The 121896-nt window shown below is 43.0% G+C and overlaps 1 protein-coding gene across 5 annotated transcripts; it reads right to left on the bottom strand.

Annotated features, from left to right (window-relative positions):
- Positions 1 to 881: 881 nt before the first annotated feature.
- Positions 882 to 75385, bottom strand: LOC121276337 (N-acetyllactosaminide beta-1,6-N-acetylglucosaminyl-transferase-like). 5 transcript variants are annotated; one of them, XM_041184621.1, is made up of 6 exons: positions 73995 to 75385; positions 65130 to 65260; positions 17931 to 18093; positions 9380 to 9537; positions 2877 to 3017; positions 882 to 1381 (listed from the first exon to the last, which is right to left on the bottom strand). In XM_041184621.1, exons 1-6 carry the CDS (start codon positions 74962 to 74964, stop codon positions 1049 to 1051), a joined length of 1896 nt encoding a protein of 631 aa, XP_041040555.1. In that variant the 5' UTR covers positions 74965 to 75385; the 3' UTR covers positions 882 to 1048. The 5 variants fall into 5 exon arrangements, with proteins under 5 accessions (XP_041040555.1, XP_041040556.1, XP_041040558.1 ...); XM_041184622.1 differs by lacking the exon at positions 17931 to 18093 and having other exon boundaries at positions 65171 to 65260; XM_041184624.1 differs by lacking the exons at positions 882 to 1381; positions 2877 to 3017; positions 9380 to 9537 and adding an exon at positions 40875 to 41076 and having other exon boundaries at positions 18002 to 18093; positions 65171 to 65260.
- Positions 75386 to 121896: the final 46511 nt, after the last annotated feature.

Below are 121896 nucleotides of genomic sequence, written 5' to 3'. Positions count from 1 at the left end.
TTGGTACCCCGTGCCCAACAGAGGCCACCCCAAAAGGGCCGCCCCTGCTTGAATCCCCTGACCTCCTTATCGCAGACCCCCCCTATCTGACCTCAGTGAGGCTGCCCCAATACATTCCAGTCCAGACTCTTCCAGGGATTCTCAGCAGGAACTGTCTATGGTCCCAGCACTGACCACTGCAAAATCAGTCGTGGTTTCCCCAGCCGACGGAGATGGCCTCACCCCTGACCCTTTAGCCGGTGGGTGAGGCCAATGCTTCCATGTAAAATCTAAGAAGTTATCTGTCCATAAAAATAAAACTCTTAAGAGTGCCTGTTTAATTTTAGTAGGCTGGGTACCAAGGAGATATGGAGCTAAGGTGGATAAATGGAATTAAGGTATAGATCAGCCATGATCTAAATTATTGGTGGAGTAGACTCAAGGGGCTAAATGGCCTAGTCCTCTACCTGTGTTTCTTTGTCAGGCAATTAAGTCAGCTGAAAGGTAATTTTTTTTCTTCCATTTAATTTGCTTGGGTCCTCTCACACTACACACCATCCCTGGATTAGAGGAATGGAAATCAAGCTGCTTTCAGGCCTTAACCTGCTACTCAGACCACAGAGGTACATGAAAACAGTGCAGATTGACTACCACTTCGGAATTTCCTTAACCATCCTTTTTCAGTTTTGGTTAACTTCTCTATCCTCTATACGGCATTTCTGAGATCATAGAAATTAGGATGTCACAAATCATGGCTGCAAACTCACACTCCAAAACACTATGCAGCAATGTGTTGGAACATTTCCAGCTCTCATCTGACTATTCCAGGCCTTTGCCAACCTTTATTATATCTTTACAAGTGAAGCTTTTTTTTGGAAAAAGTTTCTGAAAGAAGCAAAATCATTATGGACAACCTTTATTGACACACAATAATTCTCTTCACAATGGCATGGTAGACTTTGGCAATTCTTAGTTTAAGACAATGCAACACAGGTGTTGGGAGGAAAATTTTCACTAAGACATTTCAAGCAAGTCGTTAGGCAATTGGTGTATGATGTGCAGTACTGATTCAAATTTTGTTCAGAATTACTTCATCAGCTATTTTTGTTGTCAAATAATGTCCATCATCTAATTCTACAACTTCACAACATTCCTCTGCATTCAACTTTCTCTCCTGTTGGTTTAATCCAGTCTTGTCAACCAGGTCGTTGCCTTCATCTTTCTCCTTTGCTATCTCCTGCTGGTCTTGCTGGATTTGTGTGTGTTTGGTATTTATTTTCTCAACAATTTCCTCCAATTTTGCATGGTCAGGTGCTGGAGGCATCCCAGTAGGTTCATCTTGCATCATCACCGGTGAAGAATTAAACTTATTTAGTCTTTCCTTTAACTTGACTTCTTTCATCTAAGGATAAACATCGCTTTTTTATTGAACAAGTAATCCCCAATTATACTCGGACTCCTTCAACTGACACCACCAAAAACTAGATTAAAATTAACTGACAGGTTGTGAAGTGTTTTTGGCAATGCTGAGCACATTTAAGGTACTATATTAATTAAAGTTCTTATTTTAAAAAAAGCAAAACAAAACCTTTAGCTCCCTCTGACTTACTTATTTTCAATAGTTCTTCTTTATTTCCTAGTCCAAGCAATAGTTTTGATGTAAACCCCAAATCTCATCTGACACTTGTTGACCAATTCACATAAGGGATAATCTTACAAACTGATACTCCCGGAACAGACATTGACCTACTGGGAATGTATATCATGTGCAAGTTCATGTGCACATTCCCATGAATCTCTGGAAAGTTATTTGAGGTGCGCACCCAAATCACAAGCAGGGGAATCTGCCACTGGAAACGAGATTTTGTAAAATTACCCCTATAATATTTACAATTTACAACCTTTTGAAAACTAAAGTGGAAACTGTTGCCTTAATGGTGATTAAAAAAAGGAAATATTTGACTGGATTTTCCCGTGGCACAGGCTCACTAGGCTGAATTGCTGCCTTCTGTGCTTTACTATTCAATGATTTATGGGGGGGGTTTCTCTGGCAGGAGAACCCTTTGTGCTGTTTGTCTGATAGCTCCACCAAAGTCATGGTAGGAGACTGGGAATGCCCAGGGCCATTCTGTGTACGTGTTGGACATCCGTGTCCATAGCTGTCTGACCTTTGGACATCTGTGTCCATTTTATGAATCGTGTACTCCGATTGTTTCCGCAGTTTAAAGAAGAAGCAGGTCAAGTGAAGGATGTTTGGTGAGGTCTGAGTAGATGCTAGACTTGAATGATGTTCTTTCGTCTCTAGGATCTGGGTTTCAAACCAAGCTGGGTTCACTAATAAACATTTCCTTCTTCTGCCAGTTACATGGGTGCCAATGAATTGGGTCCCTAGCGGGTATGAGGCTACAACATATAATGAGCATGGTTTGTCTCTAATTTGGCATCATTTGGGTAGCCCACGGGGGGAAATGTTGTAGGAAATGAATGTCATGCTGATGTAGTGGAAGACGATGCTTCTCTGAAGATAACAGAGGCGCATTATTGGGAATGAGTCCAAGGAGGTTTGTCCCATATCTAACATACGAGTTCTCAGTGCTGGCACAAGGTGGGAAAGGTAGACAAATATTTCACATGGCAACAAAAGGTTTCTATGGGTAGAAATTAGCATGTGTTGTGCCTGCTTTTCAAGCAGAAAACAGGCACAAAGCACACCATTCAAGCAGTAGAATGACTTGTACACAATCTGTAAAAATTTATATAACTGTAAATGGTCATTTTATTTTAAATACAATTTGGCATGCAAAACTAATTAGATTCATCTGTGGGGTGGTACCATACAATAGGGTGGTACAATACCAAAGGTTGGTATTATACTGTAGGGTTGTTCTATACAATACCTTCCTCCTTTCCTCTGCTGCTATCATTTTATTTTCAATCTCTTCTATTGTCACACTCTTTTGTTTAGTTGTTTCATTCCTTAGCTTATCGAGTCTTGTTGGAGGTTTCTTTAAAATTCCCTCAGTTGACTTCATATCAAACTAACACGGTAATAAACAAAAAAATGGCATCAAAAATGAATTTCAAAGGGCTGTTAAAGCATTCAAGAGAAATCAACAAGTTTAAAAGAACTTATGAAGTAAACAGTTCAAAAGTACAATACTAAAATCATGAAACAGTTTCTAATTTAAACAGTTTCCATGCAAATTATGCTCGGATTTTCACAGCAAAATCAATATGAAAACCCCAGCATAGAACAACACTTCTTTTGGCAGATTTGTTTTCAGTGAGGAGCAGTGTCCCACTGGAGACAAAATAACAGCCTACAAACCGCAGTGTTTCTGGGCACTACTCTAGGTATAGGTATTTGGCGGAAGGTAAATCTATAGTAAGATGCGTATATGTTGTTGTGATCCTTGGCCAGTCCCCAAGTTGTTGATAAGACTCGGTTAGGGACCAATAATGTTTTATTTAAAGAAGACAAATTTGAGAGTCAAGACACTTGCTCAGAGAATAAAGTCACAAGATTCCACAGGTTTTGAACAAACAAAAATAAAAGTTTACTATACAAGGTCAGAAAGATAAAAACAATTTACAATATCTATTTTATACTCAGGGTCTATTTTAACATTCAGGGTTAATATGAAGTATATGTGAATTAACAAGCAAACTGTGGTTGAACCCACCATACTACAAAATGGCAGATACAACCAAGACCGAGTCTATGGATTTGTCAACAGCCCACCCAGATATCTGTGACATAATACTCTGAGTCAACCAATGTCACAGAAATTCTGTCTCTATCATGAGGGATTCTAGTCTTCATGTTCAAAGATCTAACCTGAGAATTGTCTCCAAAAGTTGCTCCAACTCAGGTAGCATCAACAACGACCCACCTTGCAGGGTTTCAATCTCGTCTCCCAAGACTCCGTTCCCTTGGATTCTTGAATATACACTCAAGCACCAACCTACAAGCACAGTTTCAGCTCTTCGGCTGTGCTGAGGAGAATTCTACTGCTCTATAGGAGTACCTTTGCCCCAATGACCTGCAGCACAGAATCATTAACCTTCGGCTGCTTTCTCCACTTAAAGCTTGAAGCCCGCAGCCCTTTTCCTGTTTGGAGCCTGTTTCTCTGCTCCTCACTTTCTAACTGAACTGGGACCTTTTCCTGTCCCTGTCCCTGTCCCCTCTCTGGGGCTCTCCTTTTTGGACCTCTTCCTGTCCCCTCTCCCCTTTGGGAGCTTTCCTTGCCCCCTCTCCCCAGCCCGCAATGACGCTCTGCTCCTGGTCACCCGGCTTGGGTTTTCGCGAAGTTCTTTTCTTCTTGCACGGGTGCGCTGGGCCCAAAGAATGTAGAAATGCAGGACTGCACGTGTGCAGCCCGCTCCCGTTCTATGCACATGCAAAAGCTCTAAGCTCTGTCCAGAGTTGAAGTTCCAGACCTTTGCTCTCATAGGTATGGTTTTCATAACAATGTGAATGCACGAAGAAACTAGAAATGAAATGACAGAACTGATAAGTGTTGTGATAGAATGAAGTACAATATAATGGAAATATCAAAGCATGGCTAAATTTAGAGGATAGAATTGGATATAACATTCAGTGCCCCAGCAAGACAGGGTGGACAGAACAGGAGGTGGTGTAAGCCCTATGTGTTAGGGACACCTATGAGTTGATTATGTGGGAGGTGGAAAGGTACAAAATGAATTGCTCTGTTTAGACTTCTTTAATATTAGAAGAGCCCCCAAGATAACAGTGGGACAATGCAACATATGACAGTACAGTCTAAGAAGTAGGACAATTTGCTCAATGAAGATACCGGAAATTTATGTGAGAACAGAAAAATTATTTTAAGGGGTGACTTCAATTAACAAATGTAACCTGAATAAACCTGAGTGGTTTAGATCCTGAGTTAGGACCGAATGGTCCCAGGTTTTCACTAAGTGCGGTAGTGAGTGGGAAAAGGACGTTTTACACGCCGGCCGCAAAGGCGGCTTTTCACGCCATATCATCCCGTTCTCGCCTCATTAATTATGCATTCCCAGGAAACACGCCAGGCCGCTGGCAGGGTGGCTTCTGATTCGCCCACTCCACCTTCACCTCAGGCCTTCAGTAAACCAGGCGCCATATTTAAAGGCCACCCCTGCACAGAGCTAGCACTCTTCAAGGAATATGAAGCTGCTGGGAACTGATGGCTGCCAAAGGGAGGAAACATGCTGCCCCCAGATTTAACGCCACCCCCCTCAAGTGTCTACTAGACGCAGTGGAAGCCCGCCATGAAGTCCTCTACTCCCTCTCTGGGCGAAGACCAGCAAGCAAGGTCACAAATCCAGCATAGGAGGCAGTGGCAGCGGTGGTCAGTGCTAATGCTCTGCAAAAGAGGACAGCCATCCAGTGCAGGAAGGTGATGAATGGTCTCATCTGTTCAATCAGGGTAAGTCACTCTTCTCATCGCTGTCAACTCTCACACTCACAAACCCATCACACATCCACAGGGATCTCACACCTCAAGGGACAACACCACTAACTCACACACACACCCTCACATCTCCATCAGGCTCATATCCTCTAGGACACGCATCCTCATTCCATGCATGGCTCCACTCACCAAAGAAACATTCCACGCAGTGCCATGTGTCCTGCTCACATTCTCCCCATCTGTTTTCATGCAGGTAAAGCTGGCTGACAACAGCAGGGAGAGGTCCCAGACTGGGGGTGGAGTGGCCCTTTGGGGAGCACTGGTGAGGACATGGACCATGCCTGCAGCGATGGTGAGGTTGGTGGCAAACAACCAGGTGATGATACATATCACCCCTCTCTCAATGCAACTGTGAGTGCTCTCTCTCCTGCTTTTGACTCTGCTGCCATGCACTAATTATTTCCACTTTGGTTCACAGGGAGCTCTGCCAAGTTACCGATGCTCTCAGTCAGCCAGTCCCTCAGCTCCATCCAGGTCCGTGCCTCCAACAAAAGAGGACATCACCTCCAATGAATAGCTGGAAATAAGGAGCCTGGAAGACCAATCTTAACACTCACCCACACTCTCCACAAGTGCAGAGGCACACACCTTGGTGGGATCTAGATCTAGAGCAGGCTCGGGTTCACAATCTGGCAGTCACAGCACAGACACGTGTCCACAGCAGGAGAAGGCAGGTTCAACCGAGCTTCCTGGCACTTGGAAGACTGCTAGGGCAGAGGCACTTGTGATGTCCTAGTCAGATGATGAGCCTCTGAATTTGGCCTTCCAAGTCATCGTGCAGAGTCAGCAGAAGGTGGGGGCACATTATGCAGAGCTGTTGGGAGCCCGCAACAGAGTGGCATGAGAGTCGGGGGAGTGCATTGCACAAGCTGTCTCCACCCCTGCTGCGGATGTCAGGGCAGCACCTAGAAAGAAGTAGTGTTAGACTTTGAAAAGTTAAGAATTTCTGATCACAGGTGGTTCACAGGTGAACACATTTGGTCACTTTATAATCAGAAAATATATCCACTTTCACTGAATAATGTGTAATGATATCTTGCAGATTCATTTACAGGCTTTGCGAGTCCGCCCCCTGCACCCCCCCTCAGCATGCAGCTGGACCATGAGTGATTCTGGAGGGAGAAGCGTGTGTGTGGCAGGGTCTTTCGGAGCCTCGTGCAAGCACTCTCCCACACATGCAGAGCCTTCCTCCATCACACTCATCTCAATGTCCCGAGCATTTTCAATGTTGTCTGCTGGGGTTCTCTTTCAGTTGTCCATCTGAGCTGATCTGCATCTTCACCCACCCACTGATCACACTCACATGCAGCACCTATGCCTGCCCAACATGAGGTTCCGCTCACTTTTGATTTCAGAAGCATGGTGGTGGTTAAGTATGTTTTCAGCTCTCCTCTCCACTTCCTGATTTACAGCTATTACTGGAATGTTTTTTGTAACCTCTACAGTGAAGACAGAAGCAAAATATTTGTTAATTTCATCCACCATTTCCTTATTATCTACTATTAACTTCTCACTGTGACTCTCTAGAGGACCAACACTTACTTTACCTACTCTTTTCCTGTTTAAATATGTGAAACTCTTGCTATCCATTTTTACATTTCTAGCTAGCTTCTTCTCATACTCTAATTTCTTTCTCCTGATTAACCTTTTAGTCATTCTTGTTGTTCTTTAAATTCGGTCCAATCATCTGTTCTGCCACTCAGCTTTGAGGAGTTGTATGCTTTTTCCTTAAGTTTGATGCTTTCCTTAACATCTTTAGTTAACCACGGATGGTGGGTCCTCCTCTTAGAATTTTTCTTTATTGTAGGAATGTACTTATTCTGAATACTCTGAAATATCCCCTTAAATGTCTGTCACTGATTCTCTATTGAGCTTTCCTAGTTTCCCAGTTCACTTCAGCTAGCTCAGCTTTCATCCCCACAAAACTGTGCTTATTTAAGTTTAAGATACTAGTTTTAGACCCACTCTTCTCCCTTTCAAACAGGATGTAAAATCATATTGTGATTGCTACTACCTAGGGGTGCCTTTCCTCTGAAGTGATTAATTAATCTTGTCACGTTACACAATATCAAGTCTAATATAACCTGCTCTCCAGTTGGTTCCAGAGCATGCTGCTCTAAGAAACTATCTCGAAAACATTCTAAGAACCCCTCATCCAGGCTACTACTGTTAATCTGATTTTTCCAGCTTATGTGTGGGTTAAAATCACCCAGGATTATTGCCGTCCCTTTATGACAAGCACACAATACTTCCTCTTGAATACTTTGCCCTACACTGCAGCTACTGTTACACCTTCCTCTCCACCCGCTTGACGATCATCTGTAGCAGACTATGGCCAAGATATTGATGTCCCAAAGCAGACCACAGACATCAATGGTGACCTTCTACCTTCCGTGAGCCGCTTCGCAGAGGAGCCATGTCCATACAAATCCACCCAGCATGTGATGCACGTGTTCCTCCAAAGTCTGGTAGCTGTAGGGCTCCAGCATCTTCTGCTCCTCGGGTGTCTGCGATTTGAACAAGGCTCTAACTTTGAACAAGGCTATAACTTTGAACAAGGCTCTAACAGTAAGTCTTGACATCTGCACATCACACTTGTGGAGTGGACAATCGCAAATTGGTTTCACAATGGTGTGAAACCGATTTTTGGCCTTCCCGCCATATTGTCTGCTCATACTTGCCGCGACACCTAGTGCCAATGTGGACGGAAAATTCTGGCCCTGGTACATGAATGTTTAACTACTTCAAGATTCAGTATGTCAAAGAACGCACAAGAGACAATATTTGTCTTGACCTGGCAATTCATTAATGGCCTGGGCAATGTATAGGAAATTGAAGTTGGAACATCCCTGGAGAACAGTGACTACAGAATGTGATCAAGGAGTCAGAAATATACAAGGCCAGGGGCACAATTTTTAGATCGGCGGGTCCAGGATCAGCTGGGGAACGGACTGCTAACTGCGATTGGCCCCCGACCGCAATTTTACGCTGGCTGGCCAATTAACAGACAGCCAGCATGAAGCGCGTGCTGAGCAGCTCAGTGCTACCGGGGTGGGGGCGGGAGGAGGGCAGGTGCTGATGTCAACACGGGTGCGGGCCAGCACTGACAGAAAGCTCCCTGAAGGCACAGAACTACCTCAGGGAACTGAAGACCTGAAAAATCAAAAATAAAATTTTGAAGTGCAGAAAAGAAATGTCCAAGCATCCCAGTCAGGCACTAATAATGTACACGATGAAAATGCTGTCAACCAATATTTATTTTTATTTTATTTCATCAGGGAAACCTCATCCCGCCCTTGGACGAGGTTTCACAAAAAATATAAAGGCTGCCTGGTCGATTTGCCCGTCCACCAGCTGTTGGACGGGCAATGTAAAATTAAAGACAATGTGCCGTTAATGACCTTAATTGCCCTCTTAATTGTCGGAGGGTGCGCTTCCGATTTTTGTGCGCGCCCGCTAACTGAAACATCGTGTGAGCTTGGGATGATGTCGGGAGGCTCGCCCAACGTCATCTTGCGCAATTTCACACTGGATTGGGATGGGCACACGCCCGCCTGATCAGTGTAAAATTCTGCCCCATGACTTGGGTACATGAGGTTAAAAGGCTAAATTTAAAGAAATGAGACAACAAATAAAGCAAATGGACTGGGGCATTGCATAGCCTGATAGAATATTTGGCACTCCTTCAAAGGAACAATGCTGGTGGTGCCTGTGAGGGTAATGACAAAGCTTTATAGTCACAAAATTAAATAAATCATAATCACAAATTTTGAACAACTGTACCTGTGCAAGGTTGCTTATCTCCAGCTGTTGCTCATAGTATGTTAATACAAAACACTACTAATGTTTGATTTAATACTGATGTGAAAACCACATTTAATTTTCGTATCCTCAATGTGCAGAAGGTGGAAGTTAGCACATACCAGAGGACTGTGAACCTCTTGCCATTCTTCACTGTGGGCCTGGTTTAAGATCCCCTGAACTAAAAGTTCTTGCAGAATGTCAACAGACCTTGGTCTCTCTCTGATTTCTTGTATCGGTCCATTCTTTTTTAGCAAGCTACTTGCAGTAAGTGCTAAATCTGCAGGTAGAAATAAAATATTAGAATTAAGAACAACTAGAGGACAGCGTATTCAAGTACAGTGAGTAACAGCGTCTCACTGCTCAGACTTCGTTCTGTCTCTTTGCACATGCCAACATGTTTTTGGAATGGGAACGGAGGTTTAATCACAGCTATCTAAATTCACTAAAAGCTCAGGTTGTGCAAGATTGCCAGGGAGGGTCTCTGTTTCCGAGTGTCCATGGAATGGAAACATGTGGTGTACATGAATTCTCTGGAAGCTGTCTACGACCATCAGACATTGCAGGATATTGAATGTTTTGTGAATTCCAACATTGCAATTGTTACCTAATAAGTTACTCACAAATATTCACTTTTAGCTTGGGCGGGTCATCAGTTATTTATTCGTGGCACCACTTTTCTTTGGGAAGTGGGGTGGCGGAGGGAAAATACTTTAAATTGTTTTCAGAGAGAATAAAACGTTACTCTTTTGCACTTGGAACCTGCATTCAAATACAGTCTGGACTGAAGGAATTAACTTCTGCCTTTCTTTGGTTATGAAGGTCTTAGAAGGAAAGGCTCTTGGACAAATTCCACCCAGCCCAAGCCCATAGTACAAAGCTGGCTAAAATTTGGCACAAATTGAGCAAATCCATTCAGGAAAGCTGATGCTGTACATGTTATTGGAAATGTTACAAGCACATAGCATAGAAGGTAGTGTTTTTCTCAGGTTAATGGATGATGTTAAGTTGGCAGTTGGGGGGGTCTGGTAGTAGAGAGGAATGTTTACTCTACATTCTGGAAGTGTTTAATGAAGATATCAGGTACAACACTTTTTCATTCCTCAGCACTCACACCTATCACCCAGAGGGGAACAAAATCGTTTTTTTTTTAAGTATTAGTCGCTCATGGAATAAATAGAGTTTATATGAAAATACAAATCAAGGGCTAGTAAAAGGCCATTCAGTCCATCAACTCTGTCCCTTCCACAGACAATCTGCCCTGTCATGGACTCTATCTCACCTAATTAGTCTCTTGAGATGATTCGCATGAAGGCCCTGGAAGAAGCCAAACAAAATTTCACAACACAACAATCCTTCCACAGCTGTAGCAGCAAAGAGTCACTGGAGTAGATTTTCACTTGTTACCTGGCATTATGGATGATCTGTGATTTGTCAATGTATTCTTAACAACTGTGCATTATCTTATTTGCTAAACAGTTTTAATCCAAAACCCCTTGTATAACATTCCAGGCTGCACTGAATACAATTTTGATAGTACAATGTGCAGCTTCTGTTGAAAATGGAAGACATCAAATCAAAGGGGAAAAAAGCACCAGTTACCTTGCATGTTTAAGAAAAGACAATACATGAATAAATGAATACCTGCTTGGGGACTGGATTACAAAGGAGAGGAAGTTATGCTTGAGTTGTATAGAGCCTTGGTCAGACCCCATTTGGAATGCTGTGTTCAGTTCTAAGCCCCACACCTCAGGAAAGATAGATTGGCCTTGGAGGGGGTGCAGTGCAGAGGGTTTAAAGGATCTAAACCTCATAGTTGTTACTATTCTTCTGTTGTTACATTATGGTCCCTGCGCGAATGAGGCATATTAATCCACAATGACAGCAAAAAATGTGTCCCTTCTCAGAAGTCTGACTGGCCAAAATAGCAGAACTTTCCAATTAATGGTGTCACTTTCTAGAAATCGCCATATCCAATAGTAATCATGTGCCTATTCTGTTCATCCCTTTGACTGACATGACTCAGTAACAAAGTTGAGCTAGGATTCTGTTTATTCACTAATGAAAAATTATTCCCTTCCACCCTCTGATTTGTTAATTTTTCAGCTGTGCCCAATTTCAGTCTCTCCTATTACTCTGACACTAACCCCTATTCAAAAGATTCGACCTCCAGGCTCCTCAGTAAATCCTTGGCTCACATTCCTCTGCTTCTTCGGCTCTTGTTTGTTTTGTCCTTTGTGATTTGGCCGATCCCATGCTATCAAAATTGTGGATCCATCTTCCTTACTACTCAGCTCCCTCCCTAATACGCCTGCAGGAATCTGTCCAGTCTTATTCAAGGGCCACAGAATGGGTGCTACTTCAGTGCCTCAGCATGATTAAGAATTCTAAATTAGTGCACAAATTCACTCAGCTTCAGGAACAGGAGACCAGCTGATTTCTTGAGAGAAGCAGCGGGACCAAAATGTCACATGTATGGACTAGTATATGCTCAATTCCATTCTCAAGCTTCATGAGGAAACCACATTAGCCAAAGTGCATATAACCTAAAACAAAAACAGAATTACCTGGAAAAACTCAGCAGGTCTGGCAGCATTGGCGGAGAAGAAAAGAGTTGACGTTTCGAGTCCTCATGACCCTTCGACAGAACTTGAGTTCGAGTCCAAGAAAGAGTTGAAATATAAGCTGGTTTAAGGTGTGTGTGGGGGGGGCGGAGAGATAGAGAGAGAGAGAGGTGGAGGGAGGGGGTGTGGTTGTAGGGACAAACAAGCAGTGATAGAAGCAGATCATCAAAAGATGTCAATGACAATAGTACAATAGAACACATAGGTGTTAAAGTTAAAGTTGGTGATATTATCTAAACGAATGTGCTAATTAAGAATGGATGGTAGGGCACTCAAGGTATAGCTCTAGTGGGGTTTTTTTTTAAATAATGGAAATGGGTGGGAAAAGGAAAACCTTTATAATTTATTGGAAAAAAAAGGAAGGGGGAAACAGAAAGGGGGTGGGGATGGGGGAGGGAGCTCACGACCTAAAGTTGTTGAATTCACTATTCAGTCCGGATGGCTGTAAAGTGCCTAGTCGGAAGATGAGGTGTTGTTCCTCCAGTATGCGTTGGGCTTCACTGGAACAATGCAGCAAGCCAAGGACAGACATATGGGCAAGAGAGCAGGGTGGAGAGTTAAAATGGCAAGCGACAGGGAGGTTTGGGTCATTCTTGAGGACAGACCGCAGGTGTTCTGCAAAGCGGTCGCCCAGTTTACGTTTGGTCTCTCCAATGTAGAGGAGACCACATTGGGAGCAACGAATGCAGTAGACTAAGTTGGGGGAAATGCAAGTGAAATGCTGCTTCACTTGAAAGGAGTGTTTGGGTCCTTGGACGGTGAGGAGAGAGGAAGTGAAGGGGCAGGTGTTGCATCTTTTGCGTGGGCATGGGGTGGTGCCATAGGAGGGGGTTGAGGAGTAGGGGGTGATGGAGGAGTGGACCAGGGTGTCCCGGAGGGAGCGATCCCTACGGAATGCCGATAAGGGGGGTGAAGGGAAGATGTGTTTGGTGGTGGCATCATGCTGGAGTTGGCGGAAATGGCGGAGGATGATCCTTTGAATGCGGAGGCTGGTGGGGTGATAAGTGAAGACAAGGGGGACCCTATCATGTTTCTGGGAGGGAGGAGAAGGCGTGAGGGCGGATGCGCGGGAGATGGGCCGGACACAGTTGAGGGCCCTGTCAACGACCGTGGGTGGAAAACCTCGGTTAAGGAAGAAGGAGGACATGTCAGAGGAACTGTTTTTGAATGTAGCATCATCGGAACAGATGCGACGGAGGCGAAGGAACTGAGAGAATGGGATGGAGTCCTTACAGGAAGCGGGGTGTGAGGAGCTGTAGTCGAGATAGCTGTGGGAGTCGGTGGGTTTGTAATGGATATTGGTGGACAGTCTATCACCAGAGATTGAGACAGAGAGGTCAAGGAAGGGAAGGGAAGTGTCAGAGATGGACCACGTGAAAATGATGGAGGGGTGGAGATTGGAAGCAAAATTAATAAATTTTTCCAAGTCCCGACGAGAGCATGAAGCGACACCGAAGTAATCATCGATGTACCAGAGAAAGAGTTGTGGAAGGGGGCCGGAGTAGGACTGCAACAAGGAATGTTCCACATACCCCATAAAGAGACAGGCATAGCTGGGGCCCATGCGGGTACCCATAGCCACACCTTTTATTTGGAGGAAGTGACAGGAGTTGAAGGAGAAATTGTTCAGCGTGAGAACAAGTTCAGCAGACGGAGGAGAGTAGTGGTGGATGGGGATTGTTCGGGCCTCTGTTCGAGGAAGAAGCTAAGGGCCCTCAGACCATCCTGGTAGGGGATGGACGTGTAGAGGGATTGGACGTCCATGGTGAAGAGGAAGCGGTTGGGGCCAGGGAACTGGAAATTGTTGATGTGACGTAAGGTGTCAGAGGAATCACGGATGTAGGTGGGAAGGGACCGGACAAGGGGAGAGAGAAGGGAGTCAAGATAACGAGAAATGAGTTCTGTGGGGCAGGAGCAAGCTGAGACGATCGGTCTACCGGGGCAGTTCTGTTTGTGGATTTTGGGTAGGAGATAGAAGCGGGCCGTCCGAGGTTGGGCGACTATCAGGTTGGAAGCTGTGGGAGGGAGATCCCCAGAGGAGATGAGGTCAGTGACAGTCCTGGAAACAATGGCTTGATGTTCAGTGGTGGGGTCATGGTCCAGGGAGAGGTAAGAGGAAGTGTCTGCGAGTTGACGCTCAGCCTCCGCGAGGTAGAGGTCAGTGCGCCAGACAACAACAGCACCAACCTTGTCAGCAGGTTTGATGACAATGTCAGGGTTGGACCTGAGAGAATGGAGTGCAGTAAGTTCAGCGAGAGAGAGGTTAGAATGGGTGAGAGGAGCAGAGAAATTGAGACGACTAATGTCGCGCCGACAGTTCTCAATGAAAAGATCGAGAGAAGGTAAGAATCCAGAGGGAGGGAGAATATTGGAGATGGGTAAAAGGATCCGTTGAACTAGGAGAGGACTCCTGCCCAAAGAAGTGAGCCCGGAGACGAAGACGGCGGAAGAAGAGTTCAGTATCATGCCGAGCCCGAAATTCATTGAGGTGAGGGCGTAAGGGTATGAAACTAAGTCCTTTGCTGAGCACTGAACGTTCAGCATCGGAGAGGGGAAGGTCAGGGGGTATAGTGAATACACGGCTGGGGTTGGGATTGGAAGAAAGGGTGGGGACGGAGGGACAGGCAGGGGTGGAGGGTCCTAGATGGGTGTTGGTGTCGATGAGTTGTTGGAGCTTGCGTTCCTTAGCACTTGAGAGAAAGAGAAAAAGTTTCTTGTTGAGGCGTCGGATGAGCCGAAGGGTAAAATGAAACTGGGGGCACGCGCAGCTTTGAAAAAGGGTACGGCGGTGCTGCTGGAGGGAGAGGTCGAGTGTGTTCATATGGCGGCGCATGGCACTGAGTGTGGATTTCAGAACGTGACGGGAACAGCAGTCCGAGAAACGTTTTATGTCCCGGAGATACCTGTAATCCTGGGTGGGTTCGAAACATGAGGGGTGGAATTTCAGTTGAAATCCATGTGGGGTAAGTCGGAGACGGAGACAGTCACTGAGAAAGGAGATATGGCTGTGAAAGCGGGTTTTAGTAAACACCTCGTCAAACACCAGGAGGGAAATGGAAAGCAAGGAAGGTGAGCAAGACAACAGAGAGATATGGAAATCTTGTCGCAGAGAGGAACAGAACTTCTTCAAGGAGGTAGGCATTTCTTGAAGAGCAGTGGCAGTCAATTAAACACAGAGATAAAAACAAAAAAACTGTGGATGCTGGAAATCCAAAACAAAAACAGAATTACCTGGAAAAACTCAGCAGGTCTGGCAGCATCGGCGGAGAAGAAAATAGTTGACGTTTCGAGTCCTCATGACCCTTCGACAGAACTTGAGTTCGAGTCCAAGAAAGAGTTGAAATATAAGCTGGTTTAAGGTGAGTGTGTGGGGGGCGGAGCGATAGAGAGAGAAAGAGGTGGAGGGGGGTGGTGGTGTGGTTGTAGGGACAAACAAGCAGTGATAGAAGCAGATCATCAAAAGATGTCAACGACAATAGTACAACAGAACACATAGGTGTTAAAGTTAAAGTTGGTGATATTATCTAAACGAATGTGCTAATTAAGAATGGATGGTAGGGCACTCAAGGTATAGCTCTAGTGGGGTTTTTTTTTAAATAATGAAAATAGGTGGGAAAAGGAAAATCTGTCCACCAATATCCATTACAAACCCACCGACTCCCACAGCTTTCTCGACTACAGCTCCTCACACCCCGCTTCCTGTAAGGACTCCATCCCATTCTCTCAGTTCCTTCGCCTCCGTCGCATCTGTTCCGATGATGCTACATTCAAAAACAGTTCCTCTGACATGTCCTCCTTCTTCCTTAACCGAGGTTTTCCACCCACGGTCGTTGACAGGGCCCTCAACTGTGTCCGGCCCATCACCCGCGCATCCGCCCTCACGCCTTCTCCTCCCTCCCAGAAACATGATAGGGTCCCCCTTGTCTTCACTTATCACCCCACCAGCCTCCGCATTCAAAGGATCATCCTCCGCCATTTCCGCCAACTCCAGCATGATGCCACCACCAAACACATCTTCCCTTCACCCCCCTTATCGGCATTCCGTAGGGATCGCTCCCTCCGGGACACCCTGGTCCACTCCTCCATCACCCCCTACTCCTCAACCCCCTCCTATGGCACCACCCCATGCCCACGCAAAAGATGCAACACCTGCCCCTTCACTTCCTCTCTCCTCACCGTCCAAGGACCCAAACACTCCTTTCAAGTGAAGCAGCATTTCACTTGCATTTCCCCCAACTTAGTCTACTGCATTCGTTGCTCCCAATGTGGTCTCCTCTACATTGGAGAGACCAAACGTAAACTGGGCGACCGCTTTGCAGAACACCTGCGGTCTGTCCGCAAGAATGACCCAAACCTCCCTGTCGCTTGCCATTTTAACACTCCACCCTGCTCTCTTGCCCACATGTCTGTCCTTGGCTTGCTGCATTGTTCCAGTGATGCCCAACGCAAACTGGAGGAACAACACCTCATCTTCCGACTAGGCACTTTACAGCCATCCGGACTGAATAGTGAATTCAACAACTTTAGGTCGTGAGCTCCCTCCCCCATCCCCACCCCCTTTCTGTTTCCCCCTTCCTTTTTTTTTCCAATAAATTATAAAGATTTTCCTTTTCCCACCTATTTCCATTATTTAAAAAAAAACCCCACTAGAGCTATACCTTGAGTGCCCTACCATCCATTCTTAATTAGCACATTCGTTTAGATAATTTCACCAACTTTAACTTTAACACCTATGTGTTCTATTGTACTATTGTTGTTGACATCTTTTGATGATCTGCTTCTATCACTGCTTGTTTGTCCCTACAACCACACACCCCCCCTCCACCTCTCTCTCTCTCTATCTCTCCGCCCCCCACACACACACCTTAAACCAGCTTATATTTTAACTCTTTCTTGGACTCGAACTCAAGTTCTGTCGAAGGGTCATGAGGACTCGAAACGTCAACTCTTTTCTTCTCCGCCAATGCTGCCAGACCTGCTGAGTTTTTCCAGGTAATTCTGTTTTTGTTTTGGATTTCCAGCATCCGCAGTTTTTTTGTTTTTATCTCTGTGCATATAACCTAAACTGTTTAAATCTACTTATTATTACAACTGACAAATGTCGTCACCCTTGGCTTAGTTGAAAGCACTCTCACTTCTGAATGAGAGGGCTTTGGATTCAAGCCCCACGCTAGAAAATTCACACATAATCCAGACTGGCGCTAAAGTGCAATACCAAAGGGGTCCTGCACTGTTGGAGGTGTCATCTTCTGGATGAAACATTAAATTAAGGATGGGCATAAATGATCACTATTTGAAGAAGAATGGTGGGATCTAAAATTCTTATCCTTGTTTTCAACTTCCTTCACAGCCTCACCCCTCCATATCTCTGTAACCCTTGTTCAGTCCTTTAACCCTCTATACTCCTCCAATTATCCTCTTGTGCATCCATGATTTTCATCACTCAACCATTAGTGGTTGTGCCATCGGTTAATTACCTGGATTCTAAACTCTGGTATCCCTTCCCTAAACCTATCTTCCTCTCTCCCCTTTAAACCTATTTCTTTGGCCTTATATCTTGACCTAATTTCAATCCTTCTATCTAATGTGGCTTGGTATCAAATGTTTTACTACATAAAAGGTGTTGTATAAATGCAAGCTGTTGTTCTTGTGAGGTTGTGATTTACACTGGTTTCAGGTTGCTGCCCCCAAAGCCATGATGGAGTTGAACATCACCTCTCTTGTGTGCAGCTACATACTTTACATACTTAAATGATACTGCTGAATTCAAAACAGATGACTAATTTATGCAAGGATCTACACACTGTATTCATGTGGGAGCCAGCCAAATTCAGAAAGAAAATCCTTATATACTAGAAACATTTCTTAATTGAAGGGCACAATTGGCTACCCCACAATGCAACTCATGTAACATATGCACATTTGTGCTTGACCGCAAGGCCAGGATGACCTGGGCATTTTGTGTATCTCAATTATGTATGAACAAGCAGATTACACTGCTCCATGTACAATACTTTCTATTCACTATGTTAATGAGTTTGCTCCATACCATCATTAAATCCATTTTGTAGTAATGTCCCATTTGCTTTCCTTAAAGGTGGCAAGGACTGTTGCACTGCTCCCGGCAATGTTATTAAATCCTCCTCTGACACTTTGGATCTGGGTGAATCGTCAATTATGTTTAATTTGCTGCTTTTTCTATTGTTCTTAATCTAAAAGCAGGGATAAAAGATTTTGTTTGAATTAATCCATTTGTTGTTGAAAGGTTGCATGTTGAGCTCTGATGCTATTCACTCTGTTTTGCTTTGTCAACTTCTGGATGCACTTACTTGCACCACTTTAGTTTTGTAATTGGTTGCAAAATATTTCAATATGAACCATTGAAAAAATGAAAATAAACCATTCGGCACATTAATACTCATTGGGGAGAAGAAGGGGATTTTAATTGTGAATACACTTCAAGCGAGGAGCGGAGCAAATAGCAAACACCCATGTCCCCTTTTCTAACATGATCAATTTGAAGCTGGGGCTATTTTAACTCCTGATTGTAATTTACATTCCACCAGCCAACTGGCCACCCTAAATAGGTGGAAAGAGGCAGATGACAGCAGGTGGCGCATGAAGAGTGAGTGGTCTGGAGGTGCTCAGGTAAATTGTGGGGAGCAGGAGAGGTGCAGCAGGAGAGACTTTAGGACAGCTAAGGCCCAAGTTTTCCTTGTGGGTTCCAGGTTCTTGTAGTACCTATTAGACAAACTCTTCTATCTGCAGATCAGGTTTCTTGCAGTGGGTAGCCGCAACAGGGTTTAAATGCCACTGGAGTACTAAACACATCATAGGATCCTGATTTACATTCATGAATGAGGCTCCTGCTTGAATCATGTAGGTGCCATGGCTACCTGAAAAAAAGTGCCAAGTGAAGATGGTGGCAGGGGGAACGGACCATAAGAGTTTGGGGGCAATTTTAACTGCACTGTTCCCTCAGGCCGAGATTGGTTAAGACCTCCTCCTGACCTTGTCCACTAGATGATGTAACATTGTTTAGCACTCTCCCCAACCACTATTAATGCTGATGCCTTCAGAGGAAAGAACAGAAAAATCAAAAGATGGCAGCTTCAAGAGCGGCCCTGGAAACCACTCCCTGACTCCCAAGCTAATCAAACAAGCTCCAGGATATCTAGGTGGCCTATGCCACCCTTATGTTCGCCCTGCCACTGGACTCAATAGTACTCCCTCCACCACATTGTGTGGCAGCCTTTGACCTGGAAACAGTAATGGTAAGGAAAATTTGTAATTACTTTAAAAGGTTTGGGGAACCTGTAATTGTATTTAAAAATGTGAAAAAAGGACTTGTAAGAGATTGTATCACTTGTAATGGAATCAGTTTTAATTTTTGGATAGTAAGAAATATAAGTGCTTGTGACCTAGCTACCCTTGACCTGGAAGCAGTACCAACAAGAAGGAAGTTAAAATACAGAAGTTGTGTGGCAGGCAGACACAAAGAAGGGGGGGGGGGGGGTGAGCTGGAAAGAGGTGGTGGTTCTGGTAGATACACACTAACATACCAGACAGGAGATACAAAGATTCTGGAAAAAAGTGCACCATACAGAGAGTTTGCATGGGTGAAACTCTGTTTAGACGGAAGCTGCTGCATGTAGAGAATTGTCTAATTCCTTGAAGGAAGGGGACTGGAATTATTCTTGGAAGTACTGTGTGGCTGAAAGTGAGACCATACAGGTGGAGTAGGCTGCCTACTAACTCCATGAGATAGTGTCTATTGTATGTGTAATTTATAATTCATACTGGATATAATTTGCCTGTTATGTTTAATTTAGATTGACTCGATCATGTTAAAATAACAAAACGTGAAATCTTGTCCAATAATTTCATTTAGGGGCTGTTCAGTAAATTTAGTTATTTTAGTTTATGCATCCCCACGGGGATCCTAACAATATGTGGCTACAGTATGTATGATCTACCGAATGCACCAACTCATCTAAGTTACTAGAATGGTAGCTCCTTCCCCTTTGGCATTTGCCACTGAGAAGGATAAGACCAGCTGTGTTGTGAGAACACCATCACCCCCAAGTTCCCATTCAACTAATATACCTTTCTGACGTTTAACACCTATCACTATTCTTTTATCATTATTAGGTCATTACCCTGAAATTCTTTACGTAATACCATTGTAGAACCACTGCCTTCTCAAGTTTAACTATGGGTAAGGAAATGATGTGACCTTACCAATATATCCCACATCCCAAGAACAAATACCAGCCCTTTCTATACTCCATCCCCATATTTCCCATTTCCTTAGAGGAAACAACTAACTTGAATTTTATAGGCCTTATCAGATCCAAAGGTGCTTCACATCCAATGAATTAATGTTGGAAGTGCAAGTACATTTTTTGTCAGAAAATACAGCAACAATGTTCCACAAGTGAAAGCAAGATCTCACACACAGCAACTGAAATGGTTAAAATGTTTTTGATTGAGAGAGGAATCTTGGCCAGGACACTTGGAGAGCTTTAAATTATGCCATAGATTTTTAGCTTAGAATCATAGGGCAGAGTTTGGGTTTTGGGTAGCGACCTCAATGTCATGGTCAAACAGGGATCACAACCCTGCACTACATGAGAAACAGTTACCCGGCAGTGATTTTCCCTAAATTGGCCCATTAGTGGCCAGAGGCTGGGCTTTCCATCCAATTAAGGATGGAGGATGGGCTCTTGAAACTAAGGTCCAGCTTGGAAGGAGCAGCAGCCTGCAGTTCAGGTAAGGGACAGGGGTGCCTTTACCTTGAGGTGCCCTCTCTACAACATGTTAAATTTTTAAATTAAAAAGAACAGAATCAGCAGCTGGGCCATCAATTGTTGCATCTGCCTACCCCTGTACTCATCCCATCTGGGTGCAGAAATCCTGCCCATACAGTCCTGGAATGACACAGCCCATCATATCTGTCATCTCATCATCTCTCTCTGAGAGCTATCCAATTAGTCCCCCTGCACTGTATTCCCTTCTGTCTGAGACTACTGAAACAGGCAGGCAGCACTAAGGGCGATCTCCATTCACCAGCCTATTCCCAAGACTTCTTATCCCATGGATGTCAAAGCAAATATAATGTCAGTAATAAGTAAAGTTAGTTTTCTATTGGAACAATCGGTCTCAGACTGGCTAAGGTTCTGGAGTAAAAGGAATGCAATTAAAGTTGAATTTCCCTAGAGTCTGTCCAATTAAATTGCCAGCATAACTGGTTTTGCATACTGGAGCCACTGAATAATTCAGATTGCTCAAATACTGAGTCATAATTTTGCAGCTTGTTACAGTCTTGTTCCTTATGAAACCTACTTTCAAATTTCAGGTCAATGCTATAAATGAAACCAAACCAACTAATGCCCGAAAGGGAAATCACCAAAATTAGTGCATTGCCACAAGATCTTAAAGTGGGTCAGAAGTAAAAGGAGATGTATTTGTATACATATGCATATATGTATGAATGAATGAATGTGTGTATATGTGGATATACAAACATAGAACATAGGAGCAGGGGTAGGCCATTTGGCCCTTTGAGCCTGCTCTGCCATTCAATAAATTTATGGCTGATCTGGTTGCGGTCTCAATTCCACTTTCCTCCCTGTACAGCTGCAGTAAAACTTCCCTACTTTTATATTCCATTCCCCTTACAATAAACACCAACATTCCATTTGCCTTCCTAATCACTTGCTGTACCTGCATGCTAACATTTTGTGATTAATGTACCAGGAGACCCAGATCCCTCTGCACCAAGTTCTGCAATCTCTCTCTATTTAAATAATATACATACAAACATACGAATTACAAGCAGGAGCAGGCCACTGGGCCCCTTGAGCCTGCTCTGCCATTCAATAAGATCATGGCTGATCTGAAAGTAACCTCAACCCCACATTCCTGCCAAAGTGGACAAGTTCACGTTTTAACATATTATACTCCATTAGCTAAATTTTTTCCCACATATTCAATCTGTCTATATCCCTTTGCAGGCTCTCTACCTCCTCTTACTTTCCTATCTATTTTAGTACCACGGGCAAATTTAGTTACTATACATTCGGTCCCTTCATCCAAATCATTGATGTAGATTGCAAATAGTTGTGGCCTTAGCACTGATCCCTGTGGCAATCCACTAGTTACAACTTGTCAACCTGAAAAAGATCCATTTATCCCTACTCTCTGCTTCCTGTTAGCTAACCAATCCTTTATCCATGCTAATATTTTATCCCCTACAACACATTCTCTTATCTTGTGTGGCAACCTTTGATGTGGCACCTTATCAGATGCTATTTGGAAATCCAAGTACACCAGTCTATAGGTTCCCTTTTATCCACATTGTTTGTTGCTCCTCAAATAACTCTAATAAATTAGTTAAACACAAATTTCTTTTCACAAAACCATGTTAACTCTGCCTGATTTCATTGTGATTTTCTAATTATCCTGCCATAACCTCCATAATAATGGATTAATCGCCAAGGGCTAGGAGGCCAAGCGTCGACTGAAAGGAGCGTGTGGCAACCCGGGAACCCCACCCACCTATTCCCCCGACCACTGTCTGCCTCACCTGTGACAGAGATTGTAGGTCGTGCATTGGACTCTTCATCACCTGAGAACTCATTTTTTTTTAGTGTGGAAGCAAGTATCCTCAACCCTGAGGGACTGTCTAAGAGGAAGAAGAATAGCGGATTCTAGCAATTGCCCTGTGACAGATGTTAAGCTAACAGACCTGTAGTTTCCTGCTTTGTCTCCTTCCTTTCTTGAATAAAGGTATTATATTTGCTATTCTCCAATCCACTGGGATCCTTTGAATTTAAGGAATTTTGGAAGATTATAACCAATGTCTCTACTTTCTCTGCAGCCATTTCTTTTAAGACCCTAAGATGTAGCCCATCTGGTCCTGGGACTTGTCAGCCTTCAGGGCTAATAGTTTTCCCAAAACATTTTCCCTAGTGATGGTGATTGTTGTAATTTCTTCCCTCCCGTTTACTTTTTGATTTTCAAGTATCTTTGGAAAGTTTTCTAAGTCTTCTCCAGTGAAGGCAGACCTGTTCAATGCCTCTGCCATTTCCTTGTTTTCCATTATCAATTCCCCAGACTCACTCTCCAGAGGGCCAACACTAGCTTTATTTATTCTTTTCCTACTTAAATACTTGTAGAAACTAGCTAGCTTTATATTACTAGCTAGCTTTCTTTCAGACTCAACTTTCTCCCTCTCTATTATTTTTTCTTAGTCATTTTTGCTGGTTCTTAAAATCTGACCTACCACTCATCTTTGCAGATTTGTAAAGCATTTATTTCAATTAGATAAAATCCTTAACTTATATATTCAGCCATGGCTGATGCATTTTCTCAAAGTCTTTCTTTCTCATTGGGATAAACCTTTGCTGAGAGTAATTAAATATCCCCTTTAAATTCTGCTACTGCATCTCCACTGTCCTACCTTTCAACCTAGTTTCCCAGTTCACTTCAGCTAGCTCTGCTTTCATACCCTTATAATTATTTTTATTCAGATTTAAAACATTAGTCTTGGACCCACACTTCAAACCAAGCATGAAATTCTAATATGTTATGATCGCTGTCACCTAAAGGCTCTTTTACCATGAGGTTATTGATTAATCCTGTCTCATTGCTGATTACCAGGTCCAGAAGAATCTGCTCCCTGGTTGACTAGAAAATACTACTCTAAGAAATTGCCCTGCATACACTCTATGAACTCATTCTCCAGGCTACCTTTAATAATCTGATTCGTCCAATCTACATGTAGATTACAGTCACCCATGGTTATTGCGCTACCTCTCTTACACATCCCATTTATTTCTTCTTGTATACTCTGACAGTGTAATACTGTTAGGGGGCCTATAAACTACTCCCACAAGTGACCTCTTACCTTTCCTATTTCATATCTCCACCAAAATGATTCTACATCTTGGTCTTTTAAGCTAAGGTCATCTCTCATTACTGTACTAATAATATCCTTAATTAACAGCTTCTGGCTTTCCGAAATGTCAAATACACTTAAATATTCAAGTCCCAGCCTTGGTCGCCCTACAACCACATCTCCATGATGGCTATCAGGTCATATATGTTATTTCTATCTGTGCTACTTGTTACAAACTCTGCACACATTCAGATACAGCCTTTAACTCTGTCTTTTTACCATTTTTGCAATCTCTGGCCTTATCTGCTGGTGCACTCTTAAGTTTGCATTCGCTGTCTCTTCCTGCCACGCTCTGGTTAACTGTACACTAATCACTCCCTTTTTCTAGTACCTCATTGTTATCCTTTGATTTATTACATCTCTTCTCACACAATCCCTTCCCCCCTCTAGTTAGTTTAAAGCCCTTTCCACCACCTTTGTATACGACTTGCCAGAACACTGGTCCCAGCACGGTTCAAGTAAAGCTCGTCCCAATGGTACAGCTCTAGCTTTCTCCAGAATATTGGAGTATCTGGGGTTATATTTCCCATAGTACCTTTCCATGCACATCAACACACTTACCACTACAAGGTTACTGACCTGAGTTAAGGCATCAGGCTTGTCTTATGTGTTAGCCGAACTTTTATTCCTCTATTGTTTTCAAACACATAACACTATATAATATATTTATATGTCCTTAGAGTTGCACAATCTTCATAGGAAATTAATTATCTAAGTACTATAAATATATATGAAAACATACACATATACACAATCATATAAAGTGTATGTATAGACACATTTAAAGATATACACAAACATAGGTAGACACTATATAAGTATTTAAACACAATTATAGACATATGCATTTAGATATCATGCATATATGCACATACATTGGAGAGGAGAATTGCTAAAGATAAACTTGTAGATTCCTATGAAGATAGAACAAAGTCAAGGGCACTTAGTGAAACTAGTTGTTCTGACTTTGGATTGTTGTCAAAAAATAACAAATATCCTGGACTTTATCCTCCCCCTATTGTTGGAGTGGTGGTGGTGGGTGGGTGGTGGAAAGGGGAGTTGCAAAAGAGAGGGAGATACTACCTTTGTATGTTCCCATTAATGCTTCAACTTTATAATGTTTACAGATATATTTGTCAGCGGTTTGGAGAGAGACAAAGACAAAGGGGAGTCTATGGGGCGTCCAGTGTCTTTCCCACCTATCAGAGACCTGGCCTAGTGGCTCCAGGCCTATCAGCGGCCACTTGCTCTCTATCCGTGGCCGGTTACCTTGCTTTTTCTTTCTAGACTGTCCTCGGTTTCGGCCTCCGGTTGTGTGGAAACCGCTCTGGATGTGCCGCATCCCATTCCGACTGGCACGCTACTTCTCAACTCCCTCTCCACTTTCGTTACATTCCCATACGCTTTCGCTCCTCCCATCCATTGTCGTTGCCATGGACTCCGCCGTTACCATGGCGCGTTACTACAATACCAAACGTCACTGCCCCCTCAGTAGCTGCGCGCGCACAGTTCTCTGGAACTGCAGAATGTTTCCCTCTGTTGGAATTTGAGTGGTATATCTATACAGTAACAATTGGTGAGACAGATTCTAAACACACTTACCCTCTGCAAGTAGAAATAGTAGGGTCCTGCATCCAGGAATAACAGCAGACTGATCTGTCTAATGATGTTACAGGTAGAAACAAAGAGCTTTCATTTTCATGGTGTCTTTTCCATTCGACCATCTCTGACCTACATTGGCTTCAAGTCCACCTCAATGAATTCCTCAATCTGAAAATTCTCATTCTTGTTTTCAAATCTCTTCCTGGCCTATCTCAGTAACTTCCTTGAGGTTCAATGTGTTCTTCCAACTCCAGCCTCTTGTGCATCCCCCAATTCATTTGCTAGACAACTAACAGCTGCCTATAAACCTTAAGCCTGGGAGTTGTCTCCCCAAATCTCTTCACCTCTCTCTCCTCCTTTAAGAAGCTGATTAAAACCTATCTCCTTACCTATACCAACATCAGCTCAGTGTCAATTTTTGTCTCGATGCTCATGGAGTACTTTGGATTTGGACTATATGAATTCACAAGGTCACTGTTGCTGTCAGTCTAGATTGTAGTCGCACATCTTAGAATGGGCTTGAACCCATGACCTTCTGAGGATTTTGATTTATCTATAAAATTAAAAGTTACTATCGCCCAACCTTAGACACACACTTCAGCCTCCTCCAATGCCACAATCCAAAAGTCTCCTGTTTTTTGCCCAACTCTCACTCCCCACCAGTACTCTCAAGACCTAGTACTGCTGAATGTTCCTAAGCTCCAAACTCCAGGCAAACAGTAAGAGTAAGATAAATGGCCAAGTAGGCATCATAATACAAAGTTTCTGTAAACCATTCCAAGAGAAGAAGGTGAGAAAGATATGGAAGACAAAAAGGAAGGCAAAGAGATGGACATAGAAATTATGAGAAAGATGGAAACAATGAGAAAAACAATTGTAGGAAGAGAGACAATTTTGTTTTAAATTTTCTCCAGGAGTAGAGGCACAGAAATCAGTTATACTATATAACACATTGCATGTCGCATGCATGTCACACAGCATAACACTTCTCTATATGAATTGTGAGCACAGAGCTTGTCAAGGAGAGTTGATGAATCTGCTAAATGGAGTGGGTCACTAAACAGAATGACAACAGAAATTTGGCAAGAGTGAGAATTCACTGCAGAGGGGGAAAGAGATATCAAATAATGTAAACCAAAGAGCAGCAGCATATATACAACCAGGGTAATTAATTAGATCTAAGGGGATAAAATTAAAACTAATTGAGGATATTGAAATCAAAGGGATCCAAATTGCATGAATTAAAAATCTGGTATGCAAAAATAATTAAATAATGAATAGAAATAAGGGGATACTAAACTTAGATGTTTAATACATAAATAGATAAACTTTGAAGCAAATTGATGGGACAGCTGACACCCATTGCCCAGAATTATTGTGCCATGTGGGAACTCCAGGATACTTCATGTGTGCTAGATAACCTTGTGTGCAGGAAGTGCCTCTGATTGGTTGAAAGCAAGCTCGGGATTTCTGAGCATGGAAGGCTGAACATTTCCTATAGTGCACATTTCAGGAGGTGTTCAGCCCACAATGACACAGGCAAATAGCTCCACAGTGAGGCACAGCAAAGTCTAGAAATGCTGTGGTCATAGGGGACTTGATAGTTAGGTGGATGGATAGGTGTTTTTGCAACTGCCAATATGAGCCTTGTATGCTGTTGCCAACCTGGTGTCAGGATAAAGTACATTACTGAATAGGGGCAGAACATTTTGTGCGGGCAGGGGAAGGGAACAGCCAAAAGTCATGGCCTATGTTGGAACCGATGACAAGGGTCTGAAATGGGTTGAGGTCCTACAGACAGAATTTCAGGAGCTAGGGTGGAAGTTAAAGGGCAGGACCTCAAAGGTAGCAATCTCTGGATTACTCTTAGTACCATGTGCTAGTGAGCATTGAAGCAATAAGGCAGATAAATCAGAGACTGAAAGAATAGTGCAGGAGAGAGGCCCTCAGATTCCTAGGATATTGGGACATATAAAAGATGGCTGCATTGCACTTCAACAGGATTGAGACCAATTTCCTCACCTAACTAGTACTGTGGGGAAAGAGTTAAAACTAATTTGGGAGAGGGGAGGGCATGAGGATAAAACACTAGAGAACAAATACAAAGTGCACAAAGCACTGGGAGAAATAAACAGTCTTGGAATAAATAGTCCAGAAAAAGGAGGTGGTGGAGAATTATAATGCAGACTAAGATTGGTTTAGACTCCATGTGTGTAAATGCTTGATGTGTGGTAAATAAAATTATTGAGCAACAAGCTGTTACTTGTACTTGTTGAGCACAACAAGCCACATGGGATTATGAACCAGTGCCGATAATGGAGACCTGGCTCAAACAATGGGAGGATTAGGAACTTAATGTTCCTGGTTACCATGTATTCGAAACTATAGGAAGGGAATAATAGTGTGGGTGTAGCAATATTGCTAAAAGATACTGCTGTAGAACTAGAAAGTGATGATGCACTTCAGTATTCAAAGACAGAATCTATTTGGTTATAACTGAGGAACCATTACACCGCTGTGTGTATACTATAGCCCATAAAATAGTAGGAAAGAAATAGAGAAGCAAATTGCAGAAAGATGTAGGAACTTTAATAAAGATAGGGGACTTCAAATGTCCTAATATAGGCGGGAAAATAAGAGAGCAATGCTGATCCAGTTTTCCCGAGACAATATCCTTGTGAGAAAGGGATTCATTAATTTGCTTTCCTCCTGAGAGCAAGTATGTGCAGGTGAAGAAAATAACTCAGTTAATGTTCATTCAATCATTAGAAAGACTGCTATTCACTGATGGCAGGAAAGAAATGCTCAGCATTGTGAAGAAGCCTTTTCCACTCCAATGTTAAAAAATAAATCCATGGCAATAATTAACCACTAGATGGTGATAATGAGCCACCTGCAGCTGCGAGATCCTGTTGATGGTTAGTTATAACCATCCTCTCGTAAAGGTAGCTCTATAGAGGGTCAGTAATCTTCCTGATATATTGTTTAAGAGTCTAGTAAGTCAGTGTTTGCAAGATCCAAACATGGAACACCATGTTCAAGCCTGATGCTGTCCTCAGCCTAAGTCCAGACTCAAAAACTTATCACACGCCAGCTTCCTTCATCCCTAAATGTCCATTATCATTAAAGTGTAACCAGGACGATTTGATTTCCATCCCTCCAAGGGCCATTTATACCTTAAATCTTTGAAAATGAATTCACAGAATCACAGTGCAGAAGAGGCCCTTCAGCCCATCGAGTCTGCACCAACACATGAGAAACACCTGACGTACCTACCTAATCCCATTTACCAGCACTTAGCCCATAGCCTTGAATGTTATGACATGCCAAATGCTCATCCAGGTACTTTTTAAAAGATGTGAGGCAACCCGTCTTCACCACCCTCCCAGGCAGTGCATTCCAGACCGTCATCATCCTCTGGATAAAAAAGTTTTTCCTCACATCCACCCTAAACCTCCTGCCCCTCACCTTGAACTTGTATCCCCTCATGACTGACACTTCAACTAAGGGGAACAGCTGCTCCCTATCCACCCTGTCCATGCCCCTCATAATCTTGTTCACCTCGATCAGGTCGCCCCTCAGTCTTCTCTGCTCCAACGAAAACAACCCAGGTCTATCGAACCTCTCTTCATAACTTAAATGTTTCATCTCAGGCAACATCCTGGTGAATCTTCTCTGCACCCCCTCCAGTGCAATCACATCCTTCCTATAATGTGGTGACCAGAACTGCACACAGTACCGCAGCTGTGGCCTTACCAAGGTTATACACAACTTCAACATGAACCCCCTATTTTTGTAATCTATGTCTCGATTGATAAAGTGTCCCATATACCTTTTTCACCACCCCACTAACATGCCCCTCTGCCTTCAGAGATCTATGGACACACATGCCAAGATCCCTTTGTTCCTCAGAACTTCCTAGTGCCATGCCGTTCATTGAATACTTCCTTGTCAAATTACTCCTTCCAAAGTGTATCAGTTCACACTTTTCAAGGTTAAATTCCATCTGCCACTCATCTGCCCATTTGACCATCCCATCTATATCTTTCTGTAGCCCAAGACACTCAACCTCACTGTTAACCACCCAGCCAATTTTTGTGTCATCTGCAAACTTATTAATCCTCCCTCCCACATAGTCATCTATGTCGTTTATATAAATGACAAATAATAGGGGACCGAGCACAGATCCCTGTGGTACACCACTGGCTTCCAGTCACTAAAGCATCCTTCTGTCATCACCCTCTGCCTCCTACAACTAAGCCAATTTTGAATCCACCTTATCAAATTACCATGTATCCTACGTGCATTTGCCTTCTTTATAAGTCTCCCATGTGGGACCTTGTCAAAGGCTTTGCTGAAATCCATATAAACTACATCAACTGCACTACCCTCAACTACACATCTGGTCACCTCCTCAAAAAATTCAATCAAATTTGTTAGGCATGACCTCCCTCTGACAAAGCTATGCTGACTATCCCTGATCAAACCTTGCCTCTCCAAGTGGAGATAGATTCTCTCCTTCAGAATTTTCTCCAAGTTTCCCTACCAATGATGTGAGACTCACTGGCCTATAGTTACCTCATTTGCTTCAGGATCCTGAATTTCAGGCTAGTTATGGAGGTGAGGAGATGATGGCATGGTGGTAATGTCACTGGATGAGTAATTCAAAGGTCCACGTTAATGCTCTGAAGACATGGGTTCAAATGGAAGTGGAATTCAATTGATAAGAATCTGTAATCAAAAATTAGTCTCAGTAATTGTTGTAAAAACCCATCTGATTCACTAATGCCCTTTAGGGAAGGAAATCTGCCGTCCTTACCTGGTCTGACCTATACATGACTCCAAACCCACTGCAATGTGGTTAACTCTTAACTGCCCTCTGAAACGGCTTAGCAACCCATTCAGCTCAAGAGCAATTAGGGGCATGTAACAAATGCCAGCACTTGCCAACGACAGACCCACATCCCATGAAACAATAAAAAAGGGTACATAACTGAGAAGTGGACAAACCCAACTAGGTCATAGCCAAAGCAATGTTAAAAATACACAGAATGTTCATCACATTTGCATGTGTAGCTCTGCGTTACGAATGAAGAAAAGGAAAACTGCAGACTCATATAGCACAATCATGTGCTCAAAACATATTACAGACTGAGGACTTGGACAAGTTTAAGATAATCAGGGAGAGTCAGTGTGGATTTTAAGGGAAGGTCATAGCTGACTAATCAAGTTGAATCTTTTTGATGTCACTGGGAGGAGTTTTTCCAGAAAGTATTTGATGAGATTCCCCAGGAGTTTAATAAAGAATCAGGGGTAAGCTTTCAACATGCTTCTGTAACTGGTATGTAATTGTCCAGCATTTATTACCCATCCCTTACTTCCCTCAAGAATGAAGCGGTGAGCTGCTTTCTTGAAATGCTGCAGGTCATGTGGTGTAGGTACACTCATTAGGGAGGGAGTTCCAGGATTTTGACTCAGTGCTGATGTAGTTCACAGTCAGAATGATGGGACTTGGAAGGGAACTCGAAGATGGTGGTGTTCCCATGTGTCAGCTAACCTTGTTTCTCTAGATGGTTGAGGTCAAGGGTTTGGAAAGTGCTTTTGAAGGAGGCTTGGTGAGTTGCTCCAGTGCATCTTGTAGATAGTACACACATGGCCATAGTGTGCCATTGGCAATGGAAGTGAATGTTTAATGTGGTGGATGGGATACCAATCAAGCAGGCTGCCTTGTCCTGGATGGTGTCAAGCTTCTTGAGTGTTGTGGGAGCTGCACTCATTCAGGCAGGTGGAGAGTATTCCATCACACTCCTGACTTGCACCTTGAAAATAATGGAAAGAATCTGGGGTGTTAGGAGGTGAGTTACCATTGACCAGAAACTTAACTGAACCAGCCATTTAAATAAAAACAGAATTACCTGGAAAAACTCAGCAGGTCTGGCAGCATCGGCGGAGAAGAAAAGAGTTGACGTTTCGAGTCCTCATGACCCTTCGACAGAACTTGAGTTCGAGTCCAAGAAAGAGTTGAAATATAAGCTGGTTTAAGGTGTGTGTGTGTGTGTGGGGCGGGGGGGGGGGGGGAAAGAGAGAGAGAGAGAGAGAAAGAGAGAGAAGTGGAGGGGGGGTGGTGTGGTTGTAGGGACAAACAAGCAGTGATAGAAGCAGATCATCAAAAGATGTCAACAACAATAGAACAAAAGAACACATAGGTGTTAAAGTTGGTGATATTATCTAAACGAATGTGCTAATTAAGGATGGATGGTAGGGCACTCAAGGTATAGCTCTAGTGGGGGTGGGGAGAGCATAAAAGATTTTAAAATCTTCAAAAATAATGGAAATAGGTGGGAAAAGAAAAATCTATATAATTTATTGGGAAAAAAAGGAAGGGGGAAACAGAAAGGGGGTGGGGATGGGGGAGGGAGCTCATGACCTAAAGTTGTTGAATTCAATATTCAGTCCGGATGGCTGTAAAGTGCCTAGTCGGAAGATGAGGTGCTGTTCCTCCAGTTTGCGTTGGGCTTCACTGGAACAATGCAGCAAGCCAAGGACAGACATGTGGGCAAGAGAGCAGGGTGGAGTGTTAAAATGGCAAGCGACCGGGAGGTTTGGGTCATTCTTGCGGACAGACCGCAGGTTTTCTGCAAAGCGGTCGCCCAGTTTACGTTTGGTCTCTCCAATGTACAGGAGACCACATTGGGAGCAACGAATGCAGTAGACTAAGTTGGGGGAAATGCAAGTGAAATGCTGCTTCACTTGAAAGAAGTGTTTGGGCCCTTGGACGGTGAGGAGAGAGGAAGTGAAGGGGCAGGTGTTACATCTTTTGCGTGGGCATGGGGTGGTGCCATAGGAGGGGGTTGAGGAGTAGGGGGTGATGGAGGAGTGGACCAGGGTGTCCCGGAGGGAGCGATCCCTACGGAATGCCGATAGGGGGGGTGAAGGGAAGATGTGTTTGGTGGTGGCATCATGCTGGAGTTGGCGGAAATGGCGGAGGATGATCCTTTGAATGCGGAGGCTGGTGGGGTGATAAGTGAGGACAAGGGGGACCCTATCATGTTTCTGGGAGGGAGGAGAAGGCGTGAGGGCGGATGCGCGGGAGATGGGCTGGACACGGTTGAGGGCCCTGTCAACGACCGTGGGTGGAAAATCTCGGTTAAGGAAGAAGGAGGACATGTCAGAGGAACTGTTTTTGAAGGTAGCATCATCGGAACAGATGCGACGGAGGCGAAGGAACTGAGAGAATGGGATGGAGTCCTTACAGGAAGCAGGGTGTGAGGAGCTGTAGTCGAGGTAGCTGTGGGAGTCGGTGGGTTTGTAATGGATATTGGTGGACAGTCTATCACCAGAGATTGAGACAGAGAGGTCAAGGAAGGGAAGGGAAGTGTCAGAGATGGACCACGTGAAAATGATGGAGGAGTGGAGATTGGAAGCAAAATTGATAAATTTTTCCAAGTCCCGACGAGAGCATGAAGCGACACCGAAGTAATCATCGATGTAATGGAGAAAGAGTTGTGGAAGGGGGCCGGAGTAGGACTGGAACAAGGAATGTTCCACATACCCCATAAAGAGACAGGCATAGCTGGGGCCCATGCGGGTACCCATAGCTACACCTTTTATTTGGAGGAAGTGAGAGGAGTTGAAGGAGAAATTGTTCAGCGTGAGAACAAGTTCAGCCAGACGGAGGAGAGTAGTGGTGGATGGGGATTGTTCGGGCCTCTGTTCGAGGAAGAAGCTAAGGGCCCTCAGACCATCCTGGTGGGGGATGGAGGTGTAGAGGGATTGGACGTCCATGGTGAAGAGGAAGCGGTTGGGGCCAGGGAACTGGAAATTGTTGATGTGACGTAAGGTGTCAGAGGAATCACGGATGTAGGTGGGAAGGGACTGGACAAGGGGAGAGAGAAGGGAGTCAAGATAACGAGAAATGAGTTCTATGGGGCAGGAGCAAGCTGAGACGATTGGTCTCAGAGATAGAAGTGGGCCGTCCGAGGTTGGGCGACTGTCAGGTTGGAAGCTGTGGGAGGAAGATCCCCAGAGGAGATGAGGTCAGTGACAGCCATTTAAATAGGTAGCTACAAGAGCAGGTCAGAGGCTTCTGTGGTGAGTAACACACCTCCTGCGCGCCTCAAGTCTGTCCACCATCTACAAGGCATAAGTCAGGAGTGCGATGGAAAGAGATAATCAAAGTAGTGGATAGGGAGATATCTATTAATGCTTTTTATAGGAACTTCCAGACACATTTAATGAAGTCCCTCATAACAGACTGTTAACGAAAGTTGAAGCTCATAGAATTGAAGGAAAGTTATTTACCTGGTTAGGAAATTAGCTGGGTGTCGGGGGACAGAGTAAGGATAATTGACCGGTACTTTAATTAGCAGGATGTAACTGGTAAGGATCTCATTTGGAGCCTCAATTAAACAATCCCCATCAATTAATGGTTTAGATAATGGAATAGAAAGCCACATAGAAACAGCAGAAGTCCAAAGGGAGTTGGGGTCCAGGTACATATATCATTACACTATCATGAACAGGTGTAGAAAATAACGAAAAAGGCTAATGGAAATCTGGCAATCTATAGTTAGAAGGCTAGAATACAAGGAGTTGAAGTTATGCTTGAGCTTTGTGAAACCCTAGTTAGACCTCCCCTGGTCTACTATGAGAAATTCTGGGCACCAAACCTTAGGAAGGTAATGTTGGCTTTGAGGGAAATGCAGCCAAGTTTTACCAGAATGATCAGCACATCTGGCAGCATCTGTGGAGAGAAACAGAATTAACATTTCAGATTGATGACCCTTCATCAGAATGAGGAAAGATAGAAATGTAAAGGTTTTTGAACAAATGAAGGTGGGGGGGGGGGGGGACAGGAAGAATAAAAGAGGTTTGTGATAGGGTGAAGGGCAGGAGAGCCAAAAGGTTTCCTGGTACAAAAGCCAAAGGGAGTGATAATGAGTAAAGAAACAAAGATGCGTCCAAGACGAGTTGCGAATGGCCAGATAACAACTGTCTGAATGCATAGTGAAGGAATAAAAGAACAAGAAAAATGTGAATCAGCAAAAAAAGCAAACTGAAGGTAGAGGTTATAATCTAACATTGTTGAACTCAATGTTGAATCCAGAGGCTGTAGAGTGCCAGGTCGAAAGATAAGGTGCTGTTTCTCGAGCCTGCGTTGAGCTTCACTGGAACAGTAGGCCATGGACAGAAATGTCAGAGTGGGAGTAAGTTGGAGAATTAAAATAACAAGGGACAGGAAAAGGCAGGGCAATGGCACTAGGTCATAATGCTCATTTGGAGAGCCAGTGCAGACATGGGCTGAATGGCCTCCAATGCCGTTAAAATACTGTGATTCTGAGGAAGATCGAAGTCATGCTTGCAGACTAAATGGAGTTGTTCCAGAAAACAATCACCCAGTCTGCATTTGGTTTCCCCAGTGTAGAGGAGAACACATCACAAGCAGTGAATAATACAGTATATTAAATTGAAAGAAATACTAGTAAATCACTATTTCATTTGGAAGAATTGTTTGAGGCCTTTGATGGTAAGAAGAGAGGAGGTAATAAAGGTGTTGCAACTTCTGCACTTGCATGGAAAGGTGCCATTGGAAAGGAAGAGGGCGTTGAGGGTAACGGAGTAGTGGATCGGGGTGTCACAGAATGCTGAAAGAAGAGGATAGAGGAAGACATGTTCGGTAGCGGCAGCTGGAGGTAGCAGAAATGGTGGAGGATGATCTGTTGAATAGAGAGATTGGTGTGTGGAAGATAAGGACAAGGGGAACCCCGTCATGGTTCTTGGAGGGAGAAGTGAGAGCAGAAGATCATGAAATAGGTCAAAAACAGTGGAGGGCTCTGTCAACCATGCAGGGGTGAATTCCCTGGTTGAGAAAAAAGACAAACATATTAAAAGCACTAGCATGGAAGGTTGCATTGTTTGAACTGGTGCAACGGAGATGGAAAGACAGGGAAAACAAAGTCCTAACAGGAAGCAGGTGTGAGGAAGTGTAGTCAAGGTAACAGTGGGCGTCCATGGACTTGTAGTGAATACTGATTGATTGTCAATTGTCTAACATTAGAAACGGAAACAAAAAAGGAAGGGAATTGTAGAGCCAGAGATGGACTAGGTGAAGGAGCGAGAAGGATGAAAATTAGAAACCAGGGCAATGAAAGTTTCCAGTTCAGAATATGAGTTCAGGAAGCAGTCATCAATAGAGTCACCAATGTACTAGAAAAATAAATGAGGAAGGGGTCCTAGGTAGGACTGGAACAAGGAATGTTCCACATATCCCACAAAAAGGCAGGCATTGTGGGTACCCATAGCAACATCTTTTATTCAGAGGAGCTGAGGGAGATGTTGTTCAATGTGAATCCAAGCTCAGCCAGGGAGACGAGGGTGGTGGTGGTTAGGTCTCCATTCAAGGAAGAAATGGACAGCTCTCAAACCACCCTGGTGGAGGATGGAGGAGTAGAAAGATTAGACGTCCATGGTGAAGAGGAAACAGTTAGGGCTAGGAACCTGGAAACTGTTGGAATGACGTAGGACATCAGAAGAGTCTCAAAATGTAGGCAAGAAGAGACTGGATAAGGGGAGAAGAGAGACTCAGGATAAGAAGAAATAAGTTCAGCAAGGCAGGAAGAAGCTGAAAAATGGGTAGACCAGGGGAGGTTCTATTTGTGGATTTTGGGAAGGAGATAGAAGCAGGCTGTTTGAGGTTGGGAGGCTATGAGATTGGAGGCTGTGGAAGGAAACTCTCCAGAGGAGAGAAGGTCAGTGATAGCCCTGGATACAATAGCTTGTTGTTCAGGAGTGGAACTATGGTCCAGGTGGAGAAAGTGTCAGAGAGTTGGCATTCGACCTCTGCAAGGTAGAGGTCAGTGCACCAGATAAGAACATCATGACCCATAGCAACAGGTTTGATGATGATGTTAGAGTTGGACCTCAGAACACAAAGTGCTACCAGTTCAGAGGGAGATAGGTTGGAGTGAGTGAGGGGAGCAGAGAAATTGAGACAGCTGATTTCACGCTAGCAGTCCTCAAATGAAAAGATCGAGAGAGGGTAAGAAGTCAAAAGGGAGGGGTTCAAGTTTCAGATTTCCAGCGTCTGCGGTACTTTGCTTTTGTTTTTACCAGATTGATACCTGGACTCTAAGGATTAAATCACAAGGAGAGGTTACACAAACTAAGGTTATATCCCTGGAATTTAGAAGGATTCAGGATGATTCAGTCAAAGTTTTCAAGATACTGAGGGGAACAAATAGGGTAAAGAGAAACTATTTCTGCTGATTGGAGAGCCTAGGACTAGACAGCATAGTCTAAAAAGCAGAGCCTGACCTTTCCAGGGTGAAATAGGAAACAATTCTACACCCAAAGGATGGTAGAAACTTGGATCACTTTTCTGCAAACAGCAATAGATAATCAATTGTTAATTTTAAATCAGATTGATAGATTTTTATTATTCAAAGAGTTTAATGAATATGGGGCAAAGGCAGTACTATGAAGTTAGGTCGCAGACCAGCCATGATCTTACTGAATGGTGGAACAGACATAAGGTCTGCTCCTCAGGCTGCTTCACAGGAGCATCAGCAGCAAAATTTGACATTGAATCAAGGACAGAAGGATAAACCTGGCCAGTCAGTTTAATGGTGGAGATGGGGAAATTTTTAGAAACAAATAACCTTAGCAGCTACTTGGACAAGCATGGAGTAATAAAGGATAGCCAGCATGAATTTATTAAGCGAAAATTGTGTTTGACTGAATTGAGGTTTTAGAGGAGGTAAGAGAGGATGGATGAGAGCAGTGCAGTCGATGTTGTGTTTATGGACTTTGAAAATGTACTACATATTAGGCTTGTTAGCAAAATGAAGCCCAATGGGATAAAAGGGACAGTAACGGCAGGGATACAAAATTGGCTAAGGGATCAAAAACAGTTGTAGTGAATAGCTTTTATTTCAGACTGGAGGGTCCTGTGACTGGAGGATCACTGAAGGTGATCCTCAGAGGTTCTGTTTCTGATATACATTAATGACATGGAGGTACAGGGCATAATTTGAAAATTTGCTGATAAGTGTAGTTAACAGTGAGGAAAATAGTGATAGACTTCAAGAAGACAAAGAATGGTCAGACATGTGGCAGATGAAATTCAGTGTAGAAAAGTGAGGTGATACATCTTTGTAGGAAGAACGAGAGACAACACATGCTAAATGGTATTATTTTAAAATAAATGCTGGTTTGGGCTCGATAAGCTGAATGATCTTTTATATTGTCATCATTCTAAGAGGAGTGGCACCTGGGGGGCACCTGTGCACAAATCTTTGAAAGTGGCAGGACAGACTAACAAAGCACTTGATAAAGCATTTGGGAGATTTTGGATCCTGGACTTTGCAAATAGAGATTTAGAATACAAAAGCCAAGAAGCTTTACTGAACATATATAAAACACCAGTTTGTGTGCATCTGGAGTTTTATACCCAGTAAGACATGAAGGCTTCAGATATGGTATACAAGAAATTTACTAGAATGGTTCCAGGGATGACAGATAAGTCACATGGATAGACTGGAGAAATTGTAATTGTTCTCTTTATAGCAGAGAAGGATGAGAGATTTGTTAGAGTTATTCAAAACCTTAAAGGGTTTAGATTAGTAAATAAAGAAAAATTGTATCCAATGGTTGAAGTGTCAGTAATCAAAGATTTTTAAGTTGATTGGCAGAAGAACCAGAGACCATACGAAGAAAATATTTTTATGGAACAAATGTTTAGGATTTGCAATGCACTGTCTCAAAGGGTGGTGGATACATATTTAATAGCAGCTTTTGAAAGGGAATTAGATAAATATTTGGAGAAAATATTACAAGGATTTTGGGAAAGAGCCGAGAGTAGAACTAACATGGCTATTCTTTGAAAGTGGTAGCGCAGACCCAAAGGACTGAGTGGCCTCCTTCTATACAGTACTGTTGATGATTCTATGTTTCCAAACTGATGTTAGGAATGGTGTCTAATAATTTTTAAAGTGCAACTTAAAAATTTGCAAGGTTTAGGGTAGATTGGAGGAAGTTATAGAGATAGGGAGGGGCATGGAGGTATTTGAACATCAGGAGACAAATTTTAAATTTGAGTTATTAGGGGGAGCAGAAACTAATGCAGATTAGCAAACACAGGGATGATGGAACTTAGTGCGAGTTAGGACTTGGACAGCAGAATTTTGGATTAGCAGAAGTTTATGGAGGGTGGAAGATGGGAGGCCAATCAGAAGAGCATTGAAATAGTTGAGTCAGGGGTTGAGGAGGCATGGATGAGCGTTTCAGCTGCAAGTGAGCAGAGACGGATGATGTTATGGAGATGGAAGTAGGCAGCCTATGTGATGGAGAAGACATGGGGTCCAAAGCAAGTAAAATGCTGAGATTGTAAACAGTCTGGTTTGACCAGCACAATACACCCAAGGGTTTGTTCTTGGGGTGGATACAGAAGGAAATGGGGTTGGAAGTGAGTAGGGAGCTGTGGTTGGCGAGGGATACAAGGAAGTCAGAAGTTTCGATCAAGACCACGTGCATAGAGGCCACATGAAGGGGCAAGGCCAAGACAAAGTCCTTCTATAAAAGACAAGTTTTCATTAAAGCCACAATGTAAATGTGGTTGTCCACAATAAGGGCATGGATCGCAGAGGCCTTATTCACGGGTGAATAGACATTTTGATTAAAATATGACCCCACATGCATATTTGAACTCCTAATTCTGTAAAATTACTGCAGGAAAGATAATTGAAGGCCTGGAGTAACATACTTGCTGTCCAGGCCAATTTTGTCATTATGGGATGCTGCACAAGCTCTTCATTAACAGCTAGCTTAAGCAAAATTTTGCATCTTCCCATTAACTTTACTCTTTCAAAAAAATGAGATGGACAAATGATTAGATCAACCCCAAATATAGATGCAAGTGTCCACAAATCATTCTTTTAAAAACCTTATTAAACTCTCAAGCTGCTTTCCCACTAAAATAAGCAAAACTGGAATGTTGGTCACTGATGTACCAAACTTTGGAGAAGATTTAATTGAAAAAATTGATTGCTATAAGAACTGATATTTAGTATACATATTTAAAAATCCATTCAAAATTCCTGAGACCATTTTTATTTCTTAAAGGGACCACCATAACCAATGCACCTAAATGAACCATGAACATTGCACCCAAATAAGAATAGTAAAATGTAATCAGCTCCATAATCAATGAGGTCAGTAAGATGGTTGTAATACAAAAAAAATTTACAAATGTTGTCCAATTTACAATCTTAAGGCATTACAAACTTCAAGGAGAAAAGTCAATGCTTATTTTCTCTGTGCATTGCAATTTAATAATGCACTACACTGATCCCTACTGCTGTTAATTCCTGTAGTGCCTATACTATTCTACCTCATTAAGAAACCACATTTATCTTGCACTTAGTGATTTGTTACTTAATAAGGCTTTCTTGCTTTGTAAGCACTTTTGGTAACTGCACACTTGAAAATTACACAAATGGAAGTTTAATGAAACCAAAAACAAGATGGATTTAATTCAGTGATAATAGAAGATCCTTCAAATTACACCATAGGTCAAGTCAGCATCTGGAAGAGTAGGACTGGTCAATGCTTTGGGTAGAATACTTCATTAGCACTCTGTTGCTATGAAGAGTTTCATCCAAAATACTATCCTATGGACTTCATTTAGCTGCTGACTGTCCTGGAATTAAACATATGCATTTCGAGCCTCTTTGATCATTATTGCCTTTTAGAACTCTTCTAGAAAAATAAAATGTGAGAATATTTGCAAGGATCCTACAGTCCTTTTCATTAAAAAAAATTCACCTGAACAGTGAATTTTAAATGCCCAGAAATTCAAGCAGCAGGATGGCCATTTTGTTTTAGGAATTATTCCATTTGCTGGCAGTTTGTTTAGTTCCAGCCACCTTCATTTTGTTACAGTACTTCAATTCACAAAACAACTTAAAAAAAAAAGAAACACGAGAAGTTTAAGGGGGTAGTGCTGGGAAGTCCTGAAATGAGCTTCACTAGAGGGGAGCAAGGTTGGGGCTTGTCCCAGGCCCCATTTCCAAGTGGCGCTTCCATCCCTCAATGCTCTTATGCCAGCATCAGAGCTTTGCAAAATATCTTTGTATTCCAAAATAACAGTAGGTAGCTTTCATATGAAATATGAAAGATTTAAACATTTTCATGCAGTTTTTGCAAATCATTGAGCCACTGTTCGTGGAAAGTGCAAATGCAGCTTGTGTGCAACTGACTGGCAACTTGCAGTACATAAGGTTTATACCCAAGTGACCGGTTATCTCTCCATATCCACCACTCCCCCCCAGCAAAAACACATTCAAGCAATTAAAAAAGGTGAAAAATCAAGTATATCCCAGATTGTTTCTCAGTTTATGTTCCTTTTCTTGTTTTGTGTCCTGTGATGCTTACAATCCATTTGAAGTCATTCACAAACCGGTTTGTGGAGCAATGATACTCTGATTCCAAGTTCGTTTGAGGATCCGGTATTCAAGGCATTCTAGAGTTGGTGGATAGGCATGGAGTTCAAATTTATTAGCAAACAAGGAGTCTCTTTCACTCAACCACTTCAAATCCTCAAGCCCATAAATACAAATATTTCTGACATAGTGACCTGCAAGACATAAAAAAGTCCAATGTATAATTTACAGTCTGAGTTTTGCAACTGCATAAGAAAGCCCTATATTACTTAATTGTGCAATACGTCAGTAGCAAGTAAACATTCAAGTTTAGCAACTGTAATTTCCCAGTTTTAAAGGACCAATTATGACATCCCCACTCTCAACCAACATATGAATATAACAAACTGGGAGTAGTGGGCCACTCAGCACTGTGAGTCTGCTCCAACATTCAATAAGATCGTGGCTGATCTGATTTTAACCTCACCCCCACATTCCTGCCTACCCCCAACAATCTTTCACCCCCTTGCTTATCAAGAATCTATCTCTGCCTTAAAGATATTCAAGGACTCTGCCTTAACCCTCTTTTGAGGAAGAGAATTCCAAAGTCTCACAACCTTTAGAAAAAAAAATTCCTCATCTCTGTCTTAAATGGGCAACCCCTTATTTTGTCAAGACCTCTCAGGATCTTATATATTTCAATCAAGTCACCGCTTACTCTTCTAAACTCCAGTGGATACAAGCCTAGCTTGTCCAACCTTTCCTCATAAGACAACCCATCCATTCCAGGAATTAATCCAGTAAACCTTCTCTGAAATGCTTCCAATGCATTTACATCTTTCCTTAAATAAGGGGACTAATACTGTACATCGTACTCCAGATGTGACCTCACCAATGCCCTGTTCAACTGTAGCATAGCCTCCTTACTCTTGTATTCAATTTCCCTTGTAATAAATTATAACATTCTATTAGCCTTGCTAATTACTAGCTGCACCTGCAAACCAACCTTGTGAAATTAATGCACTAGGACACCCAGATTCTTCTAATTCAGAGCTCTGTAATCTCTCACCATTTAGATAATATGCTTCTTTTTTATTCGTCCTGTCAAAATGGACAACCTCACATTTTCCCCACATTGTACTCCATTTGCCAGATCTTTGTCCACTCACCTAACCTTTTGTTTAAGTGAAGGGAAGTTTTAAAAAATCAAAAAGAAATGAGAGAGCAGAGGTGCAGCATAGTGAAGAGGCGAATGATAATCAAAGTGTGACTGGAAGGGGCAGAAAATATAAGTAGAAGAGTGCAGCAGAAATCAGAACCAGAATGAGTAAAAGGAGGTAAATATTCAAAGCTTAAGGCCCTTTATCTGAATGCACACAGCATTTGTAACATGATAGATAAGCTGATGGCACAAATAGAAATAAATGAATATGACTCGATAGCTATTACAGAGACGTGGTTGCAGGGTGACCAAGGCTGGGAACTCAATATTCAAGGGTATTCGATGTTCCGGAAAAATAGGCAAAAAGGAAAAGGTGGGGTAGCTTTGTTAATAAAGGAAGGTATTAGTGCAGTGATGAGTAGTGATATAGGTGCAATAGTGGTGGGATCAGTTTGGGTGGAAATGAGGAATAGCAAGGGAAAGAAGTCACAGGTGGGAGTTGTCTAAAGGCCTCCAAGAGTTGCCTCACGAAAGGGACAAAGTATAAATCAGGAAATTATGGAGGCATGTAAGAAGGGCACTACAATTGCTATGAGTGATTTTAATCTGCATGTTGACTGGAAAAATCAAATTGGTAGGAGTAACATGGAAGACGAATTTGTAGAGTACATCAGGGATTGTTTCTTAGAGCAATACGTTGCAGGACCTACCCGGGGACAGGCTATTTTAGATCTTGTAATGTGTAATGAGATAGGATTAATAAGGGATTTCATAGTTAAGGATCCTCTAGGGGTAGCAATCACAACATGGTAGAATTTCAAATTCAATTTGAGGGCAAGCAACTTGGGTCTCAAACTAGTGTCCTCAACTTAAATAAGAGCAATTACAGAAGTATGAAGAAAGGGTTGTCTAAAGCGGGATGGGAAAATAGACTGAGGGGAAGGTCAGTGGATGAGCAGTGGCAGACATTTAAGCAGACATTTCACAAAGCTCAGGAAAAATTTATTCCAGTGAAAATGAAGGACTTGATGAGAAGGATGAACCACCTATGGTTAACAAAAGTGGTCAAGGAGAGTATCCAATCAAAAACTAAGGCATACAAAGTGACAAAAACTAGTGGTAGGCCAAAGAATTGGGATTTCTTTTTTTTTAGGAACCAGCAGCAGAACCAAAAGCTAATAAAGAGGGAGAAAACTGATTATGAAAGTAAGTTGGTAAGAAATATAAAAAAAACAGCAAGAGCTTCTACAGGTATATAAAAGAAAGAGAGAGGCTAAAAAGTGAGCAAGGGACCCTTGGATGATGCGACTGGAGAATAGATAATAGGGAAATGGCAGATAACTTAAACCAATATTTTGCATCGGCCTTCACAATGGAGGACACTATAAAACATCCCAAAGATATCAGATAAGCAAGGAGCTAATAGGATGAAAGATCTTGTAACAGTCTCTATCATGAGAGACAAAGTATTTGACAAACTAATGAGTCAACATGGTTTTGTGAAAGGGAAATCATGTTAGACAAACTTTATAGAGTTGAGGATATAATAAGCAGGGTTGATAAAGGGGAACCGGTAGATGTAGTGTATTTGGATTTCCCGAAGGCATTCAATAATGTGCCACATAAAAGGTTATTGCACAAGATAGGAGCTCACGGTATTGGGGGTAATGTATTAGCATGGATTGAGGATTAGTTAACACACAAGATAGAATCGGGATTAACAGGTCCTTTGCAGGTTGTAAAGATGTAATTAGTGGAGTGCCGCAAGGATCAGTCCTAGGGCCTCAATTATTTATATTGATGACTTCGAGGAGGGGCCAGAGTGTAATATATCCAAATTTGCTGACGATACAAATATAGATGGGAAGGCATGTTGTAATGAGGACATAAGGAATCTGCAAGGGGATATAGATAGGTTGAGTGAGTAGGCAAAAACTTGGCAGATGGAGTTTAATGGAGGAAAGTATGAGGTCATGCACATTGATAGGAAGAATCAAAAGGCAGACCATTATTGAAATGGAGGGAGACTCCAAGAAAGTGCAGCACAAAGGAATCTGGGTGTTCTTGTGCATGAAACACAAAGTTAGCATGCCAGTGCAGCAAGTAATTAAGAAGGCAAATGGAATTTTGGCCTGTATTGCTAGGGGATTGGAATTAAAAATAGAGAAGTCTTGTTACAACTGTACAGGGTGTTGGTGAGGCTGTACCTGGAGTACTGTGTACAGTTTTGGTCCCGGTATTTAAGAAAGGATATACTGGCATTGGAGGCAGTTCAAAAGAGATTCACTAGGCTGATTCCTGGGATACAAGGGTTGACTTATCAAGAACGGCTAAACAGGTTAGGTTTTTATTCATTAGAGTTTAGAAGAATGAGAGGTGATCTTATTGAAACGTACAAGATTCTGAGGGGTCTTGACAGGGTGGATGTTGAGAAGATGTTTCCACTAGTGGGGGAAATCTCAAACTAGGGGACATAGTTGCAGAATAAGGGGACACTCATTTAAAATTGAGATGTGAAGGAATTTCTTCTCTCAGAGGGTCTGGAATTCTCTACCCGAGGGGGTTGCAGAGGCTAAATCACAAAGTATTTAAAGAGGAGGTAAATAGATTTTTGACATATCGGGGAGTTGAGGGCCATGAGGAGCTGGCACAAAGGAGTTGAGGCCTGGGGCAGATCAGCCATGATCTTATTGAATGGTGGGACAGGCTTGAGGGGCCAAATGGCCTACTCCTGCTCCTATATCTTATGTAGCTGCTTTACGTCCTCTTCACAACTTACTTTCCTACCTATCTTTGTGTCAGCAGCATAGTTAGTAACCAAACCATTGGTCCCTTCATCCAAATTTTTTATATAAATTGTAAAGATTTGAGGCCCCAGCACTGATCCCTGTGGCACACCACTCATCACATCCTGCCAACCAGAAAATGACCCATATACACCAACTGTTTCCTGTTAGATAGCCAATCTTCTATCCATGCCAATATGTTACCCCCTACACGATGAGCTTTTATTTTCTGCAATAACCTTTGATGTGTCACCTTATCAAATGCCTTCTGAAAATCCAAGTACAGTACATCCACCAGTTCCTTTTTAGCGACAGCACATGTGACTCCTTCAAAGAACTCCAATAAATTGATTAAACATGATTTCCCTTTCACAAAACTATAATGACTCTGCCTGATTACCTTGAATTTATCTAAGTGCCCTGTTGTAATGTCTTTAATAATAGCTTTAACATTTTCCCTATGACGGTTGTTAAGCTAGTTGGTCTATAGTTTCTTCCTTTCTGTTTCCTTCCCTTTTTGAATAAAGGAGTTACATTAGCTATTTTTCAATCTAATGGAACCTTCCTTGCATCTACGTGAATTTTGAAAAATTAAAACCAACACATGAACTGTGTCACTAGCCACTTCTTTTAAGACCCTAGGATGAAATCAATCAGGACCCGGGCACTTAGCAAATTATTGCAACTGCGGGTTGACAAGTACCACTTCCCAGGTGATTGTAATTTGAGTCCCTCCCTCCCTCCCAATTCCTGATTTACAGCTATTTCTACAGTGAAGACCGCTGCAAAATATCCGTTCAATTCATCTGCAACCTCCATATTTTCCATTATTAATTTCCCGTGCTCACTTTTTATAGGACCAACACTCACTTTAACTCTTTTCTAAATATCTTTAGAAGCTCTTACTGTCTGTCTTTATATTTCTACTTAGCTTTCTCTCGTACTCTAATATTTTCCTCCTTATTAATCTTAGTCATTTTTTGCTGATTTTTATATTCTGTCCAATCTTCTGACCTGCCACCCATCTTTGCACAATTATATGCTTTTTCTTTTTATCCCCTTAAACGTCTGCCATTGCATCTCAATTGAACTTGCTCTTAACCTAAATTGCCAGTTCTCTTCAACTAGCTCTGCTTTCTTGTCCTCATAATTGCCCTTATTTAAGTTTAAAACACTAGTCTTATACCCACACCTCTCTCCCACAAACTAAATGTAAAATTCAATCATGCTATGATCACTGCTTCCTAGGGGATTAATTCAATATGAGGTCATTGATTAATCCTATCTTGTTGCACAATACCAGGACGTTAAAGCCAAACCATTTAATGTCTAGATGCCCTTTTAACAGCATGGTAAGTGTTAATTGTTGCTTACTTAACCTCTCTGGCATTGAAAGTTAACCATTATATGTGCAGTCTCATTCCTTCAGGTTTTGAATGTTGGGGATTTTTATGTTTATTTTACTTTGTGTCTCATCTCTCTCTCGTTCTATCCAATCTTTCTGTACTTGATTTGACATCAAATTCACTATTCTAACCTACATTTCCTTATCAGATGTGCACTGTTAATTTCACAATTCTTCTGTCATGCCTAGTAAAGGGCATTTCATATTCATAACTTAAAACATGGACTATGCCTGTATAGAAGCTTCTTGAACTTCCTTTATTTATTCAGAATTAGACACTGATGAAATGTTAAGATGGCTGCCAAGGGGGAAGATGACCTTTGCAGCTTCTACCCAAAGCATCAAGCTTCTAAGGATTGGGGTCTCCCCCTTTGCACTGGCATGGCTTGACAGCATTCCTTCATGGAATTCACACATGCCATTGTTCAAAGCTTACTCCAAAACACAAATCAATGAACTCCTAGACTCTTATTTCTTAAGACCTGCAATGTAACAAAAGGAAAGCTCAGATGACCAGTTATCCACTAGTTAAGTCCAGTTATCCACTAGTTAAGTCTATCATATATCAATGGCCATTGACCATGTGACTGAAACTGGTTCTCCGATACTGAAATCCTTTTATCCCAAAACTCAGAAGAGACCGGGGGCAGTCTGCAGAAGAACACCAACCAGACCACAGCTGCAGAGAAAGGCTGTGCCACCTTTGCCTTTTAAGAACCTCAAGCCTTAAAAGTCTTTTAAAAAAGCCTTCCAGTCTGATTCCAAAGCTCGAGTTCACCTGTAAAGAAATTGGACTTCCTGATAAATTCAGGCACTCATGATTGTTGTATTATCTGCTGAACCTTTTTCTCTTTGAAGTAATCCTGATATCCAATCCCCAGCCATCTGAACTTACCTGACCCACATTTTTAAGAGTGGGAAAAGCTTCATTTCTTCACTGGACTCGCAAAGACATGTGAACTGTTAGCTATTCTTTTGATTTAAAACTTGTAAGCGTGGACTATCTTTTCTAATTGTATCTTCTTGGAGTGTTTGGAGTGTGTCTGGCGTAGTGTTTAGATTTTTTGGGATGAGTGTGTAGTGAGTAATCCTCTCTTCAAACCCACAAAAGTCTGGTACCTTTAAATTGACCACACACTAACAGGGGTTTAGAAAGAAAGACACACACAGACACACAGACACACAAACTTACCTTTCCTGTGTGTGTGTGTGTGTGTGTGTGTATAACAGCAGGCACTTTTAGCTTGACAGTGACAGGAATGTTTAGGCCATCAGAAATAAAAGGGTCAACTTCTGACACAACAGAGAATGCTACATATTAAGCCTAATAATATTTAGTCTAAACTAATTCTTCGTAAGCAATGGGTTCAACCCTCGACCCTCATTCTGGTGCTGCTAGGAATGCAAGATTATTCATCCATACACTACCGTGAGCAACCTTTAAGAAAAAAATCAAAAAAAGGAAATAAAAGTGTTTCACCCCCACACCGCCCCTCCCCCCATTTTCTTTGAATACTTTTATTCACATTTAGTTAATAATTCTAAAAATATTGAGTACCACCAAAAAAATGGTTGGGCAGTTGGAGGCAGGAAGTTTTGAACCCTCCAGTAACAAAGCTAACCATAATTGGTAACTCTAGCTTAGGCTAATTGTCAGGGTGGGAAGAATATTTTCTTAAATTGGGCACATGGTTTCATTTCATGTATATACTGGCTCTACAACAAGCAACAAGTATTTACTATACCACAGGAAATCAGTGACTTAGCGTAACCAGAAATCACTTTAACTGGTTTTCATTCGGTTATCAATGCATTCTTTAAAAAAAAATCAACTAATGAGAAACAGCAAGAGCTAGCAGCAGTAGAGGAAACCCGTTATTATTCTGAAGTACGTATGTGTAGAGCTATGTGTCATATTTGTAGGATAGCTGAGTTTGAGAGCTGCTTTGCAAACAGAACCAAAATACGCATCTGAAGATTGTTAGCTTTGTATCAATATTTTAAATCCAGAGTAAAGACAAAGTTTATCCCCCAACTGCTCCCTCAGACCTGAAAATGTGTATATAATTGACAGTCACATTGTTACTTCACTGGTTTTAATTTATAAATCATTAAGGCCCTTATTATTATAATGGTGGGTTCCAAGTTTGGGGGTAGAGGGGCAAAGGCATGTCTGAAAGTTGAATGGAGGAGCCAGGCGGTGTACACGACAAATGCACAGTAGATTAAGGGTAACAACCAGATTTAATAATGCCTCACTGGAATTAGCTGGATGCAGTCAGGAAGAGGAAGGAAATATTTTGCTCCAGTAATCTGAAGATGACATCTGTTGCTGTCATCAAGATGTAGTTGGATGTGGCTGAGGTGGTGAGCACCCTTGTTTTGGGCACAATGACATAACCAGATCAGCAAGTGTGAATATCTTGCTAACTCACCTGGATCATGTGAAATAAACCCCACCCTCCCTCTCTGTCTTGCCAAGCATGCTCCATTATATCAATCAATATGCAAATTTCATAATCTCCATACTTCCTGTCCTGTCTCTTACCTCCTTACATACCCATCCACTCCTGGAACTCGCCTCGAACCTTAGTCTATGAGATGCATTTGTCTCAGCCACTTGCACCAAATGCACTGCATCCACTGGGTGAATACGTGGCCTTCAGTCGCTTACAGGTCTGTTTATTTTTACCCCTGGTAGGAGAAGGGAATGCATAAACACAAAGGGAGGGGAGAGATGACTGCTGGTAGACCATATAAATACTCCAGCTCACTGATGCAGAAGAGACGGCCCTGGAGAGAAGAGGCACATCTGTGTTCTTCTCAGTCGGAGATGGAGACAGGGAATTCGCAGATAACTGGTGACAGACTTAAAATTTTTTATACACATGCTAACTTTATTTGATTAATGACAGAACTAAGAAAAGACACGAGTATGGCGATCATTAAGATAGTTACTTTGTCATGACATTTCATAGCTATTTTTGTCTTCTGGAGCCTCCATGCAGACAGCAAGTGGCATGGGAGATGCATGGGATAATTGGATGGAGGCAGGGTGATTACTGTTGGTGGTGATGATATTTTTTTTAGTTACAATAATTAACTGAACCCTAGCTATCAGAGGTCATTTGTGGCAGTAATGTACATGGCTGGATCAGCAATGGTTTGGCTGACTTCCTATTCCTCTTCATCCAAAGATACGTGAAGAGCCCCTTTGTCCTCCTCCATCTACAATCTTCTCTACTACACAGTGTTGCACAGGATACACACTATCATCATTCTGGATTCCCTCTGGGTATACTGTGCCTGTAGCTCATCAACATTCCGATGACTTGCTTTATGACACGTGGTAGTCATGTGGTATTCATATAGCTCCTGCACCTCATAGGTAGGATTCCTCAAACGTGTCATGAGCCAAGTTTGAAGTATCCCTTGTTGCATATGAGCCGGCCCTTAAAGGGTTACGATGAGAAGGAAAAGAGAGGCTTTTAACAGGTACAAGGGAAGCAAATCAGCAGAGGCATTAATGGAGTACAGACAGTGCAGGGTGGAGCTTAAGAAAGCAATTAGGAGAGCAAAGAGGGGATTTGAGAAAGCTCTGGCTGATAAAAGTAGGGAAAATCCCAAGATATTATATAGGTATATCAATGGGAAGAGGATAACCAGGGAAAGAGTAGGGCCCATAAGGGACCAAGGGGGCAATCTATGGGTGGAGCCAGAGGACATCGCTAGAGTGTTGAACAAATACTTCACGTCCGTCTTCACCCAAGAGAATGAGGATGAAGGTATCGAACTCGGGGAGAGAGACTGCGAGGTTCTTGAGCAAATTGCTATAGGGTGACAAGGTATTAGAGATGTTGACAGGCTTAAAAGTGGACAAATCTCCAGGTCCGGATGACTTGTGCGATCTCCTCCCTTGCTGAGGGAGGCAAGGGAGGAGATCGCAGGGGCTCTGACCCAAATTTTTAATTCCTCTCTGGCCACGGAGGAGGTGCAAGAGGACTGGAGAACAGCTAATGTAGTTCCGCTATTTAAGAAGGGTTGTAGAGAGAAGCCAGGGAACTACAGACCAGTGAGTCTCACGTCAGTGATAGGGAAACTATTGGAGAAAGTTCTGAAGGAGAGAATCTATCTCCACTTGGAGAGGCAAGGTTTGATCAGGGATAGTCAGCATGGCTTTGTCAGAGGGAGGTCAAGCCTAACAAATTTGATTGAATTTTTTGAGAAGGTGACCAGGTGGGTAGATGAGGGTAGTGTGGTTGATGTAGTTTATATGGATTTCAGCAAAGCCTTTGACAAGGTCTCACATGGGAGACTTATAAAGAAGGCAAATGCGCATGGGATACAGGTGGATTCAAAATTGACTTAGTTGTAGGAGGCAGAGGGTGATGACAGAAGGATGCTTTAGTGACTGGAAGCCAGTGTGCAGTGGCGTACCACAGGGATCTATGCTCGGTCCCCTATTATTTGTCATTTATATAAACGACATAGATGACTATGTGGGGGGTAGGATTAGTAAGTTTGAGGATGACACAAAAATTGGCTGGGTGGTTAACAGTGAGGTTGAGTGTCTTGGGCTACAGAAAGATATAGATGGGATGGTCAAATGGGCAGATGAGTGGCAGATGGAATTTAACCTTGAAAAGTGTGAACTGATACACTTTGGAAGGAGTAATTTGACAAGGAAGTATTCAATGAACGGCATGACACTAGGAAGTTCTGAGGAACAAAGGGACCTTGTTCTGTGTGTCCATAGATCTCTGAAGGCAGAGGGGCATGTTAGTGGGGTGGTGAAAAAGGCATATGGGACACTTAATTTTGTAATCTATGCCTTGATTGATAAAGGCAAGGAGGTCATGTTGGAGTTGTATAGAACCTTAGTGAGGCCACAGCTGGAGTACTGTGTGCTGTTCTGGTCACCACATTATAGGAAGGATGTGATTGCACTGGAGGGGGTGCAGAGGAGATTCACCAGGATGTTGCCTGGGATGAAACATTTAAGTTATGAAGAGAGGTTGGATAGACTTGGGTTGTTTTCGTTGGAGCAGAGAAGACTGAGGGGCGACCTGATCGATGTGTACAAGATAATGAGGGGCATGGACAGGGTGGATGGGGAGCAGCTGTTCCCCTTAGTTGAAGGGTCAGTCACAAGGGGGCATAAGTTCAAGGTGAGGGGCAGGAGGTTTAGGGGGGTGTGAGGAAAAACTATTTTACCCAGAGGGTGGTGAAGGTCTGGAATGCGCTGCCCGGGAGGGTGATGGAGGCGGGTTGACTCACATCCTTTAAAAAGTACCTGGATGAGCATTTGGCATGTCATAACATTCAAGGCTATGAGCCAAGTGCTGGTAAATGGGATTAGGTAGGTAGGTCAGGTGTTTCTCATATGTCGGTGCAGATTCGATGGGCCGAAGGGCTCTTCTGCACCGTGATTCTGTGATTAATTCTGTTCCAGGAACGAAATGGTCAGTGATGTTGGACTGCTTCAGTATGAAAGCATTGTGACAGCTTCCAGAAAATCTGGCACACAACTGCATGAACCTCTTCTTGTGGTTGCACACCAACTGCATGCGATTGATCATAAACTCATTACTGTAGTGGTGCTCTGATTGCTGTGTATGTAATGCCACCCTATACCAGTGGGAAGCCAACCAGAGAGATGAATCTCAGTGCCCACTCATTCTGGCTATTGTCATTACAGAGAAAGTTTGCACAACAGCACATTTCCTATTAATAACGGGAAACAAGGAAATGGCAGAGACTTTGAACAAGTATTTTGTATATGTCTTCACAGTAAAAGACACAAAAAGCATCCCAAGAACAGGAGAAAATCAAGGGACAAAAGGGAGGGAGGAAAATAGATCTATCACTATCACTAGAGAAAAAGTACTAGGAAAACTAATGGATTAAAGGCTAACAACTCCCCTGGACCAGATGGCCTGCATCTGAGGTTCTTAAAAGGAGTGGCTGCAGAGATGGTGGATGCATTAATTGCAATCTTCCGAAGTTCCCTAGATTCTGGTAAGGTCTCAGTAGAGTGGAAAACCAAAAATGTAACATCTCTATTTAAAAGGGAGAGAGACAGACAAAAATCAGGAAATTATAGGCCAGTTAGCTTAACATCTGCCATTTGGAAAATGCTAGAATCTATTATTAAGTAAGTATAGTGGCAGGGCATTTAGAAAATCCTAATACAATCAGTTCAACATGGCTTTGTGAAAGGGAAATCATGTTTGACAAATTTATTGGAGCTCTTTGAAGACAACAAGCAGGGTGGATAAAGAGGAACCAGAGGATAAAGTGTATTTGGGTTTCCAAAAGGGATTCAATAAGGTGCCACATAAAAGACTAACAACACAAGATACCACACAAGAAAAGAGCCAATGGTGTTGGCGGTGATATATTAGCATAGATAGAAGGTTGGCTAGCTAACAGGAAAGAAGGTCAAAATAAGTGGGTAATTTTCAGAATGGCAAACTGTAATTTGTGGAGCGCCACAGAGATCAGTGCTGGGGCCTCAGCTATTTACAATCTATATTAATGACTCGCACAAAGAAGTGGACTATATGTAATCAAATTCTCTGACAATATAAAGATAGGCAGGAAAGCAAGTTGTGATGAGGATACGGAGAGTCTGCAAAGGGATATAGACAGGTTAAGGGAGTGGGTCAAAAAGGCAGTTGGAGTATAATACGGGAAAATGTGAGGTGTCAATTTTGACGGGAAGAATAGAAGAGCGGAATGTTATTTAAATGGAGAGATGCAGAATGCTGCAGTACAGAGGGATTTTTAAAAAATTAATTCACAGGATGTGGGCTTCTCTGGCTGGGCCTGCATTTACTGCCCATCTCTAGTTGTCCTTGAGAAAGTGGTGGTGAGCTACCTTCTTGAACCACTGCAGTCCATGTGGTGTAGATACACCCACAATGTTGTTAGGAAGGGATTTCCAGGATTTTGACCAGGGGACAGTGAAGGAACGGCGATATATTTCCAAGTCAGGATGGTGAGTGACTTGGAGGGGAACTTCCAGGTAGTGGTGTTCCTAACTACCTGCTGGCCTTGTCCTTGGTCATGGGTTTAGAAGGTGCTGTTGAAGGAGCCTTGGTGAATTCCTGCAATACATCTTGTATATGGTACACACTGCTGCTACTGTGAGTCTGTGGTGGAGGGAGTGAATGTTTGTGAATGTGGTCCCAATCAAGTGAGCTGCTTTGTCCTGGATGGTGTTAAGTTTGTGTTGTGGGAGCCGCATATCCTTGCACATGATTCATCAAAAGTTAGCATGTAGGTACAACAAGTAATTAGAAAACCAAACAGAATGCTGGTCTTTATTGCAAGGGGATGGAGTAGAAAAAGTAGGGCAGTCTTGCTACAGGTGTATAGGGCATTGGTAAGATCACATCTAGAGTAGTGTAGAGTTTTGATCTCCTTACTTAAGAGGAGATATATTTGCATTGGAAGCAGTTCAGAGAAGGTTCACTAGGCCGATTCCTGGATGAGGGGTTTGTCTTCTGAGGAAGGGTTGAGTACGTTGGTCCTTTAATCATTAGAGTTTAGAAGAATGAGGGGTGATCTGATTGAAACATAAGATACTGAGGGGACTTGACAGGGGAGATGCTGAGAGGATGTTTCCCCTCATGAGAACTAGTGGGGACAGTTTCCAAAATAAGAGGTCTCCCATCTAACACCGAGATGAAGAGGAATTCTCTCTCTCAGGGAACCTTTACTCTTTGAAATTCTCTTCCCCAGAGAGCTGGAAGGCTACATTTGGCAGATTTTTGATCCACAAGGGAGTCAAAGGTGATGGGAGGAGCTGGCAGAAAGTGGAGTCAAGGCCATAATCAGATCTTGGTCATCTATGGTCATAAGATTATATGATCGGATGGACATGGAGGAGATGTTTCCATTTGCAGGCAAGACCAGAATTAGGGGCCATAAATACAAGATGGTCACAAATAAATCCAGTAGGGGATTCAGGAGAAACACCCAGAGACTGGTTAGAATGTGGAACTTGGTACCACAAGGAGTAGGTGAAGTGAAAAATGCTTAATGCAATAAAAAGGTGAAGCTAAATATGCATGAGGGAGGAAGGAATAGAAGTATGTATTGATGGGTATAGATGATAAAAGGATGGCAGGAAACTCATGTGGATCATAAACTTGGATCTGTTGGGTTGAATGGCACATATCTGTGTTTGTAACATCCAGCTACACCAAAAATAACTTGCATTTATATTGCGCCTTTAACATAGTAAAACTTCCAAGAGGTGCTTCACAGTAGTGTTATCAAACAAAATTTGGTGATTGGTATTATGGACGTATAAGTAGGCAGTCTTCTTGATGGAGGATATAGGGTCAGAAGCTCAACTCGGGGTCAGATAGCATACCACAATTGTGAACAGTCTGGTTCAGCTTATACAGCAGCCAGAGAGTGATGGAGTCTGTAGCTAGGGAATGCAGTTTGTGATAGGATAGCTTCACTCTTCCCAATATTTGTGAACTACTTACAATACCATGAACTGAACGAAGTACATGCACCTTTCCCCAGTGAATTCTGACTAGCTAAAGAACACTAGGAGATGATTCAATGGCCCGTTTAGCCATATCTTGGATAAAATACAAAATATCATGATGCAGCTTTTGGAACTAATGCCCTATTCAAATTGCCAGATATTAGATCTATCCAACATTAAGAGCAATCAAACACTTTATATTGTACCTTCCACATCCTCAGAGCATCACACAGTGCTTCAAAGCCAATTAAATTGTGGTCACTGTTGCAAGCTAAGCCAACAAATTAAGAATTTTTTTTTAAAAGTGTAGTCAATATTGTAATATCAGGAAATGCAGCAGCCAATTTGCACACAACAAAGTGCTATCAGTAGCAATGAGATCTATGACTGGATAATTAGTTTAAGTGATAAACTTTGGGTAGTACACTGGGGAGAACTCCCCCACTCTTCTTTGAATTGTGACATGGGATCCTCCACATTCAGCTGAACAGGCAAAACATCTCATCCAAAAAAACAAACTCCCTGAACTGCACTGAAGTGACAGCCTGAATTATTTCTTCAACTCCCTGTAGGTGAGACTCTGAACTCATGACTTTGCCACAGACACAAGTATTAACATTGATCCAAGGTTGATACCAACAGCACTCTGCTTACTTAATGCTATGGTCCGAGTTAAGAGGCAAGGAGGACAGTAATTTTAACATTCAAGTTGCAGTAAAATGCATGAACAGATGCCACCCTGCTGTCTAAGTAGGATTTCACTGGAGCATAATGATGAACACATGGAAGTTTGAAAATGGAAAATAAAGCTTCTACAGTGACTCAGTTGTGATAGCGTAATTATATAGACACCAAAGTAACACAACAGTGTGTTCAGTTCTGGGCACCCAACCTTAAGAAGGATGTCAAGACCTTTGGTACCAGGGAAGAGGGACTCCAGTTATGTGGAGAGACTGGAGAAACTGGGATTGTTTTCCTTAAAGCAGTGAAAGCTGTAGGGAGATTTAAAAAGTTGTTCAAATCATGAAGTTTTGATAGTTTCTCCATATTACTTCTATCACTAAAGTTGGGCAAAGGTAATATCTTGGGCCCTGTTAGCCTGTAAACAATATATCTCAAAAATGAATGGATGGATTTCACCGAAACTTTGTACACATAGGGTATGGCTCAAGAAAGAGCGGATTAGTTTTTGGTGAAATGCAGATCTGGATCCGGATCCTGGAATATTTTAAAGGATTCATTGACATGTGAAGATAGGGAAAATTGACTTTTTTTAAAATAAAAGAAATGTTGTGGGTTTTATTTAGAACGTTGTTGATTGTTTTAAAATGTTGTGGATTATCTTAGCTACTCTGGTAGAATTTGTCACAGCTGTCAAAATGTGAGCAGTGTTTTCAGTGCAAGTTGTTGGAGGTGGATTAGCCTGAAGCCTCCTCAGTGAGATAGAAGCTCTTAACGAAAATATTTTTTTTAGCTTTGTAGTTACAGGGAATCAGCCAGGCAACGAAAGACGTCAAGGAAGAGCTGCATAAATTGTAATAATGTTGAGTTAACAAAGTGTGGCAGAAGTCTGCACTCTACCGAGTGTCGTCTTCACTTATTTATTCTGCTCCCAGTTGTAGAAAGGTTGGTAACCAGATGACATAGGTTTAAGGTGATTGGCAAGTACCAGAGGTGACAAGAGGGAAAAAAATATATACAATGAGGTGTTGTGAAAGGGTGGTAGAAGCAGCTTCAGCAGAAACTTTCAAAGGGAAATTGGAAGAATACTTGAAGGAAAAAAAAATTATAAGGCTGTAGGGAAAGAGGTGAGTGGGATCAATTGGATAGTTCTTTCAAAGAACCAGCATAGGCATGATGGGCAGAATGCTCTCCACTAGCATTACATGTTTCTAAGTCTTCAAGTTATAAAGTCCTCTGTTACACATGTTAAATGCAAGGTATGTTTGGAGGCTTGTCTTAAATGCTTTAAAAAAATTTACTTGGTGCCCTTTTAAAATTAATACATCAATAACTAGCTTATGATAAAGCAAATCTCTGCATTAATAATTCACACTGACTGTAGCTTAAAGTAGATCAGATGCCAACATGCAACAAACCAGACAGAAGTCTCAAATAGGGGAACCACTTTAAAATTGTAGATTCCCCTTGAGATATTGGATATCACCGGATGCCTGTCAATTGAATTTTCCCAGAAGATACAGGGATTGACATGAAAACTTTTAGACTGGGAAACAAACCCATAGGAAACAAAACTTGTACTCAAGAGAATAACTGATATCACACACCCCAGGAGACTGAAATTGTTATCCTGATATTAACAAACAAAACCTTTACAATTCAACGTTGATTCATTTCAGACTTGCTTTTCAGGCTAACTGCACAACCCATATTGTACATACTAAAATCTTGCAAGTATTTTTTTTCAACCAAATTGAGAAGCAAAATTTTAAACCTATATTTTTTAAGTATGAAATGCTGCTTTGAAGCATTACTTTCTGGGGTTGCAAACTCCCCCACTGTTTTATTGTCAATTTTAGTGTGAAATTTGAGCCAGTATTAATTTCTTTAGTGCAGCTGATACAGGTAGAGTACCTCAAATCCGGCAACCTCAAGACCGAGTCTGTGCCAGATTTTGGAACCTGCCGATTTTTGGTGAGGAAAGAATCAGAACACCGTGATCGAAATTGGAATGCCTTAATTCAGTGAATAGGGGACACAGGAAAACCAACTGATATGATTAACAGCCATGTTATAAGGAGTGACAAGATATTGGAGGTGTTGGCAGGCTTAAAAGTGGACAAATCTCCAGGTCCGGATGATTTGTGTCCCAGACTGCTGAGGGAGGCAAGGGAGGAGATCGCAGGGGCTCTGACCCAAATTTTTAATTCCTCTCTGGCCATGGGGGAGGTGCAAGAGGACTGGAGAAGAGCTAATGTGGTTCCGCTATTTAAGAAGGGTTGTAGAGAGAATGCAGGGAACTACAGGCCAGAGAGTCTCATGTCAGTAGTAGGGAAACTATTGGAAAAATTTCTGAAGGAGAGAATCTATCGCCACTTGGAGAGGCAAGGTTTGATCTGGGATAGTCAGCATGGCTTTGTCAGAGGGAGGTCATGCCAAACAAATTTGATTGAATTTTTTGAGGCAGTGACCAGGTGTGTAGATGAGGGTAGTGCAGTTGATGTAGTTTATATGGATTTCAGCAAAGCCTTTGACAAGGTTCCAAAAGGGAGACTTATAAAGAAGGCAAATGCACATAGGATACAGGGTAATTTGATAAAGGTGGATGCAAAATTGGCTTAGTTGTAGGAGGCAGAGGGTGATGACAGAAGGATGCTTTAGTGACTGGAAGCCAGTGTGCAGTGGCGTACCACAGGGATCTATGCTCGGTCCCCTGTTATTTGTCATTTATATAAACAACATAGATGACGACGTGGGGGGTAGGATTAGTAAATTTGCAGATGATACAAAGATAACCAACCGGCCAAACAGTGAGGTTGAGTGTCTTGGGCTACAGGAAGATATAGACAGGATGGTCAAATGGGCAGATAAGTGGCAGATGAAATTTAACCCTGAAAAGTGTGAGGTGATACACTTTGGGAGGAGTAATTTGACAAGGAAGTATTCAATGAATGGCATGACACTATGAAGTTCTGAGGAACAAAGGGATCTTGGCGTGTGTGTCCATAGATCTCTGAAGGCAGAGGGGCATGTTTAGTGGGGTGGTGAAAAAGATATATGGGACACTTGCCTTCATCAATCGAGGCATAGATTACAAAAGTAGGGAGGTCATGTTGGAGTTGTATAGAACCTTGGTGAGGCCACAGCTGGAGTATTGTGTGCAGTTCTTGTCGCCACATTATAGGATGGATATGATTGCACTGGAGGGGGTGCAGAGGAGATTCATCAGGATGTTGCCTGGGATGAAACATTTAAGTTATGAAGAGAGGTTGGATAGACTTGGGTTGTTTTCATTGGAGCAGAGAAGACTGAGGGGCGACCTGATCCAGGTGTACAAGATAATGAGGGGCAATCTGGGTGGATAGGGAGCAGCTGTTCCCCTTAGTTGAAGGGTCATTCACAAGGGGGCATAAGTTCAAGGTGCAGGGCAGGAGGTTTAGGGGGGGATATGAGGAAAACCTTTTTACCCAGAGGGTGGTGACGGTCTAGAATGCACTGCCTGGGAGGGTGGTGGAGGCGGGTTGCCTCACATCCTTTAAAAAGTACCTGGATGAGCACTTGGCATGTCATAACATTCAAGGCTATGGGCCAAGTGCTGGTAAATGGGATTAGGTAGGTAGGTCAGGTATTTCTCACGTGTCAGTGCAGACTTGATGGGCCGAAGGGCCTCTTCTATAATGTGATTCTGTGATAAACTTTTAAAGGTACATGAAAAGATGTCTATGCCAAATCATTAAATTTTCATCGTTTTATTGCTGGAGACAAAGATGGGATAATGACTCGGGATCACATAGCTTTCCTAGTGTCAGCTGTCACTTAGTGGTGGCACTTCACCTCAGGAGTCATTAGTTCAAGCCCCACTCCAGGGACTCAAGCACATAATCCAGGCTAACACTCCAATGCAAGAGGAATGCCACACTGTCAGAAGTCCAGGTGAGGCTCTTTGAGCCCTCAACTTGAATTAAAGTGAACCCAAGGCATTATTTCGAAGATGAGCAGCAATGTTCTCATGATGCCCTGGCTAATTTCATACCTCAAGTAACATAATTAAACCAGGTTATTTTGTTATTATAACATTAATGTTTATGGGGCCTATTATGCTTCCCATATTACAACAGCAGCTACACTTCAAAAGTAGTTAATTGGCCTTGCTTTGGGACATCCCAAGTGTATAAAAAGCTAATGTTTTCTTTCTATTTATGGAGGGAGATAATGAAGTGTATAATTCACTATTTTACATGATTTATTTAGATAACTAGGTAAATGAACAACCAGTTGGTTTACATCCCAAGATTTGGCTTAATTGATTGTAAGATCAATCTACTGGTTGTAAAGAAGAGGTTGTAATGATGTGGTGCATTGGAGTAATTAGTGTGCAGAGTAAGGTTTCTTCTTAGAATCTCTAGAACTTGCTATCATTTGTTGAAATATTACTCAAAGAAAAGTACACAATCATAGAAGACATGTGGCCTGCTCACAGCAATGCTCAGTAACAAAGAACCCAAGGCAGGGTTCATAATACACGGAGGGCAGGAGGCGAATTCGACCTAGAAATGTCACAAGTAATCCATGAAAAAGCAAAGATGGGGGCATAAAATTCAGTCAAGTTCACTCCCATACAATATTGCCTTAACATTATGACTCCTCCATGATCTGGGACTGAACAACTGCCAGCGCAGGCAACCCTGGGAGAAATCAAACACTGCACATTTTCTTGGAGGATTGAACGTTAGCGAGACAGAACCTGTGAGGAGCTACTCCTCCAATCAAGATTCTCTCTCTCTCTCTCTTTCCCATGCAAGCTGCTCCAGTTCCCCCAATTATAGGTTCCCTCTCTTTTGATCTTGCTGCTCCTTCAGAGACAGAATCTATGATTGGAGCAGCAGCAAGGGTGGTAGGAAGGGAACCTGTGATTGGAGGAACTGAAGCAACAGCATGAGAGAGAAACAGAAAACAGTGAAGCCAAGATGGTGGCAGATCCAGTGCAGGTAAAGCAGCTCCAGTTGTGTCTGTGTGCCAGACAAGTGAGACAGCAAAAATTGGGATGAGAAGGATGCATCACTGTGGGACACAGGAGTGGGCAACAGGTAACATTGCTCACATGTGCACTTACTGCTTATTTTATTTATACCCATGATTTCCCAACTTTTTTTTAATCTTTATTTTTCCTTCTGAAATCCCTAGGTCTGGCTTTCAAGTTTACAAACTACTGCCAGAACAATAATAACTGAAAAAAAAAGTTAAATCCTTTCCAATTGCTTTTTTTCCTTTTATGTTGCCCCAATAAATTATTTTGGGAACAAAATTTAAAGTAGAGAGATCTGGGGTAGAGGGAGAAAATAAAATATTGTAGGGAAAATTCAGTTTTGTCTGGTCCCCTTAGATTTTTCTTGAAATGTTTCTGCTATCGAAGTGTCTGTCTGCATGTAAGCTTTTCTTGATTGTCATTGAGTGTGTGTTTTGTTCAAAAAAATGTTTAGATGTGTAGAAAAAGTTGGGAGTCCAGTTGATGCAGAAGAGCCTGACCTTCCAGACCTTGAGTTTGTTTTAATATCAGCCACTGGAGGATGATGGGATGTAGGAAAACTGCTTAAATGTTGGTGGATTCTTGGCCACCTGCCCAGAGTCTCTTGTTTCTCTAATATCTAATATTATAATGGAGGGGAAGAGGGAGTTGGCAAATTTCTGCTTCAAGAACAGTTTGGTTTCCAACTTAAATCTTTAGATCTAAAGGAGCCCCTGAAAACTAAAAAACAGCCCCCTAAAATCAAAAAGTGGGCCTCAAGAAAATCTCAAGGAGCCCTCAAAAGAAAAATTATTTTGACCTTTGACCTAGGGGATATCCTGTGAAAAGGCCTAATCATGGTAACAGTACCCCAAGCAACAAAGTTGCCAACTACCTTTTGAGAGATACTATGTTAAAGGTCCTGCATGTATAAAATTATTGTGATCTGTTTTAACAGCCAAGTTCGCCTCAAGTTACTAGCTTTACAAAAGAGATCTTGTGAATGGTCTCAGGGATGAGAGGAATAGAATGCACCTCCGATTATTGAAACTTTAATCACTTGGGGGACTAGAATTAAAGGAAAGTGTATAGTCATTTTGATTGGTAGATTCAAATTCTGGCTTTAACAGACTGGAATTTAAGGGAAAGACACTAACAAATCCTCAAATTCAATTGTGTTTATTTTCGGGTTTGGTTACTTTAATTACGCATAAATGATGCAGTATTGGTGCAAACATTAGCAGGGAAAGTTTTTTTTAAAAAAAACACTCCTCCCACCCCTCCAACTATCCTGTTAATCTGACTGATGCACTTTTTGATATGAAATCTCAATGTGGTTTCGCCTCTGGAAAACATGGGCATATTTTTTCAGTCTTGTTCATTCTTTTCCTAAACTAATTTCCCCTCTTTGTACTGACTTACTTTGTGGGTTTTAAAATTAGCCAGGCTATGCTATACAGAAAATCAGTGCATTCACCAGATGATAGTCACTAGATGATAGAACAGAATTGGTCACGGTTCATCATTTACTCAGTCATCAGAAATCAGTGCCTTAAGAAGCCTGGAGTAGTTTGTAATTATTGCACGATTGCTATAGAGAACAGAGCTTACATGTCCTGAAAAATTGATGCAGTTCTAAACCAAGGAAGATAATGGAAAAGGAACATGTGCATGCAGGATGTATTGATTCATTCAAATACATTGTTTGGGAAAAGTAAATATTACAAAATAGAATCCATCTGGCTGAATGAAGTGTTTTGTATAAATATGCATTGAAGTATAAAGAAGGGGCTAAGCAGACCATCCAGAAATCCACCAATATATACAATATAAGGAAAAATCAACAGAACCATATGCTAATCTTTACCCTGATCTTTTAAGCAGGAAAGTATATGCAAGTTTAAAGTAGCGCTGGGCCATTGGGCCTGGGGTGATTCTACAGCATTGGCCAGCTTTATGCTTAAGTAGTGACGCTTAAATATTTGCTAGTGTGCACTGGTTATTAACACTGTGGGAAAACAGTTAAACCTGCAAAGCAAATCATCTGGGCCATTCGTCATTCTTTATAACTGGCACCAAAAGATACAAACAATTAAAAGGTTAATGTGATAGACAAACAATTAAATAAAACAAGAGCGAAATAATTGATCAGATAAAGTAGGGGAATTATACTGGCTAACTTAATAAAGAGTTTATTTTACTTCTTTAAGAAAGCTATTGATGAAGGATGTTAGTTAAGTTCTTCTTAGGTGGAGTTGTATTTTACCTTTATATGATTACATATGTAGAATTGTATGAACAGTGATCTAGAGGGAATGTGTAAAAGCTGTCCATTTATACTGAGTATTTGGACTCAAAGACCGATGAGACTGAAATGAAAACTATGTTTGAATGCCCAACCATTGTTAGGTGTGGTTGTAAATATTACCCTTTAAGTATATATTTAATTACTAATGCATGTATTGTGTGCTTACGATATCAAAGGCATCTGATGTTAATGATCAACATCTGTTAACATGACATTTTCAGTAAGGCTGAAGTAGGAAAAACAAAAACACTTTGGCAGGCACACGTCACATGGATTTTTAAATTTATTCATTCAAGGGATGTGGGCCTCGCCAGCCAGGCTAGCATTTATTGCCCATCCCTAACTACCCTTGAGAAGGTCATTGCGAGCCACCTTTTTGAACTGCTGCAGTCCATGCAGTATAGGTACACCCACAGAGCTGATCAGATCAGACTTCCAGGATTTTGACCCAGCGACAGTGAAAGGCAGGTGATATATTTCCACGTCAGGATGGTGTGGGGCTTGGAGAGGACCTTGCACATGGTGTTCCCATGCGTATGCTGCCCTTGTCCTTCAAGGTGGCAGAGGTCACCGGTTTGGAAGATGCTATTGAAGGAGGCTTGCTGACTTACTGCAGTGCCTCTTGTAGATGGCTCACACTGTTGCCACTATGCAATCATCAACGAATTTCCCCACTCTGACCTTATGAAGGGGTGGGGGATGGGAAACGGCCATCGATGAAGCAGCAAAAGATGGTTGGGACTTGGGACACTAGCCTTAGGAATTACTTTAGTGATGTCCTGGGACTGAGATGATTGACCTCTAACGACCTTCCTTTGTGCTAGGTATGACTCCAACCAGTGGAGAGAGTTCCCCCCATCCGTCTCCACTTCCCATTGACTCTAGTTTTCCCAGGGCTCCTTGATGCTACACTTGGTCAGATGCTGCCTTGACATCAACTGCGGTTATTCTCAGCTCACTTTGGGTTCAGCTCTTTCATCCGTGTTTGGACCAAGGCTGTAATGTGATCAGGAGCTGAGTGTTCCCAGCAGAACCCAAACTGAGCATCAGTGAGCAGATTATTACTGAGTAAATGCTGCTTTGTCAAGAACCCTTTCTATCGCTTTGCTGAAGATCAAGAGTAGGCTGATGGGGTGGTAATTAGCCGGGTTCGATTTGCCCTGCTTTGTGTGGACAGGGCATTCCTGGGCAATTTTCCACATTGCTGGGTAGAGCCAGTGTTGTGGCTGTACTGGAACAGTTTGGCTAGGAGTGTGGCTAGTTCTGGAACACAAATCTTCAGTCCTATTGCCGAAATGTTTCCAGGGCCCATAGCCTTTGCAGTATCCAGTGCCTTCAGCCGTTTCTTGATATCACATGAAGTGAATTGAATTGGCTGATGACTGGCATCTATGATGCCGGGGACCTCTGGAAGAGGCAGAGATGGGTCATCCACTTAGCACTTCTGGCTAAGATTGTAAGAAATGCTTCAGCCTTATCTTTTGCATTGAGGATGGGGATATTTGTGGAGTCTCCTCCTCCTCTTCCAGTTATTTGTTTAATTGATCACCACCATTCGCAACTGGATGTAGCAGGATTGCAGAGCTTAGATTTGATCCTTTGGTTGTGGAATCACTTAGCTCTATCTAATGCATGCTCCTTAAGCTGTTTGGCACACAAGTAGTCCTGTGTTGTAGCTTCACCAGGTGGACAACTCATTTTTAGGTATGCCTGGTGCTGCTCCTGGCACGCCCTCCTGCACTCCTCATTGAACCAGGGTTGAAGCCCCAGCTTGATGGTAATGGCAGAGCAGGGGATATGCAGGGCCATGAGGTTGTAGATTTTGTCGAATACAATTCTGCTGCTGATAGCTCACAGCGCCTCATGGATGCCCAGTTTCGAGATGCTAGATCTGTTCAAAATCTATCCAATTTAGCACTGTGGCAAGGTCACACAACACAATGCAGGGTATCCTCAATGTGAAGACTGGACTTCCAGATTTATTTGAATTTAAATTCCACCACCTGCCAATGGTAGGATTTGAACCAGAGCATTAGCTCGGGCTGCTGCCTTACCAGTCCAGTGACATTATCACTAGGCCACTGCTTCCCATTTCTGATCAGGCCTGCACTAGAATTTCCCTGCTATTACTGGGCATTCCGATACAACTATTGTTAAATGTACTGACTTACTTTTTATATGTCTCATAATTGAAAGCAGAAGGAATGTCATGTGCAAATTAATCCAAAAGGAAAGGCAGCTTTCACCTCCATAACATGACCAAGAGGGGAAAACATCACTCAGAGAAGGGAGATAAAGCAAATTTGCAGTGTTTCAATATAAATCAACAGATGCAGTTACACTTCAGTGTAGAAATGTGACATTATCAACAATACAATTGGAGAACAAAATTTAAATGTAAGCAAATTTTACCCAAATTATCAATGTGCAGTAGGATTCAAAGTTTAAATTACCGTGGCAACCATCATGGTCTTTTTGATCACTCCATTTTATGGCACGCAAGTTCCCTTCCCAGGCTGCTGATGGCATTGAACCAGGTACACCTGAAGGATGGATATCTAGCATTAATATTGATAACAGCAATTATAAAATATTGAAATCTTATCTGTGTGCTTAAAGAAGAACCTTGTGTTTCATACTGTTATCTATAATACAGCAGAGCTGCTAAATTCTTTGGTTAAAATTTTCACACAGTTCCATAAGCATGGGAAATTTCCAATATAAATTTCCTATAATTGTGCAATGCTTATATATTAATTAGAAATTAAATCTTCCAAATGTGTCTCAAGGAAGGGTTTTGAGCCATGGAACTCCAAGATAGAGAACTGAGGGCCTGATTTTGCAGTTCACGGTGAGGCAAGGCTGCTTGCTGTTGACCTTGAAGGAAGCTGCCCACAAATATCAATCAGTCTCAAGCTGGTGGTTTCCCCATTTCCTGATGGCAGTTTAAAACTGGCAGCAAGTTGAGGTGATCTTGCATGCGACCGCAATAATGTATAAGCAGCAAATCCGCAAGTTAAAAAAGTCACTGAAACCTCTTCAATTTAGCTTAAATTTCCACTTAGAAGTTAAAATTATTTAAGTAGCTATATTATACAAGAAAGGAGGAAGAGGAGTAGGCTATTTGGCCCCTCGAGTTTGCTCTGCCATTCAGTAAGATCATGCCTGATCTGATTGTCACCTTAACTCCATTTTTCTGCCAGCTGCTCATAACCATCTACTCCATTGTAGAGCAAATATCAAACTCAGCCTTGCACATATTCAATGATCCAGCCTCCACTGCTCTCTAGTTGAGAATGCCAAAGATTAAATGACCTGAGAAAAGAAATTCCTTCTCCAAAGACAAAAACTTCCAAAAAGAAAAATTTAAAAAATGTGGGTATTTTTAATTTGAGATTTTTGATATTTTACCAATGAATTACTTTTTCAGAACCAGGAGGAGTGTAAATTCACTGACAGCAATTTCCGTGCATGTGTGGATGCCCGAAGTTGCTGCCAGTTTTAGCATAGTAATGGCAGTTTTGGGGTCATTATCACAGCAAAATCCAAGCCTTTATGGGTTATAGATTGCTCACTGATGCTGGTCGACATAGCAGCAATTTGAGATGAATTAATATTCAGACACATTAAAGCCTTCAAAAAGCATTGCTGAAAAAGACATATGTTGTCAAAGGTTTTCATCTTGCATGCAGGACGATTTGCAAGAATATGAAATGTGCCTTATACTATCTTGGCAGTTAACTGTCAGTCATCAGTTCACTGGTGCATTCTCCAAGACAATACCTCTACTGGAGTCCACCTGCCAACCAATCAGCACTGCTTTCTCATGAAGTATAAATTGTTGTTCCCTTTACTTCTTAACAATTTAGAAAACAAGCACACACACCCCTATCAGCTCTTGAACCCCCAGCTTCCTGTGTAAAACCAGAAGGTTCCTTTATTCTAAACACAAACATCACATCTCTTCCCCCTTTGGCCAGGAACAAATCGGTCAGGCGGTTTTTGCAGATTCACTTTGGCCTAGAGAGGAGTGTTGGCTTCGGTAACTCAGTTTGTTTGCTTAGAGATGGAAGGTCCTGCAGTTCAATTTGTTTCTGTTCAGGTTCAACAGTTGCAGCTACATGTTCTACAAGTTTGTCAGTTGAAGCAAGTTGGGTTTCACCAAGTGGAGATGTTTCCCAGAAATCTTCCGTTGTGGCAGGAGATCCCTGAAATTTGGTTCCTTGGATTTGGCTTCTCTAATCTGGTCAGTGTCTCTCTTCCAGATTCCACAGGAAGATTCAGCATCATAGGTCAGTGATCCTCAACACTTGATGATTCTTCCCAGGAGCCACTTTGGTGTTCCGCAGTAATTTCAGACCCAAACAGACAGATCCAGATTAAACTCACGAGTTGGTTTACTTGCGTCATGTGACCTTTTCTGATCAAGTTGCCTTGAACCAACCTTTCCTTGCAAATCCATTCTGATACACAGTCTTGTTTCAAACATCAGCTCAGCAGGAGATATGCCTGTTATTAAATGTGGAGTATTATGATACATCTGAAGTTTTTCAGCTTCAACTTCCAATCTGTTTATGTCCTCCCCTTCAATATGGCCGTTTTGAATGTCTGAACAAAGCACTCTGCTTCACCATTTGGTGGTAAGGTGAGATGAGAAGCTGCTTGATCCCGTTGTTTTTCAGGAACGTTTGAAATTCACATGATGTGCACTGTGTGCCATTGTCAGACACAATCTGCTCCAGCAATCCAAAAGTAGTGAACACATTCTGGAGAGCATCAATGGTCTTTGCTGAAGTAGTCAACTTCAATTATCTGAAAGTTTTCAAGTCATTCTAGTTCCTGCTCGATTTTCTGTTGCATCAAGTAGGGAACTGAATGTGGTTTGAAGAACCCCAGAGAACCTTCACGGCAAGTTTGGCTTCAATGTCTTTAATAACTCCAAGACCTTCTTTGAAGACATCAGTATGCTTGTCTAACAAGGGATGCAACATGGGGTTGCAATGTACTTTATTTTATTCTGGTCCAGCCAAATTTCTTTTAGCCAGTTTCTGACCATAAGTGATGGCCAATCTCCTTCCACAATGGTAAGTGGCAACCTTGCTATTTGATCTCTGTATTTAGCTGGAACAGACATTTTTCTAAGTACATTCACAGGCTCACCAGTGTAGGTGCTAAGCTGGAGCAGGGTTTTCTCCAATGGGCATTTCTTGAAAGCTTTCTCCCATGTCTTCTCTGAAGCAACAGAAACAGGTGCTCCAGTGTCAACCTCCATTTCAACCATTTTATCATTTAAGGCATTGCCAACTTATAGTGTCTCTAGTTTCAGCAGGCTGAATGCAATACAATTGCTCTTCTGCATTGTCACTGTTAGTTTCACTTTCTGTCTCGCCTGGACTCGCATTACTTTTGTATTTTGTTCCCAAGCAAATCATCTTTTAAGCTGCCTGTTTAATTTTCAAGCACAACTTGTCTGTGTGCTCCTTGTGATGCCCTTTCTTGGCGGTACTGTGATCAGCATTTGATCTACTTGCACACTGTATGTGTCCTCTTTTCCAAACAGTAGTGGCAATCAGCGGTTTTCCACTTACAGGCTTCTGCATTACGCCCTGTTCCATTACAGCGTGACATGTTTAAAAGCTGGTATGCCCTGACTTTACTATTTTAACTTTGGCATTGTTAGAATGTACTTTCAAATCTCCAGTTTGTTTCTCTGCCATTTCTATGCTTTGCACATCTCGAACACTTTCTTCAGTGTCAACTCTTGCTCTGCTAACAATCTACCTAGAATTCTTTCATTTCTTAGTCCACAAGCCAAGTGATCACACCCAGCTTTTTCCAGGCAACCTGTAAAGTCACAATGTTCTACTTATTTTCTCAACTCAGCCAGGAACTGGGAAACTGACTCTCATGCTGTTCTCTTCGATGAAACTTGAATTTCTCGGCAATAGTTGCTGGTCTGGGATCGAAGTGCTTTTTCAAAACGTCTACAAGCTCTTTAAAGCTTTTATCTGCTAGCTTTCAGGAGCAATGAGATTTCTCAGTAAAGTGAAATTTTTCATCCCGATGACTGTAAGAAACAGAGGCCTGCTTTTCCTCTTCAATCTCATTCATAATGAAAATCTTTTCCATTTGCTCAACATAAACTACAAAGTCCATAGTAACTGGATCAAAAGCTTCTAAAATCCCTAATAATGATGATCCCATCCTCATTGCCATTTGAAATGTTTTGTCACATCTTAATTTAGAAAACAGGCACACACACTCCTATCTTCTTCTGAACCCTCAGCTTCCTGTGTAAAACCAGAAGGTTCGTTTATTCTGTTTCTCCACTAGAGGGCAATGCATCTGAGACTCAGCACACCCAATGGCAAGTTTTTTTTTATATCGCACTTTTTAAATAACATGTCCTATTTCAAAAAAGTATAAACTTTAAACAAACATCACAAATAGACTGGATGTTAAGCAGTTCTCTTTTCCTAGAGAGCAGTACTCATCTTGAAAACTGGACACATTATAATACCTGTGAGGTTGCTGTGAAAACTGCAATGATTCTATTTATTCAGCAGATCCTCATCCAAGGATATCTGACTTCCTAATCAATGAAACACATTTTCATTCTCGCCTGGAGTCTGTTGGCCAAGTCACTCCGCAGTAACCGTGTTAATTTTTAATTACCACTCAATCACTAGATCCAAATGACCCTAAAGTCACAGCTATTCACATATGGTAAAAGAAAGAAGCAACTTGCATTTGTATAGCGCTTTTCACAACTGTAGACATCCCAAAACACTTCTCAGCCAATTAAATCCTTTTTTTTGGAAGTGTAGTCACTTTTAGAAACATAGAAAATTACAGTGCAGAAAGAGGTCACTGAGCCCATGCTGCTGAAAAAAGAGCTATCAAGCCTAATCCCACTTGCAAGTTCTTTGTTCATATCCATGTAGGTTACCACATGTCAAGTGCTTATCCAAGAATTTCTCAATGCAATGAGGGTTTTACAACATGAGGGGCTCTGCCTCTACCGTCCTTTGAGTGTAATTTCCAGACCCTACCAGCCTTTGAGCGAAGTGAAAATATTTCTCCTCAACTCCCCTCTAATTCTTCTGCTGTAACTCTATTGCCCCAGGTTATTGATCTTGCTGCTAAGGGAAGTATGCTCTTCCTATCCACTCTATCTAAGCCCCTCAATTAAATCTCCCCTCAGTTCTCTCTGTTCCAAAGAAAAACAATCCTAGCCTATCCAAACTTCTTCATACCAAAAATTTTCCATTCCTGGCAACATCCCCATAAATTTCCTCTGTACCCTCTTTTGTGCAATCATATTTTTTCCGTAATGCAATAACCTGAATTGTACACAGTACTCAAACTGTGGCTTAACTATAGTGCCACAAATATAGATACCTCCTAGACATTCAGCATTCCTCAAACTACTGCTCTTGCTGCATTCTATCCAACTTTAGTGCTTTTACAGTTGTAGCATAACCTCCCTGCTCATATTATATGCCTCAATTAGTACAGAAAGGTATCCTGTATGTCTTCTTTATCTACTTGTCCTACTACCTTCAGGGATCTGTAGACATACACTCCAAGATCCCTCTACCTTCCTCAGACTCCCACCATTTACTGTGCGCCCCCATGCCTTATTTCTGCTCCCCAAATACATTATCTCACTTCTCCAGACTGAATTGTATTTGCCACTTTCTGTTCACCTGACCAATCCACTGATATCTTCCTTGGGTGTACAACTTACTTTCAATCCGAAAACCAATTTTTCTATCATCTGCAACTTCTTAATCATGCCTCCTATATTTAAGTCTAAAACAATGTTACACATGACAAGCAAGGGACCTAGTATTGAACCCTGCAGAACCGGACTGGAAACAGCCTTCCGATCACAAAAACACCCTTCAACCTCTGATGAAAGTAAAACGCTGCGGATATTGGAAATCTGAAATTAAAAACAAAAAATTCTGGAGAAACTCAGGTCTGGCAGCATCTGTGGAGACAAACAGTTAACGTTGAGTCCATATGACTCTTCTTCAGAGTTCTCATGTTAAATCTGTCAACCTCTACTCTTTGCTTTCCACCACCGAGCCTATTTTGGATCCAGCTTGCCATTTGCCCTTGGATGCCATGGGCTCTTAAATTTCTGACCAGTCTGTCAATTTGGTACCTTGTCACAAGCCTCGTGAAAACTCATGTAGTCTACAAATGTGTTATTCCTTGTTACCTCCTGAAAAAATTCAATCAATTTGGTCAGATACAACCTTCCCTTAACAAATCCATGCTGACTGCCCTTGATTAATTTATGCCTTTCTAAATGACAATTTATATTGTCCCTCAGATCTTTTTCTAATGCTCCAAACATCGAGGTTAAACAGACTGGCTAGTATTTACTCGAACTATCCCTTCCTTTTTAGCAGAAGTACATTATGGACCAATCCTCCAGCAGCATTCCCGAAGCCAGAGGAAGATGGTCAGAGCCTCCGCTTTTTCCTCCCTTGCTTCTCCTAGCAGCCTGGCATACATTTCATCAAGGCCTGGTGATTTACGCACTTTCAAAGGTGCTACAATCCTTAATACTTCCTTTCTCATTATGTGTATTCTGTCCAATATTTCACGCTCCTCCTCCTTTAGTAGAATGTCTGCATTGTCCCCTCTTCTGAAAAACATTCATTAAGAAGCAGGCCCACATCTTCTTCCTTGAAACTTTGAAGCAGGCCCACATCTTCTGCCTTGAAACTTATTGGTCTCTTACCTTTCCTTAGTTATTCTCGGTTTTTGTATTCATCAAACTTCTTTGGGCTTTCCTTGCCATTTTTTTTTTTTAAATGCCCTTTCTTTGCTTTCCTAAATTTTCTCCTTCAAGATTTCACCCTGCACTTTCAACGCTTATGATTTCTGCTCTTGGTATCCTGATGTAAATTGTGTTTATTGCCAAATCGTCCACTGTATGCTCTTTACATTCAGGGTGGGGTGATGGTTCTAAATTTGGGAGTGCCCCCTTTTTCTTTGTGAAAAAGAATTTGTTCTAAACCCTCTTGATCTCTTCCTTGAATGTTCATGCAGTGGAAGACACTAATTTATCTTCAAGTAGCTGTTATAAGTTGGGAAATGCAGCAGCCAATTTGCACAAAGTTCATAGAACATTCACTAAGCTGATTCCTGGGATGAAGGGGCTGTCTTATGAGGAAATGGTGAGCAAGTTTTGCCTACACTCATTGTGGTTTAGAATGCAAAGTCATCTTATTGAAACAAGATTCTGAGGTTTAACAGGGTAGATGCTGAGAGGATACTTCCCCTCTTGGGGGAATCTAGAATTAAGGGGTACAGTTTAAAAATAAGGGGTCTCCCATTTAAAATGGAGATGCGGAGGAATTTCTTCTCTCAGCAGGTCATTTGTCTTTAGAATTCTCTCTCCTAGGGAACAGTGGAGGCTGGGTCATTGAATATATATTCAAAGCTGAGTTAGACAAGATTTTTGATCAACAGGGGAGTTAAGGGTTATTGTGGGAGGTGCAAGCAGGAAAGTGGAGATAAAGGTCACAATTAGATCAGCCATGATTTTATTGTAGGGGGGAGCAGGCTCGATGGGCCAAATGACCTACTCCAGCTCCTGTTTATGATCTTATGACAAGCTTTTTATGCGGTGAGTGGTTAAGATCTGGAAATGCACTGCCCAAGGGTGTCATGGAGGCAGATTCAATTGTGACTTTCAAAGAGGAATTGGATAATTGTCAGTGGAGAACAAATTTTCAAAGTTCTGAGGAAACAGCAGGGAGGTGGAACTAATGGAGTTGCTGTCGCAGACAACCAGCATGTACATGATGGGCCGAACAGCCTTCTTCTGTGCTGTAACCATTTTATGATTCTGTAACATGTTACTCCCAAACACCAAGTAGTCAATTTGGTCAATCAAGCTAAATGACAGCCTCCTATTCTGTAAGGTCCATGGTTCCAAAGGTATTTAGATTTCAGCTTAGGCAGGATTGAAGGAAAAGTTAGACAATTAGGTATTACACTTAGAAAAATCTGTGCATGACAATATAGTATATAAAAAGATCACAATGTGCATTGCCAGGTAGTGCCTAATTATAATCAAGTGTACAGAATTTAATTTTTGTGTAACGATTCAAGCCATTTTACATTACTGAAAGTTGTGAGGGAGCCAGAACCATATATTGCAACATGATATCAAGTAACATTCGGACCAGAACCATAAAGATATTGCATTATAATATCAAGCAACATTCGGCCCATTGCTCTTGATTTAGCTGACTTTTAAAAATCATTCAGAATATATCCAGTAACTGGCAAGTGAATCAAATTCCAATTACTAACATGCAAGCTTGATCCTACAACGAGGATTTCTACAACAGCATCTATTTTTTTTTTAAACTTGTGCGGTTTGAGCATCGCTGGCCAAGCTAGCATTTATTGGCCATCCCCTTGTTCAGAGGGTATTTAAGAGTCAACCACATCGCTGTGGGTCTGGAGTCACATATAGGCCAGACTAGGTAAGGACAGCAGATTTTCTTCCCTGAAGGACATTAGTTAACCAGATGGGTTTTTCTTTTATATACAACAATCAACAATGGTTTCATGGCCATCATTAGACTTTTAATTCCAGATTTTTATTGAATTCAAATTCCACCAGCTGCCGTGATGGGATTCACTGCACTTAGCTCGTGATTTATGACAGCAATGAGCCCACTGTCAAAACTCTCATTCTACCCACTCGATTCTTTATTTATATACCATCATGGTGAGGAATATTAGTGTTTGGAATAGAATTCTTCAAATTTCAAGCACACCGCTTCTGTTATCAACCGCTGCCAGAAACATAGTTATCTATTACCGTTATCTAATTTGCCCAACACGTCCCAACTTGTCAAGGTGGAGGGATAGATATTGTTAAAGACACCAGGGAGAACACCTCTGCTCTTTGTTGAAATAGTGTCATGGGATTTTATGCCCACCTGACAGTGTCAGATGGGATCTCAGTTGAAGTCTCATCCAAAAAAAAAATCTTCAACAGTGCCACACACCCTCACTACTGCACTGAAGTCTAGATTATATGCTCAAATCTCTCCAGTGGGGCTTGAATCCACAACATTCTGACTCAGTGCGACCACCCAAGCGGCTGCTGACGCTCAAGGAGGCTTTCATCAGTCGGACCTCAAATTTGAACCCACTTCCCCAACAAAAAAAAATTGTAAAAGCTAGAATCTAAGGCACAGTTCCATTCTTTACGGAAAATGCAGGTGTTGCACATACCTGGTATCCTGTTTAATGTTACCCAGTAGTGTTCATCAGGACTGTATGTGTCTTTGGACCAGGTTAACAAATCCAAAGCTCGTTTGTCTTTCAAAATAAATTCGACGAATTCGATTGTCAAAGCGTAGTAAGCAGACCCAAAATAAATGGTTAGGTTGTGGGGAGGGGGCGATTTCTGCTTCTTAGTTCTGGCCACATAGGATTTGTTGGCAGACAAAACCTGCTTGTACACAAACTTAGTGCGGCCTTTGGCATGTTCTGGAGGCAAAATGCCAGGGGTAATGTTCTTCCCTTTGAATGTTTTGAGGTGCCTAATGATCTCCAGGTTGGTTTTGAGGGGATAATCTTGACCGCAGAGGTTCAGGACATACTTCCAGTTAGCTCTTAGTTTGAGGAGATCCGTGAGGCAGCGGATATCCGCCTCCAGCCGGGACATCCCTCCGTAGATGATGGGCTCCATCCTGGAGGCAAGGAAAACATTGCCGAAACAACTCTGTAGCCGCTGCAGCTTTCTGTGGAAGTGCCCTGGGGATTTCTCATCCACGTGGATACAGTAGAGGTTGTGAGGTCGGTAAATGGCCCTGAAGAGGCTCTCGAAGGTCTCGAACTCCTTATGCACGGTGATGATGAAGGCCAGAGGGAAGCTGATCTCCTCGGCTGTCAATGGGCTCCGGGAATAGTGAAGCAGCGTTTGTAACTCGCGGCAGTAGTCAGCAGCCTCAACCTCTGAAACATCCGGCAGGCGGAGCGCTGCGGTGGGCTCCCCTTTCCAAAGGAAGACTCTCTCCCCCTGGAAGAGGGAGTCACAGACAGACTCCCAGCCAGATTGCTCTCTTTGAGGGAGTCTACCGGGATTCTTGAATTTATCCCAACTCCCATCGGATTGAATCCGATAAAACCAGTAGGAACTCACAAGCACGAAGAGCAGTAGCATCATGAAACCGACCTGGATCCTCTGCGTCGCCTCCATTCTTCAGAAAAGACCCTTTCTCTTTTTTTTGCTTTCAGCTACAGCCTGCTAAACCCAAGAGGCGATGGATGACAAAGGACCCCCTCTGTGTTTCTGATTTTTCTGCATTTGAGCGGACCTGACTGGGAAGAAGCTCCAGTGAGCCACACCAGGCGAGTACTACCCAGCCGGCTCTTATCGCTCTCTCTCAACACTGCTGTACAGAGGGTGCGCCACAGGGCACGCACTCACTCAGTTTAACACTTTCCACTTGGGAACCCTTGACTGTGACTATCATTTAACCCGCTGGCTATTTCCAAAGTGGCAGCCCATTTTTCTTTCATCAGACAAGGAGAATGGTATCATGACTATATATATATACACACACATGGTGACGGATTCATATGTTTGAGCTCAGAAGCAAATTAGGAAACATTGTTTGAAAATCGGACTTTGGATGGTTAATTCTACACATTCCAGCAAAACCCACCCACTCAAAATATCAGCCTATCAACTTCAAACCCTGAACAGGTGGTGATCTTATAAGAGGAAATGGCCAGTTATTGAAGTTTTTTTTAAAGGCATTGTTTGTGTGCGAGGCTGGCAATTATATTTGGCGACGGAATAAAAAGAAGTTGATGTGATTTAGGCGTAAGTAGCAGCAGCAGAATGTTTTATAGACTGAATTGTTAGTCGAAAATGGCTCCCTTGTTCGCCAGCTACATGATTCAATGATAATGGAGTTAATTAATCATAGCAATAAGTCGCTATCCCTAATTAGTCCAACAACTCCAGTGGATTCTATGGATGAAGAGAAGATTGAGGAGTATTTGAAAAAGCAGGGCATTTCTTCAGTGCAGGAGACGGGACCAAAGAAAGTGGCATGTGTTCAGAAGAGGAAAAAAACCTGCTTCCCAGAGAAGAAAATTCAAGACACAATGACCATCTTGCAGGAATACTAGAGGACTATACTGAAGGAGTAGCTGGCAAAGAATAGCCATGCTGAACGAGGAACTAGAAAGATAATTGAATAATTATTGAAGGTTGACTAAGTCAGCAAAAACATGCTGCCGTTGGTACACAGCACTGGAATACTGAGCACAACTTTTCTAACTATTATCTTTAGTTCAGGTACTTCAATCTAATGCTTTTCCATAGTAGCTAATTAGAGAATTGTGTAAAACCAGAATTACAAAGTCATGACCAGTAGGAATGAGGCAACAAATTGTTTGTTTTGGTAAACTTTTGCTCAGTAAAATGTGATGTCTGCAAAAAAAAAACCCATAATGATAGGATGAAAACTGCAGCAATAGATCCGATGGCACCTTTTTCCTCCTCAGCATACTACACTTATCACATCTCAAATTACTCACATGTTGTATCCCAAATGTAAGTTTTTGAAATAAATCTTTCTTATTTGCATTTGAATGAATCAATACTCACTACTTCCACCATCTCCCGGGGGACTGGTCACTAAAATATTGTTTTTGCAGCTTAGTTTTGGATTTACCCCTCTGGTTCAACAGGTCAAGGCAAAATAGCTTGTTACAGTGCACCTTATAAATAAAACAGAAAATGCTGGAAGTATTGAACAGGCCAGGCAACACCTGGAGAGAGAAAATGTTGGATCCAGTGCCCTAGTTTCTTGGGGCTAAAGGATCAGGATTGCGTGCTTGTTTCGGGGAGACTGATTTGCTACCAAGACACAGAAGATCAGTAGAACGTTCTTTGAAGAAACACATTCTGGTTATTTACAAAAGGAACTCAGCAGCTGCACTTGTGTGCTTACACTCAAAACTCTGTCTTTACTCTTCAGAAGCTCCCTCAAGACACTGACTACAGAGGTAGCCCATGCTACTCGGCTATTGGGTATCAAGGTCATGTGATCTTACATTGCAACATTTGTCCTAAAGGTATATTACACATCAGATTACTACAGAAAAAGAGTTAATGTTTCAAGTTTGTGATCTTTCATCAGTATTTCCAGCATTTTTTGTTTTTATTTCAGATTTCTATCATCTATAGTATTTTGCTTTTGTAATCTAGTCTATGTTATCCTGTCCTTTTTGAATCCTAAAAACAGGAATAATTCCACCTCTCAATCTCTATATTCCAGTGAGAGCATGCACAATTTACACAATCACTCTTTGTAGTCCAATCCCTCCAACATCTCAGTTGTTCTGGTTGCTTCCTTCCACTTTAATGCCTCAATTCCTTTCTGGACTTTGACAACCAGGATTATTCACTATAATCCAAGTATAGTCATACCAATGGTTCTTAGGAATGCCACAATTTTGGCACTATTTCTATAAACAGCACTGGTGAAATATAGGTATTTGAGCATAGCAGCTTGAGCTGTGCGGAATGGAACTAAAACAGTGTGTGTGTGATCTTTTAACAAACAGTTTTGGACTGAAACAGAGTTTGAATAGTAACTCTGCAATTGCTGGACATCTGAAACAGGAACAGAAAACGCTTGAAGCACTTAGCAGATCCCTCGGTATCTGTGAGGAGGACGGACAAGTTGACTTTCGCATGTAAACTTTTCATCAGAATAAAATATTTTTCTGCAACTGAAATGTTAACTTGTCTGTTCTGTCCATATTAATGAGATGGTTATACTTGGTAGCCTTATTTTAAAATAAGGCAAGTGGACTTAAAGAATGTTTAGAAACCTCTCCATAAGATTTAGCATGGAGGAAAGTAAAATAGAAAGATGTGAAACAACTAACCGAAGTGAGCATGAGGCCAACAAAGCATTTGGAGGGGGACTGATCAGCGACATCTTGGCTCAGTTCTTCCACCTCAGCAAGTTGTGTAAGCATATCTCAATGTAGATTGTAGCACACAATCTAGCTGACACTGTAGTGTATGGTAAGAACTAACCCTGCTCTTTCTATTTGGACTGTGCAAATAAAGTACGTGACAACATGGCCAAGTCTCCATGTGAGTTACTTCCCATCCATAACACCATAGAAAGATGGTGACTAGGATGGGATGGGGCAGAATTTTTGTGCTTGGCATGCAGGTGCGCACCTGACACATTTGAGCATAAAATTGCGTGCGATGATGTCATGGTGCACTCTCACGATATTTCGCTCAATGGGTACATGCGGCTGCCGGAGTGGCAACCACCATAAATTAAACGGCCACTTAAGGCCCTTAACAGTCCAATTCAATGTGATTTTTCCTTGCCCGTGCGATTTACAGTTCATCACATGAGCAAAATGGGCAGACGGCCAGCTGACATTTTCACAAACCTTATCCAAGGGGAATATAAAAAGACAGCATTGCCAACATGAGTAGTGAGGAGTTTTGGAGATAGTTTTCAGCTGGTTGCTTATTGGTACTTGGCAGCTTCATCTCTATTCGGGGCTTCATTGTTAGCATTTCCAGGCTTCATTTCAGGACTCATTGGTGTCCCAAGGACCCTGGAGGATTCAGACAGTGTGGACCTTCCAAGTATCCGACAGCCTTCCCTTACCCTGGTAATGGGGATTGTGGTCTCTGCTGGTCACTCCTCCTCTGAGAAGGAAGAAAGGGGCAGAAGGAAGAGGAGGCCACATGTCTCAGTGCAGCCTCCTGGGGAGGGACCTGTGGGAGGAGAGGTGCAGGCAAAAAGGGCACAGTGCCAGCAGGAAGTCCAAGGCAGAAGGGGCCATAGAAGACACCACTATCCTGCTGCCAGGGTTTATACCTCCATTTGCCAGATGATTGGACCTGAGATCAGCTCCGACTGTGTGGGTGGACACCCCATGCCAGTGGCTCTGAAGGTCACAGTGCCCCTCAACTTCTGGCTCTTTCGAGGGCGCAGTGGGGGATCTGTGTGGAGTGTCCCAATCAGCTGTCCACAGTTGCGTCAAGCTGGTGATTGAAGCTCTGTTCAGGTGGGTATTGACCTTAATTCTTTACCATATGGACGAGGCCAGCCAGGCTGAGCGAGCCAGAGGCTTTGCAGTGATTGTTGGCTTCACCCGCGTCCAGGGTGCCACCGGCTGCACACATGTGGCTATCAAGGTGCCAGCTGGTCAGCCAGTTGCCTTTGTCAACAGGAAGGGATTCCACTCCATGAACATGCAGATAGTGCGTGATCACAGGTTGCAGATTCTGCAAGTCTGTGCAAGGTACCCAGGCAGCTCCCTTGACACTTACATCCTCAGATACTCCCAGGTGCCGAGGCTCTTCAGTACTCCAGCCAGACTGGATGGATGGATGGCTGTTGGGTGACAGGGGTTATCTCCTCAAAAGGTGGCTTATGACGCATCTTCACCATCCAAGAATAGAGGCAGAGCAGTGTTACAATAGGAGTCATGCCTCCACAAGGCCGGTGATAGAGAGGATTATAGGTCTTCTCCAGGTGCAATTCCGATGCCTCGGCCATTCAGGAGGTGCACTACAATACCCCCCAGAGAGGATATCATTGATCGTGGTTGCATGCTGTGCCTTCCACAATCTGGCACTGGCAAGAGGGGACCCACTGGAGGCAAAGGATCTTGGCGCAGCTCCACAGGCAACAGATGTTGAGTCCAGTAGTGAGTCAGAAGAGGAGCCCAGTGAGGAGAGTACTGAGGGCATGGAGGCAGACCTTGGTCATCTCCAGGGAGGCAGGGACACCAGGGACACCTTCATTCAGTGCTCCTTCAGCTAGGCTACCAAAGTTCAGCTTCAACCGGGTACCAGGGATGCTGCCTCCATCCCAGATGCCTGAAAGGACTTTTTCATTTAAACACAAAGAACACTTAGTCTCTGTGCAATAAAGGTCAGGGCCCCTTATGTCCAGCATTACATACTGGTGTACCCTGCACCAATAAAATAAAAAGCTGAAGCATACTCAGGCCATGATGACAAAAACATAATTTATCCCATTTTGACAATTCCAAACATAAACTTCGCTGGTCTTCATTCCCAGACCAGTATAGATAAAATAAACATAAATGAATCACCCCTGACCAGTCTCCCTTGCGCTCAAGGTGCCTTTAACTTACGTTTCTGAGTGCTACGTTTTGGTGGTCCTCCCTCACTGGAGCCGGTATTGGAGGCAGCCTGCTGACTCTGCTGTCTTGTTGATCTTGATGACCTTGGTGGTCGTCTGTCTTGCACATGAACAGGAGAGAGATAGAGCACATCCTGACTGGGGCACAGCCAGAGTGGGTATTCGGAATTTGGTGCATTGGGGATGAGGTGCTCTTTGCATTTTTTGCTTGCTATCCAACTTCTTAAATCTTCAGAGCGTGCTGCAGCAGTAGAGGCTACAAGGGAAAGGAATCACTGGTAAGTAGTGGGTAAGGTATTTAGTACTTTAATCGCTTATAGTTTAAAGTCATTTTGTGGTTTACAGTTTTCATATTCTACAGTAACAAGGATCAGGAAAGAAGGGCCCTAGAGTAATTGACTTAAAAGGTTTAATTTAAAGGGATAAACCATGAAAGCTGTGGTGTGCTCCTCGTGCTCCATGTGGGAAGCCGGGGACATTTCCAGTGCCCGGGACCAGCATGTGTGCAGGAAGTGTGTCCATCTGCAGCTCCTGACAGCTGGAACGTCGGCTGGGGACACTGTGGAGCATCCATGAGTCTGACAGCATCGTGGATAGCACATTTAGAGAGGTGGTCACACCGCAGATGAAGGGACTTGAGAAAGGAAGGGAATGGGTGACCACCAGGTAGTCCAAGAGAAACAGGCAGGTAGTTCAGGAGTCCCCTGGGGTCCCGCTCGCAAATCGATATTCCATTTTGGAGGCTGATGAGGGCACTGGTTCCTCTGGGGAGTGCAGACAGAGCCAAGCTTCTGGCACCACAAGCAGCCTGTCTGTACAGGAGGGGAGGAAGAGCAATAATAATAGGGGATTCTATAGACAGGGAAAAGATAGGCGCTACTGTGACCATCAACGTGACTCCAGGATAGCATGTTGCCTCCCTGGTGCCAGGGTCCGGGATGTCACTGAACAGCTGCAGGGCATCCTTAAGGGGGAGGGTGATAAGGCAGAGGTCATGATACACGTTGGTACCAATGACATAGGTAGAAAGAGGGATGAGGTCTTGCATCAAGAATTCAGGGAGTTAGGCAGTAGACTAAAAAGCAAGACCTCTCAGGTTGTAATCTCTGGATTGCTCCCAGTGCCATGTGCTAGCGAGCTCAGAAATAGGAGAATAGCTCAGATGAATACGTGGCTTAAGAGTTGGTGAGGAGGGAGGGTTTTAGATTCCTGGATCACTGGAACCGTTTCTGGGGAAGGTGGGACCTGTACAAGCAGGACGGTCTACATCTGAACTAGAGCGGGACTAACATCCTTGCGGACGGGTTTGCTAGTGCTTTTGGGAGGAGTTTAAACTAATTCAGTAGAGGGAGGGGACACAGAATGTTAGCAGAATAGGGACACATCATAATACAGTAAAACAATCAAGTCAGAGGGAGTACAGCTGCAAGAAGCTTCAAGGGAGAAGGGCAAGGCTGGATGGCCTCTACTTTAATGCCAGGTGTATTACAGGTAAAACGGATGAGTTAACAGTGAGGATTGACACGTAGAATTGTGATATAGTAGCCATCACTGAGACGTGGTTGAGGGAGGGGCAGGATTGGCAGCTCAACATTCTGGGATATAGAATCTTCAGGTGAGACAGGGGAGGGGGTAAAAGAGGAGGAGGCATTGCATTATTAGTTAAGGAGTCAGTTACTGCAGTAAGGAGAGATGATATCTTGGAGGAGGCATTGAATGAAGATTTGTGGGTAGAGCTTAGGAATAAAAAGGGGCAACCACATTATTAGGTGTTTATTATAGACCCCCAGATAGTCAGCAGGAAATTGAGGAGCGAATATGTGCACAATTTGTGGAGGTGTGTAAAAACAACAATAGTTAATTATAGGTAATTATATTAGATGATTTCAACTTTCCCAACATTAATTGGGATAGACATAGTGTTAAGGGTTTTGGAGTGGATGTCTTGAAATGTGTACTGGAGAACTTTTTAGGTCAATATGTAGAGGGTCTGACAAGGGATGGTGCATTGCTGGACCTAATTCTGGGGAATGAAGCCGGACAGGTGGCTGAGGTGTTGGTGGGGGAGCATTTTAGTGATAGCGACCACAACATGGTACGGTATAAGTTTGTTATGAACAAAGAAATCAACAAGTTGCAAAAAAACGTTTTGGATTGGGGGAGAGTGGATTTTAGTAAAATAAGGTAGGATCTGGCCAAGGCAGACTGGGAACAGATACTTGTGGGGAAATCTACAGATGAACAGTGGGGGTGTTAAAAAAGAAAATGGGGAGGGTACAAGCTCAACATGTTCCCTCTAGGATGATAGGAAGGAGTAACAAGCCCAGAGAACCATGGATGACCAGAGATATTCAGGTTACGATGAGAAGGAAAAGAGAGGCTTTTACCAGGTACTAGGGAAGCAAGTCAGCAGAGGCATTAATGGAGTACTGACAGTGCAGGGTGGAGCTTAAGAAAGCAATTAGGAGAGCAAAGAGGGGAAATGAGAAAGCTCTGGCTGGTAAAAGTAGGGAAAATCCCAAGATATTCTATAAGTATATCAATGGGAAAAGGATAACCAGGGAAAGAGTAGGGCCCATAAGGGACCAAGGGGGCAATCTATGGGTGGAGCCAGAGGACATCGCTAGAGTGTTGAACAAATACTTCACATCCATCTTCACCCAAGAGATTGAGGATGAAGGTATGGAACTCGGGAAGAGAAACTGCAAGGTTCTTAAGCAAATTGATATAGGGAGTGACAAGGTATTGGAGGTGTTGGCAGGCTTAAAAGTGGACAAATCTCCAGGACCAGATGATTTGTGACACAGACTGCTGAGGGAGGCGAGGGAGGAGATCGCAGGGGCTCTGACCCAAATTTTTAATTCCTCTCAGGCCACGGGGTAGGTGCCAGAGGACTGGAGAACAGCTAATGTGGTTCCGCTATTTAAGAAGGGTTGAAGAGATAAGCCAGGGAACTATAGGCCAGTGAGTCTCATGTCAGTGGTAGGGAAACTATTGGAGAAAGTTCTGAAGGAGAGTATCTATCTCCACTTGGAGAGGCAAGGTTTGATCAAGGATTGTCAATATGGCTTTGTCAGAGGGAGGTCATGCCTAACAAATTTGATTGAATTTTTTGAGGAGGTTACCAGGTGGGTAGATGAGGGTAGTGTAGTTGATGTAGTTTATATGGATTTCAGCAAAGCCTTTGGCAAGGTCCCACATGGGAGACTTATAAAGAAGGCAAATGCACATGGGATGCAGGGTAATCTGATAAGGTGGATTCAAAATTGGCTTAGTTGTAGGAGGCAGAGGGTGATGACAGAAGGATATTTTAGTGACTGGAAGCCAGTGTCCAGTGGCATACCACAGGGTCCCCTATTATTTGTCATTTATATAAACGACATTGATGACTATGTTGGGGGTAGGATTAGTAAGTTTGCGGATGACACAAAGATTGGCTGGGTGGTTAACAGTGAGCTTGAGTGTCTTGGGCTACAGGAAGATATAAATGGGATGGTCAAATGGGCAGATAAATGGCAGATGGAATTTAACCCTGAAAAAATTTGAGGTGATACACTTTGGAAGGAGTAATTTGACAAGAAAGTATTCAATGAACGGCATGGCACTATGAAGTTCTGAGGAACAAAGGGACCTTGGCATGTGTGTCCATAGATCTCTGAAGGCGGAGGGGCATGTTAGTGGGGTGGTGAAAAAGGCATTTGGGACACTTGCCTTTATCAATCGAGGCATAGATTACAAAAGTAGGGAGGTCATGTTGGAGTTGTATAGAACCTTAGTGAGGCAACAGCTGGAGTACTGTGTGCAGTTCTGGTCGCCACATTATAGGAAGTTTGTGATTACACTGGAGGGGGTGCAGAGGAGATTCACCAGGATATTGCCTGGGATGAAACAATTAAGTTATGAAGAGAGATTGGATAGACTTGGGTTGTTTTCATTGGAGCAGAGAAGACTGAGGGATGACCTGATCCAGGTGTACAAGATAATGAGGGGCATGGACAGGATGGATAGGGAGCAGGGGGCATAAGTTCAAGGTGAGGGGCAGGGGGTTTAGGGGCGATGTGAGGAAAACTTTTTTACCCTGAGGGTGGTGACTGTCTGGAATGTGCTTCCTGGGAGGGTGGTGGAGGCGGGTTGCCACACATCCTTTAAAAAGTACCTGGATGAGCACTTGGCACGTCATAACATTCAAGGCTATGGGCCAAGTGCTGGTAAATGCGATTAGGTAGGTAGGTCAGGTGTTTCTCACATGTCAGTGCAGACTCGATGGGCCAAAGGGCCTCTTCTGCACTGTGATTCTGTGATGGTGGAGCCTGTGCTGGTCCCACCTGGAATGGAGTGGCCAGTGGCACGACTGGCATCTCCACAGTCAGCACAGCCTCATCGTATGTCACGGTCACTTGCAGAGCAGCAGAGGAGCTGTTGCCGTCATCCAGAGCACCCTGAGAAGAGCCAGCAGAGACGGCAAGCAGCTCATGCGCCAACGTGAGGTTGCTCAGGGCCTCCCTGCTCACCATTGATGGACGGGCACCTAGCTGGGATACTGGGTGGCTCATCCATCTCCCACACGGACACTGACCACCTGAGGTTGCAGGTCCGAGCGCAACGTGATGAACGCCTGATTCTGTTCCTGGAGCTGCCTCTCCATGACAGTCGCCACTCCCTCAATGGAGGAGGCAGTGCGCTCGGCCCTGAGGGTCAACGCAGTGCTGATGCTCCGCATGACCCCCTCCATAACGGAGACCATGGCAAGCATTGCCTCATGGATCTAGGCCAGATCCTCCCACACATCTCACTGGACATCCAGCATCTGCTGCCTAATGGACAACTCCAGAGGCTCATCATCAGCCTTTGACTGAGCATTGTCCTGGTCTCCAGCAGTCCTGACAGAGTGCCAGTACCCTGGGCACTCTCTGCCTCCGCCTGCACCTTAAGCGAGTGTGAAGTGCCCTCACCATTGTTCACCAAGATACTAGCCGCCGATCTAATACTCACCGAGGTGCTGGTACCTGCACTGGTGCCTGGTTCAAAGAGCAGATATGACGCCGGTGCAACGGAAGCTCGGTAGTCCTCAGGCATCAGGAATGGTCCTTCGGGGTCCACCGAGAAAACACCTGCTGGCGAGCTTATAAGTCATGTTATGACAGTTGGTAAAGGCTGAGTTATTTAAATCCCAGAGAGAAACTTGAACAACTTTCAGTTGGTATGTTTGAGATGCAGCTCTGAATTCAGGAATAAAACCACGAGCCTCAAGAGGTTTTTACATAAATCTAAATTAAACATTTATTAATTTAACAACTAATTAAACACATACATGTCTACAAATTACTACCATAATAACTTTTAAACAAATCCTCAAATGAATCACTCCCAAGTAGATCTTCACCAAAGCAACAATAACTCATAGACTTTAAACAGACACCAGGCAAAATACATTTAACCTTACAAATTCAAAATGAGTTCCCTTGCAATTTGGTTCCTTTTCAGACACTGTTGTAGGTTTACAGGCTGTTTAGATCTTAGATGCCTCTGACCTATACACACAAACTCCTTTCTGTTTATAACTAGCTTCGGCTTTGAATGTAAATCTGAGTCGTGGCCCTCCAGCAGCAAGACACTCAATCCAAGCAGCCAGGGCTCACCCCCTTCGCCAGCTCCGGCATCATTGACAGTTGGCACTCAGACCCTAGCACCCCTGAGGTACACAGGGAGACGGCCAGGCCTTAATACTTCTGCACATTGACCCATGCCAACACAATACTCACCCTTCCTGAGCGCAGCAGGCCACTGAAGTGCTTCTGGCGCTGGACCCATGTGCGCCGCACCACATCATGGCGGAGCATCAGCAGTGTGTTGACCCTCAGGGGTCAATGTAAATTTTCCATTGTATTAATAGGTTTTTTAATTTTACCTCTCCTAACAATAATCCTTTCATTCCACCAATTTTATTAATAATATAAACACATTTCTTGGCATCTCCCAGCTAGGTGCAAGATTTTACCCATTATTTTGAATGGTTTATTCAACAAATGCAAATTGCACTTTACTTCCTTATGTTTATCTAATTGACATCTCAAACTACTAGACATCAAAGCACCCAGACTAGTTGGCTTTAATCCAATTAAGCCACACACGGACACACATATAGACACACACATAGACACAGACCCTACCAGAAGTCCAATTTAAAAATAATTTCCAATAACATTTTAAACATTAATAGCTCTTCATGACAAGGGAGAACAAGGACATGCCATTAGTTAAAGTCATCACACTGTCTGTCACTGTGCATGCCAGGCACCCTGCTGAGACAATGGAGATCTGCATCACGGTGCCATTGTCTTTCAGTGATCAAAGGGGACTCCAGGTTTGAGGCTCACATCAATGAAGAAACTACACTAGAATGTTTGCACAATCCAAAACTCTCACCTCTGTGCACTACACTCTTATCTTCGTCTGGCACCCCACCTCTCCACGCCCGGTTGCACAGGGAGTGTGCTGACTATCGGGCTCCGGGGCGTCTTGCTCGAACCTGCTGAGTAGCAGGAGGTTAGGCTGCCCTCCACCTGTATGTGCCCTCTCTGCTTGGTAACAGCTTGTCTTCTCCTGAAACAACAGAGGAGCATTGATTAGTCCACTCTCTACCTGCAGCACCATTGCAGCCTGGCCAACCCCAGCTGAGGAACACCTCACAGGGCACATCTGAGTCGTGGCCCTCCAGCAGCAATACACTCAATCCAAGCAACCAGTGCTCACCCCCTTCACCAGCTCCGGCATCATTGACACTTGGCACTCAGACCCTAGCACCCCTGAGGTACACAGGGAGACGGCCAGGCCTTAATACTTCTGCACATTGACCCATGCCAACACAGTAATCACCCTTCCTGAGCGCAGCAGGCCACTGAAGTGCTTCTGGCGCTGAACCCATGTGCGCCGCACCACATCATGGCTGTTCACCATTGTTGGCACCTCCTTCCATGCCATCTTGGTGAGGCACAGTGGCCTCCTCCTCACATCTCCAACGTGATTGGCTTTTAACCGACCTCTGATATGATCCAGCAAGCCACTCATTTCAAGGGCAATTAGGGATGAGCAACAACTGCTGGCCTGGTCAGCAATGCCCATATCCCATGAAAGAATAAAGAAAAGAAATCAAAACAGGGGAACTCGTAGATGGCGGTGTTCCCACGTGTCTGCTGCCCTTATCCTTTTGGTGGTATAGGTGCAGGTTGGAAGGTGCCGTTGAAGGACCATTTTCAAATTGCGCAGTGCATCCTGTACAGGGTACAGATTGCTGTCACTATGCACCCGTGACAGAGGGAGTGAATGAGGGTGGAGGCAGGGAAGGGGTTTTAAGAAAACAATTGGTACCAGAGAAAAGAAGCAGGGGTTATTGTTACTTCAAAGATGATCCTGGAAGAATGAATGATTTTTGGCAGCATCTAGCAGGGCCTAATAATGTTTAATATGCTCCAGACAAGTTTGGCGATGAATGGCAACACCAGTTATGCCCCATATTGGGAAATGCGATGAACGTCACTGTTGTAAAGGTATTTTGCATTAACCTGACAACCACTGACAACACGCTGACCTGGCAGATCATAATGCCAGCGTGACCATTTTGGAGCTCCATGCTCCAGCTTACGCCCTCTCTTAACTTTGCACAGCTGAACACATGTTCAACATAAAGAACCCCACCAGTGCTATTTACAGAGATCATGAGCTCCTCACAGATTTTTGCTAGATTACTTCCTCTGTTGCTGCAATTCTGTGTTTTGGGTACTTTCTCCTTGTTTAACGTTTCAGTTGTTTACAGGGAGTGGTCTGGCTGGTGTTGAAGAATTTTTTTGTGATTTAAAGGCTTATGCAGAGACCAGTTGTCTCCAGACATGAACGGCCCAGTTCAGCTTCTCTACATTGAGCATGACTAGGAGAATGCACAGAAGCCACACTGATCATGACAAGCTAGTAGAAGAGGAAGGAGGCCTTTGTGTGTGCTCTCCAGTAAGCTGTGCTATCATTTCTCCCCTATCTTGGTTCCTGGACCCACCTCTAACCTATCCTTAAAATAACATGTAGTACTTGAGCTAGAGACTGTGCCTATGAAACCAAATGACAGTATCTCTTCATTTTCAGTTTTGCCTTCCTCTTCATCCACTGTCTGGGTTGCTTGCAGTCCCTGAGTATCAGAAATGATAGAGGGTCAAAAGGTGAGTTGTGGTGAAGAGAGGAGAGAAAGTAAGAAGTGTATGCTTACAATTCTTCGCAGCTTGTAAGTCAGAAGAGATTGAGGGATGAAGGAGGAGGGTTGAGAGAAGGAGGATCAGGTACGCAGATAGCTTTATCTTCAATTATTTCAGCCTCGCCAGTGGCCATACCTCAGCAATGACTGTTTCCATAATGGCAGCATCATCCCCTCCATGAGGGTTAAAACATGCAGGTCCAACTCCTCCCCCTCATTTAATTATTGCTGTCTTCTGTTGTGTGCACTTGCATCTGAAATAAAGAGCAAAGTGTCTGAGTGGGTGTTGTGCAATAAGTTTAGTTGCTATGGCCAGCATGAACCATTGTGTGCAAGCTTTGAGATGTGGATGTGAGGCAATAGTGCTAAGTATGTGAGGGCGAGGTAAAGCATATGAATGTCAGGTATGAATCCTGGTTGATAGATTGTCGGTAGGTGAGTCATGAGGGTGCTATGTTGGGAATTAAGTGTTGGATGAAGTTTGTGATACAGTTGATAGCTTTTGACCCCCTAAGGATTTTAGTGGAGACAAGGGCATCATGAGGGAGTGATTGGGCAGGTCAAATGCTGCAGAAGCATTGTAGTGAATGGAGTGCCAAAGAAAGAATGATTGGAAGTTGAAGTGCAATTGAAGTCAATGGAAAAGATGTTTGGGTGTGTTTTATAACAGGCAACCAATCTGATATATGGCATTACCATTGCTGAATCCTCCATCATCCAGGAAAAAGCAGCGCACTTGACCGGTAACCCATGCATTGGCAAAAAAGAAGTTTAATTCCCCCTGTCCTTGTAAAAGATTGCCTCATCTCCTAGCCTCACTTTCATCTCCAAAAGCCTTTAAACATATTGTCACCTCCCAAACCTGTGCATATCTTTCCCATAACTCCATATTTGAACCCGTCGAACCAGGTTTCCACTCCTGTCACAGCACTGAAACAGCAAATCATAAATGATGTCGTCCATGACTGTGATCATGGTGTATTACTCCAAGTATCATCTTTCCTAACCTCACGGCAGACTTTAACGTAGGTAGCCGCATCATATCGTCCATTTTCCATCACAGTGGGTTTGAACTTGTTTGGCTTTAAATTGTCCAATCTTAATCAGAGAATTTTTGCAACAGCTTTTCTTCCCACCCTGCCCTATTGTCTCTGCCAATATGGATCTATCCTTGGGACACTCCAATTTCTTGACTAAATGGACAACATCTCCAAAGACATGATGGCAATTTTCAAATGCTTGTTGATAGCACCACCTGTGCCTCATCACCACCCCTCTCTACTTCTCCACCACTGCTCCAGGCTGTTTGTCCAACATCCAGTCCGAGAGGAATTGCGCTTTCCTTCAATTAAACATTAGGAAAACCAAAGCCAGTGTCTTCATCACTGCTGCAACCTCCATTTCCTTGACATTAATTCCATTTCCCTCCCTGGAAACTATCTCAAGTTGAACCAGACTGTTCACAACCTCGGCATCCTATTTCACCCTGAGCTGAACATTCAATTCCATAATCTTTCCATCACAAAGAACCCCTCCCCCAACCCCCAATCCCCACCATGTCCCCCTCTGTAGCAGCATCCATCTCTGCTCATGCCTTAGACATCTGCTGCTGAAACACTCATCCATACTTTTTTTTGTCTCCAGAGTCAACTATTCCAATGCTCTTCAGCCCTGCCTCCCCTCTTCCACCCACCATACACTTTAACTGATCCAAAGTTTTGCTCCCTCTTACCCTGCATGGATCCTTCTCAGCCCACCACCCTTGTGTTTCTTGTCCTACATTTGCTCCCAGTCCAGCGGTGCCTTGACTTTAAGATTATCCTTTTGTTCACATCATACCATGGCCTCTCCCCTTCCTATCTCTGTAACCTCCTCGAGCCCTATAACCCTCTGAGATCTCTGTATTCCTCCAAATCTGGTCTCATGTACATCTTATCTCTCCATTTTCCCTACCATTGGCCACCGACCATTACTGTGCTTTCAGCTGTCTAGGCCCTAAGCTCTGGAATTCCGTCCACATATCTCTCCTTGTCCAGCAGCTCTCTCTGCCTCTTTCAGATCCTCCTTAAAACCTATCTTTTTGGCCAAGCTTTTAATCACCCATCCTAATGTCTCAATATTTGGCTTGGGTACACCAAATCAATTGTAAAATATACCTCCGGAATACTGAGGTAGAGGTCGAGATGTATGAATAAGCCTAGTAGTGACTTGCTATACCAGTCAGTGCAGAGACATGAAACCAAAACTATACTGTATAACATATGATACAGTGATAAGTAGGTATGTTTAACCTCATACTGCCAAGTAAAATGTAGGCTGAAGATAAGCATTATGTATCTGGCTGCATGGTTGGGGTGAGGGGGGGCAACTAGATGAGGGGGCACATGGTTGGAGTGGTGTATGTTTGGGAAGATGCATGATTGTGGGGGAAGCTGTGGGCCACTTGATTTAATGGGGAAAGATGGTTGGCAGGCGCGGATGGTTGTAGAGGGCCACATGGCTGGGGGAGAGCATGGCTGAGGGTCACAGATTGAAGCGGCCACATATCCGTAAAGGTGGATGGATGATAGACATCTCTTTGGGGTTGCATGGTGGGGAATGCATGGTTGTGAGGTACAATTGGGGAGGGGGCATGTTAATTGTTGCACATGCCACTCTAATCATGGGCAGAATTGAATGCCCTCATCTGTGGTGCGTTTGGTGGTGAGGTAGCATTTACAGGCATGAGGGTGGTGGTTGGGAACCCTACCACCTTCCCCCCTCCACCCCAATTAGGTCCATGGTGGGAAGGTCCATGGACACCACACTAATTGAGGCCCTTAAGTTAGCAATTAATGACCACTTAAAGGTCTCATCCTACCACCATTGGTATTAACCCAATGCTGGGCAGGGTTCTCGCCATGCACGGAACACGACAAGCAATCTTGTGCAGGGTTCCTTGCGGGCTTCCGGGGGGATCTCTCATTCAATGGCATCAAGATGTCCAGGCACAGGGCAAGTGGGGTCCCGCTGAGAACTAACCCCTACCCTTGCTGTCAAACCCCTACCTGCGACCCCCACCTCTCACCATCACTCACCTGTGGCCTGGGATGTAGTGACGATACTAAGCCTTGGGTGGGTGTCATGCCAGCAGCAGCCACCACCTCCCTGGTGACGCTGCTGTTCAATGGAGCTGCTGATTGGCTGTCAGCTCTCAGTCGGCAGGACTTCCACTCCAGGGTCCTTGATCCCAGGGAAGGTCTGCCACTGTCCAGTTATTTGCCTGAGTGGCACATAGTAGAGCAAGCCCCCCCGAAAAGAGGCACCGTGATGCTCTTGCCTGCTTTCCAGCTGGTGTGCGACACCCCATCGCCTCCATTAAATATTGTCCCATGTGTCTACCCCTAACCAGGTGGGTCCTCTTAACCATACACCAGCGCAAACATGTGCACTGCAATCATGCACCCACTTCCCCACCAGTTGCTAACCCCCAACCATGTGGTCATATGGATAATACTTGCTGTCAGCTTATATTTTACTTGTCGGTCTGAAGTTGAGCATAGCAACTTATCACAATATCATGTATTATGCATGGTTGGCGGGAACTGCATGATTGCGGTGCATGGTTTCTAGGGGGACAGCATGTTTTGAGGAGGACAGCATGGTGGGGGCACTCACTTATTTAAAGAGGGGTTACATAGTGGGGCACCTGCCAACAATGAAGGGCTGCCAATTGTGTATAGAGGGGGTTGGGAAAAGGAAGCAAAGGGCAGAGGTGCCCATTTTGAAAAAAATCAAAGCTGTCTCCCCTTTTGAGTTAGTCCCATGTGTGCGTTGTCAGTCGCAGCTGCTGTGCCCAAATCCCTGAGCAGCAGGCACATGTTGTGTTTCAGCTACCATTGTATTATCATCCTGTGGTGTGTAGAATTTGAGGTATTAAAAGCCATATGAATGACTATTGTAAATATGAGAATAAAATGTAAAGAGAAAGAGATGTTGGAATTGATAATGATTTCTGATTTGTAGCTGAGACAGAAGATCTAGAGGTGTATATCAAGTGAACAAAATAACTATGGTAGGATGATTTTAATCCTTCACATCCTCACTGATAAATACAATTATACACTGTACAACTAACAGTTAACACTAAATAATCTAATTGTGTTCACTGCATTATTTGCATTTGGAACAATAATGGACTTTTATTTATAATTTCAATGTGAAAAAAATAATGATTTATCAGAATGTGTGGAGCTCATTTTTACCCCATCCCAATTCTTATTGCAGCAAAACATCTTTGGTACTGTTTCAGTGGCCAAGAACAAGAGGACTGGTCATCATCCCCTTTGGATTTAAAGCACTCTGTCAGTTCCGCTTTGAAACAATTTATTGAAATTTTCTTGGGTACTCGCTTTGATTAATTATTTTTTAGATTTTCCAGCAGGATTTTCTAGTACTCTACAGAAAAACCAAACTCTTCCTTGAATCGAAGCTGAGGGATGGTTTTACATTTGTCAGAAAATCAACGATGGAAAAGATCCTGTACAAGGGTTACAAAGTTATTAAGGATGTCAAAAGGCTTTCAGCCCATCACAGATGATCAGTTTGTAAAGAGCCTAGGTTGTCCCATTGTAGAATCAAATTGTTTCTTAACTAATTTAGGACGCACCTATTATTTTCCAATTAGCTGAAACCAAGTACAGTCTCTGAACATTTTGGCTGTGGCAGATAACCATAAGGTTCAAATCTGCCTTATAGCTTTGAGATTCAGTGGCTATTTTGGTGACAATATTCAGTACTCCATCTCCTCTATCACACATCAAGCTTACTTGTTGTGATCTTTGGCATTCTCACCTTCTATGTTTAATGTTACAACCAAATTGCAGAGAATTTCTATATGTTCTCATGGGAATCAAGGTTTTAGATCATTGTGATACATGGGCCAGGATTTTACATATGGTGGGCGGGCTGGGCGGGGGCGGGAACGGGAGCGGGAGCAAGCACAGAGCCAATCGCCGCCCACGATCGGCTCTGCGCCACCATTTTACGCAGGTGGGCCAATTAAGGCCCATCCAGCGTGAATCGCAGCTCCCGAGAACAGCAGGAAGGGGCGGGCAGTGGCGGGAGACCAATGACCACCGGGTCCAATGGAAACCTGGCGGCCTATTCAAAAACAATGCAGGTAGTCTTCCAGAGGCTGCCAATGATGTCGCACAGGAGGATGTCAGACAGCGGTCTCGGAGAGCAGGCCAGGTGGGAGAGCAGGTCAATGGGGCAGTCTGCCCCCAAATTTTCGAATGAGTGCCTCGCTGCCCTCCTTGAGAGGGAGGGGAGGAGGAGGCCCGCCGCCACCCCCCCACCACATAAGTAAACGTGCCTGGGAGGAGGTGGCAGAAAGAGTCAGCTCCCATGATGTGGTGAGACACATCTGGGTGCAGTGCCACAAGCAGTTTAATGACCTCTTGCGATCAGGAAGGGCGAGTTCCATGTTGGCGTGTGTCACTTATCACAACGGTTAGGTTGCCCTCCCTCCACCCCAAATCAAAATTTTGTTTTTGCATTCATTCATTCACGGGATGTGGCCTTTGCTGGGTGGACCAGCATTTATTGCCCAGACTTAGTGGCCCCTGAGAGGGTGGTGCTGAGCTGCCTTCTGTATCTGCTGCATGTGCTGCAGGGACACCCACAGTAATGTTTGGGGGCGAGCTCCAGGATGCGGACCTAGGCGCAGTGATGGAGTGCTGAAACATTTCAAAACCAGGATGCTGAGTGACTTGGAAGGGAACTTCCAGGTGGCGTTGTTCCCATCTATCTGCTGCCCTTGTCCTTCTAGGTGGTAGTGGTCGTGGCTTTGGAAGGTCTTACAGTGTGAATGGCAAATGTGATGGAGGCAGCATCTGGGCAAGGGGGTCAGCCCTGGCTGCTTGGAGTGAGTGTTTGGCGGCTCCAGGGTCATAAATCAGATGAGCCCTGCAATGTTTCACTCAGGTGGGGGTGGCAGGGCTGCAATGGCAATGCAGGTACAGGGTGGACTGATCAATGCTCCTCTCTCCTTTCAGGACGAGACCGCTCACAATAATGCAGAGCGGCTGTGGACTGGCAGAGGGCAGCCCCACCTTCTCATCATGACCAGAAACGAGCAGGAGGCATTGGAGCTGGAGAGGCGCCATGTGCCCAGGTCAACCAGCCGCGGTGAAGTTGGGGTCCCACAGGGAGGTAGAAGTACCGTGCACTGAAATCACAATATCTGTGAGTGCAAGCATTCCACTGACTGTGTATTGATTTCAGCATCCAACATGCATTGCCCGTTGATAATGGAAGGAGGAGCGCATCCTGATCCGGGTGCCAGGCATGCACATTAACAGAGTAACGACTTCTACTAATCAAATATCCTTGTTCTTCCTTTCAGCCTCACCAGAGCATGCCTACACTCAGGAGGCAGAGAGACTGCCACTGTCTTGAGGGTCCAGAAGATATAAACGCACCAGCGTCACACCCTCTCAGCCAGGCAGGCACCAGCACAGATACCAGCACCTCGGTGGGGATAAGATCGATGGCTAGTATCTCGTGTGAGGGCACTTCACACTCGCTTGAGGTGCAGGCGGAGACAGAGTGTGCCCAGGGCGCTGGCAGTCAGAGGATTGCTGGGGACCAGGAATATGCTCAATTGGTGGCTGATGATGTGCCTCTGGAGTCGTCCCTGAGGCAGCAGATGCTGGAAGTCCAGCAGGGTGTACAGGAGGATCTGGCAGAGATACATGAGGGAATGCATGCCATGGTCTCTGTGATGGAGGAGTCCATGTGGAGCATGGCCGAGCGCAATGCCTCCCCCATGGAGAGACTGGCGACTCTCATGGAGAGGCTCCTCCAGGAGCTGAATCAGGGTTTCCTGGAGATGGGCTCGGACCTGCAAGTCCTCAAAGCGGCATTGACCTCAGGTGGTCAGTGTCAGTGTGGGAGGTAGATCGGGCACCCAGTATCCCAGCTAGGTGCCCATCCATCAATGGTGAGCAGGGAGGTCCGAAGGACCTGATGTTGGTGCACAAACTGACTGTCATCCCTGCGGGCTCCTCTCAGGTTGCTCCGGATGACGGCAGCAGCTCCTCTGTCCCTCTGCCAGTGACCATGGTATCTGATGATGCTGCGGTGACTGGGGAGATGCCAGCCGTGCCGCTGGTCGCTCCCTCCCAGTCAGTGCCCGCACCGGCTCCACGGGCCAGAAGATGCCCACCGAGGTCAAGGCCAACAGGACAGCAGAGTGAGCTGTCTCAGATGCTAGTGCCAGCGATGGGGGAGCACCTAGACGTAGCACCAGAAAACGTAAATCACCTTAGGCACAACATGGGTTTATCACTGGTGGTTTTCTTTTGACCCCCGTTTCAGTTGTTTTTCGGTAGATGTGGTGTTCTACACCTGTTAATGTATATTGATTTCTGTATGCAACTATGCAATCATTTAATGTTTTCATTCTCAACAAGCCTCTGGGTGCTTCATTAGTTCTGCAGGTGTAAGGGATCCCATGATGTTATGAGTGACTTGTTTGTCATTGAGCTTTATTGACAAGGCACATAGTTAATGTTCTACCCAGGCAAATGTTGCTCTCAGGTATCGAGTATGGAGCCTGCAGCCCCGGCATGTGTTGGAGGTTCATCTTCAGTTCATCTTTGGTAGGCTAGTTGAAGGAGCATTGGACCAAAGCCTCCTGGGTGTCCCTGCCTCCCAGGAGGTTGCCCAGGTCAGTGTCTATCCCCTTAGCATTCTCCTGACCGTGCTTGTCCTCAGACTCACTACTGGACTTATCATTGGACAGCTGATTGGGAGACTCCACAAAGATCACCCTGGAAAGATCCGGAGGCGTAAAGGTTGAGGGCAGCTGTGACCTTCAGCACCACTGGCATGGGGTGTCCACCCACACACTTGGAGCTGATCTCAGGGCCAATCATCTAACAGATGGAGGTCACTGTCACAGTGCCTCCTTCGGCGCTGCACCTCAGACATATTGAGGTAGCTGCATCGTCGCCTGTAAACCCTGGCAGCAGGATAGTGGCATCTACTACGGCCCCTTCCACCTTGCACTTTCTGTTGGTCCTGCGCCCCTTATGCCTGTGCCTGTCCTCTCACAGGTGGCTCCCCTGGAGACTGAATATGGTCTCCTGGCCTCCTCCCCCTTCTGACCCCATCTTCCTCCTAAGAGGAGGTGCCTCTGAGAGAGCTCAAGAGCAAATTAATATATTCAGTGATAGAAAAGCAGCAATCATCACATCATGGGCAGAATTTTGCCGTCGGCGTGCGGGGGAGGGCCCAACACACCAAAAGGTGCATGATAACTTTGGGCATGCGTCCCGACATCATCACGATATTTCGGAGGGCGGACGCTATGAGTTCTAAGGTGTGACTGCCATTAATTAACGGGCCAGTTAAGGCCCTTGAGGCAGCAATTGACAACGATTTTTCGCAGCCCATGTGATTTTCAGGGCGTCGCACGGGCACAACGGGCAGGCGGGTAGACCACATTTTTAAAATCCACGGGCAGGATAAGAGGGGTGAGTGGGCTCACTGATGCGAGTTATTAGTACTTTAGTTTTGAAATTTACTGCTACTTGCTTGTGTGAACAGGACAACTTCAATTTGCTTCAGAGCTGCTTTGACAGAAAGAACAGGCTTCAGTTCAGGCCTCTGGAGGAGTCATAACCTAGTCAAACCTAGTTAATGACATTAATCGGCCTATCAGTTATTGCACAACTTCACGATGACGTCAGGACACACACCTGACATCATCGCGCGTCATTTAGCGTTCCGGCATGTTGGGCATGCGCCCGCATGCCAAATAGAAAATTCTGTCCTACATTCTATTGACTGTGATATGCTTTGGGAGATTCCAAGGATGTGAGAGGTGTTTCTCACAGAGTGAAAAAAAGATTAAGGCTGAATTAATAATATCTTTCAGAAAAGAAGCTGGATAATTATTTTATTGCAAATGATATTGAGAATTGAGATTAGGTATAATCTGAAATGCTTAGTTACTTTCTGGGCACTGTTGCACAAGATAATATTGGGATAAATCTTGCTGGAAAGTGCGTCATTAGACATTTTCCTGAATCCTTCTCAACATGAAAATGTTTTGTTCAGTAACTTCCTAGACCAGGAAGCTGATTTTGGTGTGGTGTGGTGATAGAGAAACTTATAGAGTGACAGCATCAACAGCCTATCTCCTTAAGTAATGAGGTTTAAAGATTGAGAAAGAAACAGAAGCACAAGGGAGAAGGGTAAACAAGAGTAAAGTCAAATCAGGTGCAGAAAGAGAACTAAAGGGGAAAAGAAAGATTGGATTAAAAGAGATTAAATGAGAGAGACAGAAAGGAAAAGTAAGTAAAAATGTAAAAATATGAAATCTGAAAACTTTAAAACCTCTAACAACACTTTACGACATACAGAAATTAAACTCAGCAGTGTAAAGCGTTCCATTCTTGGGCCCGAGATTGGTATTCCGTTAACAACTATCACGTTGCTAATTATGAGCCCTAACTTTATCACATTATGAATTAGGATCCCTAACTTTCTGAGGTGAGTTTAATGGGAAATTAGTGTGCAAATCCAGCAAGTTCTTAAAAATAGCAGAGAAGCCAAGGGTAAGATGCTGTTTGTGAGCAGCAAATGAGAGGATGGGGATTAGTAACTCACTGCATATCTCTTCATCTATTGAACTTGCTAGCCGATTTATGCATCAATAATGGCATGTGTCGTAAACTCACCATTATTCCGTAGGAACATAAGAACAGGAGTAGACCATTAAGCTTCTCACCCCTTTTCTGCCATTGAATGAGAGCATGGCTAATCTGTGACTTAACTTTGCCTTTGTCCTATATATCTTAATACCTGTGGATAACACAAATCCTCCAATCTCCAATTTAATATTTAAAATTGACCTAGAATCAACTTCCATTTGTGGAAGAGAATTCCAAACTTCTATCACACTTTGTGTAGAAGTGTTTCCTAATTTCATTCCTTAAAAGTCTGGCTTTAAGTTTTAGGCTGTGTCTCTAGTCCTAGACTCTCCAAAACAGCAGAAATAGATTCTCTCCATCTACCTAAGATATTCTGCTTAACAACTTGAAAACTTTGAATAAATCATTCCTTAACCTTTTGAATTTTAGGGAATATAATACTGGTTAACATTAGTGTGTAATTTCTCTTTGTAATTTAAACCTTGGATCTGGGTATCATTCTTGTAAATCTACGCTGTACTCCCTCAAAGGCCAATATATTTTCCCTAAGATATGGTGCCCAGAACAGCTCACAGTATTCATGGTGTGCTCTAACCAAAGCTTTGTATAGCTGAATCAAACTTCTACCCCCTTGTGTTCTTGTCTTTTAGATATAAAGGCCAGCATTTCCTTGGCCTTTTGGATTATGTTCTGTACCTAGACTCCCAAATCCCTTTGGACCACCACTATTTTCAGCTCTTCACCATTTAAAAAATCTGTCCATAATTAGCCCATAGTCCGCAAGAGACCACAAGAGGCATCTCTCCCTGTGTGGTTATAGCTTGAGGGTCACCACTCAGCATCAAGCGTGGCTGACCAGGAATAACTCCCACTCTTACCGCCTGCCATGAAGTGTTGGGAGGATTAACCGGATAGATTATCAACATGTTTGGCAGTATCATGAATGCTCCTTTTGTGGCCAACAAGTCTTGGAGTGGGACTTAATCTCAGAGCTTCTGGCTTAGAGGCAAGGGTGCTAGCACTGAGCTACAAGACCTCCTTGGAAAGTTAGAAAGTTCCCTGTTCTTTCCTTTTAGGTACAAAGTGGATGGTCCCACATTTGTCTACATTGAAATCCATTTGCCGCTTATTTTTCCTATTCAATTAATCTCTTTGTAATTTAATGTTTCCAACTACACTGCTTACAACACTGCCTATCTTTGTGTCATCCACAAATTTAGATGGCTTTCTGTTCCATCACTTAAGTTGTGAATACATACAATGAATAGTTGAGGCCCAGATCCTTGCGGGACACCACTGGTCACATCCTGACAATTGGAGTACCTGCTCATTATCTCTACTCTCTGTCTCGTGCCACTCAGCCAATTTCCAAACCAGATCAATTATTTGACCTTCTATTCCATGAACTTCAAATTTACCTAGTCGTCTCTCATGGGGCATTTAATCAAATGCATTCTGGAAATCAGTATAAATAACATACATAGACATTTCCCTGTCCATTACTTTACTCACCTCTTCAAAAAATTTCAATCAGGTTTGTCAAGGATAAATACCCTTCATAAATCCTATGCTGCCTCTTTCAATGTGTTCAGTCACTCCAGCCTTAATTATAGACCCAAGCAATTTCTCACAATAGATTTAAGGCTAACTGGTCTATATTCCCTGGTTTCCATCTGTACCTTCCTTAAATAGTGCAACTTCCCAATCAAAAGGAATGGTTCCTGAATTGAGAATACTTTGGAAGATTATATTAAGTGTATCTGCAATGTTCTCATCTACTTACTTTAAAACCCTATGATGAAAGCCATTTGGTCCTGGGGACTTATCTCTCTTTAGTGCTATTATATTCTTCATTACCATTATTTTGATTATGTTAATTTTGGCAATTCCCTGACCCCGATTCAATAATAGTTTTTTTGGAATGTTTGGCATATTAATCTCTTCCTCTACTGTAAATACTGATGCAAAGTAATTATTCAGCATGTCTGCCACTTCCTTATTTTCATTGACAACATTGCCATTATCAGTTTTCATGGGGCCCACATTGCTCCTGATTGCCCTTTCTTTCTAAATATAACTGTAAAAATTTGTGGTGTTGATATTGATATCCCTTGCAAGTTTCTTTTCATATTGCCTTTTTGTTACTACACGTTAAGTATTCTTTGCCCATAAATCTAAAAACCAAACTCATCCAAAAACTAAGCTTTTTTTGAACCTCATCAATACTTAGAGCAGGAAGTCCCTGACCTGAGCCAACATGAACCTCGCCGACTGCACCCGACCTTTAGCGCACTAAGTCCCTGACCTGAGTTGACACGAGCCTCGCCGACCACACCTAACCTTTAGCATGGGAAGTCTAATTGTTTGTCTGCACTGTTTACCTTGTGATTTTTGACTGTGTTGTTTACCTTGCAAACCCTCTCCTGCAAGCAGAATCACAGATGGTCCCACAGGTGGGAACTTATTACAGGTAGCCTGTGTTTATTATTTATCTTTTATTCAAGTGGTACATCTTATTTTTCTAGTCATTTGTATTTACTTTAAACTATAGCTAGCCAAAGCTTCAGCCATTGTAATATAAGTAGGCCTTGACCTATATATGGTATCTGAAAACCGAAATGATCTGAAATCCGAAATACCAAGGGTTTCAGTTAAAAGATACTCAACCTGTGTTATGATGTGTTTTGTAAGCCTTTGTTGTTCTTTATATCTTTCCCATTTACCAGGATCTGTGCTATTGTTTTGCAATTTTGAAAGCTTTTCTTTTAAACTTTATGTTGCCTCTTATCTCTTTGGTTATCCATGGCTGTTTCATTGACTAGTGGAGTTCTTGCCCCTTAGGGGTATAAATTGATCCTGTATCACATTACATTCTTTTTGAACATTTCCCATTGACTTGCCGATCCTTTACCCATTGACAGATTTGTGACAATCTCTGTCTCATCTCATTGAAGTTAGCCTGACCTAAATCTAGGATCTTGGGAGCTGTTTTGCTTTTGTCCCTTTCATACGTCATGTTGGACTTGAGCATATTATGTTCAAGCACCTTAAGACTATTAACTAAATGTGCCTAATTACTCACTACAAAATCCAGTATGGCATGCCCTCTTGTTGGTTCTAGTATATATTGCTGCAGAAAATCACCTATTCACACAAAGGAAAGTCACTGACTTTCTGAGATGTGCTAATCTACTTATCCAAGTCTATGTGTAAATTAAAATCTCCCATTAAACCCATTCTCTTTTTACTCCATCTAATCTCTGCATTTATACAATCTACCACTTCACAGGTGCTGCCAGGAGGTAAATGCACAGTACCCGCTACAGTCTTTTATCTTCTTCTATTTCTTAATTCTACCCAGAAAGTTTCTACTACCTGCTTACCTCTTATTATGCCTTTTCTTACTTTGGAAGTGAACTCATATTTAATAACTAAGGATACTCCTCCCCACGTACCATTTTCCCTACCTTTCCTGTAGACTTTATCCTTGTCTATTTATTTCCCATTCCTGGCCACCTTGCAACCATGGGCTGGATTATACGGTGATGTCAGGGATGAGCCCGCCTCCACTTGGCAGGCTCTCCCCACTTTAATTTTTCATCCAATGGGCTTTTAATTATTATGAGCTGAGGCTTCTGTGCCCATCCAGGAGGAAGTCCTGCGTCATAGAGCTGTCGGCTAATCTGAAGACAGTAGCTCTGCAGTACTGCTGGTGCTGTAGGTGACACCAGAAGAGCATCTATGGATGCCTGAGAGGCCCAGGTAAGTCTGGGAACTCGTCAGGGCTGGCTGGCAGTCCCCAGCAAGGGGAGTGGAGAGTGGCATGTTGGACAGGGCAGAAGAGGAGGCTGGACTCAAGGAGGGAAAACTATGGTGGAGATACCTCTGATTGGGACTGGGGACCTGGAAAAGAGGCAGCTCCTCCACCTTTCACTGGCCAGCAGACTATCAAACCTGAGCTGTGGCAGGATGAGACCCTTACGTGTGCATTAATTGTCCATTTAATGGCCTCAATTGGGCCACGAGTGGATGACACCTGACACCTCCAATGGTGGTCATATAATGGTGGCAAGGGTGGGGGTGGTGGCTAGGCTGGTACTGGGTATGCCTCCAATGGCATGATGCGCTATTTTACGGGTTTACTCACCTGTTTTCCTGCTTGCAGGTGGCCCATAAAATCCAGCCCCATGTCTCCATATTGGTTACCATGTCATATCCTCCAAGTTAAATAAGAGCAAAATAAAAATGTATACACAAAAAGTTTATTTGCGCACTAACATTCAAATACTGTATCACAGTAAATCAGATAAAGGTAAAATACTATGGATGCTGGAAATCTGAAACAAAAACAAAAAATGCTGGAAAATCTCAGCAGGTCTGACAGCATCTGTGGAGACAAAGGCAGAGTTAACATTTAGAGTCCATATGACTCTTCTTCAGAGCTAAAAGGAAGTAAAAATGTGGTGAAATTTATACTGTTTAAGGGGGGTGCAGCAGGATAGAAGACCAGCGATAGGTGGAGGCAAAGGAGAGATTGCCTCTCATTTTGCCACCACATTTTTACTTCTCTTAGCTCTGAAGAAGAGTCATACGGACTTGAAACGTTAACTCTGTTTCTCTCTCCACAGATGCTGTAAGACCTGCTGAGGTTTTCCAGCATTTTTTGTTTTTGTTTTTGTTTCACTTCTGATCAGACCTGATTGTTTTTCAATTCATAAAACAGTTCTGTTTCACATGAGCCTAACTATGAGCGAGGGCTCAGGAGAGGGATGGCAAGAGGGAGGGAGCGGGATGGTTAGGGAGGTGGCAAGCAGGTGAGGAGGCAAACAGAAGAGGAGGTGAATGGGAGACTTGGACAGAGATGCAGCAAGCAGGAGAGGTTGGAGGGGTGGAGAGGGAAAAATAACTTATTAACTCATTCCTTTCAATAAACAAATATTAGCAATTTGGTGTAATATATCCCAACATTGTGGAATGATGCAAAACGGTTATAGCATATCTGCCAAATATAGCCAAGTCAGCTGGAGAATGCATCAAGTGAAAACCGAACGAGTACAACAAAGTATTTTCTGATGGGATGGGAGAAATTGAAAATGTGATGAAATGTTCCAATTGATGTCCTTCTCATGGAACATTACAAATCAATATAATGACCAGTGAAGAAATGAGTTGGATACATCTAAGGTAAAAGGAGCCTCATAGCTTGATACAGCTCAGAAGGAGCCCATTTGACCCACTAGCTCATTGAAAGAGTTATTTAATTAGTCCTAAGCCTATTGATGGGAACATAGGAGCAGGGGGCCCTATGAGCCTGCTCCACCATTCAACTAGATCATGGTTGATCTTCTAGGTCAATTCCATCTTCCCACATAATCCCCATATCCCTTTATGTCATTAGTATCCACCTTGTCGAGCCTGTAAGAATTTTGTACACTTCAATGAGGTCACCTCTCATTTTTCTAAATTCCAGTGAATACAGGCCCAGTCTCCTCAATCTCTCCTCATAGGACAATCCCGCCATCCCCTGGATCAGTCTGGTGAACCTTGGTTGCACTCCCTCTATGGCCTCTAGTATATCCTTCCTTAAGTAAGGAGATCAAAATACACACAATACTCCAGGGGCAGGATTTTTCTGCTGTTGGGGGTTTTGCGGGAACCAGCGCAAGTGGCTGGGTTCCCGATCGGCACCCGCGATTGGGGGTGTGCCGCCATTTTCCGTGGGCGAGCCAATTAAGGCCTGCCCAGCGTGATGTCCACCCGAAAGCGCTATGCACTCCCTGTGTGGCTGGGGGGGGTGGGGGGGGAGTTCCCTGAGACGGGAGTGTGTTCTTTCACGCATGCACGCAAAAGAGCGCACAGATCTTCCTGAGGCAAAGTGCTGCCTCTGGAAGATCGGCTGAAGATTTAAAAGTTCATCAAAGACAGAAAAAAATATTCCTGACATGTCCCCCCATGTGACACTGTCACATGAGCTGGGATGTGTCAATTTCTTTTATTTAAACATTTTATACAAATTTTAAAACCCTCATGAAACCTCATGCGCGCCCGCCGAACTGAAAATCTAAGTGACGTGGGGTGACGTCGTGATGCACGCCCGACTTCACTCCGTGTCATTTTACATGTCGGAGAGCGGGCCCCGCCCCCGCTCACCGACCGGAAAATGCCGCCCCGGGTGTTGTCTCACCAAGGCCCTAAACAATTGCAGCAAGATTTCCTTATTCCTGTACTCAAATCCCCTAGCTTGTAATAAAGGCTAACATACCACTTGCTTTCCTAATCGCTTGTTGTACCTGCATGTTAGCTTTCAGCGACTTATGAACAAGAACATCCAGGTCCCTTTGGACATCAACACTTCCCAATCTCTTCCCATTTAAGAAATATTCCACATTTCTGTTTGTCCTCCCAAAGTGGATAACTTCACATTTTTCCACATTATATTCCATCTGCCATGTTCTTGCCCAATCATTTAGCCTGTCTGAATCCCTTTGAAGCCTCTTTGCATCCTCTTCACAACTCACATTTATACAACAGGTCACCGGGTGAAGTCCCCAAATTTGTTATGATCCTGGATGAGATATCCCAAATTGGTAACTTCCTGAAGGGGCCCCAATTTTGTTATGCACCCAGGTGAGGAGGGATGAACTGGCTCTCCTTTATTCAACCCCCTTGCTTCATCGTAATAAGGTTAATTTAAAAAAGGATCCCTTCCCTCATGGATACCTTTTCCCAGTCCAAATGTATTTATGTTTTAGAAGGAGCTAACTTACCTCGGCTTTCTTGAGTCAAAGAAAGGGTAAGTTTATTGGTTACCAAAACCTGAGAAAAAAAATAAAAACGCAGCACACATACACACAGATCAGAAATGAGAAGCTGAGTCCAAATAAAAGTTTTAAAAGATATACAAATCAGTCTTTGGTTTGTCCGTGAGGTGGAGATGGTGAAACGCTGTGGCCGTTAAATTGGGTGATTCCCGTAGAGCTGACTTTGGCAGTTTAACAGTTGGTTTGAAGGCACTTGGTTCTGCAGGTTAGTTGAAGAGGTACAAAAGCTGAAAGTATACTAAATTATGAGGGGCCTAGATAGGCTAGACAGTAAAGACTTGCTTCCCCTAGCTGATGGGTCAATTACCAGGGGGCATGGATATATGGTGATTGGTAGAAGGATTAGAGGGGACATGAGGAAATATTTATTCACCCAGAGGGTGGTGGATGTGTGGAATTCACTGCCTAAATTGGTGGTTGAAGTTGAAATGCTCAACTCATTTGAAAGGTACTTGGATCTGCATTTGAAGTGCTATAGCCTGCAAGGCTATGGAAAATGGAATTAAAATGAGTGGCTAGTTTCCTTTTCATCTTTTTCTGGCTGGCACAGACATGATGAGCTGAATGGCCTCTTTCTGTGCCGTAACTTTTCTATGGTTTCTATAGTTCCTTCCTAAGAAGCTGGCCTGTTTCCTTTTTGATTGTGGTTTTGCTGACTTGCCCCCAGCAATAGAAAGAAAAGAAAGAGCCTTTGCCAACAAGCTGAAAAGGGGTGCCTAGTTGATCTTCTTCTGCTCTGACTCTCACTAGCACACCAGAACTAGAACACACAGATCAGGTCTGCAGTTAGCTTTTTAATCCATTTCCTTGTGCATTCTTGGAAGGGAAAAAGACATGTCTTTTTCCCAGAGTCTGTTTTCTTTCAGCTCAGATCATTTCCACATTCTGAGTTGAAACTCAACAGGAGATGGTTTCTGCTGAGATGTGGTAATCAGTCACCATTGTCTCCACAGCCACAGGAGACTAAAGTTCAGTCTTTTGCATTTTATCTCTCCCTTTCAAGTGTCTGTCTGGACGAGGCCTTAACACCTTTTTAGGTGCGACATTCCATGTTGTCTCTGGACTAGTCTGTGAAGTATAATCCACATAGGAATTTTCCAGAAGGCGGTTACTTTACATTCTCAGCCAGCTTTTGCTTATATGTCTTTTTAAAAACATATCTTTCTTAAAATGTTCAATACACCCGCAAGCAATTTAGGGCTGTTATCCACTCTCATGGCAATTTTGTCACCAAGTTTTGTGCCATCAGCAAACTTGGAAACATTACATTTGGTCCCCACATCCAAATCATTGATATAGATTGTGAATAGCTGGGATCCAAGCCCTGACCCTTGCGGCATCCCATAAGTCACAGCCTGCCAACCTGAGAATGATCCGTTTATCCCTACTTTCTGTATTCTGCCCATTAACCAGTCTTCAATCCAAGCCAGTATATTACCCCCAATCCCATGTGCTCTAACTTTATTTATGAACCTCTTGTATGGGATCTTATCGAAAGCCTTCTGAAAATCCAAATACACCTCATCCAATGGTTCTCCCTTTTCTATCCTGCTAATAACATCCTCAAAAAATTCCAACAGCTTTGTCAAACATGATTTCCCTTCCATAAACCCATGTTAACTCTGTCCAATCTTGCCATTATTTTCTAAGTGCCCAGCTATCACATCCTTTATAATAGATTCTAACATTTTCCCTACTACTGATGTCAGGCCAATGGGCCTGTAGTTCCCTGTCTTCTCTCTCCCTTCTTTCTTAAATAATGGGATTGTATTTGCTACCTTCCAATCCACCGGCTCCATTCCAGAGTCTATAGAATTTTGAAAGATGACCATCAATGCATCCACTATTTCTACAGCCACCTCTTTCAACAATCTGGGATGTAGATCATCAGGTCCAAGTGATTTATCAACTTTCAGTCCCACTAATTTCTCCAAAGCTACTTTTTTACTGATACTAATTTCTTTCAGGTCCTCAATCTCACTTGAACGTTGGCTCCCCAATATTTCAAGGAGCTTTATTGAATCTTCCTCCATGCAGACAGAGACAAAATATGTGTTTGGTTTCTCTGCCATTTCCTTATTGTCCATTATAAATTTTCTATTCCCTGCCTATAATGGGTCCACATTTGTCTTTATTATCTTCATTTTTACATACCTATAGAAGCTTTTACTGTCTGTTTTAAGTCCCTCGTTAGTTTACTTTCATATTTTATATTCTCCTTCTTTAGCAATTTCTTGGTTTTCCTTTGCTGAATTTTACAACGCTCCCAATTCTTAGGCTTACTACTCTTTTTTGTCAACTTTATATGCCTCTTCCTTTGATCCAATAGAATCTTTAACTTCTCTTGTAAGCCATGGTTGGATCACTTTTCTTGCTGGCTTTTTGTGCCTTGAAGGAATGTAAATTTGTTGAAAACCATGTATTAATTCTTTTAATGTAGTTCTCCAATCTACATCAGCCAACTTGGCCCTCATACCTTCGTAGTTTCCTTGCTTAGATTAAAGACGCTAGTTTCAGATTGAACTGTATCACTTTCAAACATCATGTAAAATTCTTTCATATTATGGTCACTCTTTCCTAAAGGCTCTTTTACAATGAGATTATTAATTAGCCCTTTCCCATATAATATTAGATCTTGTTATGACCGGGATGTGAGGAGTGCACAGTTGATCTAGCCCCACTACTCCACAGACCGTACCATTAGTTTAAAAGTTTAATTTACTTACCGATGTGGCCAATTGGTAATGGTTGATGGATGTTTTTGTGAATGGAAAACAGTTTCCAGTGGTGTTCCACACAGCTCAGTGTTGGGGCCCTTGCTGTTAGTTGTATATATTAATGATTTAGACTTAAATTTGGGAGGCATGATTGAGAAATTTGCAGATGACACAAAGGTTGGCCATGTAATTGATAGCAAAGAGGATATCTGTTGACTCCAGAATTATATCAATGGTTTGGTTGAGTGGGTGGAGAAGTGGCAAATGGAACTCAATCCAGAAAAGTGTGAAGTAATGCTTTTGGGCAGGGCAAACAAAGCAAGTGAATACTCAATAAATGGGAAGTTATTGAGAGGTTGAGGAAGTGAGAGACCTTGGAGTGTATGTTGTCAGGTCCTTGAAGGTGGCAGGACAGATGGACAAGGTGGTCAAGAAAGCATATGGAATGCTTTCCTTTATTAGGTGAAGCATTCAATACAAAATCAGGGATGTAACGATGGAACTGTATAAAATGCTGGTTAGGCCACAGCTGGAATTTTGTGTACAGTTCTGGTCACCACATTACATTGTTCTTGAGAGAATGCAGAGGGGATTTACAAGAATGTTGCAAGGGCTTGAAAATTGCAGCTATGAGGAGAGAATGGATATGATAGGGTTGTTTTCTTTAGAACAGAGGAGGCTAAGGGGTGACCTAATTGAGATGTAAAAAATTTTGAGGGGCCTAGATAAGGCAGACAGGAAAGATTTGTTTCCCTTTGCTGAGGAGTCAATTACCAGGGGGTATAGGTTTAAGGCGATTGGTAGAAGAATTTGGTGGACATCTGGTTTACACTGCCTAAGTTGGTGGTTGCAGCTGAAATGCTCAACTCATTTAAAAGGTACCTGGATCTGCAACTGAAGTGCTGTAACCTGCAAGGCTACGGACCAAATGCTGAAAAGTGGAATTAAAATGAGTGGATAATTTCTTTTTTCTCTTTTTAGCTGGCATCGACACAATGGGCTGAATGGTCTCTTTCTGCACTGTAACATTTCTATGGTTCTAATAAAAGAGACTTCAACCAAACTTCTTTCAAAAAATAACAAACTTCTTAGTTTATTATAAAATCAATCTTGTCAAATAAAAAGGCAAAGCTTTTCAACATCCAGAATGGAATATGAAATTATAGTAATGACTCTTTTGAGTTACACTAAGTCTCTCTCACACACACACAAACACAAACACACACACAGAAACAATGAAAATAAAATAGAAATGGAGGAATTTGGCCAAAGGTCAAAAGTCAATGGTTCAAAACCAAAAAATAGATGGTGGAGTTCTTGAAATGGGGTCCGGGTTATGCAGTTGGTCTCTCAGCACTGATCCACAAAACAATCAATAACTCTGGCACCACTTTTCAGGCAGATGCATGGATTACTTGAGGGTACTCTATTCCAGCATGTAGAGCATCTCAGAAGCAGCTTATATTCACTTCCAGCTGTGGACTGGCTTTGGACTGCAAAATGCTGCTGTCTTCTTCTCAAGCCATTGGTCCTTCTCTTCTCAAAACAAAGTGTAATAAAGCATAAACAAAAAATATTAAAGCACACCCACACTCTCATTCATTCACTTTTTATACAAAGCTAATAAGTTACTCTTTGTATCATTCTGGCTTTTAGCAAATTTAAGGCAAAGTTAAATTCTAGACGAAACATCAGCAATTACATTGTTTTTCCCCACAAAGTGGAAAATCTTTAAGTGATAGGGCTGTAATATAAACTCCATTGAAATAGTCTGGCATTCTGGTTTTTAAATTTGTCCACAAAGGCTAAGGGGTTATGATCAGTATATACCAGTATCTCCCTGTGCCCATGGTGGACATACACTTCAAAATGTTTAAGAGCTAATAGCAAGCCCAGGGTTTTTTTCTCCACTGTAGAGTATCCTTTTTGATGTCGATTCAGCTTTTTGGTGAAGTATTCTACTGAACTTTCTATGCCTAATTCATGTTGTAACAGGAATGCACCTATAAGTCACGAGCATCAATTGCTACTTTGAAAGGGTTAGTGAAATTGGGAGCAGTCAACACTGCTTCTTTGATCAAAATTGCTTTCAGCCTTTCAAAAGATGTTTGGCAGTCTCCCATCCACACTACCTTGGCTTTCTTTTGTAACAAGTCCATCAGTGGAGCAGCTATAGTACTGAAATTTGGTACAAACTTTCAGTAAAACCCACCCATCCCCAAAATCCTTATGATCTCCTGCTTAGTTTTAGGTGCAGGGAACTCTACCAATGCCTCTACTTTCACTTTTCTTAGCAACACTTATCTAGGGCATGTCGTAAGGCAAGGACAAGTTACTCGTGCTTTTGCAAATTCACTTTTGGCAAGGTTTATTACCAAATCAACCGACTGTAGTTTTTTAAACAAGGCTTCTAGCTGTTTCAGATGGTGTTTCCTAGTGTCACTATATATCAGGACATTATCAAGATAAACCAAGCACTTAGGGACACCAGCCACCACTTGGCTCATCAGCCTCTGAAAAGTTGCTGGGGTGTTTTCTAGCCCGAGTGGCATCACTTGGCATTGGAAAAGACCATCTGGTGTGACAAAGGCTGATATTTCTTTACATCAGGGTGTTAAAGGAATCTGCCAATATCCCTGGAACAGATCTATTTTGGTAAGAAACATAGCACTGCCAACTCTGTCAATACAGTCTTCCAAGGGAGGAATTGGGTAGGAATTTACTTTTATTACTGCATTTACCTTTTCTGTAGTCTATACGGAATGTGGTCAAAGCATCTGGTTTAGGCACTAACACAACAGGGGGTTCAGTGAGATAATTTTCTGCCATGTATAGGATCTCTTCTTTCACCTGTGCCTGTTTTTCTAACCCTAAGCGATAAGGATGCTGTTTTATAGGAGGGGATTCTCCTATGTCCACACCATGTATGGCTAAGGTTATACATCCTGGTTTGTCCCTGCAGATCCCTTTAAATTCTGTAAGTAACCTCATTATTCCTCTCATTGTTCTGCCTCTAAGTATGAAAATACAGTGTCTAACTGTCCTAATATTTCAGTGTTAAGTAACCAGATAGTAGGAGGTTCAATTTTGGAACTGTCTAAGTCTTCTTCTGCCTCACACTCGCTGTTTCTTCCATCCTTCACTATGCTTACTACTTGACATACCTGCTCCTTCTTCTCCTCCTTACGATGGTACTGTTTCAACACATTGATATGACACAACCCGATTCTTTTTCCTACGATCTGGGGTGTCTATCAAATAATTAATTTTACTAATCCTCTTAATTACCTTGTATGGACCACTGAACCGTACTTTCAGAGGTTCCCCCTGTAATGGCATTAATACTAACACTTCATCCCCTGATTGTAATGTTCGGTTCATAGCTAGCTCAGCCCATTCCTTCATCTTTGTTTGAGAAACTTTAAGATGTTCTTGAGCCACTTTGCAAGCTCCCATGGGCCATTCCTGGAACACAGGCACATAGGGCAGAATTTTGCCCGTGGTGCGCGATCTCGGTGGGGGTGTCGGAAAACTGACCATTGCCTGAGATCAGGCCAGGGAAGGCAATTTCATGCTGGTGGGACAATTAAGGCTCACCCAGCGTGAAACACGAATGGCAGCACTGAGTGCTGCCTGTGCAGGCTGGTAGGGGGTGGGGGGTGGTGGGGCGGTGGTGGTGGGAATAGGGGGAGTGCGAGCCAGGCGAGCATGACCTTCACGCTTGCACTCAAGAGCGCACTACATAATCTCCCTGAGGCATAGAGCTGCCTCAGGGAGGTGAACTGATTTGAAAAGAAAATTAAAGATTTGATAAATGTTATGAAACATGGCCCCCCCATGTGACTCTGTCACATGAGCAGGGACATGTTAATAAATTTTAAAATTTGAATTTTATCTTTATTTGCTTTAGGAAACCTCATCCCGCCCATGGATGTGGTTTCCAAAAAAGTGTAAAGGCCACTTGGCCTTTTTGCCTGCCCGCCAACTTCAATTACCTTTTAAATGGCCTTACTAGGCCTTTTAATTGTCAGCGGGCGCGCTGCTGATTCTGGTGCGCAACTGTCAACCGAAATATCGCGAGAGTGCATGATGACGTCGGGACACACGTCTGACGTCATCGCGCGTCGTTTTACGCTCGGTCGGGTCAGGCATGTGCCCTCCCACCGAGCCAAAAACTTTACCCATAATCCAACGTAGAGGATTCGTTCTTCTCTCCAAAAAATCTCTGTTGATTAGTTTCAGAGGACCTCTTACCTCATGTCCATAAATTAATTCAAAAGGGCTAAAACCAGTAGATTCATTTGGTGAATCTTGGGTAGCAAATGAAAGAAAATCCATTCCCTTGTCCTAATTATGGGGACATTCATGAAAATATGCTTTAATCATTGTTTTAAGAGTTTGGTGGTACCTCTCTCTAAAGCTCCCTGTGCTGTGAATTTTAACTGTTTTATACCCAAACTACTCATTATGTTTTGAAAAATTTTAGACATAAAATCAGAACCTTGATCCGACTGGATTTCCACCTGTAATCCATACAATAAAAAATTGGGTTAACTTCTCTACTACTACCAGAAGATGCACTGCAGAAACTCACCAAGGCTCCTTAGGCAGCAACTTCCAAACTCATGGCCACTACCATCAAGAAGGACAAGGGCAGCAGATAGATGGGAACACCACCATCCGGAAGTTCCCCTCCAAGTCACTCACCATCCTGACTTGGAAATATATCGCTGATATGAAATGATACTAATTACTCTTTTGAGATACCCTAAGACTCACGTACACACACACACACAAAAAACAATGAAAATAAAATAGAGATTGAGGAACTTGGCCAAAGGTTAAAAGTCAAAAGTTCAAAGGCAAATGATAGGCAGTGGAGTTTTTGAAATGGTGTCTGGGTTATGTGGTTGGTCTCTCAACACTGATCCATAAAACCATCAATGACTCTGGCACAGCTTTTCAGGTGGACTCATGGATTACTCAAGAGTATTCTATTCCAGCGTGTAGAGCAGTTTACATTCACTTCTGGCTCTGGACTGCAAAAGGCAGCTGTCTTCCTTCTCAAGCAATTGGTTCTTCTCTTCTCAAAGCAAAACCAAAGACCCGCTTTTAAAACACAGTCTTCCGGGCATGTTTTTTTTCAGAGCCATAAAACCCATGTGACCCCACTTTGTACACAGTTCACCAGGTCAAGAGGTTGAAAGTTTTTTCCAACTGCTTAATTACCCTATCTTGCAAAAGGATACTTTTTCCAGGAATAGAAATCAGAGTCCTGCATTAACCCTTTAAGGACCAGTGCCTCTTGAAACACACATTCTTCTAGAATGCCCTAAGTCCTTGAAGATGAACCATTCTCTGTGATTAAAGTGTACATGACAATCTGAAATAGCCCATTCTCTAGTTAGTTCTTCAACATACTATTCTAGGAAACCATCGCATATACATTCCAGGAATTCATCCTCCTCAGCATTAGTGCTCATTAGGTTTACCCAGTCCCTATGTAGATTGAAGTTCCCCATGATCACTGTGTTACCCTTGTTACATGCACCTTTAATTTTCTTTGATAAGAGTCCTTGAAAGAAAAGGTTATTTTAACCCTGGCCCTGCCATCTTGAAAATCATCCATTTATTTCTACTTTTTGTTTGCTGTCAAATAACCAAACTTCAATCCTTGCTATTGTATTACTACAAATCCCATGAGCCCTAATCTTCTGCAATAACCTCTTCTGTGGCACCTTACTGAATGCCTTCTGAAAACTCAAATATACTAGATCCATTGGCTTCCCCCTTATCTACCCTTCTTGTTACACTTTCAAAATATTCCAATATAGTATAAAGAAAATAACCATTTCAGAAAACCATGTTAATTCTGCATAATCATACTTAATTTTCCAAGTGCCTCGTTACCATGTCTTTAATAGTAGATTCTAGCATTTTCCCTATTACTGTTGTCAGGCTAACTGGCCTATAGTTCCCTGTTTTCTCCCTCCTTCCTTTCTTGAACAGCAGGTTACATTTGCGACCTTCCAATCCTTGGGGACCATTCTAGAAAGGGATTCTGGAAAATCAAAACCAAAGCATCTGCAATTACTGCAGCCACCTCTTTTACAACCTAGGTGTGGTCCCATTAATTTCTTCAGTAATTTTTCCTTACTAATATTTCTCAGAGTTCCTGACTCTTATGAGATCCTTGATTTTCCTCAATTTTCAGTATATTTTTGTGCCTTCTATTGTGAAGACAAACACAAAGGACTGGATTTTACCAGCCTACTGAAGATGGGCTGAGAAGTAGGAGGGGAGTAAAATGGCACAGGAAGTGACATCCAATGTGTGCCTGTCACCAGGGGATATGCCCATTGGCAGTGCCTTGACTGGAATGGTAGTGATTGAGCAGCCTGCCAACTAGAGGTGGATGGTCAACTAATCCAATTAATTGGCCTATTGATGGCTATTTTACACAATACCAGGATTTTTCCAGCGTCGGTACAAGCCCCCATTGCATGGGGAGACCACCGGCTACACTGAAATGGTCTCCTAGTAGCTTCCTGCAGGATGGAGAGGTGCACCCTTCCTTATCATTGGCTTCATGTCCCACAGGGGAGCGACCTGAAGTGGCACTGGACACCCATGCAGCTCCGACACCACTGATGGATAGTTCACTCCACCAATAGCTGGGCGACTCACTTACCTGCCCTTGAGGATACATCAACATGGAGGTGCCGTCTCTTTCTCCCTGCAGCATCGGAACTGGCCGCCTCTATTAGTGGCGCTGCACAGGCTGCAGACTGGGTGGCCCTCCGATAGGGCCGGCAGCTCGGAAAGGCAGGCTGCCATCCTTAATTGAACAGCGGTTCTGGCGGCAGCTTAATTGGGCACCACCAGTAAAATTGCTGCTGCGATCCTGCCATCGTCTTGCCATCCAACTGCGCAGGCTCGAGGCCCACATTTGGTCCTGACATCAAGATCCACAATATGTTGGTAAAATTCCAGTTTAATGTCTTTGCTATTTTCTTATTCTCCTTTATAATTTCTCTGGTCTCTGCCTCTAAGGGACATTTATTTTCACTGATCTCTTCCTCTTTACATACTTGTGAAAGCTCTTACAGTCTGTTTCTTATATTTCTTGCTCGTTTACTCTCATAGTCTATTTTCTTTCATTTATCTTTTTCTCAGTCATCCTTTACTGATATTTAAAAGCCTCACAATTTTCAGGCCCACTATCCTTTTGGCAACATTGTAAGCTTCTTTTATCTAATACTACCCTTAACTTCTCTAGTTAACTATAGCTGTACCAATTTTTCAGTGAAGTCTTTATTCCTGGGGAATGGGTATTCATTAAGAATTAAGAATTATTCTTTTAAATATTAATCATTGCTTAACCACTGTCATATCTTTTAATCTAATTTACCAACCTACCTTCACCAACTCGCTCCTCATATCTTTGTAATTGGCTGTTTAATTGTAGGACCCTAGTTTCAGACTTAACCACATCACTCTCAAACTTAATATGACATTCTATCATATTATAATCACTCTTGCCCAGAGGGTCTTTTACGATAAGATTATTAATTAACAATGTCTTGTTGCACAGAACTGGATCTAAAATCAACTGCTCTCGAATTAGGCCCTTCATATATGGGACAGGATTTGGAAACCCGCTGCAGGCAGGAAGGGAGGTGGGCCGGCCCAGAATTCCCCAGCACCGGCCAGCATGCCAGTCTGACGGCACCCTTTATAATGAAGCAGGTCAAATGAGGTGATGGCTATGCACCCACAAGCAACTTGGTACACAATTAAAAGGCCTAGTAAGGCCAACGATCAGATGCTGACAGGAATTTTCCAGGAGGCCAGTGGGTTCCCAAGGCATCCAGAGCATAGTAGATGTTTGGAGGTGGCCTCCAAGTGACTGACCAGGGGGCCAGTGCTCCAGGTTCATGATGAGGACCAACCCCACCTCCATAATGCAGTCACCATACCAACATGACCACAGCTACAGCTGCAGGTTGCCCCATGGAGGGGTGCCCAATAGTGGTCTGGCAGCTGTGGCCATTTCTTTTTTTTAAATGTGTAACATGTGCAGAGAGAGCCTCCAACTTGAGGCATCCTCTCTCTCCCTTAACCACATCAGCAGGCTGCAGCTCCTTCAAGTGCTGGAGGGCCTTTTATTGTCCCTCTAGCTTCTAGAGCTTGTATACCATCTTTAATTGGACAGGCCCTCTGGCCATTTAATGGATTTTCATTCAAAAATTGCGAGGTGCATGTCATGTTGATGCCATGCAGGTTCAGGACCTGGAACTTATGTCATGGTCCTGATAAATTCATCTCTATTTACGCCATTGCTTCATCTTTCCTGTTATGAATGCTTTGTACATTCAGATAGTCACCTTAATTTTATGTTTTTACTATCTTTCCTTGATCTGACCATAATCATTAATGCCCTATTACTGTTAAAAAACTCTCCAACCCTTCTGACATAATGTGCTCGATTTTACCCAAATCAGCTACCCTCATCTGTAGCCTTGAGTTTTCTCCAGACTTACAAATTTACTTTATCTGAACCTTCCCTAAAGTCTTACCTAGCACCCTAGTTATTTGATTTGCTAGGGCACTCATCCCAGCCGGGTTTAAGTAAATTTCTTCCCAACAGAACCATTCCCTGTTTCTAAGTGAGTTCCTCCCCTATGTCAGGATGTCCAGATAATTCTTCCCCTCCAAACACACTGCAATGTCTGCACCTCAGACTCCACATCAACAACTCTGAGCTGAAATTCTTTGAGTTGAAGTTGCTTACCACAGATATGGTTGCCTGGGATTTAAAGTAACTCTATACAAGCTCCAACATGCTGCAAATGTTGCACAACATTACCGTCTCTATGTAATGTTGCTTCATATATTTAATTAAAGCTTAATACAATTCATTAATTTGATTTATTTTAAGCTCTTTTAAACAAATTAATTTAACTTATTTAATTGTGTTAATTAATTAATAAAAGTATTAGTATGGGTTCCTGGTTTTAAATACATATTGCCTCAAGCCTACACAAGCCAATACAAGAATTAAAGTTAAAAGCAAAATACTGCGGATGTTGGAAATCTGAAACAAAAACAAAAATTGCTGGAAAAACTCAGCAGGCCAGACAGCATCTATGGAGAGAAAGAGTTAACGTTTCGAGTCCAGATGACTCTTCTTCAGAACTGGAGGGAAATGGAAAGCAATGAAGGTGAACAGGGCAAAAGAGACAAGCAGAAATCCTGTCGGAGAGAAAAGCAGTACTTCTTCAAGGTAGGCATTGAGGCACTTGCTGGTGGATCATTCTGAACAGTAAATCCAATTGCCCCATCACACTCTCTCATTGACCTTCTCACCCAGTGCATCTGCCGAGGGCTAATCTTACTAATCTCCCTTCTGTCCAACTCACCCCTCCCATTGCTGACTCCTGTGGAGTTTACCAGCAGATCTGCTCTCACCACTCCTCAATGCATCTCCCTCTGGAATGTCCGTTCACTTGTAAACAAGGCCCTTGCCATGCATGAATGTATTGTGAATGATTGGATCAACATCACAGCCTTAATGGAAACCTAAATGAGGACCGACTACACCTCTCCCCTTAATGAAGCCTCCACACCTGCCTATATCTTTCACCTCTTGCCCTGTCAGGACAGTTGGGGTAAAATAATGATGCTTATCACCAAATCACATCTTAGCCTGATCCCTATTCCTCTGGAATTTTCTCCTCCTTTGAGCATCTCAACATGTTCCAGCCCTCTCACTAGCTCATTCAAAATCCTTTCTCTGCTGCCCTTCCAAGCATGATAAAAATGTTCTCACTGAGATATCTTCACTCCTTTCCTCCCTCAGCCTCTGCACCAAATGACTTCCTACCCTCAGTGATTCCAATCTCCATCTCAACTCATCAATCCCTCTATCTTCTGGGTTGGTAGAGTCCAAAAGAGTCAAATTGAAAGAGAGGCCATGCAATATTGCTAAGGTTAGTAGTAGGCTGGAACATTGGAAAAAATTTAGAAACCAGCAAAGGATGCCAAAAGAAAATATACAGAGAGAAAATAGATTATAAGAGTAAACAGGTAAGAAATATAAAAATAGACAGTAAGAGCTTGTAGAAGCCTATGAAAAGGAAGAGAGTAGCTAAAATAAATATTGGTCCCTTCTAGGATGAGACTGGGGAATTAATGAGAAACAAGGTAATGGGAGAGACTTTGATCAAGTATTTTGATTCTTTCTTCACAGTGGAAGGCACAAAGGGCAACCCAATAATAGCAAGAAATTCAGGGGGCAAAAAGGAGGGAGGAACTTAAAACAATCACTATCACTAAATAAAAATACTAGAAAAATTAATAAGGCTAAAGCTTGAATAGTTCCCTGGATTTGATGGCCCGCATCCTAGGTCCTTAAAAGAAATAGCAGCAGAGACAGTGGTTGCATTGATTGTACATCTTCCAAAATTGCCTAGATTCTGGAAAGATCCCAATGGATTGGAAAAGTGCAAATGTAACACCCCTATTCAAGAAAGGAGGGAGATAAAAAGCAGGAAACTAAAGGCCAGTTAGCCTAACATCCGAAATTGGGACAATGCTTGAATCCATTATTAAGGAAGTGGCAGCAGGACATTTAGAAAATCATAATACAATCAAGCAGATCAACATGTTTTTGTGAAAGGGAAATTGCATTTGACAAATCAATTCGATTTCTTTGAGGATGTAATGAGCAGAGTGGATAAAGGAGAACCATTTAGATGTAGTTTGTTGGGATTTCCAAAAGATATTTGATAAGGTGCCACATAAAAGGATGCTACACAAGAGTGCACTATATTAGGGGTAAGGTATTAGCGTGGATAATAGGGTCGTCCATTTAAGGCAGGGATGAGAAATTTTTTTTTCTCTCAGTGGATACTGAGTCTTTGGAACTCTCTTCCTCAAAAGGCAATGGAGGTAGAGTCTTTGAATATTGTTAAGGCAAAGCTTGACAGATTCTTGATAAGTAAGGGGGTGAAAGGTTATTGGGCTAGGTGGGAATGTGGTGTTGAGGTTACAATCAGATTATGTTATTGAATAGAAGGGTAGGCTCGAGGGGCTGAGTGGCCTGCTCCTGCCCCTAATTCACATCTTCGTATGAAGATTGGCTAACTAACAGGAAACAGAGAGTTGAGATAAATGGGTTGTTTCACGTTCGTAAACTGTAACTAGTGGAGTGCCACAGGGGTCACAGCTGGGGCCTCAACTATTTACAGTCTATATTAATCACTTGAATGATGGGACTGAGTGAAATATAGCCAAATTTACTGACGATGTAAAGATAAGTGGGAAAGCAAGAGGACACAAAGGACAGAATTCTACCAGGCCCATGGAGGCAGGAAGGGAGGCAGGGTGAGGTGGGGCCTGTAAAATGGTGTGATCTGCATCAGGCCAGCTCCTTGATGTGTCCTCCACCAACTAATTTTATGAAATGTGAGCAACAGACAGATTAGTGGGAGATACACCGATAGCAGGCAGGTAATTAAAGTCATTAAACAACCAATTGTGAGGTATTTTCTTATCTTTTTCCATTTTATGAACAATGCACAGAGACTCAGAGTCTCAAACAAGGCAATCTCTGAGCAGCAGTTGGGTTGTACTGTGTATAGTGAAGCTGTCTTCAAGAAGCGACTGCTAACAATTTTGGAGATGCTGCAGAGGGTGGGGTCAAAATGAAGTGCCGTTAGTGGAAAGGTGTTTCCCAGATCCACAGTAGCTACTGGAGGCAGGCCAATGTTTTAGAGTGGCTCATTGCGATGGAGGTTTCATTTGATTCCTCATCCAGACAGAAATAAGGATACGACCACATGCAGCAGCTGTGCAGTGATCAGGAGAACTCCAGCAGGTTGAGGAAACCATTGGACATGGATGAGGATTGGGGCAATTGGGCAGCCTCTTGGCTGCAGAAGGCACCAGCTAACTCATAGAGTCTACCGTCAGCTTCATGGAGATGTTCAAACACCAATGCCACATTCCAGCACGTCCCACTACCAGGGGCAAAAGTGGGAGGTGACCTCGCTTTGGTGGGTGGTGGGGCCAGGAACATCGTATTGCCAGCAGGGACCAATTAAGAGGCTGCTGCCGGGGCTGCCGTCCAATTAAAGATGGTAGCCTGCCCCTGCTGGCCCAATCAGAAAGCCCCAGCTCAACAGTCCCAGCACTATCTGTGGCCATTGCTGAGGTTGCAGCTCCAGGGAGAGTCCATCTCGATGGCAGGGTGTTCTCAAAGACAGGTAAGTAAGATTGGGGGAAGCTGGAGCCTGAAGCTAGGCCCCAGCGATTGGCAGATGGCGAGTGTCCTAATTGTTGCTGGGTGGCCCTTCTAGGCCCATGGAGCACACCTCATGCTTGGAGCACACTGGGTGATTGTCACTTTTCCCAGCACTAGAAATTTGCCATGACTGCCTCTCAGCCCATCACCAATGGGCCTAGAAAATTCAGCCTTGTGTCTGTCCAGGCAGGTAATGGCAGGGATAGGGATATGTGGTCTGCTGAAGCAACAGTTGATGCCATTGAGATGTGGTAGAGACCCAACATCTATACTGTTAAAGGTAACTGGCATTCAACCTTTTCTCCTGTGGTTCATTCTAGAGATCTTATGGATACTTGTGGGTTCCATCACCGAATCCGTCTTTACCAAGGGGTAGATGCTATCCAGGCCATGGTGACAGACGAGGAAACTCTGTCACTAGAAGGGTTTGAAATTGATAAGGAGGAAGTGTTGAATGACTGTCAGCACTTAGAATTGACAAGGCACTGGGACTGGACGAGATGCATCCCAGGATACTGAAGGAAGTGAGTGTAGAAATTGCAGGGGCACTAGCCATAAATCTTTAGTCTTCCCTAGACTCAGGGGAAGTGCCAGAGGACTGGAAGATTGCAAACCTTACACCCTTGTTCAAAAAAGGTTGTAAGGATAAACCCAGAAATTACAGACCAGCCAGTTTAACTTCAGTGGTGGGCAGGATTCTAGAAACAATCATTCGGGATAGAATTAGTAGTCAAATGGAAAAATATGGGTTGATAAGGAAGAGCCAGCATGGATTTTGAAAGGAGAAATCATGTTTAACTAACTTGTTGGAGTTTTTTGAGAAGGTAACAGAAAAAGTCGATGAGGGTAATGCAATTAATGTGGTGTACATGAACTTTCAAAAGGCATTTGACACAGTGCCACACAACAGACTCGTGAGAAAAGTTATTGCTCATGGAATAAAAGGGATAGTAGTAACATGGATACAAAATTGGCTGAAAAATAGGAAGGAGAGAGTAATGGTCAATGGATATTTTTCAGGCTGGAGGAAGTTTTGTTGTGGAGTTCCCCGGGGGTCGGTATTGGGACCCTTGCTTTTCCTGATATATATTAGTGATCTAGATCTTGGTGTGCAGGGGACAACTTCAAAGTTTGCAGATAACACGAAGCTTGGGAGTGTTGTAAACTGAGGAGGACAGTGTGGAACTTCAAAAGGACATAAACAAGTTGGTGGTGTGGGCAGGTAGGTGGCAGATGAAGTTAAATTCGGAGAAGAGTGAGGTGATGCGTTTTGATAGGAAGAACATGGATAGGCAATGTAAAATAAGGGGTGAAATTTTGAAGGGGATGCAGGAGCAGAAAGACTGGGTCTATATATGCACAGATGATTGAAGTGGACAGGACAGGTGGAGAGAGCAGTTAATAAAGGATATAGTATCCTGGGCTTTATTAATAGGGGCATAGAGTACAAGAGCAAGGAGGTTATGCTAAATTTATATAAGACACTTGTTAGACCTCAGCTGGAGTATTGTGTACAGTTCTGGGCACCATATTACAGGAAAGATGTGAACACATTGCAGAGAGTGCAGAAGAGGTTTACAAGAATGGTTCCAGAGAAACTTCAGTTGCGAAGATAGATTGGAGAGGTTGGGACTGTTCTCCTTGGAGAGAAGAAGACTAAGACGAGATTTGATAAAGATATTCAAAATCATGAGAGGACTGGACAGAGTAGAAAAGAAGAAGCTGTTCCCACTCGAAAAATGATCAAGAACGAGAGAGCACAGGTTTAAAGTGATTTACAAAAGAAGCAAACGTGAAGTGAGATAAAACTTTTTCACACAACGGGCAGAATTTTATGTTCTTCAGTCGGGTGGGCCCAACCATATCAGCGGCAGTGGGAGGCCAATTGCCGCTGGCTAAACGGGCCACGCTGCCATTTTCTGCGGGCAGGCCAATTAAGGCCCGCACCACGGCTTTGCGACTCCCATGGAGAACGGGAAAATAGTCGCGAGGGCAGGCGGCCTCAGACTGCCGGTTCCAATGGGGAACCAGCAGCCTGTTTAAAGAGTGGCTAAGCAGCCTGCTTGAAGCAGTGCACCATGGCCACTCAGAAAGTAGAAATGTCCCAAGGAGGGCAGAGGAGGAGGAGGAGGGAGGAAGGCCAGATTCCTGGACGCATGCCTTGCTGTCCTC

The sequence above is a fragment of the Carcharodon carcharias genome, chromosome 3 (genome assembly GCF_017639515.1).
Source record: "Carcharodon carcharias isolate sCarCar2 chromosome 3, sCarCar2.pri, whole genome shotgun sequence".
In the NCBI taxonomy this organism is placed as follows: domain Eukaryota; kingdom Metazoa; phylum Chordata; class Chondrichthyes; order Lamniformes; family Lamnidae; genus Carcharodon; species Carcharodon carcharias.
Note: the sequence above shows the minus strand (reverse complement) of the source record. Positions and strands in the feature narration are given on the sequence as shown.

Coding starts and splice junctions, on each gene's coding strand:
- LOC121276337 (XM_041184621.1), bottom strand. CDS start 74,964: ATGGAGGCGACGCAGAGGATCCAGGTCGGTTTCATGATGCTACTGCTC. Junction 3,018..9,379: donor AAGAGGTTCACAGTCCTCTG/GTATGTGCTAAC, acceptor TTACCGTGTTAG/TTTGATATGAAGTCAACTGA. Junction 1,382..2,876: donor CAGCAGAGGAAAGGAGGAAG/GTATTGTATAGA, acceptor GTTTATCCTTAG/ATGAAAGAAGTCAAGTTAAA.